Below are 144179 nucleotides of genomic sequence, written 5' to 3' on the forward strand. Positions count from 1 at the left end.
AGTCTCCACTGATGTCTATCTTGGTGTCTGTTTCACCATTTTAGCTATACAAAAAGCATGCAAAGCCATGCAGTGTGGAAGTAACTGTCTGTATCTGCTTCGTTATAAATGCTCTTGTGGGTACTGTGGCTTTCATGCAGTCCATGAAAAGTTAACTCAATTACAACAGTGGCATTAAAAAGTTTCTTCAAAACAGTAGATGTAAAACAGAAGAAAACAAACAGAGATTAGACATTCGCAAACAATCAGCCATTAGCATCTGATTAGTGACTATTCCTTATATAGAAGGAGCCATATGTTAGATCCCGACTTGCATGTTTAGGAAGGAGGGGATGGAGCTGAGAGATTTGTGTGTTTGGTAACAGTAGCTGAAAAATAAATGCAATCTGTTGATAGATACTTTAAAAGACAGAATTTATTTTATGTTTAAGAAAGAACAAATGTAAGAAAAGACAACTTTATGTCTTAAAAAACTTTTCCTCTCTTTTTCACTGTGATCACTTATGGGTTTCACAGATGTTTTCAGTACAGTTGAACAACCACTGGCTCCTCAGTGCCAACAAAGTCCCATGCAGGTTATTTGTTAGATCACGACGTAAACTTGAAGAAATTAAAAAGCTGACACAAGCAAGTTATGCAAGCAATCTGCAAAATCACCTCACCTCATCAAATCTCACCCCGTGTGTGTGTGTGTTTGCATGTGAAAGTGTGGTGACACAGTGTGGGGCAAAAAAAATCTTTTTGCTGCTATTTCCAGTCACTATCAGACCTCTTTTTTTTAAAAGCCAAGGCATGATTTGTTGATGAAGTGAAGCAGTCCTGAGCGACGATAGAGCTGTTCCAACCACAGCTCGCTTGTTCTTTCCTCTGAGAACACAGGGAGAAGACAGCAGGCATGTGAAGGGGTTTTGTTCCAAACAGAGACATAGATGGTTAGCAATTTTTTTTAAATGGGGAGGGGGGGTGGTGTCTCCTCTTACACAGTGACGGATAGCACGAAATGAACAAAAGATGGCACTTTAGAAGATGGTCCATGGAACAGATTTGTTGAAACTCAGCAGTTGAGTGCTTGGTTGCCAAAGAAAAGAACAATTTTATAGTTTGGATCTTCAGTATTTTATTTGTTTGCTTTAAATTTGGCCAAACCTGCTTTTAATTTAGATGAGCATGGGTTCTTAAAATCATACACTGGTATTTCTTCCTAAGAAAACCATTGGTGCTTAGCTTCTATTTTTACTATCAAACAACTTTTTTATGTGTTATTGACTATAATTGTGATATTTTTGATGTAGTTGTCGAACTTTGGTTAAAAATAAATTACTTCATTTTAGATCTCGCAGTGGACTCAGTCACAAATAGAGTGTTTGCGTTTTCGTCCAGTGATGTGTTTTCAAAGCTCTTTTCCTCCACTGTTTATGTTTGTTGATTTCACCCCCAAAAGCCCTCTGCAGATCTGTGATATCAGCTCATAAATGTTTGATAAGGAGCTAACGAAGAGGTAAAGGGACTGCATTCTGCCAAATCAAATGAGACAGACACATTCAAATCAGCAAACACTCAGCAAAGTAGAACTGGCACAAGCCTCATTATCTGGCAAAAGAAATGAAGTTTTTTCTCTCGCTCTTTTTTTAATTTGGGCTTATTTTGCTGAGCAAGTACCCTCCATTTTTAGTTTTCACACAGATACATGAAACCTGAAACTAATGACTGTGTTGTAGGACTGCGAGTGGTTGCACAGGAGAAGGTGTAGGTTGAATGCCTTGCTCAAGGACATCTGCTGAAGGAAACTTTTTTCTGCCTGGTCCTTTTTTGGCTCTTTGAAGATGTAACATTTATTCTCGGTGTTGCAGCTGCTACTCATGTTTCCACTGGCGTGTGTCATTTCTTAAGTGTGTCTTTGAAATTCCAGAATGATTCAAAGGTTATTCAACCACCTACAAACATCAAACTCGCCTTCACACGAGCTACATGCCTGCATAGCTCAGATAATACAAGAAAAGTGGGACAAAATATCAGGTGATAGACTTAAATGCATGTGATTCATCTGGTTTAAAACTGATTCTCCCTCACAGAACCTAAACATCATCTTCTTTAACCTTTTAATGTTTTTTTTTTTCCATGTAGACCGGTGGTTATCTAGGCCCACCTAACATTTATGAACAATTAAACATAAATCAGTCCAAATTTTTAATCTCACTTAAAAATCCTTTATTACTGAATACTTGTTGTTGGAGTAGATGAGCTTACCGTTTCATAGCAGAAACTCAGACGCAAAATAGAACTGCTGAAAAGATTTGTTGAGGTTCCACATTGCTGGCTGGTTGCTGCCGAGAAGGACATGGTTTTGATTGTAGGAAAACTACCAATAAAAAGCACACAAGTGGTTCCAGTTAAAAGCTGTTCGCTTGGATGTGGCTTAACCCCAATGAAAGGACATGATTTAATTACTCTGCAGCTTTAATGTGCCTGATGTTTCTTTAGAAAGCACAGTATATAATCTTTTTTTTTGAACCAACTGTGATTCATCTCTGAAAAAAAAGAAAAAAAACATGTTAAAGAAGGTTTGTTTCCCCGACCAATGATCGAGCAACGGAAAAGGACTTATTGAAATGACCTCCTCATATTAAATGAGTGTTCACGTTGTGTGTTTTGCTCTGAGAAGTATCGTTCATTTTCTTTGTGTTTGTTTTTCTTCATAAATGTTTGGATTCAGGCAAGAGCACAAGATCTTATCCTGTTTCTCCTCATCTTCATCACTGTGAAGGTCCCAGCCTTTTTGACTTGTGGCTCCTGAGACTGAAGTCTAGCAGGGAGCCCACTGGTCACAAGTTGCACATACCAGTTGTGACCGGTTATTTGAACATTTTTTAAAAGTAAGAGCAGATAATATTTTCCAGTAATTCACAAAAAAATGATGAAAGAACAGATCAAATTTATCCTGCAACCGCTTGTCTGGTCTTCTGGTCTCTCAGAATTTTTCTTAAATTCTTTTCCAGTTGAGATTTTATACTTGCTATGCATTTTGTGAATTGTATGTTACAATAATTATTTTTAACTCTAATGTGTGTTTGCTTTCAGACATAATTTGTGCCTTTAACTTTAAGCATTCATGCACAGTCAAGTCAAGTAAATTTCCCTGAGCTTTAGATAAAAAAAAACATAAACATCTTTACATCAAGCTAACTTCCTTTATCAGAACAAACGCAGTAGTCGTCTTGTTCAGATATAGCACTCGTATCTGTGTCTGTGTGTGAAAAGTTCACCTTCTGGGGTCACTGAAGCCATGCACGTGTCCCCATTTGGCCTTTGCTGCCAACAGATGATGTCTGATTCAAGACAGTCATTATAGATTGAGATGAGAAAGGATGTTCAGGGTGTGAGTCAAAAAACTCTGGACTGATAAGGTAGAGTGATGTGAACTTAAAATATGACTCTGATCTGACAAGAATAATGAAACCGCTCATAGCAAGAAAGAGTGTGTGTGTGTGTTAGGGAGAGAGAGATATTAAGAGAGAGACTGCGTTTATAGGTCGGGGTTCCTCAAAGAATTTTAAGAGAGAGTGCACTGGCAAGGAGAGCGTGTTCATTTCTGGATTTGTGTTTTGTGTCTCTGATTGTGAAAGGATGAGACGCGCCCACTGTGGCCTACAGCCTTAAATGAACCTGTGAACTCATGCGATGAACGTGCGTAACCATCAGCACAGATATTCATAGGAAACTGTGTTAAGATCAGAGCGCTGCGAGCTCACGAAGCATCATGGCCCGCACAGGAGAGGTGCTGTCTCTCTGGAAAAACAGCTGTCTATATTTAATCAAGACGAATAAACAAGGAGTTTAAACAACTCATTTATAATTTAGATTTGCATACATTAAAAATGCTCATTTTAATCTTTTTATTAATATGCATCGATGACATTGTATAAATATGCAGTTTTATGCAAATACCAGGCCCATTTTCTGTTTGTATTTAATTCTGTTTCCCAGCTGTGGATCATCATTTTCATTCAAGGCAACCGACTCAGATTAAGTCGCGTATTAAGTCACAGCATGGGAGTGTATAAATATTTCTCAATTAAAAACTCTGAAGACCAGCTATGATACTGTATCAGCATTAAAAATGCATTGGCACTGGGAGGAAAATACGGGAAGGCAAGTTACAAGTTTGATAAGAAATCAGAACTTCAAGTCTACATCTTTGAACTGTGTTTTTTTTTCTTCTTCCCCTCCTCCAATCAAGTAGTTGCAATATCTAACGTTTTTTGCTGTTCTGGAGACTGTTACAAAATCTGGGGGATGTACGGACCAGCCAAAAACATGCAGTGTATCTGTTATTGATGAGACATGCCGTGCCTTCTGATGTTTTCTCACAGAATGTCCTACATTTCGCTGCTTCTTGTCTGAGCTGCCGCTTTTCTGTCCATGCAAATGAGGAGTTTTGTTCCAAAACATGAAAAAAACCATTAACTGCACACTGTGACAACAGTCGCTACAAAAGGATGCTGGGATGGGAGTAAAACTCACATTGCATCATTATCTAAGATATTAATGAACTTGATGATGATTACACCCTTCAAAAACAGTACCATTTGATACCAGTTGTCTCTTTAGCACTTTGAACAATAAAAAATATGGGTGCATTTTTCTTAATAGAGCTGTACGGTAGTTATGAGTCACTAAGTGAGACTAATGAGAAAAGATCAACCTTTAAACGCAGCACTCATGACAAGCATAACGTGAGCCAATCACGAGAAAGAGAGGGCAGGGTTTCACATACAAGTGGCAGATTACCACTCTCCATCACAAGAGCTGACACCAACCCTCACAACACACACAAAGTGAAAGTCAGGTTTGTGTGTGTGTGTGTGCGCATGCTTGCTGTCAGCAGCTGAAAACATTTCATGAAACTACAGAAGCAAATGAACTTTGCATAGATTTGAAGCTTATTGTCTCACAAGTTTCATTACCACACAAGTACTGTGCACTATTTTTCACATTCTTAATTTTAATGTTTATGTCTATAAATATATTTACTATATGTGTCCTGATAATATTCCACAGATAAAAGTATGACTGCAAAATAGAAGATTCAAATTAAGGATGTAAATTTTAATTTTCTTATGTAATATTTATTTGTATAGAAGTGTTTTTTCAAATTGATCTAAATTATTTCTCTCCTATGCTTAAGGCTCAAAAATGGAAAAAATACTATGGCTATGTAACATTACTTTCATGTCTTTCTTTCAGCTAGAAATATATTTCAATTGGCACTAATTTGACACTAGCATTAGCTATACTGATAGTAGCTGTTAGCCTGCTAGCTAGCAAGTGAAAAACATATTAATTTTTCTCTTTGGAACTTGTGGGGAAAAAACAGGATTATTTTTCTCTGTGTTTGCTCTTTTAATACTCATTTCAGCCACAGGAGTGCCAAAATTTTTCCAAAGCACTTATTCCATTGTGTAGGCTACAGCTATAGTTAAATGCACAAAACTATCTCATTCCCTGAGTAACTGTGGCTAAGTCCCACTGATAGAAGTTTTTCGTCTTTACTGGTATAGCGTCCCACTCATTAGAGATTAAGTGTCCCTGTCAATGTTACAGTAAACTAACAATATGTTTTTCACTCGCTAGCTAGCTTTTTCAGTTGCTAGCTAGCAGGCTAACAGCTAACATTTGTATAGCTAACTCTAACATCTGATTAGTGCTGATTAAAGTACATTTCTCGCCAGAAGAAAAAAATATAACTTTTTTCAACCACTCATCAACACAAGAGAAAACAATTTAAATCTGATCTAGGAAATAGATTACCATATTTTTTTCTCACTTGCTTCTCAGGCTGTAGAACAGTGTGAGCTAATCCTGGTGAATTATGCTTTCATATGACCACCACGAAAGGTCAGAGCCTGCAGGGAAATCACCTTAGAAAGAAAAAAATCAAAGAACAACATGGCCAGGAATTGGTTCAACATTAGAGAAGAAAACCCTCAAAAGTTAATTTTTGTCTTCTCAAAGTAGATAATTGTCATCTGGAGATCATTTGATTTTAAAATCAGCTGGTTACAAAAACAAAAATACAGATTCAGGGCATACTTTGCTTTAGGATCATTGAACTGGGCATTGAACTCCAAAGTAGTCAGGTAATTATCACTTCGGTATTGTAAATAAGAAATAAAATCAACAGTAAAACAAAATGAAATAAATAACCGTACATATATAATTAAAAATCAGAGGTGGAGGAAGTACTCAGTTCCATGACGTAAGAAAAGGAGCAATATCACACTGTAAAAATACTACATTTAAAAACACGTAATCTAAAATATAGAATTATCACAATGTATTAACATTATCAAATGTACTCTTTTTACATAAAACTTTTAGTAAATACAGCTTTTAAATAAATGTCATGGAGACTTGAAACATAATCAAGCAAAGTACGAGAACCTAAACTAACAATAATTTTCCTGAAACCAAAATCAAAATAATCATCAATCCTGTCCACAATATTGAACAAAACTATCTGCAATAACATTTTTCCGGCAGCCATTGTGTACACGTCTGCACTGGTGCCTTCACGGAATACTTCTTCCACTCCAGTGAAGTTTTGGTGGCAAAATGCAGCAGTCCGTCTGCAGTCAGGGGACCGTGGATGGTGTGAACACGCCCCTGGAAGTCATGAATAATGGCTGTTCAGCTGAGCTCGGGGAGGTGATGTCTCTTTAAGAGGTTCAGCCCTCCGCCGAAACAATCGTACAACCCCCCAACAAGTCATCGGGCCTGTCAATCATCCGGTCGGCGCCCTTTGATGTCGGGACTACTCGCCTTGTCTTGGGCTCAAATGAGCTGTTTGCTCTTGTAGGGAAACATTACTCCTCTACCAACCAACCGGCCACATCTCAACTTTTTTCCTTGCATGTGGTGGGGGTTTCTGCACTTTGGAGGAGCCCCAGACTGAGGAGATTTAACAGAAAAGAAGTCCTTTGATTCTCTTCTTTATTTTTACTTTTCTGTTGTTATCATTCTTTAAAAGTGTCTAATACATCGCAGGGTGGGGGGAAGTAGACATGCCTCAGCTCAGCAGCGGCGGCGGGGACGACTTGGGAGCGAATGATGAGATGATAGCGTTCAAAGACGAAGGGGACCAAGAGGAGAAAATCCAAGAAAACGCGTTCACGGAGAGAGACCTGGCCGACCTTAAGTCCTCCCTGGTGAACGAGTCGGAAATAAATCAAAGTCCGAGCGCAGCGGTAGGTGGCACGGAGTGTGTGTGAGTGTGTATGGGCTAACATACAGATAAAGAGTGAGTGTGTGTGTCAGAAAGCTTGTTTTATTTTACACGCTGCTGACAAGCGTTGAATGAGAGCGAAAAGGCACAGTGAGATGCCTTCAGGGTCACAGTAGTGAAATTCCCAGGCTACCAGTGGTTTACTACTGGACAGGGATGCCATATCATCAGATGTGCAAGACTTAAGTTTGATACGGTTTCTTTATACTCGACCTCACTCTCCGTACAACACTGGGATGGTTGCCTTTTGCCCGCACTGATTGACTTTTTCCCTAACTTTTTGTTCGGAGTATCTTAACCCCGTGTTTGTTGTTGCCCCCCCCCAGGCGATCAGACGGGCACAGCAGGGCGAGCAGAGGGGCTTCGCTGAGAAACACCGGGAGCATCTGGACGGTGGTAAGAAGAAACAGTTACACACTCGCTCTCATCCGGTCTGGACTGGCCACAACTGTCTCATATATAGCTGAGAAGAGATAAACCACCTGTGCCAAACTCGGGAGTGGGCTATTTTGGTACGCGTGTTGCAACATTAAAACCAACGTCAGAGAATTGTCTTCAGGTGTACGCTGAAAAAGCTGTCCTATCACGTCTTCAGCCCTGCAGTTATATCTCTCATCACATCTACCACTTGTGAAGATTTCCTCTCTTTCTGTTTCTAATTAGCACACCTCAGAGAGATTCAAGTAGAACTAAGCTGCTTTAAATGTCACTTTTAACAAATTATTTAGTACAACATGGACTCTGGAAGTCTCCTGGCCTTAAATATATTCATTAGGACGAAATATTTTCACTCTTAGGCAGTCGAAATCAGCTTGTGTGAAACATTTTAAACATACAGCCTGTAGATTACCAGTGTGATCTGCTCTGTGTTCATGTGTCCAAATACCTTTTAGTGAGAGTAAACCCCTGACAGTGTTTGTAGTGTAACTTCTGACAGAGTTTGCCAAAAGGGGTTAACTCTGGTCCTTGGAAGGAGGCATTTTAACTTTTTCCTTTTTATTTTCCTTTTAGAGTTGCCACCCAAAAGAACAAAGCTATTTCACTTTCCCTCCCCAGAAGAAGGCACATTTAGAGAATGTATACATGGCAGTTTTAATTACAGGCATCCCTGTAGGCTGTGCTCAGTTGTGTAAATCATTTCAATCATTTCTAAAAGGGGAAAAAAAAGACGTTCACAATTTGTGTTCTTTTGAGCTCAAATGTGGATTTGCACTTTCGATTGACTTTATTTGGAAAAGGTGAAACCCCACAGAACAAAATCTTATCGGCTCTGAGTGATCGCGTGATTACTTCATGTACTGTCACCCTGGTTTCAGCGCCTCCAGAAAAAGTCAACAAACAACAGGAGTTTTGGGTGAAAGAGTAAAAAAGTTTATAGTGTTTGCTTCTATGTTTCACACAGGCCAGGTATAACCCAGTTATAGCTGACCCACAGAGAGGCCTCTGATGCTCAGTATGGTTGGTGGTGAGAGATAAATTAGCACATAGGCTACAGGAGTTCACGCCTCTCAGGCTAGGTGACGGTTGTTACGCTTTTGTCTCTAGTATTGTAGTCTGTTCTCATACAAGGATATAACATGTAGTAACTAGAACACTTGTAAATAGTTGACCTACTTTGTATGCACGTTTATTCTGGAGGTTTTTCTTCTTTCTTGTTCTGAGGCAAACAGCCAACTCTAACAGCAGCTTTGTGACAGTAAGTATCGGATAATATTTAAATTTTAATCCTTAGAGTGTGTACAATGTTCCATTCACAGCTTCTGCTATTTTTATATGAATTATAATATCATTTGAAATGACACCCGTCCTCTCAGAGACCAAACCAAAAGAGTTAGTTAGTTAGTTAGTTTTTTTTTTATATGACATTTTCTACCAACAAATAGTCCCATTCAGTCATTTTTTTGGAGTTATTCAGTTTGTAACTCTTTATTTTTCATGTCTGATCTCAGTGTCGAAGCACCAAGATGGCATGTACAAGACGCCGACGTACCCGAGTTATCCGTTCCTGATGTTGCCTGATCCCTACCTCCCCAACAGCTCGGTTTCTCCATCTGTAAGTGCTCCTTTGTTTCAGTTCTCCTGCTGGCCACAGTGCACTGGTCACTGTTTGTCTCCTCATGGTGTGTTGTGTGAGCTGCTTATTTACCCCTGTTGACATCCTACTTTGGACTCCAGTGCAAGTTTGTGCACATCAGCTACTATTTGTATTCTTTGATATCCAGTCCAAACACTGAACACGTGGTGACGTGCTTCAGGAGGACTTTTATGTGATGAATGTGACTGAATAATATTCAGTGTCGATGCTTAAAGACAGAAACATACACTCCCGGGACGGAAATGTTTCGAGCCTGGTGGCTCTTGGCTAGTGTTTTTTATTTTTGCCTTTTTAGTTTTGTATTTCTGCTTTTTTTCCCGTTACTTGTACTTCATTTGTTGCGCATGTGGTCTTGCAAATTAGTCAACTTCTACTCACATCAGTGGTGTTTTCACCTGTTGAATGTGACCAGCATACTACTCACCTATAGAATTTAAAACATTTTCAGTTTTCAAAGAAACAGCATTTTTTATCTTTCTGTACAGATTTTTTTCATAGCTCCTATGTGGATAAATCAAACATTTGTGCAGCCGCGCTCCTTTACATACAGTTACGTGGGATCGAGATCCACTGTAATGACGAATGCCTCTGTCTGTCGATTAAGCACACAAAGCACCTGCCTCACCTTTTTTAGTTATAAGCTGTCAAGTATAGTACTTGATCATGCCTCTAGTTTAGTACAGTGAAGGTGTGTTTATGTTCAGAAGAGGCAAAACAGGCACTGTCAGTATGAGATCACAGCCACAGCACTGCAAATCAGTCACAAACTTTTCTGATTTTGCTTTGAGCTGTGCCGTTTTTCCCCCTCCCTAACTGCCTTATGAAATAAAGCGGTATTTAAAAGCACCGTAGCCTCGGTGGGAAAACCAGAGAAAGAGCTTGTTTTTGTTTACGCCTTTGCTGAAGTTGGAATATGATTGATGTCGTCACCGTGACGTTTTCCATCCGTTTGTACCGTGCGTGAATGACAAGAGGTTTGTTGTTGCCTTAGTAGCTGTTCTGAGTGTTAAACCGCTAAAACAAACAGCAGAAAGACTCATGGAAGGGTTTCAAGTCTGCAGTATCACTCAGCCAGCCAGACAGCCCTAAAAAATTAATCATAAAATCCCTTCAAGTCACCCATAAGAGCCAATATCCATGGATAGGCTGACTAATTGCACCAAACATGAGTGGTTGCGCCTAATTCATTTTTCACGTGCTGTGTAATCCTGTTGCCTGAATTAACCCCCCCTGCTCTAGCAGACAAGACGTTGCTGAACAGCAGAGATGCCTGTTTTATGAGATCACATGTACTGTAGGCTGATCTAATGTGAGGCACAACAAATTAGCAATCTGCTGTATCACAGAATCTACTTTATGGCCAGAAAATTGGATTTGCTAATGACACCCTCAAGCCTCTGAGAGTGTTTTAACACACTGTCCTCTTCAAAGTCTGGGTCAGGACCCAGCACTTGGTCATGCGAGGTTTTAAATGAGTCATTCAAGGGTCAAAAAAAGAGATTACTGTGACTATGGGCTATTAAAACAATTCCTCGAATTCCCAGCATTTTTATTTTCTTTTTTGGAGGGGGTGTTCCAGTCTACAGGAGAAAACTGTTCAGTGTCGTGGCAAAATGTTATCAATAGAGCTTCAGAATCAATTTATGAAACCTGTTTACACCTGTAAGCTGCTTATATACTTGAATTATATTTTATTTGTATTGGCTTTTGACTTAAAGCCACCGGAGATGAACTTTTAGAATAAATTGATCGCCTGAAAAAAAGGTTAAGTAGTCATCGTTTTACAGTGTTTTCACTTTTTTTTTTTGATTTTGGAAAGAAATGTCCAACAAAATCAGCTCCACTGGCTTTTATGCATTAAAAGTGCTCATTAGAGTCTCAGCATCTCCCAGGAAATGACATTTTCCTTAAGTCTGTTGTTCTCCACCGTGATTGAAAATGTAAGTGAATGAACGACTCGTGCAAGAGAACGTACTCATATTTCCTTCAACATCTTTATACTTCAACATCATTGCATAACACAGCACATCCGGCATCGAGTTAGACAAACACGGTGAGCAAGTGTCATGGCATGTGTGGCCCATCAATGTGTCTCCGGTTCTTTCACCTTCTTCTTGCAGTCTTCTCCCGGCCCTGGAGTGCCGACCGCAGAGCGTCTCAGAGATTGTTTTTGTTGAGGGTGGGATGGTGGGGGTGGGGGTGGCAAGATAAAGAGCACTTTCTTTCCCCGTGTGTCTTTGAGACTCCACACAATGCTCACTTGTTGCTGCTTCCCTTGTAATTAGCCCGCTGGTTTTGAGGTGGTAGCGGCGTATCAGACCCCGTCTACCTGCCACTTGAAAGGGCTGAGAATAGTGGGGCTGATGATTATGGATGGAAGAGATGGATCGGAAACTATAGGTCTGGAAGTCTGACGGGAAAAAACATGGCTGGTGTTTGGTGTTTTCCCAGTGTAATGATGTTAATATGGGACAAGGCAACACATGTTACATGTTCGCAACAGTGTGTGCGTCTATGTGTACGTGTCTGACTGCTCTTCTTCTGGCTTTGCATTATGACTTTGAAAGTTTCCCTCTTTACTGCCAGTTTCACCCAGTGTTGGTATTTCTAAGAAGTGAAGTAGCTTGTCTTTTTTTTGAGTAATCATTCACTTTATAAAATGTCAGACAAAAGCAATGATTTCCCAGAGCCCAAGCTGGCGCCTGCAGATTTATTATTTAAACGATGAGCAGCGCAAAACACAGTGGTATTAAAAATTAAAGTAATAAGCTTGCATTCAAGGAGATAAAAGCAGATTTATTAGAATTGTTGATGTTTTTTTTTTCCTGTCAAGCTCATTGGTTTGTTTCAGCACTAATGATGACTTTTTTTGGTCCATGTCAGTTTAGTGATGATAAATGCCAAATCATCCATCCATCCCTGATAGGTGATTTTCTCCTTTTCTTCATGCTGATATTTCATCAATAAAATCTAATTAATGTGTTTTGCTATCTGTCCCGAAGGTTGATGCATTAAAGCCAATTAAATATTGATCCACTTGTCCAGTCTTGGTGATATCTTTGGAGCTACTTCAGCCGAGCAATCATCCATCCATCCAATGCAGAGAGATTTCATTTATTATTAACTTACACAAAATATTAACAGGATTTGATGAAGTTTAATATCTCCTGGTTTTTGACTGTTGGCTTGACAAAACAAGACATTTGAAGACATGTCCTCGGTATCTGAGATTTTGTGAGGGACAGTTAGCTGGCTTTTCACAGGCCAGCCGATTACTTAAGACAATAATCTGAATCGGTCCTGGAAATATTCTTTAGCTGTAGCCCCAGTTCTGTTGCTGTTATACATGCAACATTGTGAATTATGCTTGCAGTCAGTTTGTTGCAAGGCAGTGATGGTAATCTTCCATAAGTCAGTGGGAGACTGAATGCTGTCAGCATTTACCATTTTAATAACAACAAGGGTAATTTCTCAAACCTCCGTGTGTTCCTGTAAACTGCTCTAAACAGTTGAACTCATTGTGAGAGCATCAGCTGAATGACTGTAAGTCAGATATTAATTGTAATATTTGTCTGTCTGTATCTGTACCTCCCCTCCTCTGGGTGCGCCATGTGGGTTTATCTCTCATTGTACAAGATTTTTGAATAATTCCATGTTTCTTTCAGTTTTTTTCTATATTTGGTTATTCACTCCTTTTGGCTATATATGTGCAAATATCCCAGAGCGAAGGTTTGAATCAGAACCAGTCCAGTGATGGGCTTTTGAACAAATCCCAGAGCTGCTGTTGTTCTGTTTAGATTATGTTTATTTTCCGTGTTTACCCAAACCAGATTGCTTGAAATGGGCAAACAAGACAGGCAAAGCACACCCCTTTTTATTCTGGTGTTAATGTTAACATCTCAAGCTTCTAATCTCTGTTGTGAAGTGAAGACTGAACACTGGAGAGGCCGCTGCAAAGTGTTTCCCCTCCTTATCCCATTCAGTGATTATGGTCTTATTACAGCATTTCATGGGATATTTCACTGTTGTTATATTAATGTAGATATCAGCTGTCCCCTCAGTGGAAGTAGCCAAAGAGGGAGATTTGTGCTCAGAGATATTACTAAACTCCCTCAGCTTGTTGTCTTTGGATAAAGCTTTATCCGGAGTGAAGACCGTGCATGTTCTGTGTGTGTGTGCGTGTGCTTGCTGTTTAAGTTCATTACACTGAGTAATTTGTATGTATCTACGGTTTTGGCATGTTTTCTGTGTGTGCGTGTGTGTCTTCATCTGCATGTTTTCTCCTCAAGTTTGTTGCCGTAGGCTTGTGTTTGTATCCAGGGTTCATGGTGTGTTTTATGTGGTAATGTCTGCTGTATGGTGTGTGTGTGTGTAGCCGGAGTTCGTGGATGCAGCCATCTGTGTGTTAGACCTTCGCTGGGTGTGTGCATAATGCTGTGGATTATCAGCAGACCGTGTTTTTGAAGGGATCATGAGTCTTTGTCGTCAGGAGGAGTCAAACCCCAGCGGAGGGGAGGTTGTTAATAAAACTGAGTATCTCCCTCTCTTCAACATCCAATCATCTTTTTCTCCACTCCCTTGGCTGTTTACTTTATCACCTCTCATCATTTTCCTGTCATTTTCCTTGTCAACTTTACTTTCATCATTTTCCTACTGTATGAGATAACTTCAACTGTAACAATCATAAAACAAAGAGACTGAGTTCCCTGTTAATTTTGCGTTGCAGGGTGGCATTTTGAACAGTCTTTACCGACTCGGTGATTGCTGCTGTTTGGCTGAGCAAATATATATTTTGCTGTGTTGATCCAAGGCATCACGGTGTTTGTAGCTGCTGCTGTTTGAGGCTTGATTATGGTTTGTGAAGGCGTTTTCATAGAAAGTGGACAGAGAATGAGTAAATAGAAGAAGGGAAAAGCAGCTGGAAAATGAGAGATGAAAGACAAAGTTTAATAGCACTGCATCATACAACATTTTGGCTATTAAGTGTTTCTATGCATTTCTGTGTTGTGGTCTGTTTGCATTAGTACCAGTGTACCAATAATCTTGTGACCATTCCTTTCAAAGGACACAGTAAGTTAATAGTTGGAAGTTAACTCAAACTGCACTTCCTGCAGCTGCTTCACAATAAAAGCCTATCAGTGTTTTGCTGGTGGATGGATTTTAACAAACCACATTCATCTTACCTTAATAAAAGCAGTAGAAGAAGTCACATTTTCTGATAGTTGAGATCAGTGGATGGCTCATCCACTGAAAAAAACAATTCCTGTACATTTTCTGAGGTGGCCAGTGACTCACAAGAAGCGATTGGTGGGTAGCTGGTTTTTTTTATGACTGTGAGGTTTGATTTAATAACCTTTACTGAACATCTCAGTTCTTTCCATTGTTTTGTTTGAAGGAAGCACAAGTCTTTGGATTGACATTTTCATTTAGAACAGCTTCAACACATTTCAGGCAAAAGAAATTTTTGCCTCTGACAGCCTGAAAAAGACAACAAAATGTCTTAATATGACAAGGAGTGATGAAGGAGCAGCCGATTGTTCATACGTAGTTGATTGTTTCTTTGCCACCGTGTCCGCTCTGTTTGGAGGTCCTTGTTTGAAAGCTGGGAAGACATTAAACCTTTCGTCTGATATTCGGCGGTATGCATTTTTTATTCACTGTCAGAGAGGCTGTGAAACTCCTTCTGATGTGGAAACTGTGGTCACACAAAGACGTCAACAAGCTCAGAAGACAACACGCCGCTCTGAAACTTTCCCGCTCACTGTCCCTGGACAATGACTGTAAAGGACTTACTGTATTAGTTAATTTGGGCAAAGCAGTAAAATGTTTGTTTGTTTTTAATGCTGTTTTGACAGTATATAAATTTAGTCACTGGAATTTACAAGCTGGCGTTTGACAGCTCAGTGTACAATGTCACTGTCTTGTTTGGGGGAATTTCCTCTTCATTTGACATTTCGTTTCACAGACTAAAATTGAAAATTGACAGGAAGACTGCTAAGAGATAGTTTACATGTTTGGGAAGGGTAGGGGTAAAAGTTTGTCACTTCTAAGATGTTAAAGGCTCAGCTGCAGGGTGTTTTGAGTTTTTTTTTTTTTTTAATTATCTCAGCTTTCAAAATGCCCCGTCATGGCATTTTCTGAATCAGAATTTCCAAATCATGTGAGGAAATAGCAGTTTATTTACCCACTTAAACTGACAGCTTGTTTGCTTTTTCTTTTATTATAATTTTGAGGGAAATGTTAACTTTCATGCTTTCAGCCCATAAAGTTTTTCATATGCTTCCTCCTCTTCCTCGTATCCATTCAGAAATCAGCTGCTGCTGCTAACAAGCGCCCCTCCCCGTAACCTTTTCCTCCTCGTGTCTCCCAAATAATACCAAGTCGATCCTCCAAGATCAAGGGAATGGCATGTGTGTGTGGGAGTCTCTAGGATCTTGCCACTTCCTTGTTTCCCATTGTATTGCGGTGTTGACAGGGGGGTTGTTCAGCCATCCCCTGGTCCCTTGGTAAACAATGGCAACAGCACAGGCTGAGGCCTCCCTAATCCCCCCCTTCATGCAAACCCAGGGGCTGGGATGAGCAGTGCAGGGGCCTCCCTGCCTCTGACTGGCTATGATAAGGACCCAGCCACTCAGATTTAAGAGGCCTAAAAGAAAAGCAGCTTTCACTAGAAGGCAGCGAAAGCCAGGGTCGGAAGGAAATCTTGGATCTACAAATGTCTTTAAAAGGGCTGTTTGTTTTAAATAAGATTACATCAAGCCTTCCAAAGTTTGACATAAAATCTAGGTTTTTTTCCGTCCATGTGGCCCAGTAAGAAGAGTTTTTAAAAAGCCACTAATGGTAGAATTTGTGAAGTGCAAGAGCGCTATGGGATAGAGGACCTGACAGAGGCTTAACTTGCTATTGTTGTGATGTATGTAAGTGCAAGATTATGGTTGTGTTAAGTGAGAGATTACTGAGTGAAATGAGGCTGATATTAGGACAGCAAATCTCCATTATTGCTCTCCACCAAACATGCAAAAATCTCTTTTCTTTGTGTTGTGAACATGAGGGTGCAGGAGAAGTTTCCTCATTCACATCACATATGTTTTATATTGTTGTCTCATAGGCTTTTTGTCTGTTGGCTTATGCAGCGTAAAAAGAAATCAGTTTTGTACAATGTTGATGGTGTAACATTTTGCAGGGTTTGCTTTATGTTCAGCAGTGGTAGTTAATTTGAGAGGAATAAAATGTGTTTCTCCTTTGAAGGACTGCAGGGTCAGTGGTTTGCTGCCCTGATCAGAACAGGACTTGATTACTTGATTGTTTGTTTGATCTGTTTAATAAAATGTCTAATGTGACATCTTCAGATGTCTCTTTCTGACCAGCAGTTCAAATCCAAAGATTAACTTGATTCTCTAGAAACCAAGAAAAACTGCAAATATTCACATTTGAAAAGCTGTAAGTAGTAAGTTTTTCTTTTTTTATTTTTATTTCTTTTTTTTTTGTTGCCTCTGATGCCTGTTTTTAACCAACATAATGAAAAGCCAATGAAAAGACTTTAAATTATATCTCGGTCTGCAGGGAGGAACATCACAGAAATACATTTAAATCACAAATTTTTTTAAATAACTAAATAATAAGCATCTGTGTGTGGACTGATTGCCATGTTGAGCAGTCTCAGGTAGACTGAGGCCCACGCTGCTTTGAAGACAGGAAATATGAGCAAGAGATCAAAATAGATGTGGATGAAGACAGATAAATAGATTGTAAAAAGAGAGTTTGAAGAGGGAGGGCTAGAGAGGTAAGGAGAGCATTATAGGGTCGGGGGGGCGATTAAAATACAAATGACCATAAGAGCGTCCTCGTCGCCCTTTCGGCTTTGAAGTAGCGGCCTGTGAAGGCACCTGAAGAGAAACTGTTCAGGGGACTATTTCGAGAGGCGGAAATGTTTAAAAGAATATCAGAAGAAGAGGAAAAAAAACCCTTCAGACGCCCCGGAGGTGTTTATACCTGCAATTATTCATCTACTTATTTCTTTCCGGCGCAGAGGGATGCTGGGTCCGGGGGGTGTCTGTAGAGCAGTAAAATACAGGTGTGGGTGAATTAAGGTGTGGATTTGTTTGATATTAGTAACTCTGTTTTTCTTTACACACATGTATAAACATGTATTTATATATATTCAGATGTGTTAATCCAGTTGAATTCTAATGTGTTGACTCTTTGTTTACACAAACCCGAAGAAAGTGTTGCAGTTGGTGTGGAAAAAGACGTTGAGGCAGTTGGTAACCTTCTATGTTGTTGTTGTTGTTAGTGCGAGTGTCTCTCTAAATTAAGACCACATTTCCCATAATTCCTCCCACACTTCCTGTAACCAAGAGGATGCTAGAGGTCAGACATGTTGCAGGATGTTTCTTTTTTCCATCTTGCCTTTCACTTTTCATCAGCCATTAAAATGAACACAGCCTGGACTCTTAGCAGCCATATTCCATTTTCATGTCATAAAGTAATCTCTCATCATGCTGTAAAGCAACATGCCAGATTCGCTCCAGCCTGCTATTATGGAACAAACAGTTCAGACAAAATTCAAATAATGATTTTTTTTTTGATAACTGATTAATCATTTAAGTCATTTATGAAGTAGCAGCTTCACATATTTTCTGGTTCTGGTTCAGCAGTGTGGGGATTTGCTGCTTTACGGCACAACGGGAAATTATTGGAAAAGAAACATCCTCCGCTGTATGAGTTAAATAGAGACATAGCGGTTTATTGAAACTTTCACAAGAGAAGAGACAGACGGAGGAAGCCAGAGGGCAAGTTTCAAGAAGCGACTCTTTGTTTAGGCTCCAGTGTTTGTCTGTGAGGTCTCCATCGAGAAGTGTGTGTGTGTGTGTGTGTGTGTGTGTGTGTGTGTGTGTGTGAGTTGCGGGATGTTGCACCCAGGTGAGTCATTGGCCTGTAGAGTGAAACCATGTAGTTTCTACTGTGTCGCTGTTTACAGAGTGGGATGTCCAGGCCTCCCAGCTTGGTTTTCTCAGCTTGTAGTTAATCAATGACAGCATTACTCTCTCACACACCAGCAGTTATGAAAATTGTCACATAAATCTACTCATTAATTGTTGATCATTTCACAACCTGAAAACAGTTGCATCACCCTTTCTGTTCTTTAAGATTAATGCTGGTTCTGCATTACTGATAGCAGAGTTCACGCTGATAACCCATCTTTGTCTATGATGTCGGGTTTACACAACTACACAACTTTGTCTATGATGTCGGACTACACAACAGACAGGAGAAATACAGCGAAATGTAATCACTGCACCAAATTATTTGAAAATGCCTAGTCAAGTATGATAAAGCATTTGCTGAAACATGGTGATGAAAGTCAACGTTTTTACGTCCTCATTTAAAGTTTAAAGCAGCCAGGCATTTAACTTTGACATGACACTGGTAGTAGTTTCCGTTAAATAAAAATTAGCAGAACCTTTTGATCCTAGTCTCGTATTTTCCAGTTAAATTTATTGCGAGCTATCGGAACACCATGCAGAGTTTACGTCTTTCCAACTTTAACTTTAGCTCTGAAAATACCGTCTTTTTCCTAATAAATGATTTCTTGCTCTTCTGTCATTCAACACGACAAGAATCCGAATAAAACTCTCTAATACTTAATTAAGACCCAACCCGCAGCAGTAAGTCATTAATAGGAGCCATTCAGCATGCGGCTACTTTGTGTAGCTGGCCATCTAAAGAAGGTTCATTGAGCACACAGACCCACATCACAAAACTTGTAGGTTAGTGAGCCACAGAGCCTGCAAACACGCTGAATCCCCCCCCTCCTCTCGTGTCACTGGTCGGCGAGGAGTTTCAAAGTACACAGTCGGACGAAAAAAAGGCTGCAGCCATCCGCCTGTCAGCCCGCCTGTATACACACAGAGCTGGTTGCATGGGGTCTGAGGTGGGGATGCGAGTGTTCACTGTGAGTAAATCCATGCAGCACTCATTTTACTGCTTTTCCCCCCATGACGCACGTCAAATAAAGCACAAAGTTTAGTTCTATTAAATCCAGTTCTTAAGCTGTACTCCTGTGGTTAGAAACCTGCACAATCTGGAGTTTTCTTCTCTGAAACACTGATGTCGATGGGAAAACCAGTTCCTGACAGACTTACAGTTGTTTTTGATAGTGATATCGTGGTGATTATACCCTGTGGGTTTCTGTTAGAGTGAGAGTGTGTGTGTGTGTTTTTTTTTTTTTAAAGAAATCACATGACCTATGGGAATTAAAGTCTTCTTTCATTTCCTCTTCATTACTGTCAATAATCTGTGCGTTGAACAGTTTCATAAAGCAGTCACCACCTTTGTAGATTAGTTCACACTCCACATATAGCAACAAACACACATAATCACCCTGTACTTTCCAAAAAAAGGAAACCAAATCATGTATGCAGATATTTTTTTTTCTCAGGTACATAAATGCAACCTGGAATCCTTGTGCTCTATCTGACGTGAAAAATATATTCAACAAAATAAAAGATTAAAAAAAAAAAACATTTCTTAATGCTAAACACGCACTTCAGCTTGTACTGGACGTATTCATCTAAAGCTAAAACCAAACCAAGACATATGGGATATATGTTATTTGGTTACCTTCACTCATCTTGACATCAACATTTTGTAAGTCTGCAGTTTCAGCCACACATGTTGTGTTCTCCTGTGTGCTGGCGCTTCTGCTGTTTGCAAACACAGTCAGTGTGACAACCGTATGCAGTCGTACATGACACTTTGCCATGTGCCCTTCCTCTTTCATCTGTCCCTGTGAGGAAACTGACAACCTGTTTACTCTGACTGACAGGTGGAGGGGTGTGTGTGGGTGTAACTAACTTCTGGTTGTGTGTGTGTAGTAGATGTGACATAGGATGATACTGGCGTCACTCTTAATTTTCTTACCTCCCAAAGTCTCTTCTTTCGGATGGTTTAGGGGGACTGTGGCTGCTGGTCTACTGATTTAATTGTGAGTGTTTTAGTGCGCTCAAGTTCCATTTAAATGCAACTGCAGAAACTCAACAGTTCAAATCAGTTCTTGGTATTTTTCTTTAATAATCACTATATGATTAATTGATTAGCAATTTAATTGCCAAGTAATTTTCCGTCTAATCTCAATTTTACAAATATTTCTAAAATTGTTTCTAAAAAAGTTCACTTGTTGTGGTGAAAGTCAACAGTTCAGTGGTACTGAGTTTCTTAACCTTTGGGTCTTGGTATGCTATTAGAGTACAAAGGCACCCAAAACCACATTATAATCCCATTTACTGGCAACCAGCCTAAATTTAATCCCATCAACATTTTTGAATTCCATATAATTCAAACGAGAGTCCAGAAGTCAAACGTCTTTAACACCTTAGTGTTACAGTAATTAAAGGACTAGTTTGATTCTGTAAGATTGATATCAATCTCATCTGTCCTTTTAAATGTACTGGTACAGTCAGCAGCTCAGTACAAAGGTAGCAAAACCCACGTACCAGCACCTCCAAAGTTCTCAAATTAATATGTGGGACTAGTTTTTGTGTTGTTCCTTAATCATCACCAGAAAGAGAATAAGCACAAGCCCCAAAGCACGTGCCCCAAACTACTGCGCTATTGCTTCAATCCCTGCAAACACACTGAAACTAAGCCAGCAAAGGAAAGATACTTTAAAGTGCTGATGTTTCACATGTGGCAGATCTCAGTGGTACATATTTCAGCTCTTATCCAGATTGTGATGCATGGTGTGCTTATGGATCTTCACCCGTCTCATCTGACAGGCTTGTTAGTTAATGAGTAGCGAGGCAGCAAACAGAGGTGATCACTAACTCAAAAAAGAGATAAAAGATAGATAATTATTTGATATAGTCATTTTTATCAATATGTACCTTTCAGTATGAGTAAACATCCACATTTGGTGTGTTAATAATTGATAAAGTTGTGCGTTGACATTTCCCCCACCACTCATCTCACACTGCAAACCTCAGCCAACTTTTTTCACCATTTTAGTGTGCAGGTTATTAAAATAGAGTTCATGAAAATAGTAGGCTGAATGAAACTCAAACCCTGACCCTCCACCTTCCTCCACCCCTCTCCACAAACCGGCGTAGCACACACACACGGCAGTGATCGCACTCGCACACGCATGCGCACATGTGGAGCACTCATCGTCAAAGAGTAAAAAGCAGCCGTCGTATAAATATGTCCACACATGACCTTTAAACGTACGAGCGGAAGTCCATCACACACACATTTACTAAACAAAGAAAGACACTAATACACTGTACATACCCTCACATACACTCATAGTAGTATTAACACTGTATTGTGCGTCTTCACTTTCGTCTTCCTTTTCGTGCACACTGTCACACTAACATGCTAACAGGTAAAAGCACACTGTGTATAGTTTAAAGACCCCATCAGGCAGGTTTCCATGCTGTAGCTAACTGATTGATTAGGTTTAACTGTCTAACTTGTCTTGTATTTAATGTTATTTCTTGTACACCACACATGTACAATTTACGCATGAAATTAATATTTTCCTTTTATATTCTTTCCTTTAAGAACTGTAGCAAGTGAGGCCGAGAATGAGATGTTCTGTCATTCAGGAGTCCGATGTGTGCAGAAACTCCACATGTGAATGTGCCTCAGTGAATGGTTTGATGAGTATGAAAGTGATGACCCATATGTCATGGTCTGCACTCCAGATCCCAAACCCACTAAACACCAAGGGTGGATTTTGGAGCGATATGTGAGATAAAACTCACAAAAAACAGGCCAAATCTTTTGGAAGGATTGTGTTCATCCTCTAAGTTTAAGTATCAGAGACTTAAATCTATGGCAGGGATCGTCACGTTACTTTTTGCTAAATTGTGAAGCATTTTGTAGATAAAATAAGCCAATTGAACCCTGTGGTTCACTCGTCAGGGGAACTAATTGCTCTCCGTTACTCAGCACAGTTCCAAAGCCTTCACATCCTTCCATCATTAATATAAGTACTTGTTCCAGCTTCGGACATGTCCCTAAATTTTGATTTCTCTGTTTAGCTTTGCCTTTGCAGTGGAGGCCAGTGTCTTCCTCCTGCTTTGTGCTGTGAAGCAGATTTCCCACAAGGTTTGCAGATGCCAAGCGTGTAACTGGCTGTGTTGTTTGTCTGAGGGAGTTACGTTTGGTGATGTTAAAACGACCATGTTGTGCCATCAAAGGACAACACAGACGGAGGAAAATGAGTCCCAGGTGAATGTGTCGCAGCTTAACGCCAGAGGTGTGTGTGTGTGTCATGATTTCTCCAGTCTGTGTATGCTCATATGTTTTGGCATTGTGTCCATGTGTTAATGTCATTTTTAAGCCAGAAAAGGGAGAGGGAGGAATTCCCTCTTCAACAGGTTTCCTCAAAAGGAGCTCGGGCATGCGTCAAATTGATTTCCTACCTTTGTCTTGCCCTGTTTTGTAGTAGGGAAAGACACCCATCCCCACATTTTGTGGCCATGGGAACCTTTTCTGTGGGTCTACCGAGAGCACACACTCAGGCTTTCAAGCGATGCGGCGCTCACGCACAAACACAGACGGGCACGCAACGGGCACATATGTTTTCCCGTCGGCCTTCATTCTGCGTCGGAGAGGGAGGACAAAGACAAAATGTTGATCGTGCGTCTCGACGTTCGCATCGGGATTTCAGACTTGATGGGAACGAGAGGCGAGGAAGAAGAGGCGGCCTTGGGGAAGCGAGGAGGGGTGATGTTGTCTCGAAAAAGAAAGCGAGGGGTTGACGGAGGAGAAGAAAAGGGAAGCAAAAGGAATGGAATGCTCAAAGGAAGACAGAACAATAAAAACAAGATGCTTTAATACTGTCCCTGACAGCCAGCACTTGATATGCTTAGTTACAGAGCTCATAAAGAATTTGTAATCAGCACTGTGAGTGTGTGTAGGTGTGTGAGAAGTTACTGATAAATCGACTTGGGTGAGCATTTTTCAGGGCCAAACAAATCTAGAGCAACTGAGATGTGCACTGCATCGCGGTTGGTGTGTGTGTGTGTGGGCGTGGGTGTGCGTGACAGTGTAGGTGTTGCACATAGTACAGGGCATGTATATGGGAAACACTTTGTGCACACCAAGGACAGATGAAAGGGAAGTGGTGGGTGGGCAGGAAGTAAAGAACAAAAGAAACATACCATCTGATTTATCAGACGGGTACAGATTATGTTGTTCAGATGGAGGAAAAAAATGATGGAGAAAAAGGAGAAAAGTGGAGGTAAGTGAAGGCAGAGAGATCAATACAGTGAGTGTGAGAGAGAGAGAGAGAGAGAGAACAATGAAGGAAGAGAAAATAACTGCAGTAGCGGAAGGGAGTTAGCAGTAAACAATGAGAAGCGGTTGCCGCGTTGTGCACCTGGTAAAACAAAACCACAGCCCCAGTTGAAACAGACTCTGGCACCTTAAGAACACCTTTAACCGTTTCATCACCGCGCTCAAGGGATACGAACACAAATCCAAGGCTAATTCGGATCTTGAAAGCCAGTTTTTACTTTCAGCAATAGGAAGTGGATTTGTTAGAAGTGGGCAGCACGTTTACCACAGCCAAAATGATCAAGACTAAATCATTTTCACTGCGTTTATCTTTGATAGCCTCGATGGGCCTTTGATAGGATGCAGCTCTTTGGTAGCTTATTTATTATGAGACTTGTATTAAATATCAGATTGCAAACAGTGTCGGCCGTTTTCCCCTCACCACTTGCTGCTTCTCGTAAATTCATCTTTCACATGCAGATTGTGTTAGATTACACCGTCTTTAAAAACGGGGCTGTCCTTTGAAATATATTTAATATTTTGATACGCAATCCTCTGTATCTTATCTTACAGTCAATTTGGCCTTTTAAATATTGCACTTTTTTTTAATGCAGACAGAAATTTAAAGAGGAGGGTTTAACTGTGTTGTGACTCCCTGGGAGGCAGAAATCAGAGTTCTGGTGTTTCAGAAAGGATGTGCATGTGTTTCGTACAATGAAACAGGCCTAAATGCCATTTATTATAGGAAGCTAAGGTCACACTATTGACTTTTTGTCTTTGTGTATTGTTACTAACTCACTGAATTGACTCAGAGGAAGAACATGTTTTGGTCATTCTAAATGCTAATCAAAATGTGTAACAGTCATAATGATCACATCCCAGGGTTCTGTGTAGAGAACCTCAGGGTTATTAGAAATTTTGGGAAAGTACGGTATGAAAAATAGCTTGCTGGGGAATTTAACAACTGAACTACTTGTAATGCACCCAGTGGTAAACATAATATGAAAAGAAAAAACAATCAACACCATATTTGCTTTCAGTACATCTGTGTAACATCGCTCCAACAATTTTCAGTTACCAATTATTGAATTTGGTCAAAGAAAAGCCACTGATGATAGAGTAACAATAAATCTGATGCAAAGATGAAAACTTATTTGTTTTGATGAAAGTACGCATCCGTCATCTGCATCGAGCTGCAGATTTCATACTGTAATTCTTGTGGAGTAGGCGCCTCTGATTAGGCAGGGGAGTGGGTGGGACACAGACAGACAGACAGACAGACACACAGTCAGTCAGACAGACTCCATCAGTGACGTTTTTATGGTCCCCTTGCTGAATCCCTCACCAGACAGAAGCAGATTTACAGCAGGCACAGGCACAGTCAGTCTATTGTCAGGACCCCAGAGGACTGGTTTGCTCCCCTGCTGAGCCGCAGACTGAGGCGATCCCGACTCTCCTTCTCTTTCGCATACATTCTGTAGCCCTTCGTCTCTCTCTCTCTCTTACTTCTTCTCTGTTTGTCTTTAAAAATGCGCCTGCGGGTCTTAATGCTGCCAATTAAAGACAGCTATAACTCTGACACTGTCACAAACAAGCAGCGCAGCGTGAATGCCATCCAGGCTCCAGTCGATCCCCCCGCAGAGTCACATTAATCCCAGGCCAGTTGAGGGAATACTGGTTTCAATTAAGCATCCATTAGCTAAACGTCAAGTTGGTGGTATGCTGTTTTGATTAGAGGAAGCAAGGAAGAAGGCTGTTGATTTTATTTTTCTTCTTTTTTTATAAATTTCACCACAGGGCGAGAAAGTTTGCCTCTGCAGACTCCCCGCTGCCACTGAGTTCATTTAGAAGAATTTGATTCCAAGATGAGAAATCTTCATGCGAAGGAACCTCTATTAATCATTGACTATGAGCATGAGCAATTTAGAGTGATAAATAGTGACTGATATAATAATATTGCACGTAAAGGAGGATAGATTCACTTGGTATTCAGTGAAAACAGTTGTTTAAAAATGTTATTTTTAATGCTTTTTATTTTTTGTTCTGGCAGGTCATGGACAGATACACAACTTGAGAAATATACATAAAAAAGTGATGCTAAAGAATCTTACTATAATGACAAATAAGAGACATAAGTGTACATGCTTTCACACAAGTTAGATTCTTATCATCTTTTCCCCCAGTCTAAAAATCAGTAACTCCCATAACTCCTCCATTTCGCCATTTGTTATCCAGAATCTAAGAAACACAGAAATTATTTAATAGCAGTTATATCCATTCACAGTACTTCACTTTCAAAGAAACATTTTTTTTCAGCAGAGTTTTCACAATTATTCATGATAATAAATAAACGGTAATGTGCATTAGGTCTACATTATTTAACTTCAACTTGGGGGTTGTTTTGTCTGTTGCATTTATCTCCTCAGTGACCAAGATAGACTGTTGCATAAAATATAATCTGGATATTACAGTCATCGCTATTCTTTTTGCTTGTGGCAAGAGAAACATTATTACCAAATGCAGTGGAGCTTAAGAATGTATTTAAGTGTTATCTGAAGCTCAGTGGGGGAAAGCGAGACTTCCATTTTATATTTGCAATACAGAAAATGTACTGAGGGCAAAATATTTACTCTGGTTTGACAATAAGGGTCTTCTCTGAAGTGCAGCAGCTCTGTCTGTGTGTGTGTGTGTGTGTGTGTGTGTGTGTGTGTGTGTCTGTGTTCGCTGTGTACAGTTAGGCGAGGTTAAGCCTGTTGTGGTTTACCATGGAAAATAAAGGCCTCGAGTCTCACTGTCACCTGAGCAGAAGCAGACACACACACACACACACACACACACACACACACACACACACACACACACACACTGCTCCTCCCTCACCCTGTGCTGCTCTTGTGCTGGTGGAAAATTTTTTAAAAGCTTCACTTGCTCAACTGCGTCTCCTTTTTTTTTTTTTTCCTTTTTATTGTTTTAAATGAAGAAGTTACTGTTTGCACAAGCATCTGACCTGCAGTGGAAAATAAGTTGTTGCAGAAAAACACTAATAGAGACAAAAGAGAAGAAAATGATGTGCTTTACACACGTTAAGAGAGATTTAAGTTCCGGCCTGAACCTGCATTTAAAGAAAGACCTTTTTGAGGTAGAACATCAAATTGAAGGTGGTTCATTCTTTGCATCAAGTACTGTAATTATTCATATGTAAGTCTTTCACTGGTGCATTGAGAGTAGGAAGGAGCAGCATGTTTGTGTGTGATAAGTCATAGGAAACAAGATTTCAAAAAAACTGCAACTCCATTTGAGCATTTTGTTGTAAATGATTGCAATTTCAGCTTTAAGAAATAATGTTGCCTTTGATGCATCAGTTCCTCAGTTCCTCAGCAAACAAAGGTGGAGGAAGCTCAACATGTCCCAAATTAGCAAATTCATCACCTGCCGTCACGGAAAGATGTCACGTTGAAGGTTTTTATTTCCCAGGTGTTCAGATGTTTGCATGAAAGAACAGATGAGCAACAGAGCAAAGCAGAAGTCTTGGAAATTCAAAAACCTCACTGCACAACATGAAATTATTATAGCATCTTGGCTGTGGATGCCTCGTTGTGAGCCAGTCATGGAAAAATCACAGAGGTTGATCGGCGAAGTAATGGGTTTGAAAAGCATGTTCGCACTTTACAGTGGTGTCTTATGGCAGTAGCTGGAGGGAGGAAAGGAGGGAAGGAGTCCAGGATGGGAGCAGTGATCTCTGCTTTGGCCTCCATCAAGCTGCTTGGTTTTTTTGGTTTCCAACCATGTTTCTTTTGGACTGAGATAAAACATTTGTGGGAGTGTGTGTGTGTGTGTGTGTGTGTGTGAGAGAGAGAGAGAGAGAGAGAGAGAGATAGGAAGGAGCTTTTAGACTGAGAAACAGATAAATACAGATAGGAGAGACATTTTGAGACTAAAGAAGAGGTGCAGAAGTCTGAAAATTCAAGGAAAGACGTCGGAGGGTGAACAGTTCACTTGCTTACTGATACTCACGTATTGCTGATGATGTTTATGAAACACCTCCTGTCAAACTCCATTTGGTAGTTGTGCTCGAGCTTCCCATCATACCACATGATCTTTTTCACATTGACATCGATGAGAAGCTGGGAAAGTAATCAGAAAATTCATGAAATCTGGGCAAACTTCACCTCCTGACGAAGATCACGTGATGACTACGAAATGGGCCTTGAGGTCAGATTGTTTTGTGAGCTGTTGTTTGTAAGGTCAGGAAAGAAAACAAGCTGAAATGTGTGCAGAAGCGTCACAGCCGCGTCACAACAAAATGCTCAAAACTGGTGTGAGAAAATGCAGTTTCTCACAGTATCTCACTAAATGAGCAAACCGAGGAGGTCCTCTTGGTCATCTGGGATTTGTGCGACTTTTTTGATCAGTGGAAAAAAAAACCAAAACATTTGAACCAACCATCAATGAACAAATTTTACATAACAGAATGTAATCAAACAGTCACTGCAAACGGCAGAGATGTTATGTCACCTGAAAGCTTTCTCTGCTTTCTTTTTACATCAGTCAACCAAAATGGAACTTGCCTCTTTGCTTTTGAGTGTTGTCCATTTCATATCTTGTGCAGAGAATATCAGCTCTGGCTTGGGGCGGTTGAAGCCCGGGGGAGAAAGGGGTGGAGCTGGGGGGTGGAGCTGGGCATAAGGACTGCTGATGGTGGTTAGCTCCCTGGTTGGGTGGACCAGTGCTGAGGGAGTAGAGGCCCGGGAACAATTATGGCTTAGTAGGAGTAACAGAGCTGAGCCAGCCAGGCAGCTGCTGGTTGTTCTCTGAATATGCAGTGTGTGTGTGTGTGACTAAGTGTGTGTTCAGGGGGCTTCCAGAAAGAGCTGTGCTCTCACACGCAGCCACAAGTTTACATTACAAATCACGACTAAACAATTCAGCCAACCACAAACATCAGATGACAGGTTGGACGGATAAGACTGTGATAGAGGGATGGATAGATGGATGAAAAAAATGCTGAACATTTCTGAGTGGTGACTGTAGATTTTTTTCTTAAGTTGTTTCACTGGAGGAACTTGTCCTTGCATCACAGGCAGTCACTGACTTCCATTTTATTTATTATTTCATTGTGTTAATCAATTAATTGATTTGTCTAGAAAATGTGAGAAAACAAGGACAACTGTCAGACCAACAGTCCAGAACCCCCAAAGATACAGTTATCAAACAAGTCGTCATATGTTTTAAAAGCTGGAATCACTGAAACATTGACATTCATTCAGCTGGGCATTCTTTTTTATCAAAGTTATTTTATCATTGCAAGTGAAGATTGTTTTGAAAAGTCTGCACTTGAATGTATGAATGTATGGAAGAATACAGTCAAATAACTAACACACAAGTACACGGTGCCTAAAAGAGTTAAATGTGATGTCGAGTGTATGTAAAACTGCTAAAACACTGGCATGGTCCTTTATCAGGAGACAGAAGAGTGTAGAATAGATGGAGAAAGTGAGACAGTACCAAAAAACAGAGTAATATGTAACATTAAACCCTTCCACACAGAGAAAGGGTAACATTGCTGGCTTAAATTATCCGTGTATGGATCTTTTCTCAAAGATCTTTTCTCTCACACGTCATTAAGTCGTGCTACGTTGCAGCATTGCAAAGTTTTGTGCTCTGCTTTTGTTCCCACCACAGCTGTGGAGGAAGCTTGACAGAAATCTTACGGAAAATTGCGGGAGCGTCTGACACAGAAAATCGTCTACAGCCTCAGTTCCCACATGACGCCCACAGGGAAAATTGTCTGAGGATTTACACTTGAAGGTGCTCAGAGTCTACAAGAAGAAGAAGAAGAAGAAGAAGAAGTAGAAGAAACCGAGTGAAGGAGCGAGCACATGACAAAAGCTGATTTAAAGGCAGATGTCTAAGCAGAGCCAGCCACTTTATTTTGGGGTGATAATTACACACTGTGGGCAAGTCACCATGTTATTAGTATACATGATCGATAGCAGAATATCAAACCCTTCTGTTAGCCAACCGGGCAGCTTGGCCGGCGCTCTCAAACCACAGGCCTGCCCTGCTCTCAAGGGGACCCTCATCCACACAAACACATGCAGAGACGCATACACATGAATTTTCTTATGAAATCATGAATGCACACATTCCTAAATAGACTAAAGGAAATAAATGGAGAGGCATATAAACACATGACCATGCACATAGAGTTCAAACACATAAATACATGCGCGCACACACAGTATGGCAGGGAGAACACTGAGCCCCAGAGATGGCCAGTGCTGACAGGCGGTCTCTCTGATGCTGCTGCACAGCAAGGCCCCCTGGGCCTGAGCATGCAGCTCTGCGGTGGAGCGGAGCAGCACTGGCTGTCCAAGGGTTTTGGACAAACTCCACATGTGGTCAGCTGGATGGTAGCGCCCTCGCTTGACTCTCCCAACGTACACAGATGACTTCAGTGGAGCTGTGCCATGTCGAAATCCTCAACACGGTTTATTGCACCAAACTGAGAGAAAAGTCTTTTTCTCTTTCTCCCTACTCCCTCTCTTTTTTTCTGTTTAAAGCATTAGATTCAAACTGAAAAACAGTCCAGGTTCATAGAGGGTTGCTGATTGACTCTGAGGTGTCATTTCTTTATCCCTGCACCTTTGAAAGCTATCTTCTCACCTATAAGCCTCAGTGCCTGCATTAGCATGGGACTATTCATAGTGACTGTAATCTGAGGAAGCTTTGCAGCTGCATCACAAATCTATCAATCACACCTGCTATCTTCTGTTAAATTGATGTGTGAAAACAATAGTTAAATAGCGTCATTAATAGCATTATTAACTGGAATACTGAGAAATGACCAGATTTTACAACCTGTTGCAAAGTTACATGATTATAATGTCTCCAGAATGTAATCAAAACCACCAAGCACATTTTCATAAACCAAAGGATGTTTAGTCTCTATGGAACTTCATAATGCAGTATTTTAGCCTAAGATGACTAAATGATGCCAGGAACATAACTAAAGAGAACAAGAAGAAGAGGCCACTCTAAAGTCTGTCTTTCACACTGGACAAAACACCCACTTCAGTATGAAAGAGAGAATCAAGTGAAAAATACATTTAAAAAAAAGAGCAACCACGGTCACATTGTCTCTGGCTTTCATGGTGCTCTCTACTGTTGCCTGTTTTCCGGTGAGTTTGCGACATTGAATGTGACGCACCAGAGTTGACAAAAAAGAAACGCAAACTCATCCGCTGGCAGTGGGAAAAGCTTTCACATAATTTAAGAGTTTACCCGCATTTAAAAAAAAAAATACAAATCACACATGTACAAGCTAATTGTGTTGTAAAAATTGCATTAAAGTCAAATCAAAAATCATAATAAATAAATTGAATCCAGAAGGCTCTGACCACCCCAGGACAGCACAGGCTGTCCAGTAGGACAAGCCGGAGTCTGCACAGTTAAACCTGGTAGGGAGTGCATCTCTTCTCTTCAACACCTCTTTGAGTTCCTGGAGATAAAAGCAGCTGGCGCAACATCAAATCAATAGCCCATCAATGGGAACATGTCCTGAAGATTAAAGAGAAACTCGCTCAGAGACAGAGAGGGAAGGTAGGGTGCTAATACAGCAAGAGACCTGGCCAATGGAAAGAGATTTAATTGATGTGTAGAAGGGAGATGGATGAAAAGGTGAAGGCTGACAATGTTGTAATGGGATGGTGTGTGTGTGTGTGTGTGTACATGTACGTGTACGTGGAAGATCCTTTTCTTTGTATTCATCCATTAGCAAGAGTCTGTTTTTCTAAATATTTAGCAGTTTGAACATCTTAATTACTAATCCTCCTTTTTAAACATGTATCCTGCACTGTATTCACCTGTGCATCTGTACTTCAGTGTTAGCATCCTCCCGTCTGTGTTCTTAAACCTCAGTCTATTCAAACTCTCCTTTGTAGTTTTGGGTTTTCGCTCCTTTCACGTCTTTCTTACCCATCAGCCTGCCTGCTTTTGTTTACCTGCTTTTCAGCTTTCTGGTTTTGATCCATCACAAGATTTGATAATTAATAATAAGTAGCTTAAGTTGCTCAGACTCAGACTCAGACTGTGTGCATGTGCTGAATATGGTGAAGGAGACTCACTTTTTTATTGTCTTTTTTCACAACAGACCTTTAACTATTAAGAAACATGGCTGAGTTCCATTTAGATGGCCCAGTTCCTGTACCCTGATGATGGCACACACATGATCAGCATTACTGCTTACACTTGTGCTTTTCCTACCTTGACAAAATGTTTGCAGTAAAAATAACACATTGTAGTACACGGTAGTAGAAACAAAGCACTATGTATTCTACCAGTCTAGAATCAAGTTTCCATTGACTTTTTTGATTAAGATCTCTAATAACAGAATTAATTTTTGTTCCAACATAAACAAAGCTCATTTGTAAAGTGGAATATTTCAATGGCTCAAAAACAACTTTCTCTGGTTCCAGCTAGTCCACGTAGAGCTGAGGGAAATCAGGCATACGTTTTATAGAGCAAAATATAAATTGGTTGACTGAGAAAACGAGCTTCAGATTAATCGTTAATGAGATCGCGTCCCGCTCTTTTTCAGTTGGTAGATATTTTGTCTTGATCTTTGACCATACTGTCCATCTCCGACATGGATTAGATGCTGTCGGTTCCTCTCGACTCCTACCAGAACCCAACAGAACTTTCTGTCCCTGAAGTGAAACCCAATGAAACCCTGTGTGCATCCCCTCAGAGCAACTCGTCACAGCCACCGGCATACTCTGCACACCCCTCTCCATAAAAAGCTCATCGAAATGAGAGCAGCATGTGGGGGAGTGCAGGGTGGGGGTAGTAAGGGAATGTACAGGGCATTCAAAAATATTCTTTCATAGCGAGGAGACCACAGGACGGGGCCTGTGCTGAGCTGGTCTGTGTGGTTGTGGGCCGGGGTTTGTACGCTCTCTATCTGAAGCCACATCAGAGCTCTGGGCCCTGTGTAATGTGATCTGGATGGGCAAAGGAGGGTTCCCCCTTGGATTCAGAGGAACCGCCGCTGAGGTGCACAGCAGGGACGGGCGCTCGATGATGTAAGCCGTGCTCAGTAACAAACAATTTTGGCTGCGGGCACAGCCACCTCTTAACGGAGGTTTTCTGCCACCGTGATGTGTGGCACTGTCTTGCTTGCTTCTTTTTTGCCTCTGTTGTTAATTTTGTCCTTTTATTCTTTCCTAACCTCTTCTTCTGTCTTGTTTGTCTTGTGTGTATTTGATTAGCTTACACCCCCCCAGCAAGCACATGATGGATGCACACGATGTCCAAGTTCAACATCAGCCTCAAAACCATTTTTCAAAATATTACGCCACCACAGTAAAAAACATCTTCCAATCACAGCGGGAAACCGAGCACGCTGCAGCTGAATAAAGTCATTTTAACTTTTGGTTTTAATGCACGACGGCGTATCATCTGTTCAATGCCAAAACTCCCTAACTATGATGTGAATGATGGACAAGCTCTCGTGGATTCACTTGTTGTCTGCTGCCTTGTTCTGTCCATCTTTCCTCCAACCACTTTTAATCTTTTTCTGTCCTCTCTCTCTCTCTTCTCTTTTATTCATCCTCTCTTCCATCTCCCTGTGCACTCGCTGTTCCATTTCATGTGTGTCTCTCGGTCTTCTTGTGTTCCCTCTGCTTACTCACAGTCTCGAACAAACAAACAAGCAGCGGGTGGCTCGCGTCTCCTATCTATAATTCAAGCCAGTCAAACTACGGCGAGGATGTTTGCCAAGCACATGAAGTGTATCTTTGTGCATCGCCGAGAAAGAAAAAAGAAGTGTATCATACCATCATGGCTTGGACTCCATACACAGAGAGTACTCCAGCATTGGGCTGAGAGATTAACATTATGTTTATGGCATTTCTCCTTTGTTTTGATAGAAAACACACCAGGGAAGGGCAGGGATGATGAATATTATGTGATCAAATTTGTGAGTCAAAGTCAAATCCACTTTGTTTTGGAGTTGAAATGCACTTAAACCCCAAACATTTTAACAGGCTTTCTCATAAAGAAAAAAAGTGAGATCTGCTTTTTTATAAATTACATGAAATCACAATTAAACCTCCCCAGGAGTCAAAAAGTACACCGGTTATGATCTGTCAGCACTTTAAAATCATTGAGAGGACAACCTGAAGAAATCAATTTGAATGTATTGGGACATGCTTTGTAGAAGAAGAGGATATTCTTTTTTATTAACCTTAGGGCTTCTGTGTTTTGCTCAAGGACACTGATGCAGCTGCGTAACAGTAACTGACTGCAGGCGTTATCCATCATACAGAAAAGCATCGTATCCCTCCTGAGACCAAGCCAAACCACTTGTGGTCACAACCACTTATAACCATAAATGAGAGTCGGGAGGAAAACTAAAGCTGTTTTTCCAGGTGTTTGGATGAAACTCCAGAGTCTAGTTTTCAAGTGCATCTGATGTGAAAACCTCTGGTAAAAGAAGTCTTGTAACATTCAATTTATTTTTTTTAGCCTTTCACACACACACACACACACAGTAGCAATAAAGTGTGTGTCCCTCTTCTGGTCCAACTGTATAATCAGATTCTTTTAGTTGAGCATAACATTCAGGTTCGCTGTACACACAGTTTTGTGATCACAGATGATCCTTGTATTGTGTTTAATTAATACATTTAACCCCTCTTGCTATCTGGCCCAGTCAGTTAGAGTTAAATTGTTTTTCATCTTTATGGTTTGAGGGTCACATTTGAATGCCTTGAGGATACAAATACACATCTCAGTCTTAAGATTGTTTTCTCACGCAGCGGACCAATAGTTTGGGCTATTAAACATCAGAAAACCTGGGAAAATGCTTGTGAATGCTGGGGAAACATGTTTAATTCTTTTATAGGGCTCATGTCGTCAACTGCTCAAAATCCTAAAATGTGCAGTTTTTCTGTAATGTGACACAGGACACGCAGCCAGTTATTTTAGAAGCTCCAGCGGTCAAATGTTTGACTTAAACAGTTAATTACTGTAACATAATAATTCTTGTCTGTCCACACTGGGTAGAAGGACTAGGAGTGAAGGGGATCACACCATAATTAATAATTACAACATGCCTGCTCAGTTTCCTCACTGCTGTACAGTGTGTAGAGAGCAGACCAGCCCAGCAGGTGGTCCAAGGGAGGAGGAAAGGTACAGTAGAAAGAGGGAGAGGGGAGCAGGGGCTGCTGGGAGGTGGGGAGCACTGCACAGGAATCGCTTCAGCCGCTGGGGTAAAAGGAATTAATCAGACAGAATAAATTAGGACATGAAAGGAGAGAGAGGGAGACAGGGCAACATCCACCCCTCCCTCTACACTTCCATCCATCCATCTATCCATCCATCCATCACTCTAATCTTCCCTCTGCCTTTTTTTTCCGCCCACATCCATTCATCTATCCATCCACCCATTTCGTTTTCTCTCCTGCTTTTCTTCTTCAGTCTCTTTGTGGTTCTTCAGTCTAGAGCTGAAACAATCAGTGGATTAGTCTATCAACAGGAAATTGATCAGCAGCAATAATCTGACAGCTGGATATCCACAACATTTGGTTCAGATTAATCCAAATTTTGGTTTCACATGTGAACATTCTGCTGTTTTTTCCAGTCTTCTCTGACAATAAGTTGAATGTCTTTGGGAAAACATTCTTCTTCTTCTTCCATCCCTTTCTTCTTTACATCTCATATTTCCAAGTCCACTAAATTCAAATGTGCTTTATTGGCAGGGAAAGTATTTTTCACCAAAACTAAAGCAAGGCATAGAACTGCTTCAGTTTGTGGCCTTGACAGTTGGGAGATCAAGAGCGTTTGATTCAGAGGAACATTAGTAAATCAGTTTTACATATTGAAAGGCTCAACTGATCACAGAGGCTTTTCTCTGTTCGGCAGAGACCTTGAATCTCTAAAACCTTTCAAGGATTTCATGAAAAAACTATTTTCATCAAGTTTTTCACGAACAAAACAGATTGTTTAACGTTAAACTTTCCTGCCGTGATAGAATCCTCTTAAGGACTGTTGCATAGTACAGAGTAGTTTAGGGTTTTGTGAAGAATTAATGAAAAATAGAGGAAAAGTAGGTGGAGCAGGGGTCAATAGCTGTACGTGCAATTTAAAAGTTCAAACCAGAAAAACAGTGCAGTGATTGTCATGGATTTTGCTCTGCAGCCAGTTTGAAGTCTTGTGAGGGTCAGAGGTTGTCACTTTGGGCACTTCACATTAACACTTCACTTCTGAGACCCTTTAAGTGTTTGGTGTCAGCCCCCCAGCGTGGACAGCGGTCATCAGTGATGATAAATACCCGGTTCTCAGAAGTGTTTCTTGCAACAACCGTAATCTTTGGTGAGGGATGGTTCTTAAAGAGGTCTTGAGTGGGACTGCTTGATCTCTCTGAGAGACCATGAAAGGAATGAGCTGATTGGACCGTGGCCTCGGGGCTCTGGTTTGTTCCTGATGTCATCTGATGACTCGCCTCTTCCAGACATCGAGTTTGTCAGTTTCTGTGTCTTCTGGCTTGGTTTGGTTTTGATTTTTTGATGTCCCTGCTTTTTCCTCCTCCGCTCCTCCTGGATTGTCTTAACTTTAAGTGAAATGACTGGACAATTAGTCAACAGGAAAATCATTGGCATCTGTTTTGATAATTGAAAAGTGACTGTTCTGTGATTTCAGCTTTAAACGTGATGATTTACTGCATTTCTTTGTTCTATATCGTATTCTTGATAGTTTTGGGGTTATTTGATGGAGTTAGATGCAGTTCTAAGGCTAAGTCAAATGTAATTACTATTCCTATACGTAATTTCTTGTACAATATGAATTCTTCCAGGTTAGAATTTGTCTCCCTCCAGCTGTTATAGTCACAGCTGTGTAACATACAACAACATATCAACTTTCAAGTGTCCTTAAACAGTGTGGAAAACTTATAACCTACTTTAGTGTCAAGACTGTCAAGGTTTGTTCTCATTGGCTGAGCCAGTTAACGATTTCAGTTATTTTTGTGCTTCTGAAGACATGATGCAACATGGAATGAAGTGGAAGGACAGTTAGCATCCGTTTGTGTCTATTTTGTTTGGTTTGTTTTCGGCTGTTTTTACGAGCTCTTTAGAAGTGACGTAATTTATAGAATTGAGTGCAAATTTGTAGAAGAAAACATCTCACTTTTCAAAGCGGTTTGTCTTTAATATTTATGGGTCCCTACATATATGTATATATGTGTGCAAATTCTTTTTCAAATTCCTGTTTGGGTTTGGGCTGGGAAGGCCATTCAGCACACTCTGCCCCTCAGGTATTTCTTTTGCATGGCCTTCTATGCTCCCATAACACACAAACGCCCGGAGATGAGATTATTTTGATACAAACATCAAAGCAGCAGATCAGACAGAAAGCACCGTGCACGTGAAGTGAAGCGGTGGCCCACAGGGCAGAAAGCATGTAAGCTGATTGAGTTGTCTGCTTCCCCTAAACTTGACTCAACAACAGTTGGCATACGTGTCGAGTCAGCCATGTACGACCTCCTCGACAACGCCTTGGTCGCGCAGCATGCGTGAGAGCCACAAGCAGCGGTAAAAATACACACATGCATGGTGAAGCAGATCCAATAACAAAACTGTGCTCGCACAAATATGATCTAGAATATAAAGAAGAAAACATGCATTGACTGAGACACCTTTTAGTTCAACTTAAAAGAAGTCTAAAGGGCGACGTCTTATACTGTGCGATATTTATTTATAGATGTAGATTTAAATTTCGTGGTTGCGCTATATAAAGATTAGGAGCATTATTCCAGTATGTGAGCACCCATTTCTGGCAAGCTCTTTTGGGTTTTGTTTTGACGTGTCTTGATACTTCAATATAAAATGATATATTTAAAAAAAATCACAGAGAAACAGCGAAAGGTAAAATTCATCAATCGAGCAATGTCTTTTTTGATAAAATGAAAGGAACTATGAAGTGAGTAACAAAATATTTGCCTGTTAACCTACTCAACCTGCTGGGTTATTGATCATGGGTTTATTTCAGCTCTAAATTGTTTTGCTCGTTGCAGCAGCATTGCAGGACAGTTTCATTATCCAACTGTAGAAATTTGCTATCCATGCTAACACGTTTTTGTGTTCATAATTTTGTCTTTTTTTTTGGAACTGGCACACAGCTGTCAACTTGTCTCTCCTAAATGTCTCTTAGATTTTGCAGAGTAAAAACTTTCACCATGACCTGTGTGATTCTTGTATTGTGGTATCCGGCAGCCTTATTTGTGTAATAAATAGATGGTGGCTCACAGGAAACACGTCAGTGCAGGGTTTTTTTCTTTTTTTTTTGTAAGTGTGGCGGCATTTCCCATTTTGGCACGTGGTCTTTTATTTAGGCTGAGCTGGTGAGTGAAAGCTGTCCTCGGCACAGGAAAGGTTTCACAATGAGTTTGCGACAGACTTGCTCAGTCATCTCAGCAGGGGCCAAGACCACATAACCTGCGAATGGGCTCACTGTTGCGTTTTTGGACCTTTAAGAAGTACCAGAAAAAACACAAAGCTCTGAGGCCTGGTGTCACCATCCCTACATACGATGCAGCAGATGGAGGTGGAGATTCGCCAGAAGGTTACTCATGATTGGTTAAAGTTATCATCCCAAACCTCAGCCACCAGATAAATCAGGTCAGATAAACACATCCGTGGATGCTTGCCATTTCACACTCGGAACAATCTCAGTTGTCTGAGAATAAATGCAAACACAGGCGCCTTTTCTGCCACAGCAAGCCCTTGGCGTCTCTTCGACAATGCTGTTATCAAACCACTTTGCTTCTGCTAACCGGCTCCCAGACGGACAAATATGGCTGTGGCCTGAAGTACTCACAGTATCTATTGTTTCAGTAAACCAAACCCTGGAGGAAGTGTGTCTCAAAGAGGATTTATGTACTTTGCGGCCGCCTCGTTTCCTCCCGTCTCCCTGTGTCAATATTTTTCTTGCGGGTGATTGCCCAAATGTCACAAACAAGTTGTTAATTGTGGAATTTTCTGATAGAAATAAACAAGTACACCATTAATTAGCTCGCTTTAGTACCAATCATTAGAGGTCATTTCTGCAGGGTGCAACCGTCACCGCAGTCTGGAGGAGAAAGTTGCCTGCTCGTCTGTCTCCGTCCACTCATTAAGAGAGTGATAACTCATCTCGAAATGCCATCACACGGACCAGATTTGATTTTGCACAGTCACATCCATGTCCTGTGGAGCTGGCTGCAGCAGAGCCGGGTGTCATGTCTCATAAAGAGCCCAGAGTTTTTCTCACCACACCGAGCTGGAGCTGTGATGTCAGATTAAGTGTGAAAAGTGAATCTTCCTGCGTTCCTTCCTGTCTCTTTTCTCTCTTTCTTTCAAATATAGTCAGTACAACCCTGCTTGCTGCTATCGTGATTTCTACCTCTTCTCTTACTGATGCAAGCAGTAGATGAGTAGTGTTGGTAAATGGAACAATTGAAATTATCATATGCATATGTAATATATGTGCATAAAAAACAATCTGTGCAGGAGAGGCTTTTACAAAGATCTCTAAAAAGAGAATACATTAATCAGGAATCAGAAAGGATGGAAAAGCAGTTACAAATGGAAAACAGATAAATATAATACGTCTTTTAACTGGAGGTCTGTGATACAAATACTTCTTTGATTATTGCTCCACTACTATGAGCAGTAGGAGTAGTAACTGTTTCTGTGGTAGTAGTAGTAGTAGTAGTAGCTGTAGATCTAAAACTTTTAGATTTAGCTTCAAAGTCTTCTTCACACAGCCAGGAACAAAACGTTGATGATGAAGTATTGAATCCGTTATTACTTTATTTATAAGTGAATAAATAAAAAATTCTGGCATCAGCGTATAAAACATCTACCTAGTGGAGAGATCCCTGAAACCCCTGAATTCCTCACAAAAACACTCAGTGTCCTCACGAGTAAAAACTAGGAGTGATGGTGAAATTAAAGAAAGTGTCTTCTCCTGTCATCTTTCCTATCTTGATCCAAACAAATATGGTTTTCCTTATAAAAACTAACGACAAATCTTTTCTTTTGCTCTTCACTCTTTCCTGACCCAAATCTGGGTTAAAGTTTCTGCCCTGGCTGGAAAAAAAAATGATGCTGTGTAAAAGCTGGAATCATTATTGTTTGTGAACACTGTTTCGGTGTTATGTGCATAGAAATACGTGTGTACATACACACACACATACACACACACAAACACACACACACACACACATACAGCGTTTAAGCCTGTTAGTTACAAACAGTGGTTACTGAATCATCATGGCCGTGGCCCAGATGTTCCAGTGGTGTGTGGCAGCAGTGGACGGTGGTGTGTGTGTGTGTGTGTTTGTGAGTGTATTTGGATGCACACCATTGGGCGTGTCCTTGCATACATGCATCCATGCATGCATATGAGTGAGTGAGTGAGTGTGTGTGTGTGTGTGTGTGTGTGTGTGTGTGTAATTGGGGAGTGGGCGGGCTTGTTGGGGAGAGGGGGTGTTTGGCCCTTTTTTAAACATAGCTGTGTTGTTATGGTTGCCTTGGCTTTGATGTTGCCCAAACCTCCAACTAAGAGGCTCTCATTTTGGGCTCCTGACTCTGGAGAAGGCAATGACTTCCAGATTGGGAGGCCTACTTACTATCCAAGACTGGCTGCTGGGGTGGGACGGGCTGTGGGGGGTCATGACGGCCAGAGTAGGACAGTGGTGGATGTGCTGAACATTAGTGTAAATGTGAGTCTGCAGGGCTCAGGACACCACAAGCAAGCATTTCTTAAAACATTTGGTTAAAGTTGGGAGAAGATTTGGTCAAAAATCATAAACGTGAATGCATGTTGCCTCGTGCTTCATGTCTGTATTGACTTTTTATATATTCTCTCAAAACCACAATCTTTTCCTAAACTTAACAAAATGCTTTAGATTGCCTGAACACAACCATAGAAACTGTTCCATATGAGCATTTTATTTTGGCGGTGAACAGTTTGCAGATGCATTCTATACAAACATTTCCTTAGTGTGTCAGTATAAGGAAGCACAATCCCGGCAGCATTACATTTCTTGCAAAATGGATTTGCTACAGCACATTAGTTGTATCTGAATGTAACATTTAGAGGTCAAGGTTTTTAGACTATTATGTTTTTAAAAATTATTGTGTCTGACACACACCTCAGACACAGAAAATTGCAGAAGTAATTAGCCTAGTCAATCTGTTCCTTTTCAATTAATTCAAGAGGAAGTAATGTCATTTATTTATAAAACATGGCGCTTAATAAATGACTAATTTGACTATGGCGAAGTAAATAAAAACATACTGCCTTTTTTGCTGCCTCAAACAGCACTGAAGAGGTTTTCTGGCAGATTATCTCAATTATCATCCTCAGAAAGCCTTTTCTTTTTAGAATCATATTAATCATATCAGTGTTTTTGTCTTAGTCATATAGGACGGTTTCAGTATTGGTCTGCCCGATGTCGTGCACATCAGGTGTTTCCCACATCTCTGCCTTTTCATGTCACATAAACCTTCCTCTTGGGAGTCGATAAAATCCGACCTGGTTCAATCTAATACCAATCTAATCTTAAGCCTGATCTGGGCCAGGAGTTTCTATGGGATCAAATCCTCTGCGAGACTCTCAGCTCTTCTATGAGAGCAGTTGCCACCTCACTTTCCCCTCTTGCACTCTTTTTTTCTCTTTTGCATCTCTTGGTTTCTCTTTTCTCTTTTGCACTTTCTCTCTGCACGCAGGTGTGGGGAATTTTACCGCGCTTTTTAGACTCAGAGCCCCCCTCCCCTTCCCGTTTACCCACAAACCCCATGTGCACGTACTCATATTCAACATTTCAAGCAGCTGACCCTGTCCTCTGAACTGGAAGGTGAAACATTATTGTAGTTAGATCCTTGCATTTGTGCCTGTTAAAGGACACTGAATACAAAAAAAAAAAAAATCCCACATTCAACTGCCTTGACATTTTGACATGAACACAAAGTATCAAATTGACAAAGTAAAAACCACATTATGTGTAATAACCATGGATTAAATGGGTTTTCTCCATTGAAAAGCACCTGAAATCCATGTTGTGCCTCAGTGGAGTGATGGCACCAGCTGTCAGGTGTGGACACACCTACGACTTTCAAACTCTCCTCTTATTTGGTACATGCTTAGCATTACTGTGAGCGTTTCACGTCTCACCTGTGTGCTCCGATCGCTCTGTGTGGTCAGCGGGGTTGGTGTCATCGGTTCAAACAAACCGTACAGGTGCTTTTTAGAAAACATCTCAAGAGAATCAAAACTGTTGAAGTGAAAAAAGGTTTCATTTCAGAAGTTCTTTTGTCTGAGTCTGTGCTGTATTTCACTTTCATTTTAGATTATCCAAGAAGAAAAGAAATGTTAGAAGGTCAAAATGTTTTATGATGACAAATTTTTAAAACAAGATTTTAAAAAAGTGCTCTAAAAAGTAGAAATGGCACTGAGAGAATAATATATATAATATAATTTAAATAACTGCAAAACAAAGATTTTTTCACATTAATATTTTTAAGAAATAGTCTTATATTGGCTCATAAATTTAGATTTTTATCCACGTTACATCATAAGCAAGGCAGCTATCGCCCCATAAGAAGCCACCAGCTTATTTCTCAGCACAGCACGTTTGTTGAAGGAGTTAATTTACGGATCGCAGTACTGAAACACAATTTTTTAAATGGTCGTTATCGTTCGTCTTTGTCAGACGGTTTATTGAGTGCAATCTCAATTCATCTGATGACAAAACATGACGCTGACGCACTCACCTCTCTTTGTGAGGAAGCTCTTTCTTGCAAAGCTGTTTGATTGCAGTCACTTGAAAGGATTGCAGAGAGCAAGGTGAATCCACCATTGATTTGCAGCGACGGGGGATCTTTTTTTTTTTTTTTTAATTTATTTATCTATTTATTTTATTTCCGTCACACCGGGGCAAGGATGGCTGTGAAAGAAAAGAGTGAATGAGTGTTTTGAATGTGGCATTTCCGTGAAATTTGAGATTAAAGACATTAGACTCAAAAGCACTCGGGGGGGGGCTTTACAAAAGAGAGGACGCTTTAATTTCCGCTTCAAATATAAAAAGAGACGGATCTACTTAGTGTGTCATCTCAAAACTAAAGAATACATTAGAGGTGTTTTATCAGCGTAAGGTCCTCTAAATGAAGATGCGTGTGTGTGTGTGTGTCCTCATAATCATGCGACTGCGTTTCTTTGCTTGCTTGTGTATGTGAAATGCATACATACGTGTGTGCGTGTGTGTGTGTGTGTCAGGGTCAAGGTGGAGGGCCGTCATTACAAACAAGTGATGTCTGAGATCCCATTAACTCTTGTATTCAGCAGCAGATTTCTGTTCAAATAGAGTGAAGATAAAAGGCAGCAACAATATGCTGATAAATCAAAGGCCTTTCAAGTGAAATTAGACTACAGAGAGACTGAGGGCTACATTTACGATTTCCTGACGCACATAAAGAGGTGTTGATATCTAATTGGAATTTTTAAAGTAATCGCGTCTTTGAAGTAATTACATCTTTGATGTAATCAACAAACAGGAGATTTATGATTCAGTGCTGCGGCAGTTGCTGTTTGGCAGCTCGGTTCTCCATGTGGATGCTTACATGTTTAATGTATGTACCGTGATGCACAGTATACATTATACAGTACACCCCCTGCCCCCTCTTAAATGTAGCTGGGGTATAAATGTGTCAGACAACTACTGGTAAGCTATAAGTTACATTTATATTCAGTGTTTCTCATTCAGATGAACTGGATCATTGTGTGTGTTTACGCCTGACCGAAGTGTTGGATGCTTTTCCTTCCTCGTCAGACATTTGCAAAGTTGATTTTAAATTGTTGAGTTTTTTACCTCCATGTTTGCTCACCTGCAGTCCTCCCTGTTGGAGCTTTGCTGCATTTCGCTGCGTGTTACCACCAGGTATTGTGGATTGACAGACCAGCATGAAACCAGCATCAGGGACGTGTGTCACTCATGCATCCCAGTGCACACAGATGATACAAACACAGGGGCCACGTTCGTAAACACTTTGCTCCACAGCACTCCTAGTGGTCAAAAACTCCACAGGTTACCTTGAAGCCAAGTTTGACACTATGAATTGTGGTATTTGCTGCTGAGAATGTGTGACGGCGGCTGCCTCACACAGCCAAAAACATCACCACTGCACCAATAATTTATATGTTGTGTTGCTTTAAATGTGTGTGAGAAACATTACTCCAGTCCAAATTGGAGTTGTTTATTAAGGGCACACAGAAGTGGACTGCTGTGTCATGATATACATCTGTCCTATTTCCCTAAGTGCACGTCGATGCTTCAGTAAGTTGGCACATCCTTGCTGCTGTGCTTCTACTACTTGTTGTGTCTCTGCGGGCGCCAAATGATGCAGTGCTAAACAATATGTCTGGTGTGTGTGTGTGTGTGTGTGTGCGTGTGAGATGGATAGAGTTTCAGGTAGACACACCTGGACCGTCACTGCACATAGAGGGCGTGTCTGTCATGTCGTTCATTTCAGAAGCCTAAAAATTTTCCATGAAGCAGATCCTCCCTTTCAACGTCTGAAAATGTGTTGTCACTCGTTCAGGCTGTCCTAACGACACTTTTGAAAGTTTTCTAATTGTTCGTTTTTGTTTTTTTTAATAAATGAAGGTTCAGTTGGTCACAGTTAAAAATGTATTGGTTGTATTGATTTGTAGTCTGAATTTATTCCCTGATGATTATGTCCGCCTGCATGGTTTGCTAACTCTACCCCTGTAAATTAAAGGCTGAACTTTTTCCTCCATTACGTGTGTGTGTGTGTGTGTGTGTGTGTGTGTACCTGAACGTGTGTGTAACTTTTCTTCACTAAGCTACATGTTTCCGTCTCAAAGGTACTCTAAGTGTTATTCGATCTTCGAGTGTGTGTGTCCCACACATGCATGTACACACTTGTCTGTCTCAACTAAGGTAATTATGTGTAAGTTGTGTGAGTGTGTGTGTGTGTGTGTGTGTGTGTGTGTGTGTGTGTGTGTGTGTGTGGGGTGGGGTGAGGAGGGGGGGATTTTTTTTTAAAATACAGAGGGGTTGATAATTATGGGTTAAATGAGTGCTCTCAGTCAGCCTCCCTGAGTGTGTGTAAAAAAAGGAAGGCGCAGCTAAAGCCACTTCAAGGCCGACTAATTACCCTGAGGAAGAGAGGAAACATAAATGGACGATTTTGTGGCTATAATGTTACAGCAAAATGGCTACATCAACCTCAGCACGTGAAACGGAGCCACAGCTACGTTTGAAGGCTCTTAGCAGCCCTGCACAGATGTGTGTGTGTGTGTGTGTGTATCCACATGTGCAGAATCAGTCGAAAAGCAGAATATGTGAGTGTGAGTGTGTATGTGTGCATGTATCTGTACATGCCTCATAGGTGATTCGTGTGCAATAATTCACACTTGCGTTCTGTATGGGTGTCATACTCACATCTGCTGTGCTGAGAATCTGAGAGTCTCGTTGAATACTAAATGTTTTTTGGTTTTTTTGTGGGTTCGTTGGTTTTCCAGTCAGCTTGAGGCTTTTCATGTAACGTGAAAACATTTATGTGTGTGTGTATGTGTTGACTCGAATTATTTGTGTTCAAAGGCTCAGTCACATTTTAATGTCATGTAACAGATGCATTCAGGTGGCACTCAGAGCTCATGCTAACCACCCGGTTTTGGGATTTTCCCTGCAAAATGTCATTGGCAGTGCTGAAAATGTAAAACTTGCATCATTTCCTTTTCCCAGGACGGAGCTGTGTGACTCCATATGTTTGCAGAAATAAATGAAAAACCTTTAATTTGTGTCATATCAAGTGGCAGTACAGAGCAGCAAATGATGTGTCTGAAATTAGAGTCATTAAGAACAAAGTGATGAGAGAAACAAAAGGCGGCCATGTTTTCACAGTTGATCATTCACACGGTGGTGTACTGGTGTGGTATGGGACCATCAGCTTTGTCTTAACTGGCAGAAAGTGAGAGCTCGTAAATTTGGTCAAAGTAACATGGAAGACATTTTAAAAGGATGCTAAATGAGGTTAAATCAAACAGTGTTTTCAAACATAGAGCAGCCTTTCATAGCTGCACAGGCCCGTCAGTTTTAAAATCCCGGATGTGTTATACATCATCATTTCTCTGTGCCGTTTCTGTCCGCTATCAGTGAAAATTTGGGATTGTCAATTTAGGATAAATGTCTCAGATTAACTAACAGTTATGTTGCATTGGTGTCAGGCCATTTTCTTACTTCTGACTACCCCTCAGTGTCCAAATCTGCCAATTACATCTGACCTATTGCCAAGTAACACAGAAAAGCCTCAAGCAGGATGTGTCAAGATGACGAAAAACTAATTTAAAAACATATTTCTGTTTCTACCACGCTCAGTACTTTTGTTTTTTCTCCTTTCGCGATCCGAATTCCTCTTTCTTATTTCACACAACCATCTCAGGAGAAGTAAATAAGAGGATCTTTCTCGTTGCCAGCTTCCATTCCACATGACTTGACAGCATTAGCCACAAGACATGAGTTTTGTAATGGTGGAAAAAGAACAGGTGACGTTAACACCAGATACGACTCCTGCACCTGTTTTCACGGGTAAAGTAGTGGTCTCACCTTAAACACTACTTGGCACAGTGTCTAACAAAGTGTTACCGTGGCAACGTGTCTTTGTTGCTCATCCACTCTGTCACAGTCTTTGCATATTCTTTAACCCACAAGGCTCCTCCTCCTCCTCCTCCTCCCCGTCTCTGGGTGCTTCTTCAGGTTATTATGAATGCAGGACCACCTTATCTAAACCTCACCACCACCAACCACCTCCACCCTGCTCCCGCACTACCTCCCACCCTCAAACCTCCCACCCCCTCGGCTCTCTGGTGCAGAGGCAGTGCGTTTTGTTTTCGTGTGTTTCAACATTAAAAGCGGTTTAGCAGTTTGATCTTAGCAGCTGTGTAGCATACACATGAGGGTGTGTGTGTGTGTGAGTGTGTGTTCGGCCAGTTGTGGAGATTTTGAAGATTTTGATGGATAGGAAAGAAGCTGTTGAAAGTGTGTGTGTGTGTGTGTATGTGTCTTAATGTGGAGTGTAGCGTGTGGAAGCTGACTTTAAGTGATAAGGTATTCACTTTGTAACTCAGCAGGAGACTCAGCAAGTAGCACCAGATCTGCTCCTCTGTAGTGCTGATGTTACACACTTCACACATACGCACACACACACAGACACTTGTGCAAAAGGCCCTGCACACACACATGCACGCCCCTAAACACACATGCACACACAGGCTTGCCCATCTCAGTTTACAAAATAAAATAACTTAAAAACTTTTCTCAGTAATATTCAGTACATGAAAATCAGCATCTCTGCCAAGCTTTTAAAGACTTAACACACACACACGTACACACACACGTACACACACACGTACACAAATGTATCCATCCATACACGTCCACCCCTTCACAAACACACATTCACTCACTCGCACAAAAAAGAGGCATATTTATACTCGCCTCCCACAGAAACAATTATACTGCCCAGTCCACACACACACACACACACACACACACACACACACACACACACACACCGCCTGCTTCAAACATATGTAACTCTGTCCCAGGCTGCCCGGTTAGCTGCCTCCAACATAGCAAACCGCTGTGACGTATCGTATGTCGGCCAGCATGCTGTGAGCATTAGCAATAACTGGATTTCACGTAAGTTATTGAAAGCCATTTGTAAACAGAAACATGAAAGCAAACAAGCTTGCACACAGACTCACTTGATCATCAAAGGCTTATCGATCAAATGGGCCTCCTTCTCCTCCTCCTCCTCCTCCTCCTCCTCCTCCTCCCTGCTCCGCTGAAAACCAATGGGAGCAAAGTACAGCCCATCTGTTTGTTCCAAGCCATGTTTAAAATTCCCAGCTTTCGTGTATGTGCGTGTATGCGTTCAGTCGGATTTTTTTTTTTTTGGGGGGGGGGGTTGTATCAGCAGGCAAGTGCAAACGCCCCCCCCCCCACGCACACACACACATGTGCAGATGAAGGCAGAAAATAGTCTGAGAGCATGACATTGGCATCTTGGCGTGTCTGTGTTTTATCTTGCGTCTTGAAATGTCAGTGATTCAATTAAGAGAATGAAAGAGATAAAATAGAGATTTTATTTTTCTAAACCGTTTCACGTCTGTGTCTGGTTGAATGTAATCTTCAAGCAAATGTGGGGGAAAAGAAAAGCGTGCATCCTTGTGATGCTCTTTGATCGTGTTCAGCAGTCTTTGGCTGACTAACTTATCTAGAGCCCTTGAAATACAGTTTCCAAACATCATTAAAAATAAATAATCTTTATTACAAATGAATCAGCAAAAAGTGTGAAAAAATATATTTCATTAAAGTTTAATTTGAGTAACGTAATCAGTCCTGCATCCTGCATTATTTTAACTACATTTGCGTCTTTTTGTATTGATAATCATGATCTTTTTTTTCTTCTTTTTATTTCATATTTATACTTATTTCATAGTTTTGAGCGTGTTGACTGTAAATTAGCTGTTAGCACCTAATATGTTTGAGCTGAAGACTTAACTTTGCATTTCTGTGTCTCGTCCAACAGTCCAACAAAGTGTCTGTGGTGCAGCAGTCTCACGGGATGCACCCGCTCACGTCCCTCCTGCCCTACAGCAACGAGCACTTCAGCCCGAGTCCTCCGCACCTGCCGACAGACATGAGCCAGAAGACAGGTGAGGGCGCGCGCACACACACACACACACACACACACATATTCTAAACAGCACTTTATGCATAAAGGTGGGGACACACACGCAGCTGTCATTACTGATGTTGAATTCTTGTCGAAACACTGAATTACACAAATTGAAGAGGCCTCTTGCACAGACACACACACACACACACACACACACACACACACACACAAGTAAACACAGACATATTCCAGACAGCTGCTGAATTGTTGCTGAAATCCTTGTGCACATACACACTGCAATCTATTTGTGCTGTCAACACATCATTTATCACATCTACACAAATGCAGCACAGACACACACACATGCACACACACAAACTCTTTTTACCAGAACATATATGTATACAAATGTATATCTTCTTTGTCTTTCTGTCTATTTCTCCTTCCCTGTATTTCACACACACACACACACACACACACACACACACACACACGTGCATTACGTTCATGTTCATGTATGTCATCCCCACTTCCCTCCTCTCTCCTCACTCATGGATACGCACACAAACACGCACTGAGGCACGCACACAGTGTGTGAAGTGGCAGTTCGGGCTCCGTCAGCCTGTGGCGGTTTCTTGGCTGCTCTGAAGTGGCCTGGTCCTCTGAAGGGACCGCCAGCCACACACACACACACACACACACACACACAAAGATGGAAACAATTAGAGTGACAATCACACAAGCCATCGCTGCAGCACACACAAGGTTCTCCTTAGCAAGCGCTGCACATACAAACACACACTGTTCTCTGTTTGAAAGTCACAAACAAACACACCCTGACATTTAAACAATGTAGGATTTTTGCCTTTTCAGACGTAGCTAAAAGGTTGCCCGTGTCGGTCCGTCTCTCTGTGTAGTCACAAGCTGAAATGGTCGTCACTGCCAGGTCAAAAATCCACATTCATCGTGTCCAAAAGATGAACAGTACATGTATGACAGAGGAGATCCACTGATTTTTTTTTTCTTTACATATCAGAGTCCGTTTTTAGATGTTTGGAAGCACTGCTGGACGCGTGACAAAGTTGCCAGAGGGATTTGCACAAAACCCAGTACATGGGTTGAATGGATCTGAAATCTACAAGTTTAAAAAAATGAAAGAATAAAAAAAATAATCTGATAGCTGAGAACCGCTCCTACAACAAAAGGTGAAAAGGGGAGATACTTGCAGACAGAAGTTGGCATCATATAATTCTGTAGTGTTAGAGAACTCACACGGCTGATAACCATGAAATCTCTCCCTGATGTGGTGACGTGAAATTGGTTGAAATGAAGCCTCTCACGCTGCCTGGGTTTTCCTCAGGAGCTGCCGCATTTCTGAGTCTGAACGAGGTAATTGAAGGATTATGACAGTGATGAGGATGAAGAAAGCGGGCAGTTTTGTTTTCCTTTTGTAGGGAAAAGGAGAAAACTGGAGTAGAGGAAGAGGTTCAGCGGAATAGAAGACGCTTTGGTCGAACGTCAAGCCCTGGCTCTGATTAGATATTAGAATCTGACCTCAGGCAAGCTTCTGACTGCTCCGTCTGGAAATCCCCTTTATCCCACAAAAACTCTCCTTGTCTGGTCTAGACTGTGTGTGTGTGTGTGTGTGAGAGACGCTAGCACCGTGACTCAGCCCTTAATGACAGACTGAGCCACCTGCTCTAACTTCTCACATACACACACACAGCAACACCTGGCTGCAGCGCTTAACCCTTCTCACATCATCTCACCTGAATTCCGACTACGTTTCCACTCAGGAACATTACAGCACACACCCACACACACACACACACACACACACACCACCTTACCTCACTCCTGATATCCATCATCACCTCGTCACAGGCAGGGGTTACCTCATCAGAGATGTCATTGTTCAGCGCACTCCTCTGTGCTCAGACTGTTGCTTGGCATCGCTGAGCTCATCGCCGATCAGTAAGACGGTGGGACGCTGCGGCAGGAAGACTGAAAGTACACGAAAAAACAAGCAGCAGTTACTTTTGAAATGTTGCGCGTTGTGTAACTCGGAAGCCGATGTTTGGGCTCATTTTTCTCATTTTTCTGAATACAATTTTCGAAGAAGAAATGTGTGAACACAAGTTAGAAAGTTTGCATCAGCCAGCTGCCAAACTTTTGTGCTCGTGATGAAAAGAAAGCAGTGGTGACACCTCATCAGTGGTCAGGTGTGACCCTCTGGCAACCCACCAGGGGGTCTGTTTGATACAGAGTCATGCAGAGCATATGGTGGCCAGCCAGAACAAACTCTGAGAACAAGAAAAGGCCGAACACTCACCTGTGGCATCCAAAAGCCTGCTGCAGCCAGGTGCATGTTTACATAACCGCAGAGCTGTCCGCATGGTTTCAGATTTAATTTAGTGTGCTGATTTTCCAGCCAGTGTGTTCATTCTGTTTGTGCAGGTTTGTGAATCAGTGCAGGTTTACATCCTCCAATAGAAAACCATCAGTGTAGCCTTCTTCATGTCAAAGCCTCTGGCAGAGCTGTCACTGTCTTATCACTTCACAGCCAGTGTGAAAACAAAAAAATGACCTGACTTGTTGAATTCTGTGTTTTTGGTTTTGTTGTTGCCGTTCCTGTCGTGTCTGACGTTAGACAAGCATCATATGGAGTTTTTGTGTTCTGAAAAACAAATTGATGGGTTGGTGAAATTTGATTATGAAGTGATTATAAAGACTCAAAATAATAATTCAGGATTACACATCGATTGATTGATTGATTGATTGATTGATTGATTGATGGATGAAGTAACTGCTGGGTTGATTTCTGATCATTAACTTGTAATAATTATACCAGCTGTACTTCACTCAAATGTAAAGACTGAAGGAAGATCAGTGATTACAATTTTCCTTTCATATTTTTCCTTTATACATCACCATAGTATGAAAGTTGTATCACAAGTCGTGTAACTCCCAGAACTCTGCATTCACAGGCAGCTCATTGTAGACTAAAAAAATAATCAAAGTCTTTGATTATATTTCTGCTCAAATTTGACGCCTCTGTTTCTGAGCTCACAGCTCTCGTAATACTCTCACTTAACAGTTTACTTCCTGTGTTGTTTCCATCAAAAGCCGCTGTCTGTTTTCACTGTTACTGAAGGACCTTTGGTCGCCTTTCAGATTCATAAACCCCCTTAGGATTTTCCCTTTAATTTCTCCTTAAAACAAAAGTCGCAATAAAAGCAAAAAATTTGCCTTCTGCAGACTCAAAATATACTATTTCACTTGAAACTTTTGCTGATCACTTTTGATCTTTACGGGGTACCAGAAGCAACATGATAATTCAGTCAAGTGAAAATATATTTGCAGAATTTTTTGGTAAAGATTTTCCAGTTAATCGCACTTCTAAATTTAGCTGCAGCGCAGTTTCAAAACATGACGGTGCAAAGTAGAATCTCTGTCACATGTAAAGCCCCCTGCTTTGCATCATCACCCCGCGATGCTGCGGGGGGAGGCAGCGACGATGACTGGGATGCGAGGATGCCAGTTTCCGTGGTAACCAGAGAGCCTATGTCTGTTTATACATTTGTTTTTGTGTGCTCATGGAGTCACACTAGTAGTTAGATCACAGCAAAGTAAATTTTTTAAGTAAATTTAAATTTTTGCTATCAGAGAAAAAAAAATACAAAAAAAAATATATATATATATATTTTTAGTTTTACTTGCCAAACTGGGTTTCCATTTTTATTTCCATTGGGTTTTTTATGGTAAAAGTTGTGCAGTTATTGCTGACGAGAGCCTCTTTAGCGCTCTGCTGTTTGACATTGTGAGACCCAGCTGGTCAGTCCAGTCAGTTCAGTCACTTCTCCAGTCAACCATAACACATCATTGAACACGCGATTCAAAAGTAGCCTGCTTGATCACAGTCGATCCAGCACCGTCACGCTGTTTTTCAGATATGACTGTTGACTCGGACAGCGGAGCATAAAATACATAAAAAGAAAGCAGAAATGAAACGTGTCTGCTCGCTATCACACTTTTATGTCCCAACTAAGCAGTCATTAACACTTACTGTATAGTCTCATACGCTCTTCAAGTATTACTGTACATGTGCAAAAGGAGTGTGAAGTAACAGGTTGCAGTTGCACGCCTCAGTCACCTGAGCAGAACTTGGTCGCGAGTGTTGCTTAAAGAATAAAGCTGCTTTTTAAAAAGTTTTATTTAGTGTATTCAAATTCCAAGTAAGCCACACTGCTGCACTGGACAAGCAGTTCCACCAGTAATATATATTACCAAGTATAATGAACACACACACGCTGCTGTCCATTTTGAGACAAACACCCACTGTAAGAGCGCCAAATGTGCAACCGTGGCTGAAAATAGTCCCCAGCAGATGCACTTTTTGCGACGATATTCAGCTAGAAGTTAGACCTTTCATTTAGCTGAGTTTTTATGATGCATTTTTTAAAGTTCGTCCTGAACAGGAGTCAGTGGACCTGGTGCACTTACAGACAGACAAAGGAATTTGTCGCTTTTGTTTGTTTCCATGGGGTTTATTACAGAGCAACGACATCCATATCAGCTATTTTGTTTTCTTTTGCGAGTAAAGTTGCAAAATGTCACGTTACAGTGTCCAGTTGACTTTCAGGTCTGATCTTTACATTGCTCCTTAAGCTCATGTTACTAAGTAATTTGTTTGTTTTACTGTTTACTCTGCAGATGATCCTCTCTCCTCTTCTTTTGTCGTCTTTGCACATTTCATTCCACGTGAAAATAAGTTGTTAAAGTTCTTAAAGCAACATGAGAAAAGGGGAAATTTTGAGTTGGAAATTAAATGTGACGAATAAGATAACCGAGTCATTTTATAATCTGTAGTTTCACACTGTGCAAAAATGACTTTAAGTGCCACTGGGACTTTTGATGTTTGGTCTTAAGAAAAGTAAAGGTTCCTGTACTTGAGTAAAAAATTTATCAGCACTCATTGCCCCTCTTACTGTAACAAAACACTACAAAGTTTCTTCTGGTCTCAGGTTCTTTTATGTACACCACACCGACAGGTTGTCAAGTCATTTAAAGGCTCAGATGCTGCAGCACTTGCACTCTCAGTGGTTATAACCACCACAGCACATTATTGGTGCAGGAATACTATTTTCAGCTCCTCGTCTCTCGGTTCAACATGCACACACGTTCTGATGCAGGGCTCATGCAGAGCCAGTTTGACTCAAATGGTTTTCCTTTTAAGTGTTTCCCAAGACGCTGACATGGAAACCGTGAGATAGTTACTGTAGTTGTCATTAGACGGCCGCTTTAAAAGGGGCATTCCAAAGAAAACTGCCCCATTACTGCTGCTAATTTCCCCCTTCAGGTTTCCCAACAACAAAAGAGGGTGATAGCAAAAACGTGACTTTCAGAAACCAGCGTCATGGTTCCACCACTTTTAAGGGTAACAGTCAAAATAAAACTTGTGTATGTTGTGTTTAGGATTTCAGTTGCTGCTGGCCATACAGTCATTTCAGGGAACATTGGTGATTTGGAAAAAGGATGTTATGTTCAACAATTTCAGTATCAAAGGAAATATTAACACCCATTGCTATTAATTCTTTTATTTATCAGTGTTTCTGCCAGTTAACACCTGTTGAGTTCATCAGAGATTTCATCAAAAGCAGTTCTTTAACATGTACAGAAAAATCCGTACTAGTCTGAGGGCACATTCAAGCTGAGTTCTGGCAAAAAAAATGGCAGATGGTGGAAAAGATGGAAGTCCATATGCCAGGATGCTGCACTGCTGTTTGTGCCTTATCTCTGAGGCAGGACTGCAACATGGCAGCACGTCTGGTCTCTGCTTCAGTGATTGCAAGGTAAACTGTAAACGCAGCGCAATTCTACAAGCTGCATGCTAAGAGGCGTTTTAGCTAGTGCGGCGTGTTTTATTTCAAACTGCCATAATAATCACGAGCTATTAGGATGAGAACAAAACGCAGCATCGTAGTTGCTGCTTTCAAAATAATTTCAGCTCCCACCGTTAGTGCTGCAGAGGATTAAGCTCAGTAATTAAGCTCAATAATTGGTTGTGGATGCAGTTTCGGCGTCATAGTTCTCTGAGAGTTTCATGGACACAGGTTTGTACCTTTCACTTTGCACCAAAGTTTCATGTCCGTGCTGACTATAGAGATGCTCCAAGTGTGACTCACATAATACTGTCTATGGGAAAAATAAATTACTCTTCACACCTTACAGTTCTGCAGTCTGAAAATGTCACACTTATGTCACGTCACGTCACATGCAGCACGAAAACTGAGCCAGAATCAAAACTCGTCGAAATGAATGGAGAGTCTGTGTTTTGTCATGCGGTGCTGTTGCCTGAGACTTAACCCCGTGTTTACAGTCAGTGGAATTTACCCTTATAAAGACCTCTATATGCTGAACCTTGTTTATGTGTCTGTGACACAAGCTGCTGAGAAACAGTGAAACACATGCTGTGTTGTTGTAAACAAATTTGATTCGTCCTCACTTGTCCTGCTATGTTGCTGGGTATTTCATTTAAATGTTAAGCTTCTGAAAGCTTCAACTGCCAACTGAAGAGTGAAGTCGACTACATTTGTTGACAAAAGCCACATTATTAAAATAATAAATGCATAAAATTAAGCGTGAGAAATGGATGAGAGTGAGAAACTAGTTTTGTTAGAATACAGTAGATGGTTACATGTATTAATCATATGGTAGAGAAATAAAGCATGTGAGACAGAGAACACGAGAATGAATCTCAGCGAGATCATAAAATCAATGTGGTGGGGGGGCAGATGAAGGGAACGATGGGAGAGGGAAAGAAAAGCGTTGTAATGTAGGCGGGGAAATGGGAGAACGCTGGGAAGGAGGGGAAACGAGAGGTAAAAGGTAAAAGAGAGGTGAGACGCAGGACAACAAATGAGGAGTATTGAGGGTCTGAGTAGTGGAAGAGAGGGCTTGCAAGAAAGGATGAGGAAGGAGAGAAGAAGGGAGGAAGGGCGTGGTGGGACAGACGAGGGAGGGGAGGAAGCATCAGGGTGGTGAGGCAGGTCGACTGACTCAGTCACATTCCTGTCATCCAGATTTATAGCGGCTCGGGGTCCTGAAACAGGCCCGGAGCCATGGCCAAATTACAGTCATCTAGAGCATTCCTCTGCTGCAAACACAGGTTAGCAGCCGGGCCACGCTAAGTGCTAGGTGCTGCCTGTTGACAAATGACTTCCTTTGAAGGGCACAAAGAGGGAGACAGAGGGAGACTGGATATTTACTGTGTGAGGGCAGAGAGTCGAGCTGTCTGTGTTTCTTTTGTTGGAAAACATTTCTGCTAAAAGTAGGGATGAAGTATGTGTGATGGTTTGTTTGTGTGCATGTTTGGGTGTGTGTCTGCCCGTGTCTGTGTGTGTTTTTAAAATGTGGGAACTTACACCACAGCCGGTAACTCGTGCAGAATAAACCAATGAAACCAACTGGCGACATCAGCTCCCACTGGAGGGTCCCAAACACACACACACACACACACACACAGAGGATCACAGTCTCACACTAACACACTGAGACACACAATATGACAGGATGGGAACGGAGGTGTGTGACCTGTGTTAGGAGCATCTTTGTGTTTAATGCCAGGTTCCCAGACAGCTAATAGCCCATTGGAGCTGGAGCCCAATGCCAGGGGCTGCTGACCTCCCCTAACAGTGTGTGTGTGTGTGTGTGTGTGTGTGTGTCCTACAGGCGTTCACAGGCACCAGTCCCAGGACCTCTCAGGGTACTACTCCCTCCCTCCAGGCGGCGTCAGCCAGATTAGTCCCTCCATGGGCTGGTGAGTCCCTCACACACACCCACTCACACACACCCACACACACACACACACACATATCTGTACATGCTGTGACTCACACAGGTTTTTGTGCGCTCGTGATGACCCTGTTATAACTCACAGTCTTTGCCAAACATGAAAGGAGCACAGCAGGTCGGTCTGTTCCGTAATGAGGACTGACGCAGAGCTGAAACTAGCTGATACGGAGGAAATTCATCTCCAACTATTGCCTCATCAAAAAGGCCGAAGAAGATTTGCCTGCTTTTTGTTTAGCCTTCTGCGAAGCTGAACTGAGTGTCAGTTAAATCAAGCCTTTTGAGTTTTCACTACTTTCTCACATTTCATAGACTAAATGATGAGTGGATTAAAAGAGACAATAATCTTCAGATAAATAAATAGTAAAAATAATCATTAGTCGTCGCCTTAAATGGGCATGTTGAGGACAAATGAGTAGCAATACTTTAAAAATGTGGACAGAAATTAAATTCTCTCTGGAATTTGTGAAACGTTAAAAAAGCAGTATGTGGCTCCTTTTTTTAAATATATATTGACAAGGCAAATACTCACTATTTCTATAAGGATAGTAAAGGAGCAGATTGTAACTAACATTACAAAAACTCACTTGTTCCACTTTGGAACAAGTGTGTGAACAAATGTGAATTGTTGCTGCTGTCTCTCGTTTTCTTTGATAGTGAACTGAATACTTTTGAGTTTTGGATTGTTGCTCCGACCAAACGAGGAATTCAAACATGTCAGCTTGCTCTTGGGGAAATCACTATTTACTGAAATTTTAGTGCCCAAATCGAGAAGAAGACAATAATCAGCAGTTTAATCAGTAATGAAAATGTTTTTCTTCAACTTGCACCGTTAACCTTTAACCTCGGCCCCTCAAAACATTCATTTTCACAAAAAAAGACAATTTACTTTGACCTTCCCAAACATCATCGTCATCATCATCTCGCAGCATCACATGTACACACACTCACATACACACTCTGACCTAGGTCAGTGTTGCATATATCAGTGTCTCACCTGGTGTCAGAGTAGCTAACCCCAAGGCCCCGTCGGCATGGAAACCACCTCCTTTGATCGTCTGTGTTTAGGCCTCTGACTTCAACCTGTTGCCTCTGGTCAAGAAAAAAAGAAAAAAGGAATGTGGAAAACTGCAAAATTTTAATGAAATGTCAACCAAGAAAGTGTTGAGTGATGGTCTGTATTTGATCACAAGCGAGTCCTCTGAGTGCCTCTTTTTACTGACGATTCAGATCAAATTGTCAGCAAAAAAAAACAAAAAAACAATATTTTTGCCAAGAGTTCTTCTTACACAGTGCAGAGCAGCAAGTCATGCAGCTTGCTTAAGACATTTCAGGTGGATTCGAGTGTTAGATGAACCAGCAAAAGACTCCTAAATTAAATATCAGTATTAGTGTGCTTTTGGCTTTCATCCACTACGTCACGAGGCTGCAGCAGCAGTATGAAAGGCTCTTTAGTGTGGGATGTCGGCAGCGGCCACAGCTGTTCCACATTCAGTTGTTTCATTGAGAGTTTCCATCAATTCTGCGTCAACTGTGAGCTCGCGATGCCGTGCTGCCTGATTGCGAACGTATAATACCAGACTTCCATTGATTTATGGGCCAACACAAATCCATTTATTACAACCTACAGTATCTGTGCCTGGACAAAATCCCCAGCATGAACAGTTAAGGGCTTACATCAAATGTCATGGAGATTTGAAATGGAAGCTTAAAACTTTGTGTGAGCATTTGCTTCCATGTGTGTCTGTTTTTCATGTTTCTGTAGGACGAGCTGTCTCTCCCCAGACATTTCTCGAGTCTCTGATTTATGGACGTTTCATCTTTTTCAGACGCCTCACTATGGATTTACGCAAACATTATTCGGAGCTAATCTCCTTTAACCCAGATTATCTGCTTGTTTTGGCCCCTTGTAGTGTGCGTCTTTGTTGAAGGAGGAGGATGAGAGAACACAGTGAATGAGTGGCTAAATGTCAAACTGTTGTTTTCACTATTAGCCTGGTCTCTCCTCCTGTCCCTCCATGACCACCTCCACATGCCCACTCGAGTTTGCTAGCTGGTGGGGGAGTTGCCTCGGACCAGGAGCGGGTCAGGAATTATCGGAGCTGTGTTTTGTTGTTTGTAGGGATGCCACTGAACAGGGTCTACTGCTGTGGCGGGAGTGCGAGTCTCATAAACATGTTGCATTATTAAATACAGTGTGAACCGAGAGCTGAAAGAGATGTTATAAAACCTCTTAAGCGTCTATCAACCAAAGCAGAGTGAGACTGCAGCACGGCCTCCTCCAGTCCCCTTGAGGCTTTCTTCTCAGCTCCACACAACTGACCGATCACGATGTAAATGTGTGTGTGTGTGGGGGAGGGGTTTCAGAAACTACTCAGCCATCCAGCCTGCAGTTCTGATGGAGGTCACTGAAGCTTTAAGTGACACAAGCAGTTAAAGTTGCATTTTTACAGCTTGGCAATTAGGACAGACAATTCCAGCGAAGATAACACATCACCATGTAAATGACTGCAATAAGCGATATAATAAGAGACCTCAAGAATCAAATTTTCAGCCTTTGTTGCAGAAACATTGTTTGCTTTGTCCTCCATCATTGAGCAGCTGAAATTGCAACTGTGTAAGAGTTTAAAGATTGGGCGTGTCTAAGGTTTCCAGTAGCCAAAGTTGACGTTTTACGATCACCTTTATACTTAAAGGCAGTAAAGATGTACGTATTGGTCCTTTAACAAAAGACCCAAAGAGCAGGAGAGCAGTCAGAGGTCATTTTGAGGCCTTCGGGGTCAGAAAAAGCAGTTCGTGGTCAAAACAAAGCATGAAAGCTGTTCCCCTTTAAGGTCATTTCCTGACACTTTGAAACCTCTTACTTTGCACTGAGTCCATGTAACTCCTTTGTTGTAACTTGTGGTCAAAGTATAACAGAGATGATGTTCAGCATGCTGACCAGTCATGTGGCCTAGTTTTTCCCAGCATTCCCAGCATACCTCTGCCCAGCCATGCCTGTCACATGGTATGTGGGGTATGTTTCTGTGCGAGTGTGGCGTCGCCGTCGCTCAGGAGCTGCTTTTCAGATGGGTGTGATGGTGTATATGAGGGCTGGTCAAACTTGTATTTTCTGTTTTTTTGGCTGTGGACCATCACATTAATTGATGGGCTGCCTGGCGAGAGAAAAATCGCAGACCGCCTGTTAAATTTGAACTGCCTTTATCTGAACAACACTCAACCTGTGTTGCAGTGTTAAACAGGATTACAGCATGAATGGTCCTCCAGGAGCCGAGCCTGGTTGATCTCTGGACTTCTTACCAGGCAAAGGCCTCTTGCTGCTGCGCTTTGCTCCACATGTGGTGCTGCCTCCTGGAGCTACCGATTGGATACAGTGTAAAATAAGAGGATGAGATGAGTGGAAGGGTCTGTGATGATGACGATGATGATGATGATGATGATGAAAACAGTAAAGGTGCTTTAAACGCTACACGTGGACTGGAGCGTGTGCATGCGTTGAAACACAGGGATGAATCAGTTGAAGAGGGGGGCGGGGATGGTGGTTGTACTGGCTCTCAGGAGGTAGAAGTGTGGTTTTATACATATCAAAGGCTCCTGCTTGCATCCCATCCCCACTCTCGACCTCCCGTGGTGTGTGTGTGTGTGTGTGTGTGTGTGTTTCTGCTCCTGGTAAGCCACGTATTGACACACAGCTGTCAACAGTGCTGATCCGGAGTCTCCACGGGGGATCACCGTGCATCAGTGCATCACAAGAGTTTCTACTTGTAGAAATGAGAAGAAAAATCGAACAAGCTTTAAACATTACACTTTATTGACGAAGGAGATTTTTGTTTTTTGTTTTTTTCAAATTCACTAGTGCTGAAGTTTATGGTTAGTTAATTTCATATTGTAAAATATAACAATGTAAGAGATAAATACACTTCTAAAACACACTTGCTCCTGAACACATGTATTTATGCATATAACTATGAAACTGTAAAGCAAGACAAAGAAAGAAATCATTCCAGTCATTCCAGCTATCTAACAGTCAAAAAATTAGAACTGAACAAATTAAAAATGTTGTGATGATGAACAATATGCAAGTTTAAATTCCCCAAAGCGATGCCTCTGTATCACAGTACAATGATTTTAGTGTGGAGTGTTTTCTACTTGTGTCTGTTTTTACCAAAAAGTCAAGGATGAAATTGCATTTAGATTAAAATTACAGTGGAATTAAATTGACTGTAGGGGGCTAAACGTCCCCACGGGGATCAACAAACGTTTACCTGTGAAGTCAAAAGACACCAACTGTTGCCGTCTCTCCCCTCTGCTGTGCTGTGGCAGGCAGAGCCAGCCTGTCTATCCTGCTCTGTCCCCCTGTGGATTCAGGCAGACCTACTCCTCCAACCTCTCCAGCGCCCCTTCCTACTCCAGGTACCGTAGCCGTCTGGTCGGAACGAGCCAGACCGAGCCAAAAAAAACAAGCAAGAACAACAACGCTCTGCATCATCGACTCCTGTTTACAGCACGTTCAAAAGGCCTGAGCAGGAGTTTTCCGTTCGCCATTCATGGGCAACTCATGTTCAGCTGCTGTGTCAGCTTTCATTGGGCAGCTGCTGTAAAAGCCCTACTGGAGCAAGCGTGCTGTAAACAGGACGAGTTAAGTGTTTTCGCCAAAAACCAGCTGAGACAAGGCAAGCTGAGCCGAGCCGAGCTAGCTGCTGCTGCAGAATACAAGATTCACACACACACACACACACACACACACACACACACACTTAAACACACGCTCTTCTCCACCTTCAGGACAATAACAGCTTTTTTCCTTGCTATTGCACACTGTTTGTGTGTGTGTGTTTGTGTGTTGCTTGTCCACGTTCCTCACTAGCAAAACCAAATTTTTAAGAACGCAGCAGGCATTTAAGGCATTCAATAGCGAACTTTGTGAGTGTGTGTTTGAGAGAGTGCCCATGCTGTCCACCGATTCGCTTCGTTTTTTTGTGGATGCGCTGCAGCTGTGATTCTGTCTTGACACTTTTGAAGCCGGACTACTGTTAAAGAAGGTCACACAGCAACAAAAGGTCAACCAGCCTTTCACACAGTCTGTTTTAGACCTGATTCATGCCACATGGGTGGGTGTTTCCACAGTCAGAGAATCACATCAACTTAAAAGCCAGTGTAGATTTTAGAATCCAAAAGGAGAAAGTGATCTTGTGATCGTCAGTTATTCGATCTGGATCTTCTTTAATCTGGCTCATTTCCTGACTTTCAAGTCTTTATTTAAACATGTTAATAATTATGTATTTCTGTTGCTGATACCTGAATTCACAAAGTGTGGTAAACCCCACCTATGAGCTGCAGGTTAAAGGGAAGAATCTGAATATTTTTTGGTTAATATTTGACTGAGACTCTCACTCTGCTGCCGCAAGCTGTCTGCAGCTGATGCTTATCGCCGCTTCATCGTCAGTCAGGCTCTATTTTTCCACTTTAATCTCCGCTGCCTGTAAAAGTGCTTAAATGTGTTATTGTCAGTCACTTTTATTAGAGAAAGTTATCTGGAAATAAAACACCCAGAAATTGCCTCCTTTTGTGCTTAAATTAATATGACTGGATGGTGAAATTATTTACTGACAAGAAATTAGTTTTTTGCCTGAATTCAGACTTCACACAACCTTGAAGATGTGACTGATGTGAAGAGAGAAGATTAGTTTTTCTCAGTCAGTAATGCCAGGACGCCCTCTAGTGGTGAAAAATGCTCAGAACCAAATCACTCACTTTAAGTGCGGCGCCCAACACGAACACCAAGCCGCCACTCGGATGTTTCTGAACTTTTTTGTCTGTGTCAGTCAGTCAAACTCTCTGTTCACACAGGCACGAATCCTTTTAAACACTCTGGGTGTGCAGATCTGTTCTCTGGCTGACCCTAACAAGAAAAACAAAATCACCAAACTCACCAGATGGAGGATGACTTTCAGCTCTTAAAAGTTAAACCTAGAGGCTTTTCACACTTTCAAGCTCGTCGCTTTACCCAAACTCCTCCTCTTGCTTTGATGCTCACTGTAAACTCTGCCACCTCAGGCTCAACGCATTTCTCTGAACTGACTAAAGCTTTTTTTTTCCCTCTCCTGTCACTTTCTGTCTTTTGTCTTCCTCCAACCTTTTCTCCGTCACCTGTTTCCTCCCACCTACAACAGGTTCCCTCACTCTCTGATGCTGGGCCCATCAGGTATGCATCCTACAGGGATCCCCCACCCAGCCATAGTGCCCCCCACAGGCAAACAGGAGCACGAACAGTATGACAGGGGCATGTACGTGTAAGTGCAGCCTTTGTCTCATACACAAATTGACAAATCAAAAGATAACAAAACCTGTTAGGATTCTCTCTTCATCTTTGCTTAAATTTCTTCACCTGTTTTTGTCACCCTCACACTGGTCCTCCTCCTCTCCCTAATCCTTCTCCTCCTCAGGAAACCACAGGAGGTCAAACGGGAGAAGGAGCCCAAGAAGCCGGTCATCAAGAAGCCCCTGAACGCCTTCATGCTCTACATGAAGGAAATGAGGGCGAAGGTCATCGCCGAGTGCACATTAAAGGAAAGCGCCGCCATCAACCAGATTCTGGGACGAAGGGTGAGGGATGCACACGCATTCAGAAACCAAGCCAACACAGACTAATCCTGTTTCCAGGTCAGTCTGTAATTTCACTCATGAGGAACATGAGAGGACTGTGGTAACGTGAGCCTTGTTCCCCTCACATACTGGGATCATACTGGGTGCAGACTGCAGTGCATCGTGAAAACTGTGAGAAATGGTCCAATGTGCATTAGCTGTCATGGTACCTAAACTGTGTGAATTACTGTTTACTGTCCGCACTGCTGCATCTGAGCACCACACTTATACTTTCTGTTACTCTCTCTGACATCCTTCGCCTAAAGTATCTTATAACTCTGTGTGTGTGTGTGTGTGTGTGTTTTTACAGTGGCACGCGCTGACCCGGGAGGAACAGGCCAAGTACTACGAGTTAGCCAGGAAAGAGAGACAACTCCACATGCAGCTCTACCCGACCTGGTCTGCCAGGGACAACTACGTAAGGACCTCTCTTTTTGCTCCTCCTCTTCCTTCATACTGACTGACACCTCGATAACTTTTATGAGCTCATTTTTAAAAGCTGATCTGAACAAAACATAACCAGGAGACTTTCTCACTTTCCTGGTTGTTGGAAGATTGTGGGAAAAGTCATGATTTTTATGCTGGGCTTGTAGCGGGAACCATCTCTAGAGTGAAGAAGCCATTTGGTTGCGATGGTTACAGCACTCAGCTAGAAATAAAAGGGGATAAAAACAGAATAATGTCATAACTTTGTATAGTGTTGGGATTTTACTGACATGATCCGTTATAGTGATAATATACTGATTTTGGTGATGATTTTTTTAAAAAAATGTGTTCAATTCTGAATTTTTTATTATGAAAAAAAAGTCCTTCAAATTAAGAGTAAGAAAACAGTGAGTGCTGTTTATACTTAGTTTTATGCAGTGTTTTATAATATTAGTGGTAAATCCAACTCATCAAATGCTGAGTTTAAGCAGTTCCTGGAGGCAGAAAGCTTTTAAAAAATGCATAAAATTGATGAATCAGACACCAGGAAGCAGTCCAACGACTTGACTTCTTCTCTCTCTGGTTTGACTGCCTGTGAATGAAACAAATAAACAAAACGGGATCAGTTCAGTAAACCACAGCGCGGTGAACTGGGTTTGATAATATGTTATTGTCTCGCCTCAGAGCTGAAGAAATTAATCAGCTTCTCTTACCGGCCTACTGTCTCAGTGACCTGCATGATCATTGGCTCCCATACCTGTCAGTCAAAAATCATAAAAACATAACTACAAACTTTTATGGCATGAAATGATTAAATCGGTCTCCCAGAATGTAGGAGGAAGTCAAACTTGTGTGGTGCATGTATTTCACTCTCATGTTTTGGGGATGTGCTGTATCTGGGCTGCTGTGTGCCTCTGACTTGTCAGTTTGCTGTTGAACTCTTGCAGGAGGCGGGCCTTAGCGGGGTCGCAGGGGAAAAGAGTAAAGCTGATTGGGTAGGGACACGTCTTATGGTGGATTTATGCCTCTGTGGTGGGGAGAAAATAAAATGAATATGTGAAGAGCTGCATGAAAGGGATTGTGGGTATTCCTGTGCAAAGTTTGCATGCACCTTCCAAAAATCTGAATGACTTACAAGCATCAGCCCAACAAACAACAAGTAACAACAGCTGCAAAGGCAGATGTAATGGGGTCAGTCACAAAGACATTTCACCAGAGTCTTGCACTCGGTCTTGACTATTTGTCAATTAAACTACTGAATCACACAGAGGTATAAATGGACCCGTTTTGCTCAACTAACAGAGAGCAGGGCCGCATGGCTGGCCTCGCTGCCTCGCTGCCTTAGTTTTATTTGTTGTTTTTAATGCGCATCCCTTTAAAATCCATCCCTCTAAATCCACACACATCGACACACGTGCTTTTGAAAATGCACTAGTGATTTTTACATTTAGTTGTCTTTTGTCTTTCTAATAACCACAGGCTTAAGTAAATCCTGCAGTGTGTGTGTGTGAATATTCTCTCTCAGAAAACTACGAGAAAAATGTTTCATAATCCGGTGAATTAAAAGCTTTGGTCGTAACCGAAGCTGCTTTTCAGTCACTATAGAGATCTCAAGCTGTTTATGTTTTCTCTGCTATACTGTCTGTGTTTCTCTCCATCTGGCTGAGCTGAACTCTGTAGACGGGCAGGCATGACACTCTGGTGACTCTTAACTTGGTGGCCGTGGTTTATAACACGTTCGTAACATCTGGACGATCGCTTCATCGTGTCACAAAGCACGGCCAGATATTTCAAAATAACAGTCTTCATCGTACTCGAAGACAGTTATTTCTCATCTCGCTTCTTAAAAAAACATGATGTTGTGAGCGTGTTACAAACCAGAGCTTTAGCACACTGTGATTGTAGGTGTAGGAGCTCCCGCTGTTGGCATGAAGCTTTGAGCATTTTTTTAAGCGGCTCAGCAAGGCCTAACTAGTTGATGGTGTTTGGTCAATTCCCAAATAAGTACATTATTAAGTTGTTTTCATAATGGGGCATTGGACAGGTGAGAGAGCTATAACGCTTCATAGTGTAAAAAGTATTGTTTGATGTCACGTCTGAAAGTCTCGTATGAATAGAATAGAACAATTTGTGCAATGACGACAGTTAAACAAGCGTTCAGGCCTGTGACAGAAAATGCAGCGGATGAAGAAGACTTTAAGAAACCTCCTCTCTCCTCGTCGCCCTCTGCACTCGGCTCCCCTCCTGAGGTTAAAAAATGTCACTGGACCCTCCAGCAAAGAGGGGAAGGAGTTCGACACCCCCCCCCCCACCACAGCCGTGGAGGGTTTCTCTTCTGAGTCCTAAAAAAAGCCTACGCGTAGTATAGATGCATGCATGGATACACACACACACACACACACGTACGCCCACGAACGTAAAGCTTCAGAAATGTGCAGTTGCAGGAGGAGTTGTTGTTGTTGTAACCACATAGACAATGCTGACAGCGAGGCCGAGGAGGGCAGACATTGAAGCGTAGGCGCTAGAGTTCTGTACCCACATCCTTCATCTGAGCCAAATATGAGGCCTCACTTCACCATCACCGGATCTGTGTGAACAACTCTGATGTTTACCTCAACAGTCAGCCTGGAGATAATGAAATACGAGTGCAAATTTGAAAACAACACTTTTGGATGTGCGATGATCTACAAATCTTTAAAAGCTGATTTTTTTTTTTGAGTGTCTCAAATCTCCTTTTCTTCAGTTGCTTCTTGGTACTGAAACGTCAGGTTTTGCATGACTTGAATGCACAGTGACGTTAGTGATGCAACATATTTTCTCGTTTGTCGTTCTTTATCTTTCTGGCCTTTTTTTTTCTTGCTTTTTATAGACTATTGGTTGCTGGTTGCTGCTTTCACCTTTGCTGTCTTTTTCAATTTAAAATGAATTTTCCTTTTTTTTTTTTTCATACGATGCAGAATACAGTTTGGAGGTTAAGTTTCATCTTGAACACTCACTCACCAATATCTCTCTGGAAGGGGGATTGCACTAGCGGGCAATAAATAAACACTAAAGCAAAGAGGAATCCAGAAATAATGCATGGAGGCCACATCAGACAAAAACAATAATTCATTGGGGGGATTTTTTTTTTTTGTTATTTCCCACAGGGCAAAAAGAAGAGGAGAAAAAGGGAGAAGCTGCAGGACTCCAATACAGGTAAACTATCTTAAAATATCTTGCCTTTCTCTTGTCACACAGATCCCCTGTTTCAGTATAAGGAAACAAATGGCCAATGTCAACACCACAGCATTGGAGAGAATTCAGTTGAGCTTGAACTTGCGTTGGCGCTGTGTAGCACATCTTGATATCTCTGAGGCAGCCGGATGTGTCTGTAACGTCAAACCACCCACCCACTCAGCTTTCCACGTAACCTGAATTAAAAACGTCGCGCTCAAAACTTCATGTCCTGATCTTAGCTGTACAACGTTGAAATGTCAGACATCTTTTCCACCCGTCCTTCGCTGTATTCAGACAATCAGAAGCATCAGAATATCAGAAATATTTTTTCAGCTCTTCTCTTTGCCCATAAAAGTCCTTCATTCCTGCATGCATCTCTGGTGTTTTATGTATGAGGCTGGCAGAAAAATATGGCCGGTAGTGGATGTTAACAGTCAGCTGGTAGGCAAGCAGCTGATGAATGAACTGATGGTGAAAATGCAGATTTATTGTCTTTCTTGAACTGCAGCTAAAATTGACTGTGCAATATGTTAAATATTATTATTGTTAATATTTTCTGCTGTAAGGGCCAAGTTCAGCCTCAGACAGAGATGCAGAGGAGTGTATTTCTGTGTTTCACTGTGTTTAATCGGTTGTTGACTGCATCTTTGCTAGAAGGTGCAGCCTTTTTTTAATCCTGTACTAACATGAGCTTCACAGCACGGCTGCCCTCTCTGAGTCTCTTGTAATTGCCTGATGTCTGACTTGTTTTTTAACTATGGTGTGTGTGTGTGTGTGTGTTGGGTGGTTATTCTGGCGGTGGTTGATGTTTTGCTTTGCTGTAACCAGCTACTAACAGTTTGACTTGGTGGTTTTCTCTGGCCTGTTAAAGGCCTGTTGGTGCTTTTTTTCCTGCCCTGACAAGCTCTTGTATCTCTTTTCCTCCTTTGTTTATCTCTCTCCTATCTGTCCTTGCCCTCTAACCCCGTCCTCCTCCTCGTCCTCCTCCTCCTTCTCCTTCTTCTTCTTCTTCTTGTACTTCTACTCCTTTCCCTTGTGCCTTTCCTCCTCCTTTGTTTTGCGCATGCCGTGCATTTCGCTTAGACCCGGGCTCTCCTAAGAAATGCCGGGCTCGCTTCGGCCTCAACCAGCAGACGGACTGGTGCGGTCCCTGCAGGTGGGTACCAGACATCGTCCCCCACCCCCTCCATAGCACCGCACTGCTATCTTCCAACCAAGTCTTCATCTCTCCTCCTTTTTAACCATCAGTCCGTCAGCGTGTCACTTCCCCCTGATGGCTTCTCGGTTATTTAAAACATTTCTCAAAGACAGAGCTGCTCCAGAGGTGGTAATGATCTCCTTCACAAGACTTTTTACTTTCCTGCTCTCTTCCTCTTCAGCTTGTTCATTATCTCTTATGTTACCACAGAAAGTTCACCAAGCTACACCCATTGACGATTAACTTGTACAGTGAGATTATGTCTGCCTCAAGACCAGCTCTGCCTCCAAAAGATGTTTGAAGATCCAACCTGAGCTCTGCATGTCGCCTGTCACTAATTATCTGCTCTGCAAATTGAAGCATTAAAAGCTATGAATGGGTAGTTATAAAGTAGTAAAAGAAAAACAAGTTTAGACGCCTTTTCACAGTTACAAAAAAAAGTATCAAAACATCCTAAAAGACGCAATACTCCTCCAGCGTAGTTGTTCTCTGAACACCAGGCTCCACGTTAATGCGTTTGCTGTCAGGATTGCTGTTCCAAGATCAGAAGTCTCATCAGATCCCAAAAAAAAAAAAAAAAATGTTTCCTTTGACGTGAGGCGAGGCATCAACCCCAGATTTCCTCCTGTTTTCTTCGTTATTTTCCTGTCGTGTCTCTTGCCTTAAAGGTCAAAGGTGGTTTGGGTTCTGCGTTCTGCATCATACAGGCCCTGTAAAGTCAGTGTGGTTAAAGGGGGAATACCACTCGATAAAAAAGCTGCAAAAGACTGTTTGCAGAGGAATTCACTCAAAACAAAAACATTCTTGCATGGGAAAGTGCAGCAGAGAGGGGAAAAAAACTATTTATATTTCTCTCCTTCCTGCTGATCTTTTTCTTTGTACCCTTTTATGACACAATTCAAATCAAAATTGCACAAAAATGGGGCCTTTTATTTTGTTCCTGGAAGCTCCTAACATGTTCTGACAGATTCAGGAATTCACGTGTGCTGTAAAAATGGCCAAATTCAGACATTCCTCCACTGAAAAGCGTTAAACTTGCTATTTCAACGTGTAAATTCAGTTGTGTTTGAACTAAAAAACAGCCAACGTGAAGCCACTGCAGTCACGAAACGCACAGCTCGTTTGGGTTGTATCCATTACGTCGTCATTGTCGGAGCATACCACCTTGCAACACCTGTGTTGTAAAAGTCAAACTTTCACAAAGTATTTCAACTCTAAGTTGAAGCAGCTTAAGCTGGAATTCATTAGATCCTGTCAGAAACCGTGTTAATGTCTGGCTTGTAATTATGAACCAAAGCTGGGAACTTCCCAGGTTTCCTGCCGTGAGCACGTTCCCCAACCAGCTGAAATAACATTTTTCAAGACTTACTTATTAAAGACACTTGTTTTAGTATTCATTCAGTACCCTGACAACAGAGTGTTTATTTATCTGTCAGAGCTGTGCATCCAAACCTGCTTTATTCAAGTGTTTTTGTTTCAGACCTTTTGTGAAAATTGCAACTTTGAAACAGCGTAATAGTTTATCAGAAACAGGCCCATCACCACGTCAGCCTCACTGCGGGAGTCAGGATTCTGTGTGGTTCTGCGGAAAAAAAGCAAGCACCACCACAGCACTGTAGCAGCCCCGCCGTCTTCCCCACCACCACGTCATGGAAATCTAAGTGTGTGTCTGTGTGTGTGTGTGTTTTCGCTTTGAGAGTACAAAGGGGGGTGAATGTGGTTAGAGCAAATCCTTATCACCACAGCTCGACACACACACTGCCTGCAGCTTTGCACAATGGCGGCGTTCTCATGCCCATCTGCTTTCAACTTTCTTCATTCATGTGATGCGGTAACAGGCAGCTTTTGATGGTGAACTCTGACATTTAGAAATCACTTTCTATTGCACTCTTTCTCCCTCTCTCCCTCTCTTTCTCTCTCTAAATATGGCCTAGCACCTTTCCTTGCGGTTGAACGTGGTGACTCATATCATATTCTGGTAATGATCATGGGATCCTGTTAACTGCTTTGATGCTGCGCTCAGTGGTACACAAGTCTGCTTTTAGGTATAACACCTCACAAAGCACAGCATGTCACTGCTGTCTGTAGTGTGTTTGGTGTAGTGCACATGGAGTGGACTTAAAAAGTGAAACACCTGACTGTACAAAACTCCTCCGATGCAATAAATGCTACTTATGATGCATAGAACGTCGAGGAAACCGTCAGCTCTCCCGTTTGTGTCTGCGCGTATTGTTTAATGCTAATAATACTTTAAAAAAAAAAAAAAACAGAAGTAATATTGTAAATTTGAGTGGTATTCCCTGCTTTCGAATAATAAATTATTTCTCTGTGTGACCAGCGTAAGGATCTGCATTGTTCTTAGTCTGTTTTAACAGTAGAACAAGAGGTGGTTATTTGGGGGAGCAGGTGGAAACATGTAGCCTGGCAGAGAGAAACACCTCTGCAGCCCACTAAGTCAGGTTACATGTCATTTGTTTAACTGGAACACTGACACCAGTGTACAAACCACCGTCTGTGGTTTTAGAGGGAGTTATGTGCTCTAAATGAACAACTGTTCATCCATTCCATCCAGCACTTCTGTGCAGCATCTCTGCCGGTTGCCCGGCAACCTTGAGGTCACAACAAAAAATCCAGGAAGAAGAAGAATCAGCTTTATTGACAGTATATATATTTTTACATACACACACTGAATTCGTCTTCTGCATTTAACCCAGCCTTAGTTGAACACACACGCAACACCGGGAAAATTACATGCAGTGAAACACACACAGGAGTATATTGGGGGGGGTTAAGTGCCTTGCTCAAGGGCACATCATCCGGCTAATGGAAGGGGGGGAGCATTTTTCGCATTAATCACTCCACCACACCCAAATTTTTCTTGCCTGTCCAGTGGGAGAATCAAACCGGTGACCCTCCGATCACAAGCCGCTTCTCCAACCTCTAGGCCACGATGCCATGTTGCTCACTAAGAACTAGTTTCAGCACGTTACTCCCCCTAAAGCCAAAAATTGCTGCTTTTGTATTTAGGATTGCATAGGTTTCAAGCTAACAAGACAGAGCATGTTTTAACCACAGAGTCGTAGAGGTGTTGGCAGGTGTCATTCGACTGGCTGTTTCTCTCTGCTTCCAGTCTTCATGCTAAGCTAAGCACCTCTTGGCTTTAGGTCCAAAAGCAAATAAGCATATTTCCCAAAAGGTAGAAATATTCCTTTAAAGCAATATTACCTTAGATTGACAGAAAGATTAAAATAGTTTTTTTCCATATTAACAATAGTGATAGAAAAGTGCACTAATTTAACACAACAGTATTCTCAAAACTGTTTTTCAACTTTTTTTGAAAGTAACCGGAGGCTAACTAAGGAGGCTGGAATTTCAGAAATGAATTTCTGTCACTAATACTTTTCTGTTGTTCATGATCATATGTCTCCCTGTTCATTGACATGTTGCATCTTCACTGAAGCTGACGTTTACCATCCACACTTTATTCACAGATAACTCTCTCTGACTGTCCCTAGGAGGAAAAAGAAGTGCATTCGCTACCTTCAAGGAGGAGGCTGTCCCAGCCCAACTTCTTCAGATTTAAGTGCTATAGACTCTCCCCCATCCCCGTCCCCCGCCCGCCACCGTCTGTACCAGCACCAGCGGCCCCCCTCCCCGGGCTGCTCCCCACCGCCCACCTCCCCATCAACACGCCTCCCCTTGTCTCCACCAGCACACACACGCTCTCACACACGCTTACCCCTGCAACAGTCCGCCGGCAAGCGCGGCGACCTCCGACAGTCCGAGGCCAAACACGCCCACACACACCTGGAACTGTCCAGCAAGCAGACGCACAGCTCGACGGCTGCGCTGTCGGCCGCCAAGGCTGCGGGACTTTCTCTCAAAGTGCTAACAGAGACTCAGTGAAGGCTTCAGTCTGCTCACAGCCCTGACCCTGTTCACTTCAGCTCCCCCCTCCCCCCCAGAGTCATGCACATCATCTCCTTCACCTGCCGTCGTTACCACATTCACCTGCACCCTGTGGCCCTGTGGTAGGAGTAACCGAGGGCAGAAGGGTGGTGTAGCGATGAAGGGGGAGCCATCCTTCAGTCCCTGGTGATAGCCGGCATTCACACTGACAGATTGCCCCAGAGTCAAATGCTAGCAGGGTCCCGGTTCAGAGGCTGGATCCTCTGGAGTCTGCAATTGTAGACCGAATACGTCATAAACGGGTCAGTGAGGAAAAGCTTCAGAAATCATCAATTCTGTAATCAGGCATTCAGGCAGTCATTGTCAACCTGAAAGTCTGGAAATATCCTCATCACATATGTGGTGGTGGAGGATCCAGCCTCTGAACCAAGAGTTCCAGTTGTTTGGAGGCAGACCTGCGCTGACGGCAGAATTTATGTGGAGCTTACAAATCTGTGCTTCTTTGGCTCCATCTGCTGCAGCTGAACACAAAGTGTTAAGTTTTGCCTTGAGGACAGCTCTGCCTCTTGAGAGATAATTTTACAAATAAAACTCCTAAAGCACCTTTTGTGCTCCTTTTTTTAAAAAAAAAACAAAAAAACTGTGCTTTGACCTCCACGACAATCACAACCAAAATGTAAAAGCTAAAAAAAAAAAAAAAAAAAAAAAATGCGGCAGAGATAAGTTCTGGCTTCACAGTGAGACTCTTTTTCGGTGGCCACGGTGTTGTCACGTATACTCTTTCTCATCCACCATTATTGTTCAAACCAAACCAGAGGGGAGCACAGACCAACAATCAGCCTGTCTGACCAGCAGACCCTCACGTCCAAAGAGAGGGACAGATTGACTTTTTTTGTTTGTTTGTTTTTGTTAACCGTTCAAATTCAGTTTCACTCCATTTCCAAATATCTTTTGAACTACTTGTGAAGCCCTTTTGATAAAGGAAAAAAAAAAAGTTGTAAGCAGGCTAAAAAAGTACCAGAAGTACACATGACAGAGTATCCCCAACTTCAAGTTACTTTTTTTTGAGGCACTTTCAGGCTGTCAGTCTCTCACTCTATTAGGGTTACATTTTTGTTCTGTTTTTACTTAAGTTTTGGTATTTTTTGTATGACTCTCGTGTGATTTTTAAGGTCAAGTGTTTTGCTGTTGGGGAAACCCAGAGAGTTTTTTGGTCTTTTTTTGAAGTCCCATTTTGCTTTTGACTGAACATTTTGCAGCTCTGTAAACTAATCTGAGACCAAATGGGTACTATTATATTGCATTGTGTTGTAAAGTTTTATAAATGTTGGAATTCCCTATTATAATTAAACTTTTATATGTTTATGTAAAAAAAAAAATAAGTGAAATAACAAAAAAAAATTAGTTTCTACCATTTCTTAAAGCAATACATTTTGTGTTTGTCCTCTTGTGCAGAATTTTACTTTTTCTTGGTCGAGTGTTACTGCAGCAGCATTCAGACGATATCTTGTGCTCTCAGTCTGTGCATGTTCCAACTTAATGTAACAAAAAAAAATAGATTTTGACTTTCAAAAAAGGCTTTAATTTACTGCTCTCCTTGCAGCTTCAAACTCAGCTTCCGACGTTGTGGCCAAAGTGGAGGCTGAGCTTTTGTACAGCAAAACCATTTTCCTCCAGCAGAGGGCGCTCTTGTGCTAGAAATAGCTTGTTTTATTTTGAGGGTGTTCACGCAAACCGTTAAGTGGCAACATTTTGCAGACGTCTTTTGTATTTTTTAACGCCTCAAACGCCTCTGATGTATTACTTGTTTTTGTTTGATGTATTAAAGTGTTTTGAATATCTCGTCCATGTCTACTGTAGTTAAGACACGAGGACACTTCAAGAAAGATTTTCATTTTTCAAAATGAAACAAGTTGTCCCAACGAAGGTCACACTCCTCTGCAGTTGGTACTTTCAAAACAATAAAAGACAAACAACAACCTTTTTACATGTTTTATTTAGTCCTTCAATATATGTTTGATCATCCCAAAGGTCAGCATCAGAGCTTATCTGAGAAAAGTTTCCAATTCAATACAACATGAATTTGGAACGAGTTACCCAATGCTGTGTGACAAACGCACAAGATACTTCGAGTCCAAAGGACATAAAACATCTTTCCACCTCAACCTTCACTTTTCCTTGAAACAGCCCTCCCTCTCTCAACATGGTTTCACAGAACATATGCATTTACAGAGCATAAATAAAATCTTCGCCCCATTCATTTCCATTGTCAAAAAAGCTATTTTATTCAATCAGTTAACCTAAAAGAAAAACAAACATGTCCAGTAAAAAAGACAACCATTTCAATTAACAATAGGTAAAATAGGAAAGGACCATCTTCTAATCTTTAAGGGTACAAAGCCATGAAACCAGAACTATTTTTAAGTGAATAAATGTGGAAACAAAAGACTATTTTTTTTCTTTTATTTAAATTAATGACAACACACAGTCAAGTTAAAACGGTCATGCTGTGGGTATAGAGAAAGTGAGGGAGTAGGAAGGAGGTGGTTATGTGGCTCTCAATATACTAAATGTAAATATTGACAAGTATGAACAACGCCAGTGCAACCAGTTAGCAGGGGCAATTCCTATTCAGTGTGGTAGTGTTGGCAGAGTCTTCCCCTTTACTTCTCTTCACACCACTGGTTCTCTTTGCGTACCTGCGGACGAGAGAAGGGAAACGCTGGACTGAGTTTCCAAAAATAATACAAAAGGCAGGCCATGATCCCTCTTGTAATTTCATTTTTTTATTAGACAAAGCATCATCCCTATGTGATTTACTCATTTCTTATAACTTGAATAAGACTTTTTGTTTCATGGATGGAATAGCTACCTGGGCTTCCTCCTCCTCTGTGAAATCATTTTTGATGTTGAAAGTCTTCCTGATCTCCTCTGGGGTTTTGCCTTTGATCATGTTGGCCACCGTCTTACAGGTGACATCTAACAGGCCTTTGATGTCCAAATAGTTGGCGGCCTGAAAAGAGGAAAACACAACAGTGAAATGAAGCAGAGGGGAGGGTTAACATGCAACCTGTAACTGTGGAAAACATTAGGTTCCAATGACGGAGCGCATAGTGATCAGAGAGCAGCTGAATGCGCAGGCTGTGATCGGATCTCAGCCAGGTGTATACTGTAAGGAAATAAAAGTCTGCCCTGCAAGTTAAAAGTCACTGATAGCTTGAGGAAGCCCAGCAAAAGCTGCAAGTGAGAGCAGCAGTTAGCCAGTCCTCCCTCACAAAATGTTATTTCACATGGAGCTATCAACGGCACTGCCATCCTCGACCCTGGACATGACATGTTTGTTCGTCTGCCAGCCCTCCCACTAACTGCATACACAGACTCAACCACAAAGCAAGCTGAGTCGCAGTAACAACAAAATTTGCTTAGCAAAAAAACTTAGCAGGGATAGTTTCAGAATCGGCTAATCTGAAAGACGTCTTTACCGACAGCAGTGAAAGAAACGCATTCAAAATGGATAAGACTTTGCAACACTGAAATACAGTGTAAGAACTTAGTTATTGTGCTGCACGGACCTTATAGCAGCCATACTAAAATTCACATCAGTCAGTGACTGAGGTTTTCTACATGTACTGAGCGTTTGTGTGTATTTGAAAATTAATTCAACTATCTAGCCACACAGACCTCCTGGCTCTACTTCTGAGTGAGGCAACATTTCAAGTCCATCAGCTCACACACTAGACTGAGATCAGTCAACCATCTCCACTCCCACCGTGTTCTGTTTCACAAACATCCCACAATACCTGCTGAACCTAACTTACACCAGTTGTGGTCACTGACAAAGTCCTGCATTCATCTTCATGATGCAGGTTAACACCCACTGAACTACTTGAGCCTCCTCTCGCTTTTGAGCACGTAAAACACATTCAAACAGCCAGAGGAGGGCTAATCAACTCAAGTGTCAGACCTGTCCCGACTTGTGTTTCACTTCCTGGAAGCCCACAGCTTGTCCAGCGCCTATTTCCCAATTCGTCCCACCGTGTAATACTTCGGTTACGTTTCACATGCTCTGCCTTGTTTGGGCCACAAGCTGCCCTGAGAGTAAATAAAATCAAGTCTGAAATGAATAAGTCCTTGTGGTTTCTCACCTCAAAACACATTTTTTTTAAACCCAGCCTCTTCCACAGCAGTTTCTCAAACCACCAATCTTCCAGCTGTTGCTAAGCAACTCGTATATCTCTGTTAACCAAATGAGGGCTCGCAGTACTGTGCCACAGCAGTGAACAACACAGACTACAGATGCAGCCGCGCACAAAGACATACACACATTAAACTTTACAAATAGATGACAAAAAGAGGCACTAAAGTGAAAGGGAATATCTGCAATGAAGGTTTATCAAAGGAAATGTCTTCAGAAATCAAACTGTTGAATACTCCAACTTTGAACGGACTCCAGAGAGCCAGTTCAGTTCTGCTATAACCAGCTAACCGTTACATAGTTGTTCTGGTTTGTCTTGATGTGCTGCATAACAGTGCCAGGCTTAAAATTAAAATGCATGTGCATAAACACATCAGAAGCACTGTACTTCTAACTTGTGATTTTTATGCTTCTCTGCCCAACTAAACCCAACAAAAATATTTTAATTGACCATCTTAACTCTCATAAACTACTGGTTAGGAAATACTGTTGTAGTGCTTATCTGTAAATAAATTAACACCATGCAACACCATAAATTAACATTGTGGGGCTCTCCTTCCATCTAGGGAAAAACCCAGTCCATAACAAAGGTTAATTGTTACACTATGTGGTATTGTTATGGGTAAAGTTCAAATGAGGGCTGGAGTTTGGCATTTAATGATTGTGGTTAAGGTTTGTGTCAACATTCAGGGAATTAATGTAAATGTAACCTTTAACTGTACTTACCAGGATGAGTTCAAACAAGGTGCCTTGGTCCACTTTGAGGAACTCCTGGTCCCATACGGGAATATCGTCAGTCCTCTTCTCCTTGTTCTCATCATCCTCGGGAGGTGGGGGGTCATCTTTGTGATGAGTGCACCACTGAATCACCTGTGGGAAACACAAACACCATTTTAACCCAAATAAAAAACTACAGTGGTCCTGAGCAGTATATTATATATGACATCACAGCACCACAAAGTACAAGTCCAACATACATCCCAGCAGAACTATGATCATCACAGGTGTGTACACGTGTTGCGTGTGATATGGTAACTGCAGGTGCGTACGTCCTGTACCTTCTTTAGAATAGCAGCGTTCACATTAGGGAGTGGAACTGGGTCATCGTCTCCTTCATCATCCATCCCCAAATCTGCCAATCAATCAATACCATGTATCAGTCTATTGTAGCTACACTTTTTGTCTTTAGTTACAATGTAACCCCTAAAATGCTGCAAAGCGAAAACCAAATCACACATAAAGCTGGTGACACAATGGATTCAAGTTTGCAATGATTTTAAAAAGTCATACCTTCCAACATAGTCTTGATGGTGACCGACTGTTTGGCTATCTCAACATCCACCTCGAAGATTTCCCCATCGGAGCTCTGTAATTTTATTGTGGGCATTATCTGTAGAGCAGAACAATCAGGCCGTCAAACACCAAATAAAGTAACAATAACAGCGAACAGTAACGCTACGTCCACTCCTGGGCACTGAAAACGCTACAGCTAGTTAAAGTAATACTGTGGTGATAGCTAGATGACCTCTGTTGTTTCCCTACGTAACCTCACAGTACACAGAATTAATAGTTAACTAACAGTAACGTATACACCTTGTACAAATACAAGCGTATCTTAGCGTTAACTTACCAGTGTGGGCGTTGTTATTAGCAAGTGCAAGCTATCTCCAAGCTAACCAACGGTCTAACTAGCTAGCCTCTTATTGACACAAGCTAAACGACCATTATGCTAACCAAGCTGCGAGCTTGCACTTGGACACATTTGATAATTAATAGGATGTTTGCCAATACATACAAAAATACCAGATCTGTGAGGTAAAAGCCAACCACAATACCTGCACACAACCAAAACAAGCGTCTAATGTTGGTTAAATAGCAAGCTAACCAGGTAGCTAGCATTACCACGCACAATGCTAGCATCTTAGCTTAACGCTACGGTAGCGCCTTGCGATGTCAGTGAGGCCTCTTAACAAAGGCTTTTCAAAGAAAGATGTAAACAAAATTTTAACAAAAAAATTCACCAACACGAAGAAAATGCGAAGAAGACACATTCGGATGTGCGAAGCTACGTACCGTGAATGTTCTAACTCGTTTCCAGAGGTGAAATTCCTCTGTAGTCAACAGCAGGGACTGAAACACACGGAGGTACCGACAGCGGCTAGAAGTCTCTGGATCAACCTGGTGAACCTGCCGCCTGGAGGCTGACGATCGCTATGTCAGATGCTGGAGGGAAAAAAAGTCGGGCGGTCACACAAGGGCTGCTTTTCCTGTTTATGTAAACCAGTTGTACTGTATTCACCTCAAAATCTGACAAACTGATATCTATGCGCTGTTCAACAGTTAAGCATGTTTAAATCGGCCATTTGTATTTAATGGATGATATTCTGTATACTGAATAAAATGTAAAATGTTTTTATGGGATGGTGCTTATCACTTTACAGAGGTCAATATATTTAGATTTAACACGGGGAACGATATGTGATAATGTGTATAAAAAAAGTGAACTTGGTATTATGGTTTTAATCTTTAAGCTACCGTGGAGCGGCGCTTCCTCCTCCTTGCAGGTCCCTTCCAGCTGATTCTATGGTGCTTTCAAGTGCTCCTCGAAAGCTTTCATAACGTAGTTTTGATTGCATTAATACTATTTTTTTAATCACTGTATCGATTTTTTTTTTACATAATCACTTTTATCATAAATGTTAAAAGCGTTTCTTTCTCGTGGTATATTGCTTTAAGTGTCAAGCGCCGCAGTTTAGCTGCACTGAGAAGACGACATGCTCATTTGGCGTACCGTATCCTAACTACAAATGTGTGTGTCACGTTACACAACGGGAACAGTCACAGTTGATATGATCCTGCCCTGAAAAAATGTCAATCATATCAATTCTACTAGGCTATGAGGAGACCCTGCATTTGTGCTCAAAAAACATCACATTTTGAACTGTAAAAATTCTGACTTATCTATTGTGGTTATGACCTGTTTGGGCCTTTTTCTGTTGTATTCATATTAAGACTTATGGAAGCCTTTCGGCAAACTGTTCCAAGGTGAAGACTACAGTTGAGACTCAAAAGAAAAAAATACAGCTAACCTTACTGGCTGGATGCAAGAAGGCAGTGAATGAAAATGGCACTGGTATGTGGGAAACATGATAAGGTCTGCTTTTTTAAATATTATTTCTTGATAAAATTATCTATTATCTATTAACCAGCATATCCTGCAAGCTATCTAGCCGTGAGACAGTTTAGTTACCATTATAGGAGCATTCCGCAAGGGGAAAGTCATAAATGTGAAAACTTTTCCAAAAGACACATCCTGAACTAATTCCCTCAACTGTAGGACCGCCAGCCAACCAGCAGCCATCTTACTCACTGGTTGGTGAACTGGCTGACATCCAGTTGGTTCAGTTCAGTATCATACAAAGAAAAGAAAGAGAACAGCACAGTTGCATCAAGGAGCCACTTTCATCTTTATTATTCAAATGGTTTGGTTAATACAGACTGTAGTTCAGAGGGAGTCAGTGAGTTGATGTGGATGAACACTCCATCATCTATCATATACACCAAGCTGCATAAGAAGAGATTTCCTTATAAGTTACACAGGACAAAGAAACTTTGTGTAAAACTTGTCTGATGGGGGGGCTTTATATGTACTTAAAAAAAAAAAAAATCAAAAACAAAACAAGAAAAACATTTGTAGTGTGAAATAATTTCTGTCTTTTGACATATGTTACATTTCTTTAGATTTACAAAAGTGCAAACAGATCACGTTCAGATCTCCTAAATGTAAGCCATGGCATATGGGGTTCAAACAGCCGCATTCAAAGTAGTAGATTTTTCTCTTGGATCTCGGGTGCCATCAGTCCAGCTACACAGGGACAGGACGAGATATTTAAACATCTCTGTTGTTTTACATAGTGGGGAGATTTTCAATACAAAGTCCTCAGCAATTAATATTGTAATGATTATGGCACACACCTTTTGGTCCATCCATAGACACACAGACATTGTTTTTGCTAAATGCTTAAATAGGTCTTTGTGTGGATATACAATGTGCACTGCTGCAGTTTCCCACCCTCCCCTTCCTCATTCATATTGTTAAAGGTTGAAGGTCATATATCATGGCAATACTGGACCTGACTGTACAAGGGGCAAAGGTCAGAGTTTACAGGAAGTAGTCTGGGGTGCGGCGAGTGACATGAGGCTCCCCTCTGCGAGGCGCAGGATCAAACTGCAAGCTGGTTAGAAGGAGGGAAAACAAAAAAGGAGAAAAATTAATAAGATTTGTTGACCAATAATGTTCAAGTATCTTTCATTAGTTTATACTGCAGTCTGGGTGAACACTTGATTCTGACTGGATGCAGCATTTCTCAGCGCATGTTCGTCATACTTACAATGAGTATTTGAGGGTGTCGTCCAGTTCCATGATAGCTGCCTGGTTGCCGCAGCGGTAGCAGTAGTTAGGAGCACTAAATATTGTCACCACATTCCTCTCATGGCACCAGTTGTAACCCTGGGGGAAGCATACTTCATGCATTATTCACCACAGATATAAAATGCAGGAGAGAGTCTAACTATGATGCAAATCTAAAATGTCGTTGAACTCAGAGTGAGAGTGCTAGCTAGTTATACCTAATTGTTTGTCCTATGGTTTTTTTGTAGCACTGGTGGTTTGGAAAATTTTTTGTTTAATGAAGTTTTTGTTCAACATTTTGTGAATGAATAAACACAACAAGGGAGGGTAATTCATGACTGTAGCTAGGACATCTATGTACTGTACTACTCACTGAACTAATGTATACTAAAATTCACATTTGTCTGGTAAAATTACAAACACGTAAATTGACTTTTCTGGTCTCAGATTATATCATCCTCAGCAGCACATACACAGCACGCATACTGTATAGACACACGTACCTCCATAACCAGCTGGTGGGCACGGGACACCAGTGTGAGGCGGTTGGCATGGTTGAAAGTCTCAGAGATGTCCTGGCCAAAAGTGTAGCCAGCTCCTCGAGGGGAGATGCCCCAGCCACCACGGTCATCAGGATCTGACCAAAGCAGGTCACACATGGGACCCTGCGAAAGGCAAAGGAGGAGGAGGAGGAGGAGGAGGAGGAGGAGGAGGAAGAGGAGGAGCACGTTAGCAAAGAAATACAGACACATTCGCAGTTTTAGTCATATGAAAAGCCACCATCTTGTTTACTTGCAAATAAACTTAACTTACTTTATGACAGTTATTTTACAACCACATCACACCATTTTGTGTTTAATTCTTTGTTTTGTTGAGCTTAATCTTGATGTTCCTGACCGTGAAACAGCTTGTAACTTTGCGCTTGAAAATTAGAGACATTTAGGTACTATCTTTACCTCGTGTGGAACTTCTTGCAAACGATCCAGCGCTCTGATGTGATCCAAGGTATCTATGGACGGTGACAGGCCTCCATGGAGGCAGAAAATCTGGACGGACAAAAGGAACATTTCAGAATTACAAGAAAGTACCAGCACTTCTCTCTGACCATGACCTTGTGCATCCATCACATCACTGAACCAGTGTTTTCTGACCTAACAGTGCAATAAAACTCTGTCACAAGATGAAGTCCTGTAGCTGCTCAGTGCATATTTATCATATCTGTGAAAGGAATCGAGGCGTGTTCTCACCTGAGAGTCTACCAAGGCGGTGAGGGGGAGATAATCAAACAGGTCTGTGAAGTACTTCCAAACGTTGGCATTACCATATTTCCTTAGGCACTCATCATAGAAGCCGTACACTTGTGTGATCTGTCTGCTCTCGTGGTTCCCTCTGAGGATTGTGATGCGCTCTCGGTAGCGTACCTGAAACGAGCAGAGAACAGAGCTGTATGTTCACTTTTTTCCTAAAAAGCCCTGTTAAAATTCAATTTCGGAACAAGTCAAACGTGTGAGAAGGTTTTAAATTATCACTTACCTTAAGTGCTACTAGTAAAGTGACAGTTTCTACGGAGTAGTACCCTCTGTCTACATAGTCTCCCATGAACAAATAGTTTGTGTCTGGAGATTTGCCTCCGATCTTGAACAGCTCCATGAGGTCGTGGAACTGCCCGTGGACGTCGCCGCACACTGTCACCGGACATCTCACTTCTTGCACGTTTGACTCCTTGGTCAGAATCTCCTTTGCCTGGAGGAAAAAAAATCCCACACATTTAATTGTGAGAAATACAATCTGCACAGGATAAAAACCTAAAGGGTTTTTATGCTGTGTGCCGCTTTACTCAGTTTTGCTCATTGAAATGCAGGAAAATCAAAGTGATCCCGCTCTGTAATCAGATGTTCTATACACTGTAATTTTCTATGTGATTCTTTGTTCTCCATCTTTTTTCTTTCAGGAACAGACAATTTCCGGCCAACCTCTCTGCTCAATTTCCACATCAGCCTCCAGTGGGGTCCACATTAAGATGCTACACAGCGATTACAAAAGTAACATCAACACCATAATCTCTCCAAGGAAATAAGCCCCTACACGTCCCGTGCCCCCTATACTGTGTGTGTGCGTTGTTTCCTGTGGGCTTGCCTTGGAGAGCTTGGAAAGACAGCTTTGGTTGCACTGCAACAATTAGCAAAATCAATTAGTGTGATGGTTCAACAGCTGAGAACAGAGAGGAAAACAGTCACTGCTTTTGAATGTAATACTTGTTTTTTTATTGCTTTATGAGGACTCCAGCTAAGAGAGAGCTATGGGAACAGTCAGCCACTACATCCAAAAGGAGAAATGTCAAACATGCTTTTTTTGGACACTGTCCATTCTACCCAGAATTCATCACGGCACAGTCTAAAACTGCTGCAGCAGCATATGACTCAGTATGTTGCCTAGAGCAAGAGTGTTTTTAGAGGAAACACTTGATTACTGTTGTCAGCTGATTCTACTCAAATAAGAGGTATGCAAACACAGATGAAACAATATGCAGATTCTTTGCATATTCTTCGGCAATTGCGCTAATAAGGGGGAAAAAAAAGTTAATCTGGCATCATTTAAACAACCACCTCGTCAAGTGACAGACTCTCCTCAGTTTATATGGAGATGTACAATTAGGGAGTTTTAACTACATGGTAGGATAAATGAATTTGAAAAGGCATGCAAGCATTCTTTTAATCATTTTCACTAAGCAGGTGTGGAATGATTATGCGGCCTCTAACGGTACTTGTCCCATTAAAACAAAACTGAAAACAATGGGAAAGCTTTACACACCACCAATACTAAATCTGAAGAACCACAACAAGGTCTATTCCTGGATTCAGTCTGGCTTTGCAGGTCTGACTCAGGGGTCAGTCAGCTGGATGAGCCGTTTTAAGGAGCTTTGAGGCAAACAAATCCTCAGGCTGCGAGAGAAACGCCCTGAGCTGAATGACCACCAGACATGTCAGATGGTGGGAGATATGAAGCAAGAAGAGAGAGAGAGAGCGAGAGCGAGTGAAGCATCTGTACACAAAGAAAGGCTGACAACAGAAACCAGGATGGGAATCACACTTTATACACCAGCCATTCTTAAGTAAGTACTGAGACATGATTCCAGAGAAAAGGTCACAGTGCCTCTGCAATAGGATTTGTTGTGTCCTGTCTTTGTTTTTTTTTTTTTACTTAAATTTCACATCCCTAATTTTGGACAGCCCACATTTTATGCTCTTCCCTTTAAACGACAAATGCGACCAGGACGAGATGAAGACAGAATTGACACTGACAGGGTGCGGAAGTTGGCCTGTCACCCAAGCAGATGGGACAGAGAGAGGGAGAGAGAGACCCAGAGTGACCGGGATGGGACTGCAGCTCTGCACAATGCTGACCTACATTACAGACACGTACACACCCTCCTTGTGCCTGTACTACCATGTGGCAGGAGGCATTTCAATGACTGGTCTGCGGATGATAGATTGACCAGGGCTTCTGGCTCTAAAGCCACTGAGGCACTAAACCAGAGAGAATATTCTACATGCCTGCATTAAAGAGAAACAGCAATATATTTTCATCCTCCACTCCTAATTATTTTAAGTGAGATAAGGGGAACATAAACAAACATGTATTTGGGTCTGGTCAGTCCTTCTGTAAATCTATTTATAATTCACTGTTTATTAATCATAATGATAATAAATTTAATAAAACAGAAATTATTATTCTCATACAGAAATATTTGGAAATATTAATAATTATACTACAGTCCAGTTCCTCATCTTTTTCCAAACAAACCTCTATTGTTACTGCTGGAAATAAAAAGAATAATAAAGAAAAAGAATCCTCTTATATAATGTTAATTTACATACCAGACACTGGGTTTAAACAAAAGTTTAAAAAGACATTAGGAAACTGTCTTGCCTGTGCATGACACTGAAAGAGGCTTCAAGCTTTTAAACCTTAGACAAAACTGTAATTGAGTAATATGATCAGTGTCGGATCAAATATCACCTGTGTGTCCTAAATTGATTTAACGGCATTATAACTTGATTAATGTTCACTTTGTGTGAGGCCAACCTCTCTGACAATAGATATGAGTAATATGTTCTCGCTGTGTGCTGTGACTCTGACTATTCACTTTTTATCCTCTTGTTTCCCTGCCCAGTCTAGAGAGTTTTAACCTTTAACCACAACCTTGCAGCTGTAAATTAACTTAATTATCTATTTTTACAGATGGTTGTAGCAGCTTCCACTGCAATCAGCAAAAATTTGCCTGATTTAGAAAGAATACAGCAAATATCCATTACCAGATTTCATTTTGCAATCATATAACAACACATTTAAAAAGCAACATGACAGAAAACAACAAAACACTGTTGCTCATCGTACCAATTTTCAAAGGTTTTCATAAAACCCAGTTTAAGCTTGAATTAAGTGATAGCCTCCAAATTTAGTCCGGGAGAGACGTGTTTGTCCATGAAGCTCATACCATGGATACAGTCCAGCTGTGAATGAAAAGGATGACGGCACAGGTTACATAAGCGCCTTGCCCAAAGTACAGACCACACCTGTAGCAGAAAGGATAGGCTGCAGGGAAGGAACCTCAGCCCACATTCCAGCTATTCCCAAGACGTCAGACGCCACAGAGTCAACAAACTGCTTAGTCGAGAGCTGAGAAGTGAAGTCAGCATTTTCACAGCTGCTACAATATACCGTAATCCTATTAAAGTGAGTTAAACACAGCCAAAGGTTCTCCTGGAGAGAACTTGACGACGGGGCAAAACTACAACCGCAAACGATGATCTCACCCAAGACGATTATGATAGTCAAAGGTTAAGCATCTTCCTGACAACAGCACCATAATCAGCGTGAAAATCAACGCCAGTGGGCAGCCAAATGATGGCAGATTGTGTCTGTGTTTGTCAGCTTTTCTGCTGTGACACTCTGAATTTTGCTGAGATACATTTAGGAACCTTTTGTTAAGAGTAAATCATTTTGGTTGGAGTGTGTTCACAGTGTGGGATAACTGCATTGTTGAACATTTTTTCTGTTTGTACTGTTCTTATGATGCTGTAACAGTCACTGTTACACACACCTTGGGATTTTTATGCTCTGCTTAATGAATAATGCACATTTAGTTCACTTATCAGATGTTATTGTAGGAACGCAGCTCACTGTTTGGAACGGTCCTTCTTACTGTTGCCAAAGCAAGTTTTATTTGCTGCCCTGACTAGATGCCTCAGAATGGTTTTAACGTAGACAGAAATCACAAAGGGGACTTCAACTCCAGGAAGTGGGGAACATATCGTCATCTTATCGTTACATCATTCTGACACACTTTAGATGATGCCATATGACATTAATATTTGAAGACCTCAGATATGAAAATTTCCCCCACCTTTCATGAGAAAATTTTCTATTTATACTTCTGTACTATTGCTATGTTCTGCACCACTTAGTGGCTTGTGCAAATTCCTCAATTTTAAAGGGCTCTGTAGATGATTCACCTTACTCAAGACAAGAAAAACAGAGTGGATCTCAACTAAACCATTAGCAAATGTTGCCTCATAAGGAAATCAAATGACCAAAGCTATAAACAAAACAGGGCCTTAAACTTCAAGACAAAAAAAAACATCTGAACGGTTATATAACTCTGCAAAGATGTATTTTTGAACAGAAGAGGTAAAAAGGCACGTGTTAAGCCTTAAATTAGATTTGCTCTGTGTTATTGACAGGGACATAAAACCAATTTCCAGTGAACAGAGCCTTATCTGCAGTCACTTAATTTGAACATGGCAACAAGAGTAAATACTACTAAATTATCAAACAGATGACATCACTACTCTGCAAACAAACAACTCTTCCAAAATACAACTAGGGCCTTGGGAGATGGGGGAGGTACTGCAATGCTGAAAACTGACAAATCTGCACTGATTATGATGAAGAAGATAAAGTTGGCAAGTATTCCCTCGTCCACACACACTGGACACCAGACAGAAACTCTGGCATATCCAGCATGTTAGAGAGCTGGAAATCAGAAATGAAAAGACTAAGGCCAGATAGCACAGCACATCTCATTCCTTCACACCCCCATACATCCTAAAACAGAGACGGCCGCTCTCTGAGTCACAATGAACAGTGTAATCCTGAGTCACACACTCTGATCCCCTCAGCAACAACAGCTTTGGTTGTGTTAGTGATGCAACAAAAAAAAAAATCAATCATATCCTCTATTTTTAAACGAGTGAGGAAGTTGTGTAGGTGAATCCTGCAGAGTGCATTGACAAAAGTCAGAGGAGGATGGATGGATGGATGCAGGTGGATGGTACTTTGGAGCAGTTATGAGCTCATAAGTGCTGTGACAATAACACGGCCTCAGTGTGCTAAAAACGTACAGCCTTCCTTTGTCCCCTCAATGACTTTCATGGCATATTTGCTGCATTTCGGTGGAAACGGTGACAAGCAACAAGAAAGAAAAACGCAACATTATTTGTGGAGTTCCTCCATCTGCATGTTACTTGTTGACTGTATTTCTGTGGATTCACAAAACAACTGTTCACAGGGACTGCAAATCAATCCAGTTGTCCAGCATTGCAGGACAGATGAATGCAGTGATATTTAATAGCATATCAGCTGGAAAAAAGCCAATCAATTCAACATAAATTCCTTTTAAGTCATCCCGAGCTCCTAAGAGTTTCTAACATTAAATAGAAGGTGGCACAAAGGTATAAATCTGGAAAATAACAAAGCCAAATACATGCCTACAACTTTTAGAGCAGACACAAACCTGCCGCAGGATTCACAACCACCAATATGCTGCACGGAGTGTCCATTTTGAGATCTTGACCCACAGAGTGAATAACAGGGTTAAACTACTGGGACTGACCATATCAGAGATGTGGAAAAAAAAAACAAAACAAAACGGTGGGACTAACAAACCAGTCGAAAATAGCATGCCATTAACCGTCAGTACACAGCACTCCAAACATGGTAGTGAGCCTTCCTTTTCAGTCCCTTTACGACCTGAGAGGGAAAAGAGCTGCACTAAAGAAAGCCAAACAGATGTGACAAATGGCAGTTTTAAAAAAAAAAATCTGTCCAAATTTAGCTTCTGTTATCAAGGTTAAGCTTAACAGCAAATTTGAAATTTGAAGAAAACCAGGTCACCAGACACATTTACTGTGGAGTTAACCACATCAAACTGTCAGGGTTTGTTGTCAGTCAGGGCTTTTAACTCTGACATCCAACAATCAGAGCTAGAGGTGTCAATTTCCTCGGCAATGGATGCCTAAATAGAGCATGACATAAGGCAGCAACAATATAATTTACTTTGGAATAGAGGGGTAAGACTTTCTGGAAGCACCAGCAATGTAGTTTTAATAAATTACTATAAAGCACCACATTTTGATGATAAAAAATGTATGTTTGAGAGTCTCAGCCTAAAATTCTTCTCCTTAACTCAAACATCTAGAGCCGAAAATCAGCAGGTGGTCTGAGAGGAAAGGATGTTGGGGGGGAGAGATTGGGGTTAAGCTCTGGCTCAGCCCAGACATGTCAGCAGAATCGGCTTGACAGGAACCACAGCTAATGCAGGGACAGAGCAAAAACATGTACGCCTACTGAAAACACTGGATGTGTCATGTACATGTTCGTGTCAGTTAAATAAGCAACAAGCAAAAGGTCAAAGCCACACTTGGCTGACAATACACCTGTGACCACAAAGACGTCAGTGTCAGAGGAAAAGTCTAGCCATAAAATCAGGAGCATTAGGACCAGTCGTTCGTTCACATTATTTTCAGCTTAAACATCATTTTCTTGCATTAGGTTGCCCTGTGTATGTACATATATATAACCAGAAAGGCTCAGGAGCTCCCATGATGTTTCTGTTACCAACTACGTCATCCAGGGTCATGTTTAAGGTTGGAAAATGATTAATTTGTGACCTAGTAAAGAAGCCAATCTCACAAATTATTGACACAGAAGTGAGTCAGAAGCCAAATAAAGGACGGGGTCAGAGGTTTATTGACACTTTCTTGACTTCTTCTGAGAAAAACAGAGTAATGATGTGACGTTATTAGCCCACGTGCAAAGGGGAATGATAAACCCACCGCATCTCAGCTCACAATCTGCAATAACATTTAAGGGCTTCAATTTACTGCGCTTTATATTAAAATACGATCTTGTGTGGCGGAAAGGCTTGAAACACTACTGTTTTTGTCATTTCCACATAAAATTCCGTTTCAATCACGTACCTGTGGAGTAATTAAGCAGTCACGCAGCGACTGAAACTTGAGTGAACTTTTACTTCCACAGCTACCGAGCTAAAAGAGATGCCACAGGACACAGTGACAGCCTGAATGAGTCGGGCTGTAAATGCGGAATGTGACTTGAATTCACAGCATTATGACCCCTCCAGGCTGCCAAAGCCACACTAACCGACAAGTTGTGTCTGTACTTCATTATTTCCAAAGATTTCCGACAGGCACCGAACCAAATGACCGATAAGGAAAAACACTCCGCACTCATAATGTTTGTCAAATATAAGCACAGCGCAGTGAAATGTACACTATCGACGCCATTTTAAGAATGTCTGGAAGGCGTCGGTGACGAGAGAGAAGACGTTGACAGTACGTTAGGGTTGAGAAGAGAGGAGTCTCTTTAAAACATCTCACCTTTTCACATAGTGTTTTTACTTGTCCCTCTGATAGCTGTTTGCATTCGTTCAGCTGCTCGATCCACTGATCAATTTCTTTCGTAAACGCCTTTTCGTCCATCTGTGTGTTTTCTGGGTCGCTGGGGCTCGTTTGCCGACACGTTAGCTGATTTCGGTTAGGAGACGACTCTCCCAGATGTTCTTTTCTTCCCCGGGGCTTACCAAACGGAGACAGAAGCTGCTAATTGCTCTCCAACTAAAAGACGCATGTAACTAACCCTGGCTGTCAGGTCGCTATGATTTGACTGAACTGAAACTGAAGGGAGGGACGGGTAGACGTCAGTCGGTGATCCACCCTGGAAGTTTGTTTTTGTGGCGCTGGATGCAATAAAACTCCGCACTTCCGGTTGTGCCCTTCTAAATAAGAGCATTGCTGCTGACGAAATTCTGTTTGGCGCAACGCATTGCTTTCTCTAGAAGAAGAAGAAGAATCAGCTTTATTGACAGTATATATATTTTTACATACACACACTGAATTCGTCTTCTGTATTTGACCCATCCTTAGTTGAACACACACATGCAACACCTGGCAAAATTACATGCAGTGAAACACACACAGGAGCAGTGGGCAGCATCAAGCGCCCGGGGAGGATATTGGGGGGTTAAGTGCCTTGCTCAAGGGCACATCAGCCGGCTAATGGAGGGGGGGAGCATTTTTCTCATTAATCACTCCACCACACCCACATTTTTCCTGCCCGCCCGGTGGGGGAACTACAGATTGGCACTGAAAGCTGATATGCATTAAACTTGAGCAAGGTGTTTCTCATTTGTAATCTTGAGAAATTTATTTAGCAAAAATAAAAATAAATATCATTCTGCCATCAGGTAGGACAGGTGGAACTATCTTACAGTCCACCGGGATCTCTAAATGTCACAGACTAATGCATGTGTGCCAACATTCACATTCAGAATTGTTTTTTGAAAACACACACACACACACACACACACACACACACACACACACACACACACACACACACACACCAGGATGCAAGAATATTATTTTTGTGTGTGTTTTGGATCAAAGAATTTTGCCACTTTTTTTTAAAAAAAATGTCTCAAGAAATGATCAAACATTAGGCCTGTGACTAGTAAGCAACAGATTAGTTTTAACCAAATCAGGCAACAACAACAAAAAACTCTAGATAGTATTTTTAAACTCATATGACAGCTGTATTGACATTCATAAGTTAAGTTCTGAGTTTGACTTCTTCACATTGATTTTAGCCTGGAGTAAAGTGAAGAGAAAGACTCAGCAGTCAGGAAAGACAAAGCACCAATTGGTAAATAACATTAAAATGTGCAAGGAAACCAAGTGTTTTACAAACTTTGAGTACTGTTTTAGTCAGTAGGAATTTCTGCAGCAAAGATTCCCTCCTTCAATGTGACCCAACTTCCCGCCTCCATCTGATTAAATGTGTCCAACTTGACGCAGCCGCAGAGCGCCGCCCGACACAAATAGCAGCCGGAGACCGATGACTGCAGCTCTGCCATTGGTTCAGAGCGTTGCTTCCTCTGCGGTTTTATTGGCTCGTCGTTTAAAAGAGAAGTTACCAACACACACACACACACACACACACACACACACACACACACACAGAATACGTCATCGTTCCCCAGCAGCATGTGGTGAGTTTTATGGTGTAGCAATGAGGTCAGCGTTTCACATGCATCCAACATTAGGCAAACAAAATTACACAACAACTAGACCCTGAACTCTACATTTGTGTCAACAAGGTGCAGTTAGTTCAGGTATTAACATGAGGTCATGTTAACATGAGGTCATGTTAATACCATTCAGCAACACTTGACATGGTTTATAGTTTCTTACTCACTATGACATATTTGATGTGTGTACTGTGTATAAGTAATTTGTCATTAATCCTGCCCAGACTGTAGTCCTGTAAAGCTGAGTGATATTAATTCCTCACCCTGAAATGTAATCAATAGAACTCATGATTAAAATAGGGAGGCCAAACCCAGCAAGGAGTGTTTATCCAAAGCCTGGTTCCTCTGTGCCATAGATCTCCACTGTTGTCTCAAAAACATTAAGTGCAAATAAACGAGTCACCTTGTAAAACTGAGCAACATGTGTCTTGAATAAGGACATTGTAGTTTCTTTAGAGTCAATCCCTCACATTGTCCTGCTGCCTCAAAATGTGCATTCATTGCTGCTAGAGCTCAGTCACTAATTGACTGAGTCCTGTATGCAAAGCATCTATTAAAAATTACTTCTTCTAAAATGACACTCAATGTTTTGTGACCCATTTCAATGATTTATATATTTACTGTGGACATTAGCAAAAAACAATACATATCAGTGACTCTGATCTATTATGGTGACCCCTCAACAGTCAAAAGCAGGCTCATCTTGCTTTGCTGGAAATGCATGATATTGTCACACATGAAGAAAAAAGTCTGTCTGTTTCTGCCTTTTCTGGCTAAAGGACATGTCAGCTTGTATTTATATGCAAGCTTCACCTTGAGTAAAGTCCACAGCAGGCCTTTCTTTGAGTTATGAAAGAGCCTTGAGCTTACAACATGGAGAGGCTTTGTTTAAGAAACACTCGAAAAACTCCTCAGATTATGATTCAGTTTATTTATTTTAAATGAAACTCCTCAGAGTGAAAAAAAATTCCTGACACAATAATTTCCTGTTGTCTCAGCTCCATAATGCAAACAGGATATACATGTCTGAGGCTGGATTATCATAGGTACAGTGTGTTCTCTGAAGAAAATGTTCTGTTCCTTTCCTCAGCAGGCTGCGGTCTAAATGTCAGGGTACTGCCTCATGTTTCCTCATCAAGGTAGCACAAGGTCACTTAATATTTATTTTGTATGTTAAGTCGTGTGTTGTGTCTTTACTAGATCTGCAGGATCTGCTGTGATTCTGCTGTGACAGACCCCTCTCTGTAGTAAAATTGCAGTACAACCTCATAGCACTGATTCTTTAGATGTGGATGTAGCTTTAAAATGAACAATACACCACCAAGGCATCAAGGCATACATCAGTCTGTTTCTCTGCTATACTGCTCGCGTACTTGTGTGTGACTCAGTGTGTGTGTGTTCATGTGTGTGTGGATGTGTATTTCTGTAGTTGTGTGGACAAAAATCTGTTTAGACAGCCACATTGTGAGGACCCACCTTACTTATAGGGACAAAGTGCAAGTCCCCACAACGTAAATCATTAAATATTACGTAATATTAGTGAAGACTTGCTTTAAGGTTAGACTGAGGTTAGTTCATGTTTATTCTGTTATGGTTAGGTGGTGGTTAAGCCTCCAAGAAATGAATGTAAGTCTATGTCCCCAGAAGTGATGGAAGCAATATATTTCCTGGTCCATTTTGGCCTCAGCCTCTTCTACAAAAAGACGCCGCACATCAAACCAAAGCAGCGATCAAAGACTGAATGTGCCTTTCAGGGCTGCTTGCTGACGCTCTGAGACACATACAAGCATCGCCCTAACAATTAATAATCATTGCATCTTAATTTAAACCTGTTAGGTTCCATTGTAAACACAGTGAAACGCCAGGCAAGATGACAGAGGCTGGCAAATGGGTAATATACTCAAATTAAAAGGTAGGTCGTTTTGCTTTACTGTTGCACTGCTGCCACACAACAGAAGATAAGGTAGGCAGGTTACCTTTAAAGTGTGCAGAATATTTATTGTGTAAAGAAAGGTGCTCTCGCTAGCTTTTATAACCATCATACATTAGGTCAAGAAGTAAAATACTCTCCAAACAATGTAACCACTTTAGTTATAACCACAATTTTCCGGCGGATTACAGTTATCATCTTTGTAAAGAATGATATTGATATGAATGATAATCTTTAGACCCTGTGAAATCAAAGTAAATGCATACTGTGATTCCGCTCTATTTTAAAAGAAATCAAATCTGTTTTTTTCCCACAGGGTGCATATGTGTGATAAAATGACACATCTCTCAATACATTCTTTATTAAAAAACAAAGAAGAACAAATATAAAGTGCCAGGCAGAACCAGACGCTGCTGCACTGTGGTTTTTCTGTTTCCCTGATTGAGCCTCCTCTGCATCAATAAACCATGTAATCATCCACATTTTTGAGAGCGCTCTCCTCATAAATGAAAATCTGTTTGCAGATTCACTGTGAAAACAGGCAACAGTCTTGTGCACTGCAAAGACTAGAAGCAAAAGCATCAGCTGCATCCTTGAATTAAAAATAATCCTGGCCAGTATCTCCCTCTGACAATCAGTTTCTGACTTGAATTCCCTTTTTCTCCCCATTCTCTCTTTCTTGGTTATTTATTTTATTTTATTTTTTTTTAAAAAATGGGATCATGATGCAGTTTTCCACATTGCATGCCACAGCCTAACTCACGATAAGCCTCATTTCCATCACATCTCTTCAACAGTGACCCTGTAGCCTATTTTAGATCATGATAAGCGTCGTCTGGATCGTTGTTTTCCACATTAACATTTCATCAATCAATTTGGAAGCGAGCTTGTCTGATTGTTGTGGCCCTTGCTTTCCCAGTCAGCAGACCGGGCAGGCGTCCAACCTGGCACACCCCTGCAGCTCATTCACCATTCTCATGTGACCGGCCTGCCTTTATTTAGTTTATCTCTTGGTGAGTGTTTTTTAGTTGTTGATCTGTTGTTAAAAACAAAAGTCACGTCTCATGTGACTCACCACATTCATTTTGTCTATTTTGGGTCTGAATTTAATTTGACGATGGCTCCGTTAAGTTATATCCTCCTTTACACTATTTTTAGCTTCTTCAGCAGTTTTTGAATTCTTCTCCTGTTTATGTTGCTCTATACCTGTGTTATCCTTTTTTTATTTGAGTAAATGATCAGCAAAAGGTTACCGATAAGTTAGCAAAATGTAAACAAAACTTGATGATAGAAAAAGACATTTTGGACAGGCGGACCACACAGCTGATTGGCTTTCATCGTTTAGCTTTACAAAACCCCATGCATGTCTTCAGCGATGATTGAGTGTCCAAACGTTTATTGCCAAATTTGGGAGAGATGATATGTTTACCGGCATTGCATAAAGAGACAAAGGAAAGCAACGCAATACAGGAGCTTAGTCCAAAGTAACACAACTCTCAGCTGCACTGTGGCAGGATGGAGCCTCTGTAAGCCCCAACATGTCATTAAGGATACATGATGCTTTTATCACCACCAATCAAATGGCTGCAATTTACCAGTGAGTCTTAGTCTTTGTTGTTGTTCCCACTATTCGAGTACCTGCTGCTACTGCTGTTCAACATCTAAATTTAAATTCTCTGTGCGTGCCAAGGTGGTTTGGATAAAAGCCCTTTTAATTCCAGCCACGCAGATGCAGACCGTTTGTTTGATGCTGATGCCAAGCTATCAGGGTAAAATGGCTGAATCCTTTTGTAGACATCTGTCATTGACATGCATTTGTCTGTGATGTAGTGGAGGAAAAGATCCTGATAAATGAACTGTTTTGGACAGCTGGGTGATGATACTGTGTCATATCGTGGGAGAGGAAAAGAGGAGAACAGGACCCTGGAAGAGAGTGGAACAGAAATTTTGTCAAATCAAATTGAATCAAATGTTGGTTGCATGACAATAGCTTATCAGACATACATAACATTACATCAGTGGTGGACTGTCATGTGAAGATTACCCTCTGCATAACCTTGAGAAACTCTAAAAGAGGAGAAATCGAGAGGGATAGATTGCAAGAGACAGATACATACAGATAGAGAGAGGGAGTTTATTCAGTCATAGTTATTAGTGCATAGGAATATGCAAATTTGACACAAAAAGACAAGTTGATGCTTCGGATCACTTTTAAAGAACTAAAAGCAACATTGTTGCAACCATATGAATAACAGAAATCCATACAGAAAGAAACTGAGGTTAACATAAATATATGTACAGTGTAGAATACATATTGCACTACATCTTCATTCTTTTTACTTTCATTGTTATAAATCAGTATTTCCCCTTCATCATTCCTCCTTCTGCCTCATCCTATTTGTTAGTGATGTTTTTACATGTCATACTAAATATAGAGAATCACATATAAAGCAAAAAAAAAAAGGAAAAAGAGAGAGAGGAAGAGACCACCTCTACCCCTCTCTTTTTCCACCAATTAGCATCTAGTATTGTGTCTCCAGGATACCTGAAACCATGACAACAGCAGGTTCCTGTTCCTACCCGATATCTTGAGCTCCATCTGGCGTTAACAAAGAAAAAGTTCAGCTGCTCCTCCCTCCGTCGCTGTGAGAACAAACTCATGCATGCCACTGTATAAGCTTCTGTAACTCACACATTCATCACAGATTCAATCAAAACTAGTTTGACTAAATAGTTTTAACTCACTCACCGACTGTTGCTGGTATCTTTCAACTGCATTTCATGATCACCTCCAGCAAATGGTGCTTACACACTTAACCTCAGCAAGGATCTTCAGGCAAGCGACAAGAAGTGGGCGTATAAGGAGGCGAGATTGTAACCCCTGTCTCTGCTCAAAAACAGAGACAAAAAGGTTGCTGAAAACTCACTGAATAAACACTGAGTTCAAATTACTTTGTCAAATCACTATCTCCCCAAGGACATTGAACTTTCATGCTCAGGAACTGGCTACTTTGGGGTAAATTAGTGGGACTTATCAGATCTATACACATGATCTGAGAGTTACAGATCTGTAAGCACATATTCAGTACAGATGAACAAAAGAAGACAGGTCTTCTGGGCTGTGTGCTCTCTCTCAGGCTATACTCACATTAAATACACTTTGAATCATTCCTGCCTGAGCTCAAAATGGGTTGCCTGTGCCATGTCTGCACATTTCATCCACTTTTGTCTTTTGTTCTGTGTGTGCCTGTGGTGATTTCAAATATTTTCTGTTTTGCAGGCAATGTGCTTCCAACATATTTTATGATACATCTTCAAAGTTCTGTCTCAAAATGTGCTGTGCTATTTTTGCTCTCATTCCAGTGCCACCTTGTATCCGTTCTTTTTCCACAATGAAAGGAGGAAAATGAAACCACCACATAACTTTGTGGTGAGTCAGACACTCCACGAGGAAAACAATAATCCAAATCTAGTTAGAAGTGGAGAGCTCAGAGACTTGATTGTGACCTGATTCAAAAAGAAATATGATTGAAGGGAGGCAACAAAAGAGAGACCTGCACACTTTGTATTTGTGGTCTAGTGCAGTAAACTATGTTCTTGCTGTGTTGTAAGATTAACTTTAACATCTACTCTGCCTGTGGTACTCTGATACTGTCTCCACCCAGGGTTGGGTACAACTCCTTTGTCCTTCATGCACCACTGAAACATACTGTATAAATCTACTGCTGTAAGAAACACATCAGGAATGAATAATGAATTGCAGCTCCTAATAATCAGTAGTAATAGTTTGCATTTTGGTATGTGTGTCTTCCAAGTTCCACGTACCCTCTAATTGTAAAGACAATGAGAAGCTTCCAAACCAAAACATGACTGCTATCTCTGAAAAAAACTTGTGGTTTCTTTGATGACTAGAAGTCCTCATTCTCTTTTTATCTTTTCCTGCTGGGCACCCATGAGACAAAGTGTTTTATACTGGAACAAGAAATACATGATAACAAGACTACAAGTCTGCAGCCACATTTGTGGCTCTTTGGTCAGTGTTGAATCAGCACGCTAACATGGTCGTGAGGACAATGTTACCACGCTGATGTCAAGCAGGTATGCTGTTCACCATGTTCACCTCATGTCTTTGTTAATATGTGTGCATGATAAACAACGGTAGCCACTTATTACAGTTACACTTTTCTCAGTCTGATGTCTAAATACCTGATGATAGCAGTAGAGGAAAAATGTATTGTATTATGTCTTAAAATGCATTATGTATTACTGCCAGCACCAGAATTTCTTGGTGTCCCATCCATCTATTTCAGTCTGGACCAAAATGGTGGACCCCCTATTAGACACTGCCACAGGGCCATGCCACTAACATTATGAAAGTGTGAGCAAAAAGCAGAAATTAAGGCACATCTCATAAAGTTGCAGATCATGCAGTAAAAACGACCTTTCTGTTGGGAATATTTCACTCTCACACCCTCTTATGAAAAGATCAAATTTTGTCCAGATTCAATGAAGGCATAATTTTAATTTGATCTTCATCACCACCACCGAAAGCACTATTGCCCTTCACAGATCCTAAAATTTAAAGTGGCTGCAGGCTTCGCTGCCCAAACACTCACTCAGCTGTGTAATTTAATTACAACCGCTGTCCGTGCAGATGTAACACGACATCGCAGCTCTAATGAGACAGTTAGCCTGTACCATCTTAAAGCTTCACTCCTCATTAGCACTGATGGCTGTAGAACACGTTAATGGCTCCATCATGGCCCCACCCTAACACTCAGACTGCAGTCTTCCAGCAGTTGCCAGCAGGTTTCTGTGGAGACTAATGGATCATTAGAGTAAGACTGAGTGAGGTGGAAAGGCCTGAGTGACCTATCAATCCACAGAACGCAACAGTGAGAAAGGGAGGGAAATATACATTAAGGCAACATGCAGTTTAACCAACGTCATTCGAGAATGCTGAAGACTGAACCTCTGCAGTTGCAGGGGAGACATAATGAAACAATTCACTGCATTAGTACAGAGCAGGCCTGCCATGTAAATGGAAGTTACATTCATTTCAAATCCATAGATTATTTTAGGTGGCTGCCTTGGAGAAGAGTTTCCATTGCAATAGAAATGCATATGATCGACCCAGTGTTGCAGCGTGATTTTAACACCTACGCTCACGTCAGTGCATACACGAACAAACATGCAACAACAGCTTGTCTGTCATTAAAGACCTAACCCAGTTTGTTAGAGCATTTGATAGGTAATACAAAGTCATAACTTTCTCCCTCAATTGTGATTATGCATATATCGTTTCATGCGTACAGCACGTCGGTGGTGTGTTATAACAGAGAAACACCACAGAGAGAAAGCAGTGTACCATTTCTCTCCCCTTTCTATTAAAAGCACCTGAGCTCAGCAGTGAAAATCTTTTCCTGCCTAATTTGGCTGGATCCCGGCCTTTGTCCAGCAGGCAGACAGACAGACAGACAGATACGGGGTCACCTTTTTCTTCACAAAGCAGCCAGACAGTGAAAAGCAAGCTTTGAAATGTTCCATAGTTGATTAAAAACCTTATCCATTACAATCAGTTTCTTAGACCTCCCTGTATAAACACTCTGTCATTATTTCCTAGCTGATAAAATCTCTCTGATGGTGGCAAAATCCCATAAATTAATCCATTTCCTGCCGCCGAGAGCCAGGATAACAGCACATGATGTAAATGTGTTTTGCATTACATAAAGATCATGCTTTTCATTCCTGGCTCTTGGGGGAGCCAGAAAAGACAAACTCTGCATCCAGGCCCTTTTGTCTTTGCGTGACCTACATTCTCACAATAGTGAAATGCTAACAGTGTAGTGGGTCTATTGATAGTTGAAATCTGGACTGCCACGGTGAAATGGTCAAGAGAATGATTAAGCTAGATTAAATAGACAGTTGTGTTTGCTGGAGCTCTGAGTGGGATTTCACTGAAGCCCTGCAGTGGGACTTGAGCTTCAGATAAGTCAGTGCGTGAGTCACAGTATTGAGCTGTTGTCTTTGTCAGTTTCTTCAACATTTTCTCTCATTTCAAAGTCTAAGAATACAATGAAATTATACAAAAGTTTGCTGTAACTTTACCAGATTCTTAACAAGCATGCTGTATCAAGAATAATCAATGTCTATGATACCATTAAATTAAACTGTTATCTAACGTTATATTTCCCTATTTTTCTGCTTTCTGCATCATATTCATTCAAATAGAAATGCCAAAATGATGACAGTACGCATTAGGGCAGTACTAGTTTATCTTTAGATTATTTCTTGATTACTCTTTTCAGCTATAAAATGCCAGAAACTATTCCCATTGCCCAGGCGATGGCAGCAAATTTGTTTTGTTTCACAGACTCACCAAAACCCAAAGATATTGAGTTTATTAATACATGAGGCAGAGAAAAGCAGCAAATTCTCACAAATGAGAGGCAGGAATTGTGGAATGTTTTGCATTTCTTCTTGGAAACTGATTAAAATAACTGATTAATCTATAGACTTGCTTCTATCAATGCCAGTAAAATTTCAGAACTGCTGGGTGCTGCCATTAAAAAACATCAAGCATCAAATAAATGAACAAGATTTGAGAGGAGCTGTGGAAGGGAAATTAGATTTTAAAAAACAAAAAAGAAAAAAACAAAAGAAAGATGAGAAAGACAAAGTGCGAAAGATAAATAAAGAAGAGAGAGATGATCATTGATCATTTTGATACAACAAAAACAAGAGCACCACCAAGCAATTAAAAAACATAGCAAAATAAGAATAAAAAAAACACCCCACAGCACTGCCAGACAAATGCTTTTCTTTGTTTCTGCCTTACTGTGGGAATAATCACACCAACAGAATGCTGTGTTTACCTGGAGCCTGTTGTATTTGCAGTGTTGTCCTAATCAAAGAGAACCGTGTGAGCATGAAAGCAAGGACGCTTAGTGTTATCTCATTTATTTCTAATTTTCATGGACCACTGCTGTACAAACGCACACACACACACACACACACACACAGAACATAACAAGTATGACGGTGAGGAAGGCACAAATTCATCTGAGTCTTAGGGGACTTTTCTCTTTTATGTTTGCTCCGCTGTGATGTGTTTTTCTCAAAAATATGAATATTATATTTGCTAGTCACACACACACACACCAAGTTATACGTCATTGTCCTGTGATGTTCAATGCATTCCTACTGTGAATGACTTAAATTGGATTTCAATTTCCTGTCTACTTTATTTTCAGTTAAAGACTTCACACAGTGCCTTTTAGAAACATCCTCACAGAGCTGTTAAATACAGCTGTAGGTTATAAGTATGTTATGGTGGACTTTTATTTTCACTTCTTCCTGTAGCTGCAAGGGGGGGCTCCTTGATTTTGAAGGGCTAATCCTAAATGTAGATTTTAGATCCCTGAAACATTTTCTGCCACTGAACTCAACCTCTGCTCTGAACTTGTTTGTTTTCTTGTTTTTGTTTTTTTGCTCACCAAATGTTTCCAGCCATCTTGCCCTCATCAGAGCCAGACGGCAGAAGACAAAAGGTAAAATAGTGGCAAAACGTTTGGCTACTGGTGTGTTTTCATTTGGATTGACTCGCACTGAAGCTCACGCTGTCCTGCACCTCGCTGTGTGTATAATCCTAAAGTTAGAAAATGAATTATACAGTTACCATGACAACAGACAACGTTGGTCATTATGTGCAGTGCCCGTATAGAGATAGATAGATAGAATTTCTTCATCTTCAGCACCAGCAGTACTTTAAATGTAGTTTTCAACCGATACTAGGTGCCTTTTTGTTAAAGCGCATTCCTTTACACTCGGATGACAAACACATAAACACATTTTAGGGACATTATAACTGTCATATAACAAATTCAACGCTTAAATGTTTATTGAAATGTCTCTAAGGGACGCTGACAGCCTGCTGGTTTGCAGTACAGAATCTCAGGTATTGCTATGTATGAAATGTAGCTGTACTTCACTGGGGAAATCGTAATAGTTAACATCTCTACATCGACATCGTTTCTGACATAAAAGGGGCTGTACCTCTGCTGGCCAGCGCTGTAAGCAACCGCTGACGTCACCACAAATAGCTAAGCTAGCCAGTTGTTTTGGGAGAGGAAGAAAAGGGCTACAAGCGGAAGAAACACCAGATTTGGTTTCGGATAGTACCCAGTTTATGGTCCTGGTCTAGTTTTTTTTAAATATACGTTTTGAATAATGTCGACCCCGGCAAGGAGACGGCTTATGAGAGATTTTAAAAGGTACCGCAACGTTTTGGCAGTCATTTCTTGTTTGTGTGTGTGGTTAGCAGCGTTAGCCGATAAAGCTGTCGTTAGCTAGCTTAGCTTAACGTTAGCTGCTGGTGCAAATAATCCTGTATATAACGCATGACTGGAGTTATTGTGAAATAAATTTGTTTATTTATGTGACTTGTTTCCGTTCATTGCACCGATGTGATTGACAGTGTGACGATTGGTTATTTTTTGATTTCCAAAGAAAGGCACTTCGGTTTTATGCAGCGTTTTCTACCCAGGGAATAACGCTGTTCTTCCCATTTTGTCCTATTAGTTTGTTTGTTTGTTTGTTTGGGTAATTGCAATTTTGGCTAGCTGGCGTTAACCGGCTTGGATTAAATGTGGCTGGACAAAAGACTTTTGGTCAATTCACCAAACCCTTTGTCTTCCTTCGTTTAATTGGCCCCTATTAGACCTTAAATGTGTAAGATTTATCCTAATTTCTCCTCCCAGTTTGCAGGCTGTGTTTAAAATCTGCTGCTAAAGTGCTAGCCTCTACCAGCCAGCCAGCATTATGGTTTAACACCCCCCCCAGTAGCAACGTGGCTCTCAGGTGTTGCACAACTCCGTGTGTGTGTGTGTGTGTGTGTGTGTGGTCAAGGGGTGCTCCGTCTCAATATTTATAATGGCTAAGTCTGTGTCTGATCTTTTCTTAAAGCTTAGGAAATCTCTCATAAGCGTTTACACACATACCCATGCTGTGAAGACAAGAGGAATATGTTTGTGTTTCCAGGGAGAATCACACCTGGCAAGGGGCTGCGTGTAATACCTGCTATCTCCAGTCTGTTGTCTTGCTCCATATGGCATCCTGCAGTGTTTGTTTGTCATTCACTCACACACACCTGTCAGTGGAAAACAAGATCCTAAGCTATTCTGCTAAGATCAGCCAATGATGCAGGGCAGATAAGGTGTCACCGTAACTCAACTCTGCTGTGCCAGTCCCCAGGTGGTAAACTGTTACACTCTGAGGCGAACACAGAGAACAAAAGCGCATTCCTGGATCAGCCTGTGTGTCCACACCAAGGCTGACTGATTACACTCAGCCTTGCGTGATATTGCCTAACCCCCTTTGTGATATCTGTAAGTCAAATAATTTCCTCAGTACATGTCTTGTAACTGAGATACTGTGTGTGATTGTTGGAACAGCAACACTTTGGTGTGATGTTCTGGCGTAAATAAGCGATTTGTCGCCATGTTGAATGAGCAGTTCGAAATTGGCCTCCTTGTTTAGATGCTGATGACTGTATTATTAGTCCCAATTGTGGTGGGAATAGTAATTTTTTAATATTATTTACACTGGAAAAAAAATGATGTCATGTTGTTTTTTTGCTGGGATGCTTAATTTATAATATTGTGACACAGTGAACAAGAATTTTGATGTTGTGATTTCCCCTATTGTGATTTTGTTAATGTTTTGATCAGTTGTTCAGCCTTAGTTCCAAAACCACCTGAATTTCTTCTTCTGTTCTTCACTTTCATTTTTTCACCAAATGTATTTTTAGAAGCAAGTGTCATTGTGAAACCCACAATCATCCCCTTCCACATCGATACCTTCTGTTTCTAATAATCAACCTCATAGCTCCTCTGAGTACTTCAGTGAGGATTCAGCTTTGTAATATCCACAGTAGCTGTAAGGTTTGGTTTGGGTTGTCTCTTGAGAATTGTGTATTTGTGTTGTTTTTTAGTTTTGTTTTAGATTTCACTAAACAAGATCATTTCTAGCAGACCTTATTGACTACATGATGTGGAGAGATTCCATGACCACTGTTTTTACTATGTTATTAATTGCATAAACTATACTAGGGTTGCAACTAAAAGTGATTTTCATTATCAATTAATCTGCAGATTATTTTCTCACTTGGATTAATTATTTGGCCTGTAAAATGTCAGAAATTTGCAAATATTTCCATGTATATATATATAATATATATATTATATATATATGCGTAGTGTTAGCTCAAGATGGCCTGCCATTCCCCCTTTTCTGCTGTCTGCAGACTTGTCAGTAATCCTCAGTTTCCAAGTAAAATAAAGTAGCTATCAGTCTGTCTAGTAGGGAAGTTGATTGGAGCATCCCTCCACCAGCTGAGAGCTCAGGCAGATTATGTTAAATGAGGTTAATTGCAGTGGGTCTGTCTGTACCTAGGGACATGGATCTACACACACACACACACACACACACACAAATACACACACAAATCAGCCTACCTTGTTTTATAGCTGTAAGCCCTTATTAAACCAGCTTTTATACTAGGCATGGGATTGTAGGCCTGAGCGGTCTGTGGTGATTCCGGATTTGGCCTACATGTATTTGTGATCTGAAGAAAGACCTTTAATGTGTGCTCTGAGTTTCAGCAAGGGCCCGACAGAGTAAATTCTAGTTTATTCTGAGGACTAAGGCCCACTTCAACGCATTGCCTCTATTTGTCAACTTCATCCACCGGAAACCCTTCTTATAGCCTACACTGATCAGTAGTTTAACAAACCAGAGGCTGTAGTTGGAAACTTAATTTAAAATGTTGACCTGCGACATCTGTGTGTTTTTATTTGTTGACATCTCTGTTGCTAGGCAGTTGTTGCTTTGTACTTCAGAGATCAGTTGTCACTCAGACAGCTCTGGGGACTTTCCTTTGTGGAGCTGGAGCTTATGATTGTCGTTATTAATGAAAAAACAATCTATGATTATTTTGGGTTGTCTGAAGGGTCATTTAGACATTTGTTAAATAGGCATCATGACAACAGATGTCATGTTTCTAAATTACAGATATATATATAAAAACAAAATCCAAAGATGTGCTTTTTACAGGGATTTGAAATTATATCAACTTGACTTTTAAATAGTTGGCCATTTTGAGAATATTTGATCATGTTTAAAAATATATATTATCCTTTTTTTAAATCATAATATCATATATTTTATCTTGCCAAATGGCCACAAACTCAAACTCCTTCCAAGATTTCAAATGTCAGTTTTTGAAGTATTGGTTATACTGAACAATTTGGAGCTACTAAGATTAGTCAGTTAAAAGAGACCTAATTGCCAGCTGCTTTGATGATCTATTAATCTTTTCAATCATGACAGTATATAAATAATCTTTTGTTTTTAAAACTTTTTTACACTTTTTAATTTTATTTATTTATTGAGTTTCTCTTGGTGACATTTCTTTGTCCTACACTGCTGCTGCAGCTGCTGCCCAGTTCTTCTATTTATTTCATACACACCAGCACTGCTGCTTCTGCCAATGTAAAATGCATCACATCCTCTGAACCAGATTGGTTTTTTTTCCTGGAAAAGAACCGACATTGAGTGTCCAGAGCTTTCATGAAATGGGTTTTAGCTCAGTCATCAGTGTTGCCTTTAGGTCAGCCATCGAGAGTGACCCAATCAGCAACAAGCGTTTGCTTGGTGCTTGTCCTTTCTTTCGAGGTCTGTGTATCCCTCCTTGGTTTATCCACATAGCATGACAACATTGGTTGGGCGAAGGTCGACTCGGCGGCTCGAGCGCGTAGCACCACCAGGTCTGTGATGCCTGCTGGGGATACAGTTGTAGTACAGTAGTGCTTCAGATGACTGTTGATGACTGTATAGCTTAGGTTGACTGACAGGTGACTGGAGGATGGGCAGTGTGCATTTGATCCTGCAAGCCCGGCTGTCTACAGCAGTTCGTGTTTTGACTGATAATTATCCTGCGAAGTGTTAATTGAAATTCTCACGCTGTCTCCCATCTTGCGTCTTTTCCCCCGTCTGTTTTTGTTTTCTCTGTTCCTTCCCAGTTTAATTCTGTCTTTTATCTTTTAATGTTCCTTTATCTCTGATTGTCTCCTGTTGCTCCCCGCCTTTGCTTTTGTTTTCTTTATTTATTATCTCCCTTCTTTTATGCCTGCCTTGCTTCTTGCTGCTTTTCTTTTTGTCCGTGTCCTTTTCTGCCGTCGTCTTCCGTCTCTTTGTTGCTGTCTGTCCTTCCGTGTCTCCCTCGCTTTTTCTTTTACCACATCTCTTTCTCTCCGTCTTACCCAGACTTCAAGAAGATCCTCCCACCGGTGTGAGTGGAGCGCCGTCAGAGAACAACATCATGCTTTGGAACGCTGTTATTTTTGGGTGAGTCATGCTCTAAATCTATGTCCGCCCCGCTGTCTTTACTGTGTGACTGTGATTGTAATGCACACAGAGTCCTCCAACCCACCCATCCCTCTGCAATATTAAAACATTTCTGATTACATCCCTGATTGTGGCACAAAGCAGTCTGGAATATCAGCAGGTACAGACTCAGCTGGTGGCTGATACAGGAACTGACAGGGAGCCCCTGTTGGGCCTGGAGCTGATGGGTCAAGAAAAGGGAGAAAGAAGGAAAGGAAAAAAAGTGCTGATTAAGACCATAACAAAAGTTTGATATTTATTTATTTATGGGGGAGATTCTTGATATCTCTTGGTACAGTTTGAATTGCAACTTCAAATCCAGAAGCATACTTTTTAAAGCTGCCCTCAGTTTAATAATAATAATAAAAAAAAAACCTTACTGCTTTAATGCATCTTAAAACAGGAAGAGCACAAGGAACGTGCTCGCAATACCAGAAAACAGAAAACCCGGCAAGAAGCAACAAGGTGCAACAAAATGAAAGCAAAGCAACACGTGGGTTTGAAAATAGAAATAGACTTGCTAATAGCTCTTCACCTTGTTCAAAGTCAAAGGGGAAGGTGCCAGAAATGTAATACATGTAAGAAACTGATTAATTGCCCCCCCTTCACACAGATGGTGTGAACGTGAAGAGTATCTCTGCATAGCAAGTACTTAAAGCATGTATGGCGATGGTTGTATTTTTCTACAAGCCAAGGTTTTATTGTCAGCAGTGGGGATGTTTTAGGATTTAGAAATAAATTTCGTTCTCTCTCTCTCTCTCTCTGCCCTCTGCAGGCCTGTGGGAACACCGTTTGAAGATGGTAAGTTCTCCTTTTTAATTTATCTTGTCTGTGAAATTGAGGCTTAGCAGGAGCACATTTATCCAAGTTCTGGATTTGACTGAACTTTCTCCTGCATTTTTCGTGTTGTAGCGTTGCATCATTCAGTTGATCCATGACAGCCTTCCGAGAAGTGTGTTGTAATCGATCAGTTGCAAAAGAAATCACACAGTTTCACGTGCTTCCCCTGCACCTATGAATAGATGTCTTCAGAAAGTTAGTGTGGAGGTAAAACGATGACACATGGGAAATATGGGGATCAATTAAGAAGTTTGAAAAGGTTTTTAAATTATCTAAATTTTAAGACTTCGTTGTGTTTCAGGTAGTTGGGAGTTTTTGTTTTGTTTGGGAGTTCACTCATACTATATTAACTTACAGTGCAGTTTGCGAGCAAGTAGACTGAGATGGATATTTTTGAACACAGGCTGTACAACAGACACGTACGCGTTCATGCACATATACACACTTTTTTTTGTCATGCATTTTCTTTTGTTGGTAATTATGATTTAGGTCAGACCAGAGAAGTGCTGACTCAGGGTTTACTGTGTTCTCTTGTTAGTCCCCCCCCCCTTTATTCTCCTCTCAGCTCACAGAGCTGACATCTCTGCCTCGATGAAAGATTAGGTCTTTCTTTCTAGTCGAGCCAACTGTCTTTTTAGTATCGTAATTGTTTGTCTCGCTTTCTCTGACCCTCTCGATCCTTCACATCTGTATTCTCCTCACAAAATGACTTGTGCACGGCCCTGACGCACTCCCATTCCCCCCGCTCTCGCTCTGTGTCTCTGCAGGAACATTTAAGCTTCTGATAGAGTTTTCAGAGGAGTACCCAAACAAGCCTCCCACAGTTCGGTTTGTCTCCAGAATGTTTCACCCAAATGGTAAGTGGCACAGCTGCACAACAAACACACACACATTCACCGACCTAAACCATCCATTTGAAAATAGAAATAAATGTCTGCCCTGACTTGATTCATAACTAACATGCACAGTGTACATGGTGTGTGTGACGTGCAGAATGTTTGGCCTTTAGATGTTGCCCTTTTTGCACAGTTTGTGCTTTCATTATATCAAAGCTTCAAGTTCTCCTTTCCTCATCATTCAAGCAACTTCCTGCCATTCATCTCATTTCCCTGAGCATGATTGAAATGAAATCAGTTGCAGTAGAAAAAAATTGTTTGTGTTTGTACAGCCATCATGATGGGTTTGCAGCCGAAAGGTGCTCCCTTTGCTTTCAGATGTGGTTTTGATTTTATACCACATCTTTGGGCTCCCTGTTTGATCATTTAATATGTGTATTGCATTTGCTGATTCCACCAAATCATAACCTCCTTGCAGTGTTTTTAAAACTGTGCTGTAATCAACTGCAGTGTGAGGAAACTCCAAATCCGTGTATCATTTAGCTTAAGAAATAAGTTTAAATAATAAGAAATAAATTAATCTATTCCAGATTATGTTGTACATCCAGTCTTAACTATTGGTGACTCCGGTGCAGAGACATGCTTAACACTGTTGTGATGTTGATCTCTGTGATCTGAACCTCGAATGTGTTGTCTGTGTGTTTACCAGTTTACGCAGATGGCAGTATATGTTTAGACATCCTTCAGAACCGCTGGAGCCCCACATACGATGTGTCATCCATACTCACCTCCATCCAGGTTGGTTGGCTTGACTGTTTTCACACAAAGCACACTGAGAGGGTTCACTCTTTTATGTGTAAGTTCAAAACAACATATTTCTGCTCCCAGGGGAGGGAAGAAGGTTCATCGTTCAGAATACATGAGAAATAATTTGTTATTTAATGCTTTTAAGATGGAGTACGTCTGGACTTCTTCTTCACTTTGTTAATTGTTTCTGCAGTCGTTGCTGGACGAGCCAAACCCCAACAGCCCGGCCAACAGTCAGGCCGCACAGCTCTATCAGGAAAACAAGAGGGAGTACGAGAAGAGGGTGACGGCCATCGTGGAGCAGAGCTGGGTGGACGTCTGAGCTTCTCTCGCTCTCTACTCCTTCCTCTCCATCACCCTCTTTTCATCATCCCACTACTTCAGTCTTTCATTTTTACCTCATCAAGAAAAAAAACAGCAACTATATCAGAAGAACTCAAGTGCCACCCTGAAAAAAGGAAGAATAAATCACCCAAACCAGAATGGACATTAACTTTTGCTTGCCAATATATTTGAGGAAAACCAGGGAGGGGAAATCAATCTTTTATTTGTGTTTCTTGTCCTTAATTTTACTTTTTTATTGCATGATGTGAAATAAGTTATTGCTAACAGAATTTGTAATATATCTTTGTTATTTGGTTGAACTGATGCTGTTAGTGTTTGAGTTTTATGGATTTTCTTTTTCCTTTGGAAATTTTCCTCACTTTTTGTCATGTCTGCTGGTGTGCACACAACTTGGCTGTTTGGAAAGGGCAGGATGATGACCAAGTCAGCATATTGTGAATGTCGTGGACGAATAACAACCAAGAAAAGCAGCTTTCAGAGTCTATATCGTTGTTATTCTTCAAGTCAGCCACAGATGCAGCTGATAAGGAACAATCCCGGATCTGTTCCAGCATATCTCTGTTATTTTAAGAGACACTGTAGGTTTGGTTTCACAGACGTCACAGGCTGCAGCCCCGCCAAGTCTCTTTTGCACTGATGAATCATGACTCCCCTGGCTAAGCTGCTCTGAGCTTTTATTTTAATCATTTCTGCTCCAAGGTAGAAGATGATGTTGAAGAGGGAATATTATGAGAAAGTAAATATTTACACCTGACGAGGTTATCATAGTTGACTAAAACTATACTTAAAAAAAACTTAGGTGTGGAAAAAGAGGATTTAAGTTACATAAAAGTAAAAACTGGACTTCATATAAAAAAAGTGATGTTCTGGAATATTGGCAAAATATAACTAAAATAATAATACCATAACTCTGACACCACGAAGGGACTGGATGACTGTGGAAATGCTGTTTGCATCTGTTTCAGTGTATGTCGATCACTGGAGCCTCTGAGCTCTCAGCAGTGCTTGTACAAAGAGGTTGTCTTGTGGTGGTGCTATTTTATTTTCATTAAGGCTCATTCAGGCCTAACGGCAGACTCAAGTCGCAGGCAGAAACCTGAGAAGTTTGGTTTAAGACGAGTAGAATCGGTATGAAGTTGGCTTTCTAATTTCGCTTGACATAGAAACTGAATCATTTCATATCATTTGTTTGCCTGTGACGTGGGAGCATGAATGAAGTGTCTGGTTTCTCTCAAAATGACACAGCCCATGTGTCAGTTGAACAAAAGCGTGGAGGACAAAAGCAGTGCAGTGAAATCCAGCATGCAGTTTGAACCCAGTTTTGACAGTGTGATATCAGCTGTTTTCCCAAAGGCTCAAGTTGTTTTCATGCCTGCGTTTGTGTCCTATTTTATTTGTATGTGATAACCAATTAAAAGACCACTTGAGTATAAATTCGTGACTTAACCCTGCCCAGTTCCAGCTAAAGAATCCATGGAAGATGGTCATCATTAAACAACAGTTTCTCTTTTCTGAGACAGTTAAAGTCATATTGTGGCTAGTGACTTATTTCACCTTAAAAGCAGAAGGGATATGTTATAAAATTTTGTGAATTAAACAAAAAATGTATACTTATAACAATATGCTGTATAAACATAATAAAACACATTTTTCAGACTTTGAGAGGGGGTTTTTTTGTCAAAAACTTGCTTGTCACATCCAGCAATCAGGTTTTTCTACCACATCACTCATGGCAGCAGAGTTATGATTCAATCTCTGTTTTGTTGGGTGAAACTGTGAGATTGAGCAACTGGAGGCAAATCGTACGGACCTACATGTGAATTCTTTCCCTCTTTAGGAGGGTTTCGTAATGACATTACTGGTTCAAGCAGTCCCAAAATCATTATGACCTTCAGAAATCAGAGAGGGAATACAATTTTCTCGCTGCTCATGATTAAGGTTGGGATTTTGCACTCTGCCTGTAGCTGAATATTAAGTATGAACTTGAGTGCAAAAACAACCTGGAGGAAATGACAAAAATGTTTTGTTCCACTTTTGTCACAGTCATTAATCAGCCAGCTGAAGATTGTGTTGGGTTATAAAGCTTTGAGGTGGTTCAGCTTCATAAAATTTTCTCATGAAGCCAATATTCCAGTTTTCCCTTCAGGTACCATTTGATTTCAACTTGTGTGGCAGAGACGAGAGAAGAGCTGTGCCCTGAGTTGTTTACTCAGAAGATGCTTATCAACACAGAACTGCCTTGTCTTTACATCAGTCTTAAAAACAAAAAGAAAATGCAGTCTCATGACAGGAAAGTACATGTCCTTTATTGTGCTTCAGGACGGGACACGATCCAATGTCATCTTTCATCTGGATTTATTTATAAAACAGTACTAAAAACAATGGGTACAATTTAAAAAATTAAAATACGAGTAAAAACGGATAAGCAGTGAAGCTCCAACACGGGCAAAAAACATTTTTGCTGCCTCTGTACAATAAAAAGCTGAACGTTTGAGAAACACAGTCTTCCTGCTTTTGATGTTTACGCTGATCACATCCATAATAACCAATACAAGACTGCAAAACCGTGAGAAATTTGGTCAGGTTCCTGGCAAGCACAGTCTGCATGTACACAGCAGCCGCGTCTCAATGGTCTTCTGTCTTGATCCGACACAACCAGATGGCTTTGACACACCTGGTCATCGACCCTGTGGTGGAAGAGAGAGAAAAATATGAACCTTTTCTTCTGTCAACATACCTGTGTGTGTGTGTGTGTGTGTGTATGAGAGAGACAGAGAGAGAGTGAGTGTGTCCACAGATGTACCTGTTGCTTCTTAACAATCTCATCTCTTGTCTTGAAGACTGGCGGGTCCTCCACCTCGATGCCTTCAGCCATTTCCTTCACTTTCTCCAGGAGCTCTGTGCTATACCTGCCGTCAGTGGAGACAAATGTTCTGTCAGTGAAATGAACCACAGTTATCCAGCATCCTTAATTCACCCGTGGTTCATGCTGATCCTGAGAGGGCATAATGTACTGAGAAACGAGTGAGAATGCACATTAGTGAGACTTTTGATAGACTGAGGATTAATGGATTATAATTTGAGCAGTCATTAAATTATTGTGGAGCGTGTGATTTGAGAAAAACAAGCAATTTCAATCGCAAACGTGTTTGTCGTTTTACAACACAGGGGGCAGCAGTGAGCCCATCATCAGCTTAGAATGGGACGAAGAAGACTATGCACCGAAAACAAACAGGACCAAAGCACGTTGAGGTTTTTCAGAAATACAATCGGAGAATATGTTTTATTATCTCCTCCGTCTCAGGAAAAAACATAAATATAAATACATTTCTGAAAAGGACACATCGTGCTAAACTGTGACGATCATGTAAAACACGCACCGACAGCCGAGGAAGACGTTGTTAGCCCAGACCATGGACAAGGAGAGCAGGTGGTCCAGCTGCTGGACCGAGAAGTCGTTTATGTTCCGCAGGATGAACTCCCTCCTGGCCTGCCAGTGTTTTTCACTCTCCCAGTAACCTCTAAAGGTTTCTACCTGGTCGGCCAGAGCTCTGTTTTGTTGTATAAAATCCTGCACGTCCAGGTTAGACATCTTACTTTTCTCCAGCAGAGTCAACAAAGGCAACTTCCGGTTGGCCAAGCGGTTCTCGGAAGTTGATTTTGAGATAAGCGTGTTTCGAGCAGCGCCACTTAGCGGTGGAGATGAGCGCTACGACCGTCTTAAAATGGTCTCTGCACAGAGGCCTCTTACTGTACTTAATGGTTGCTGGGGGTGGTCACTTGGACTAAATTAGTTTTAGCTGAAAGTGGGACTTTCATAGCTGTTAAGAAGAAAAAATAGACCTTTTTCACAGCAGACATTTGACTTGTCAGGTGAAATTAATGCTTTTAACAAAGGCTCTGTTCCATATATGAGTGTCCCAGCATTATGCACTGCACCTCTATTCTGGATCCAACTTGGTCTTTTTGTGGGGTCTCAGTTTGCCAGAAGATAAAAAAAAAATCACTAAGCATGTAGTGTGGTGGTGAAATATCTGCAGCACACACTTACCCTCATTTTTCTGCCTTCTTCTGTCCTGAGTCACATCTCCTCTCTCTCTCTCTCTGCACTTGACCAGCCTGTCAGGAATATGATCAGAGAGGAATACTGGACTTTTAACTTCCAGTCTATGTAAAGAGGCTTAAGGACAGTCGGTCAGGCTCACAGACATGCACACACACATACGCACACGTGGACACACACTCACGGCAGTGTGAGGGATTTGGGGCTTGTTTTGACATGAAGTCATTCATATGCATAGGGGTTCCAGAGGAAGGCAAGCCAACATGAAATCGGATGGACGGACAGACGGACGGACAGACAGACAGACCAGCCTACTGCCGAGATTTCACAGCAGAACAAAAACTGCATCGGCATGCAAAAAATAATCAAGAGGAGAAAGTCAGTTAAAAACTTCATTATATTCTAAACCATCAGAACTAAAATGACCATAAAGAAAAATGAGGCTTGCAAACAGAGAATCTTTCCTTTATATCTGTAAAAAATATCTTATGAAATCTGTGAAATTTTTCCAGTCAGACTGAATTGTAAATTTGTAACCCTGTGTTTCCATCTGCAGCTGACTTGATGGTTTGGGCGAAATCGAACGTCTGGACGCAAACTACCTGAAATTTTGTTTCACAGCAGCTTAAGGAACCGTAGCTGCACAATTAAAGAAAGACTCAGCAGGTCGGAACAACCAACATGCAGAGATGAAATAACGCCTGTGCAGATCCGGACAGGAATTTCTTTAACGTGTAACCTGACAGGTTCAGTGAATACTGAGAACATTGACGAGAAGTGACGAAACACTGCATTCACCCTCCACAACAGAGCAGAGCAGGACTGACTTAAATCTGACTTGATTTAAGCATCTAAACACACAGAACTCACTTTTAAATTTTACTTGCTGCTCACAGACGAAAGAATGAGGTTCAGCTTTGTCAAGTTTCTCTGGGTTAACAATAAATTTAAATCGAATTTCAAAAGAGGAGAAATGAAAGCACAACATGGTGTATCAGTCAGACTACAACCCTGAGTGTTTGTGTTGGCTAAAGAATAACTAAACTGAAAAAATGCTGTTGATTTTTAGCATTTTTTCTCGCTGTCTTTTAAACATCTAACACATATGTCAGCTTCATCCTGTTTTCCATTGTAATTCTACTTTAAAACCAGTGTTATCTTACTGTAAGTGGTTGCAAAACTCCTTCCCAACAGGCTGTACTTTCCTGATTCCCTCAGTCAAGTGTTTTACTAACATACCACAGAGAAGAAAGACAAACCCGAATAACACAGGAACACTATGCTGCCTGAATCTTCCCCCTGAACACAGGACTCGTATGCATGCACACGATGTCTGTGTACCGAAAGAATGATCTGTTTCTTAGACACATATTCAAACCAGGCTCATCTAAACCGCTTTCTGCAAGAAATGTGGCCCCAAAAATCTTCTCTCCTCAGACATTTTCTTCCCCCCGCGAATCAGTCTCAGAAAGACAAGAAAACACGCAAGTAAGCACACATAAAAACTACACTTTCACCTCCTCTCACATTCCCCAGAAAAACCACCGAGGCACTCCTGAGTATGTTATGTTCTGGGCGGCTTCCAAGTCACACAAGTTGTCCCTTTATTGAGTGAACTAACCCATTAAGTTTATGGCCTCGCTCTCCCCCTCTCACTCACCCTGAAATATACACTGATGCTGAAATAATACACTGCGTTCCAGCCTGGCTCTGGCAGACGGCCGTTCTTGATGAGTCACCTAATGCATGCTTACTCAGGAGAAAACTGTAATTGGGAAACACGCAGACAACAGGTAGCCCTTTCAGCCGGAGTCCCGAGGGAGTGCCGACGTGAAGGGATTAACCCACTCTGTAAAGTGTGGATATCAAAGTATCTGCGAGGAGACGGGGAAAGGCACGAAAGAAGGTTGTTAAGGTTCATTATAAACCTGTTCAGGGGTGGAGGAGATGATGACGACTGTGTGTATATCAGGATACCGCCGGCTGTAAGTCTCCGAGGACACAGTGAGCCTTCAGATGCTGACTCAGCTGGATTTACATTCAGCTTTAACTCAGAGATTCAGTTTTCTAGTATTTCTGCCATTTTTTTTAACACAACTGGAACACCTGGAAACTGATGAAAACAGTCAGTTATCAGTCAGGTATCCAGGATGTTGCACAGTCAGCTGCTTACTGCCTACTTGAATTTCCCTCGGGATCAATAAAGTACCTACCTACCTACCTACCTGCCCACCCACCGGACAAAGCTGCTCACCTTCCACTGAGCGACACAGCATCCACAGTGAGACCTGGCGGCTAAAAAAGCGGTCTCCTGTTGTGGCCCAGCTGGGTTACGTAGGCTCTGAGCTGCTGGGCAGTACAAATACAAGTACAAACCCCTTTAATCACCAAAATACACAAATGCAATGCAAAGCAAGAGCCCAATGCAGCAAAATTCAATGTTCCTCACACTGTGTTAGATCACCAGTGACAGAGCAAAAGATTCAGTCAACAATGAAAATATACTGTGGACCCCAGTAAACAAGATCCTGCTTAGTCAAGGCTGACCTCAACAGTTCTCAGCAGCAACTGGGAATTGGGTTCCCCTGTTTTAATCGGAGTGGACCCTCCTGTCAGCATCAGCCGTTAAAGGAGCCTCAGCAGTGATGAGGAGAAATTCATTTGGTCCAAGTGTGTGGAAACAGCAGAATGTTAGCTCAGATTTAAATAGGAAAAGTAGCTGTGCTTTATGAAATTCATATTTTAAAATGTGTTTTTTAAAAAAATCAAGTCCATGAGATAAAAATGGGCAAAGTTTTGAGAGATGGGAAACAGGAAGCAGAGGGAAAGGTCATGTGGGATGAAGGAGGGAGGAAAAACATGAAGCTACAAGTGTGAGGGGATAAGGCTAACGGGCAGAATGAAGGTGTGGTGCAGGGAATACCAGTTCCCAAATCCTAGGATGATAGGAAAAATGAGGGCAGTGCCAGTTTTAAAAGGTGGAGAGAAGACAGCAAGTGAGGATGAGGCAGAAACAATAGTCAGGGTGTTCGCTAACATTCATAGTTTTAACAATCCAACAGTGGATAAGAAACGATGGAGAGGAGAAACTAGAGAAGCACATTCAGGGATTGTGTTTAAATGCAGCGACGGATGCACCTTTCACAGAACAGGAAACAAGACGAGCTGCAGCAAAATCTGAGTTAAAATCTCCAGGGAGAGGATGAGTTTTTTATGTTACGTTAAAACATTTAGGAATTCAGACAGAAATCAAGCTTTTGAAAATATACATAACAAAGGCTTCCTGGCAGTTGGAAAGATGTAATTATTATACCTATTTTAAAACCAGCACAGGACCCGACTTGTCCAGTCAGTTACAGACCAATGGCACTTACTTCACATGTAAAATAATGGAAAGAAAGATTACAGAAAGAACGGCTTTCTGTGTAGAAAGTAGAGGATAGCTGTCTGCTTAGCAGAGTGGATACAGGACAGAAAAGGGAACAATGGGTCCAGAATTTTGTCAGAAAAAGCTCAAATTAATAAAGAACTTGTAATGGCAGTGTTGTCTGATGTGGGGAGAGCAAATTATATGATATGAAAAGAAGGACTGATGATTAAGTTAGAACTTTTAACTTGTTTAAAAAATGTTTTGCTTGATAGATAGGAACAGCACTATTTACAAGATATGAGGCAGATAAGGGAACTCCTCAGGGCAGTGTTATCAGCCCATTACTTTTTCCCCATTATGATTAATGATGTGTTGCCTGATGTAAGTGGTGATATGGGGAACTCATGATGGTTTCTTATGGAAACAAGGGAAAAATTTTGCATTACATCAAAGGAAAATATACAAGAACTGGTTGAGAGGTGATCATATCGGTGGGGATTCAGATTTTCAGTGGAGACGACAAAGTTAGTAATATTTACTATAGGAGGAAGAGTGGACCTGGTGTAAAGATGAAGACGTCTAATAGATGTCTAATGGACCTGCGTTTTTGATGTGTTCACATGCCTTTTTTGTTTTCTCTTATGTCCTTCTCTTTTCCTTGTTTTTCACCCTCCTGATTGCTGAATCGAACTGTCTAGAATTTCAGCCTCTGGAGGCGTCGGGCTGCGCCGCTTCAATTTACACAAGACATCTGAACCACTTCAGCAGCTGCAGAAGGTTAATCACTGAAAAACTGCTCAGCAGGAAATGTAAACCTTTGGATGTGAGAGGTCAGCTTTATTTCGCAGTTTAATAATAAATAAAAAACATTTATGCTAATCCTAATTATGATTGCAACCCAGTGGCTGTTTTAGTTGCGAGCATTAGCATTTAGAAAGTAAAGCCAACAAGGGATATGATAAAATAACATTTCAAATGAATAAATAATCTGATTTTATATGAGAATCTGAAACTGGGTTGGAAAAGCATTGTAGTTTATCACAGTGAGGCTACACTTGACATTGCATTGACATTAGCTTCCCACAGAGGAGGGGTGCTTCAAAATTTTTTTGGCTTGGGACCCAAGTGATAAATGTAGTCTGCCACCCTGGGACCCAGACTAATTAAAACTAGTGCTCTTGACATGTAGGGATGCTGGAGCAGCAGGGCCTGCCAGCTATTTCAGGTCCTGAATCCTGACCCATCCTTTAAAAAATTGGGATATATACCCGTCTATTGGCCTAATTGCAGCCGACGTGGATACTGGGCCCACGCTAACCGAGCGGGCATCTCCTCAGTCGGTCGTATCCTTTCAGTGCACCCACGCCATTGCTACTCCTCCGCTCTCTAGATGAACACTGTCATCTCTGTGTTCACATATTGATCTTATTTGTGGCTAAGAAAATCAAAAGCAACATATGTCATGGAAAAATAGTGTAATGTTGGCTTTTGCTTTTTGTGTGTGTGTGTGTGGGAGAGTTTTGTTCTTGCTGTTCATGGTGATTGTGGTGGTGGGAGAGTGATCATGATTGATATTAGAACTAAACTATGATGGCATATTTTATTAAAGACTTTATGTCCTGTGAGTAACACGAGAGGATAGAGAAGAAAAAGACAAAAATGTTTGAATGTGATTAACTTGGCTGGGATACTGGGAAACCAAACAGACTCCACAGGCCCAGGTGGCCTGTCTTTAAGTCTAATTAAAGGGGAAGTCACCTTAATGTGATGCTGTTTTTTTCAGGTTTACCACAGTGGCGAAGTAGTTGTCATCCATATGCGGCGAAATGTCACTGCTATTAAAAATCTACATTGCATTGATGTGCAACGCATCAGCTGCAATGCTTTTTTGTTTTGTAACTATGTTTGATTGCACTTGTCCCTGTTGAATAAAAAATAAATAAATTAAAAAAATAAAATATTTGTATCATGTATGTCTCAGTCTTAACCTAAGGGTGCGTTCAAGTTCAAACCCGCCGGCTGGAGCCTTTCTGTGCATGTTCTTCTCGGCAGCAGGCCCGAATGTGAGCACGACTGGTCGTTTCCTGACCTGCGACGAACTAGCAATCTGCAAAGGATAAGGACTGACAGATAATGGATTTCTTAATCTGTTGTGAAAGAACAACAAGCCAGCAAGTCAAGCTTGATTTTTGATGCTCACAGGATGCGACTTGAAAAAGTGTTGAAAAGTAACTTAACCACAGTAGGTAACATACTGTACTTTCTTACAGTTGTGAGGAAACTTGCCTGTGTGCTAGTTGAGTATTTACTCTTATTTAAGTTCTAATATTTTAATTCTTCACCCCACTACATTTATTTGACAGCCATGGCTACGAGTTACTTAGTTCAGTATTTCTCCAATCTGAATCCTCCTTCAGCCGCTGCTTAATAACTCAGTGGAGGTGACACACTGGAGAAGAGCAAGGCCCGGGTTAAGTGTTATAACTGAAGCTGTAAATATTTCTTTCATAGAACTTTATCTAGGCGATACGTGTCCTACTTAACTTTGACTACAAAGTCAATGTCTTTCCCACAGGAGCAGATGAAATGAATGGATACTCTGCAGCGATGGCATCCTCAGCACAGTAAACGTACAACACAAACAGACCGTGCGAGGTTTGAGCCACCCTTCAAAAATACTTCTGGAAGAGCTGCCACCAAGATTATTGGATATTTCTGGTATGTAGATGACGATAATGTCTTTCATTTCTCGTTCTGCCGGCACAGAGCAGAAATAACCTTGAACAAAACCCTGCTTCCTTTAACTTCAAATACGAACCATTTGTGGGCATTTCTCAGACGGGTGTTGAAATCGATGTGGCTCCTGGTTTCATGATGTGCCACATATAGCACCTTTAACCAATCGGAAATGCTCTGCAGCTGTAAAACCCACCCTGTCTGGTGCACCCAGCAGATTAAAACAAACAATTACTATCTGACCCAGTTCTGGGTGGATCATCTTCCTGAATAAACAATGCGTGCATCTCATCAGACAGGAAACTGAATTACCTCACATTAAAATCTGAGAGGGGTCGCAGGCTGTTTCCATGAGGGTGGGGTGGGGGGTGGGGGCGCTACCCACATGCTTTATGTGGAGGAGGATGGTGAGGACAAACTATGGGATGCTGCTGTTTGTGCCATTTGAACTTGTGCCAGATACATCCCTCCTCTGTGTCCTTCACCGCCTCATTTCACTTTGTGCAAAACAGCAACACACCCTCTTTACCTCCCTCACTTCGCTTTGTGAGTGACACCCGATACAGCTGACAAGAGCATCTGTGCACCTGGCATCCTTACCTGTGCAGGTCCGCGTGCTCGAATCGTCCCATTTACTCATCGTTCGGACGACCTTAACTTAAGTGTGCCTCCTGGCTCTGCGTCTGCGTGTGCATTGGCCTTTAAGATACGAAAAAAAGAAAAGAAAAGCTGATCGGAGATGAATTACAGCAGTTCAGATGATCTGCTCTGTCTGCAGCTGCAGAGATACAGAGTTAAATACTGCACACACTTACTGAGATGGGAAGTTTTCACGGGGAATGAAGATGGATTTGTTTGTGAAAACTGATATGCGCTCTGCAAACATCAGACTGTAAAGTAAGTGGAGGGAAATGTGGTCCTGCTTGATAACTGGCAGAGGACAGCGATTTAGAGACAATGGGTGGTAGTAGATTACGCATTGATCAAACACCCTCCGTCCCTTTAAATATAGATTTTAGAGAAAATGTGAAGGAAGGTAATTCACTTGCCAGCCGTTCCCTTCGGATCACTGTGAGCAAATCAATCACTGGTGGAAAGATGTTATCACTTACAGTAAAACGCAACCACAAGCCTTCACTTTGAACTGAAGTTCAGGCTGCCAATTAGCTTGACATCAGTTTTTTAGTCATGGTGAGAATTAAGCAGCTCCTTTTAAAATAGGTGAAAGGATTGAGATTGAAATTGAACAAGTTGAGTTCTGACCTACACTATAGACAAATGTATTGGGACACCTGACTATAACGCCAACAGGGATTTTAATGACTTTGCTTTGCAGTTATATCAGGGAAGGTTTTCCACGAGATGCTGGAGGTGTTTTTGTGGGTGCCCATTCATGCAGTGGAGCATTTGTGAGGTCAGACACTGATGTTGGACCAAAAGGCCTGGCTCACAATCTCCGTTACAGTTCATCCCAAAGGTGGATGGGGTTGAGGTCAGGACTCTGTGTGGGCCAGTCAAGTTCTTCCACACTAAACTCATTCAACCATGTCTTTATGGAGCTTTGCTTTGCGCACTGGGACACAGTCATGCTGGAATAGAAAAGGGCCTTCAACAAACTATGGAAGCATAGCATTGTCCAAAATGTCTTGGTGTGCTGAAGCATTAAGATTTCCCTTCACTGGAGGTCAGGGGGCAGAGCCCAACTCCGGATAAACAGCCCCATACCACACCTGAATTCAGTAACGAAGACATCCCAATACTTTTGTACATATAGTCTAAATCTTCCTATATAGAGGAGTCACATTAAATGGTTTGAGTTATTTACATTTGGTTTATCTTTTAATGTAAAGCCACCTTTATAAGAGATTTTACACATTTTTGGACTACAGTTTTGATATATTTTTTTAACATTGTTTCAATTAGTGCTGCTGAATTTACTCTTTAGAGGCTAAAATAAATATTAATCATTAAATCCTAAAACATCTGAAAGCTCATTCGCTGTACATTGCATAATTGAGTCCTGCATGTATGAATGACCCCTTTTTTTTTACCAGAAAAAAAATCTATAACTATCGGCTTTTTGCCACCTGATAATAATGTCAGAGATCAGTGAGCTGACATGTCTTTTACATGTCAAACTCCAACTCTTTCTGCCACTCAGCCAGCCTCGCTGACAGGGACTTGGCAGGTGAAGGTTCAATCCCCGCCGTCTCCTCTCCGAGGCGCAGTAATCTAGCATTTCTCAGAGTAGGAAGTGCTGCTTGCGGTAACAGTGAATTGAAAGTACGCCATAAATATGGCGCCAAAAGAGTTTTCAAGCTGATGATAAGAGCTGATTTTTTTTTTCTCTCTCTGTGTTGTCTTTTTTTTTCTGGGTGGTGGGTGGGAGAGGTTGCAAGACAAGACCCGCCTGTGCATTTGTGCTAAGCGGCGTGCACGTACGCCGGGTAGAGGAGTGGAAGCAAGGCAAGACGGCAAGTGAAGACGAGGAGAGCGCAATGTTTTATTTTTGAAGGAGGGACGTTGCGAAACTGGCTTGCAATCTTTTCTGACTCATCGTTTGGAAATAAAGCATCCTTTTCTTTTTCTTTTTTCTTTTTTTTTTTTTTTACCCCTCCTCCTCCTCCTCTTGCTTCTCCGTCCCCTCCTCCCGTACTGCTGGCACTGGAGAGGAAAACACAGCCGGATTTTGACACCACGCTTGGGTCTGCTTTTGCAAAATGCGACATGCTTTCCTGCGAGCGGTGTGTTGTGCGCACCTCGCAGCCTGCTAAACCGTGAAACAGCGACAGGACGAGCGGCGGAACCACGGGGTTTGTTGTTGTTGTTGACTTGAAAAAAAAAGGCTTCAACTCCGTCTGGCTGCCACTTTTTGGATTTTATTTCGGATTTGAAATCGGTCGCCGGTCTTTGCAGAGCTGACGCGCTGTCAACACGCACCGTGAGGGGAAGGGAAGGGAAGGGAAGGGAGGGGAAGGGACAGTCCTGTCACCCAACGTGGATCTAGAGTCGGGGCTGTTTAGCAGCGCTGCTAGCAGCCTGCCAGGGCACCGAGTGGGCAAACTGAACTAGTGCTAAAACCTCCACTGTAAAACTACATGTGCCTGGCTCCCAATGATCTCCTAATCTCTGGGAATCGCTCGCCGTCCAGGATTGAGGACGTCTCTGCACCCGAAGCTGACTGCAATCAAGGTAAAAAAAATAAAATAAAAAATAAAATAAAATAAAACACACACACGCATCACCAGCATACGTATGGAGATGGTGAAAATCTTAAAGTGGGAGTGTTGCAGGACACTTTGCTGCTTGCTGCGAGCGCTGTATCACAGCTAGGCTAGCAGCGAGGCAAGCGGCTCCGTACGCACTTTTGCAGCGGGCTTGTCAGTCACGGTCAGGGGGCAGGGGCGCTCGCACTGTTGTTAGCGTGAGCGGCGCATGTGGGTCAAGGAGGAGGGGGGGTTTATGTGTTTAATGTGTCGCAGTGTGAAGGGAAAGAGACAAACGACCCGGACGCTGGAAGCCAGAGCCCCCCTCTTCCTCCTCCTCCCTTCCTTTCCCCTCTCTGTGCACACGGAGAGGTGGAATTAAACCGGGCAAACTTGGCCATGTTGTGCTTGCAAACGTAACGTGAACGCGCCCCGGTGGGAATGAGCGGGTTACAGTTGGAGAGCACCCAAGTGCGCTTATTTTTATTCTACATATATATGTATATATTTAACAACAAATGGGGTCATCTGTAGCGAGGTATGCGAGTTGTAACTTGCAGGCGAATGTGAAAACAGACAAGCTGTAACACATACACCGTCTCTCTCTCTCACACACACGTATGGACACATGGGGGCGGGTGGTGGTGGTGGGGGTATGAGCTATGAAGTTGTGTGATGATCAGGTTGTGTGGAGTGACACCAAAACGCTCAGAGTTCCTGGCGGATGTGCAGGTTCCTCAATAAAATGGGGGAAAAGGAAACCAGACGGGGGAGCAGCGCTGGTTTTTAGGAAGGCTGAGCACGCAACCGCACACATGCACACATCAAGGAATTAGAGCAACTCCTCTCTGCCTCCTTCACCCTCTCCTCCTCCTCCTCCTCCTCCTCCTGCTGCTGCTGCTGCTCTCTGCTGTGCAGATCTCACTGGTTTTAGATGAAGGTGTGTGTGTGTGTGTGTGTGGCTGTTGTTTACCTTCTCAAAGTCAGAGCTGTGGATGTGTGCACGGTTTGGATGAGTGTGGCTGTTGCATCCCTCACCTGAAGGAGAGGAAAGGCAACAAAAGGAGGACTCGACACGTGGATGCTGATTCTTCTGGGTCAGGCAGGAGCAGCATTAATGAGGTGTAAGTGGGACAGTTACCTCTGCTGCGCGATGTGCTCACCTGTTCTTCATCGGCACCTGGAGAACCTCTGTAGTCTATATTGCGTCCGCCTGTTGGTGCTGATCGTTAATGAATAATCTGAATTTCGCTTTAATTCGTTGATGGTGCGGTGGAAGCTGAAGTGGCTCTAGTCTTGAATCAATTAAGCTGGGATGGTCTGGGGACTTGTTAAATGTTCCCAGTTGTGACAGCAGCCCGCTCACCCACCCCCCCCTCCCGCTCTTCACACCACCATCATCATCATCAACAACACACACAAGCATGAGTTGTGCACACACCACCACCAACTGTGTCTGTGTGTGTGTGTGTGTGTGTGTGTGTGTGTGGGGGGGGGGGCTCTTGTACATATTCAAGCACAGATGCACATACCATGCTCTTCAAACTCTCCACAAACTCTTGAGCACACACACACACACACACACACACACAGCCCTCCTCCTGCTGGAGATGAGTCATGGTGTGTGGGGGCATAACAACTGTCTCTCCCTCTCTCGCTGTCTCTCTCTATCCGTCTATCCCCCTGTCTGTCTTTCATGTCTTTCCTGATGCAGGGCTGTCTTGCTCTCTCTCTTCCTCTTTCTCTCTCCTCCCTCCCCTCCCTTGAGACTCACCTCTCTCTCGCCTAGAGACAGTAGCTGTTTACAAGGCAAGCGAACAGGGATGAGAGCTGTTTTTCATTTTGCATCCGTTTTTCTGACAGCCCTCCGGCCGGTCGTCCGTGTTTCAGTCCCTCCACCCTCAGCCATCCCTTCATCTTTTTCTTTCTTTCTTTCTTTGTTTAACCCGCTTTCCTTTTCTTCTGTTCTGTCTGCTCTTTACTTGCCTGACCTTTCATCCATCCATCCATCCATCTCACCATCTTTCCCCTTATCCTCTCTTTATCAAGATTTTGCTTTGATTCATCTCATCATCTGACTCAGGAGCACAGCCAGGAGGTGTGTGTGTGTGTGTGTGTGCGTGTGTGTGTGTGTGTGTGTGTGTGTATCATCTCTCCCTGTACAGTATGTCATGTTGAAACTCGAGCATGCAGACCTTTTGCGCCTCACATGTGTACATATGCACAAGTGTGTACCGGCAGGGGAGCAGCGTAGCGTGTATGTATTTGTGTCTGCTGCTGCGTTAAGCGCTGAGCTCTGATTGGCTGGGAAAGGGGGTAAGAACCCCACGTGGTACGTTGTATCACATTAGCAGCTACGTAGTGAGAAGAAGGAGGGGTGTTATTCATGAATGGACCACTGACATCACGCAAACTGTGCCCTCAGCCCCCCTCATATGCCCCCCCCCCCCCCCCCCCCCCCACACACACACACACACACACACACACACCATGTTTGTGTTAATACACACGTTGCTAAAGAAGACTGCAGGGCAAATGTGTGTGTGTGTATGATTCAAAAATACGTGTCAGATAAGAAGGATGGGAACCAAATGAGCTGAAGGATTTGTGTGTGTGTGTGTGTGTGTGTGTGTGTAGCTGCCTGCAGGCGTGTTGGCTAGCTGTCATGCCACCAGCTCTCTGCTGCGCTCTGCTCTGCTTACTAACTAGCTAACCAGCATGTTGGCCACAAGGGAACTGCTACTAGCTGAAGAGGTGAGGAGGATTGTGTGTGTGTGTGTGTGTGTGTGTGTGTGTGTGAGGTTCACTTGCTGTGATTCTTTGAGCTGAGAATAGCACCATTATTGGATTTCCAGTAACAGTACATTTACGTTTTTAGACTTTTGTTCTCTTGAAGAATGTAAAGAGGCAGAGAGGGCAAGACATGCAGTAAATACGAGAAATGTTTTCTTTGACATTCTTAACTTGTACTGTAATAAAACGTGCATTCTTATATAAAATTATTCATTACCCCTTACATGTAGGTGAACATATTAAAACACCTGTTAGAATTAGGGATCCGTTAGGGACTGATACAGATCATTAGCAATCAAGGAGATCAATACACCAATATGATAATCAGAAAATGCTGCATGTCGGATCAATAACTGGCCGAGGCTGATAGTCGTTCTGTCCTTATTAATGATGTTTCGGATCAGGACGCTTTGATAGCTATCAGCTGCCAAATCACAATCCCAGCTGCCAGTTTAGTCAAACATTGGCTGTAAAACATCACCACATTTATTTTTGGTCTATTTTTAGGATGTGTTGGTTGTGAGTTTGTGGGATTGTTTGGTTTCCTCACAAGCAGGTTGTGTCTTGTCTTACAAGCTTTGCAGCATGAAATCACACATGTGGTTGATTAAAGGCTGCAGGCACGTTTGGATGCACCAGCTTGTGTTTGTGTGTGTGTGTGTGTGTGTTTTGCTTCCAGTAGGTGACCCCGCAGTGGCCTAGAACCTCATTAAGGTTGCTGTTCACCCGCAGTTCATGGGCGATAGATGACGTCGCTCTTCCGTTTTCTTTCCTGTGCCTCTGTGACTCAGCCTTTTAAGGAAGGATAATTTCAGCGTTCGCACACCTGCGCCACGTTGCCGGCCAGTAGGGAAACGACACACGTATTTCACAGGAAGATTCCTGCAGGAGTAATTGAAATGTGCTTTATAAGACGACTTCCTGCAAAACATGTCCCTCGCTGACTGATGAAGCACAGTGAACGTTCTGGGCAGATGGTTTTTCAGATTAAAGTTAATTATGCTTTTTTTTTTTTTTTTTTTTTTTGCTTTTTGCTATAGTCTGAAGCCTGCATTGTTACCACAAAGTCAGCTGTGATGTTATTAAAGCACACAATATCTCACCACGCTTATGTTTCGTTTCCTTTGTGCTTATTTCATGAGATATAATTTCCCCTCTGGGACATTAACCACAGCTGGCCTACCAAAGGACACCGCACATTTCATAATAGAGATGCTTATGGGGGTTTTTCTGACTCCAGCTATTTCACTGTGAGGATTTGGTAAATGGAAAATATTTGGGTTTTGGATCCGGATGCATGATGTATTTTTTTTCCCATAGTTACCGATAATCGATGGCAGAAAATTTCACGTTTTTGTATTTCAAAAAGAAACTCATAACCTTTGCACACCTGAGAGTTAAAACTACTGAGATGTCGAGAGCAAAGATGGATGATTTAATATTCTATAACTCTAATAATATTTGCTAAAACATGTCAATTTTTCACCTCCTCTGTAGGAGGAAACTGTGACAATGAAACTGTAATAAAAACCCACCCACACTGGTGACGTGTGATTGGTCCAAATAACTCAGCAGATGAATAGGTAATGGAAAAAGTTATTAATTGCTATCTAAAAGTATTTTTTTAAGCTATGGGTTGGCAGTCTAACCAAAAAGCAATATCAGTCTACTTAAATCACAATTACAATCCACAATCTAGCATCTTTTTTCTTAAGTTTGTAATTCCTTCTAGAGTTTAGCCAGACTTGAAAAAAACCTCAGAATTTCTCCATGAAAAGACAGTATTTCATTAAAGATCTTCTCATCCACCATGTTGCTAGGAATAACTCACTTTTTATTTACAATATATCACCCAAGGGGGACACACGTTGATTAATTTGTCCAATCAGTATAGACATCTAGTGAACTTGGAAAAGTTTGGAAAAAGGGGGACTTTAAGTACTGCAGCCTCTACGAATGACTAAAAATAGATGCTGCGCCCATGCAAGATCAGCTCACACCCACTTGAAGTTTGTTACTGAAAAAGTGAGATCAGCTGTCGTAGTGCAAACTCTACACAGCGAAACTCAAACATTTAAATGTGGGAACTAGAAGAAAAGCACATTTTTTTTGACTGCAGGGGGACTGGTGGGACAACTTCAACCTTTGATGACCTCATGTTGTTCCCAGCACAACCTAAGTTGAAAATACCTGTGTAGGTGTGCCGGGCCTTTGAGAACAGGTGATCTGGGGGGGAGAAAGGCTAAAAAAATCCCCAAAAAACCCATCCATACACCATAGATGGAAACAAATGGATTTAAGTAGAATTAAAAACACACGAGAGGTTGACTTCCTCTTACTTAACGTTGATTGTGATGAACTGGATTGTACTCAAGCAGCTGAAACTGACTACAGCATCTTCATTGGGCATCTTCAAGTACCTCAGATATCAGTCTGTGAGAAATCTTGCTTTGTCAAGAGGTGTCACTACATTTATATTAATAAATAAACTCACCTCAACTACCCCCAAAAAAGTTTGGGTTGTGGAAACCCTACCTTGTGGAAACTTTTGTAGCTTTTCTCGTTTTATCGTCCTTAATGCGGGACTGTTCTCTCTCTGTTTGCTAGCTACCTCCTACTCTTTTCTCAGGGAAGAAATAAAAAATGTGAAGGCTGTAAAGCAGAGTGATGGACAGGCTAACAGATGCTGTCTGAGCTCCTGATGGGAAGAGTTTCAGGAGTTGCTGTGTGTGTGTTTGTGGCGAGAGATGCCGAGTAAACAACAGATAGAAACAGTATGTCAGACCTTCCTTTGCTGTTTGAACACCTGCTGATGCAAGATGGAAATAAGCTTCTGATTAACTGTGTCATCCTTGAAAATTTCATTTGTGCTTAATAAGATATTTAAAACCATGAAATATATGAAAATGTGTAAAAGTCTGGAGGATCGGGGCCACAAGGTTACATATTTTTACTTTTCTTGTCTTGAAAATGGCTTTTGAGGGGTATAGAGACAAACTTGGCACAGGGATAACAAGAAAAGGATGATACACAGGGATGTGTGAAGTGAAAGATGCCGAAGAGAGGGATGAAGGAAGAGGAGGAGGAGGGCAACACATGGGAAGACAGGGGAGGTGAAGCCAGCAGGGACAGGAGGTGCAGGTAGATAAACAGGGAGGTGGTCATCAGGGTCGCCGGGAGTGAAGGGCAGAGTGTTTGACCTCTATCTCTCTGTCCTTTTCATCCCTCCTTCACTCCCTCGCAGGAGCTAATGAACTCCTGATGGCAGTAGAGCAATGGATCAAACTTCTCTCTCTCTCTCTCCCTCCCTTCCTCCCTTCCTCCCACCTGTCCTCCCCTTTTGCTCTCTCTTTCTCTCTCTCTCTCCTCCTGTCTTTTTGGCAGGGTCCCAGCCTCGCTGGCTCCAGCTCACCTCCTTCATTGTTTGTCAGCAGATTTCTCAGTCGGAGCAGGAGGCTTAGTTAGAAAGTTATTTGGACCTCAGCCTCTTTCTTCTTTTTTTTTTTTCCTTTTTATTCATTTCTTCTGTTCTTTCTTCTTCTGTTTTTTGCACTCTCATTCCTGCTCCCATGATGCAGAGGCAGCAGCAGGAGCAGTGGCGGCATCAATAAATATTGTGTTAATGTTCTGGTGGCTGGAGCCAGCAAGGTGATAAAGGAAATCTATTTGATTTCTGTGGCTCGTTTGTTTGGCTCGACGCCTCTTCAGTCGGTGTGCATATGTGGGTGTGTCCATGTCGTGTAGTGTTATACAGTGTATGTGTGGGTATGGCTTAGGACACAGGTTTGTCCTCCTTAATTCCTTTCATTTTCTCTTCCTGGTGTCACTTCACCTCCCTCTCGGGGTGTAAGTGTTCTCAAATCGAAACAGCGACACAAACGTTTGCGGTCTCGAGTCGCGCGCTACAGTTGGTAGGGAGAATTTTGTCCTTTCTTTCTCTCTCTGTTATTTAATACTTTGCACTTCTCTCGTGGTAGCTGTGCTCGTCTGAGGTTAATACCAGAAAACTAATCCACTTGACAGAGACAACAGGCATCTGTGTTTGACATAAGGAGCAAGCCTTCTTCCATCCAGTGAATCCCAGTGGAGTGTTCAGCGGGGCGGGCCGCAGAGGAGATGGCTGATGGGAATGGTGATGGTGATATCAGCATCAGAGAGTGACTCACGGCTGCTCTTAAGTGGCTCCGAGCCTTCCAGTCAGTCAGGAGATGTTGGTGCGTCTGTGTGTTATTGAGCGAGGTCGTGAGCGCCCCATTAAAGTTGCTGGCTGAGAAGTTAAGCACGGCTGTACGCCGTGGTTTTCATCCATGCACTTCTGGTTTATTTGCAGCTTTGTGCAGCTCCCACTGTGTCAGCAGCGTCCAGTGCACAGCGGCTCATCTGAAGAAATGTATTCAATCAAGGGTCCAGCAGTGATGGCTTTGTTCTGCTTTCCTTCGAGATACTGAATTCTTGTTCCTCAGATAATGCGAGTGTGATTCACTCTCATTTTAGAGCTGCAGCCAGGCTTGTCATGACAACTACTTTTGTTGGAGGATATGTTGACCCAGAAATTATTGAGATAAAATATATTAGGGTCATTTTAAGGCCATTTTCTACCCCTAATATTGTGATGATGTTGTGGTATAATACAATGAACTTTTAAAACTTTAAAACTTTTAAAAATATTCAGACTTTGTATGTAAAGCTTATTTATTAGATGAGATTTTAGCTTCGCTGCCTCTGCCACTGCTTTTAAAGAAATCGTCGACATACCAGCTTGTTCATATTAATGGGCTCTCGTTTCTCATTCGGCTTGGGCCTGCCACTAATGATTATTTTCAGTCTTGATTAAGCTGTCGTTTATTTCCAGGATAAATCGATTAGTCTCTAAAATTCTGTGCTAAAAAATTCTCATTGCAATTTGCCAGAGCCCAAAGTGACGTCTTCAGGTTGCTTCTCTTGTCCAACCAGCAGTCCAGAACTGCTTGAAAAATGACCGCCTCGGGCTTATTCTGATTATTTTCCGGCTGGAGTTATGCAGGTGTTGGGGGAAAAACCAGTTTCTCTGTAGTTTTATTTTCTTCTTCTGTTCATTTGACTTAGACACCCAAGTCTTAAAATAGTAGCGGAGACCCCAGCTGTTTACTGTGTGTCATTGTGTTGCCTAATATGTTTATTTGGCTTATTTGTCATTTAACTTTAATACACATAGAAACAGATTTCTCTAATAGTCTACCGTATTAAACCATAAGCTTGACATGCCACAGAGAATATGCTCCAGTTGTCTCTTGCTGTGTAAAGATGCCATAGATTCACCATGTTTGCCCAGATTATTATCATATGGGTGTCAGATAAGTGACTGATGGGAAATCATCTCTATGTGGACAGGATGTTGAAGGATGGATTTCTGCCTATTTTATCCATATACTGAGCAAGAGAAGTGTGTGTGTGTGTATGTGTGTGTGTGTCTAGCTTTCATGTTGGACTGTGTGAGAGGGTTGCTGTGTCTTCCCTCTTGCACACCTGTTAGCATGGCTCTGATGAGGATGTTTGATGTGTGTTTTTTCTTGGCGAGCTCTCGCATCTTTACCGTGCGTGTGTGTGTGAGTGTGTGTGCGTGTGCGCTCGTGTGTTTGATGTTGAAGCAAAGTCTGGATACCCTACATCACACATTTGTACACACATGAATTGGAAACATGCACACACACACACACACACTGACATTTTCATTCTTTCAGCTCATTCATAATAGTTGCCCTATTTCCCCACCTCTGTTTTCTCTCCTTCTCTGGTGTATGTCTCTCTCTCTCTCTCTCTCTCTCTCTCTCTCTCTCTCTCTGTCTCCCTGCTCTCTTTCTTCCTCTGTCTTTTCTTTCCTCGGTCTCTCAACCTCACTTGATAGATGTTTGTAATTTTTTTCTTTGGTTCTCTTTCTCTCTATACCTGTCAGACTCTGCCGGCGTGAACTTCTCTTTTCTGACTACCTTCTCTCTCGCGGCTCTGTCCAAAAATAGCTGCTTGTGTGTTTGTGTGTGTGGGTGTGTGAGAGAGAGAGATGGATTGGGGAGGAGACTGAAGGGAAGAGAGTGAAAATAGATTTGGACTTGTGTGTATGTATGTGTGTGTGTGTGTGTGTGTGTGTGTGTGTTTGTCTGTGTTTCAGTCTTCTCTGCATGCCTTCCAGCTGTTGCTGTCTAGCGTGTACACACAGCATTAGCACTGCACAGGTTTGTAGCAGTACGCCACACACACACACACACACCCTGTCCATCCCATCTCATCCAGCCTGTCATTTCTCACCCCCCGAAGAAGAAGAAGAAGAAGAAGAAGAAGAAGAAGGAATGTTGAGTGTTGGTGAGATGACAACAAACAAGGAGGAAGAGAGGAAGGAAGAAGGTGACAGGAGAGAGAGAGAGAGAGAGGGAGGTGGGCAAAGAGTGATTGAGGGAGAGGTGGGGAAGGAATGATGGACAGATGACTGTAGAAAGTAGCAACGGAGGAGAGAGTCTTTAAGATACGGTGATGGAAAGAGATGATGAGGGAGGCAGGGTGAGGATGAGGGTGGAAGGGTGAGTGATGGAGAAGAAAGCAAGATGGGGGAAAAAAATGAAAAGAAGAAAGAAGAGATGGGAGAGCAGCTCTGGGTTTATGTTGTTCCCAAAGGCTTTTTATTTTTCAGCCTTTTTGTTCTCCAGGCAGGCCAGTCTCACTTTGTTCAATCAACAACAAAAACATGAGGATCATAGTGAAATAAAGAGACACACACGGGCACACACATCATAAATACACTGATACGCACATCTCCATACCCGCACACACACACACACACAGATGCAGTGCTGCCTCAGAGAGATGGCTTGTTATGAAGCAATTTATATGCAAGGATTCTTTATCAAACTGACTGACCTCTGGCTCCTCAAGGAGCCCTGAGCACCAGCCAGTTGTGTGTGTGTGTGTGTGTGTGTGTGCGTGTGTGTGCGTGTTGTGCACGTTGCCCTTTTGAAATCCGTTTTAAATGCTTGTGCTTTATATGTTAAAGAAATGTGTATCGTCCTCTCTGTCTATCTGTGTGTGTGTGTGTGTGTGTGTGAGACCAGATGTTCCAGCATTCACTTAATGTCCTGACAGCCAGGCTGCCTACTCATCTCAAGAGGGTATTGTGTGTGTGTGTGTGTGTGTGCGTGTGCATGTGTGTGTATGTGTATGTGCTTTGCCTGCTGGGCCTCTGCAGCTCTACAGTCTCTTAATAATAGATCACCATCATGGCAACCGTTGTAGTGTGCTGACCTTAAGTGCTGCAAAGTGCTGGAAAAAGACACCGACCCACCGTGCTGCTTCTGCTGAAGTAAATGCATTGTCATCGGCACGGCTGACTGAGGGAGAGGACCGAGAGAGAGACAGACAGCCAAGCAGAGGGGGCGACATACTTGCAGACAGACAAACAGATGGCAGGCAAATGGGTAGATGGGCAGCGAGGCAAAGAGTCAAGCAGTCAGACAGACAGAAAGACAGATGGCAAGCTTACAGGCAGACAGACGGATGGACAGAATGGCAAATGGGACGCAGCCAGTCAGACGGATTTGGAAGCTTGGAGACAGACAGAGAGACAGACAGACAAAATGTCCAGCAACATAGCCTGTCTTTTTTTTTCATTTTTAACAGAGCAGATTGTTAAATTGAATAATCTTTGTCATGTTTGTGTAAATATCTGTCTGTTCCACTGCACTTTTAGAGCTCATCGATTAAACAGACAGGGCCGAATCTTCTGCCAGTGTCGTGCTGAAACTATTAACTTAATAGATTAGTCAATCAGGCAGTTAATTGCCAACAATTTTGATAATAGCTGAAGTAATTTTGAAAGTGAAACTGCTAAAAATTCACTGGTTCCAGATTCTGACGTATAACGTCTGTTACATCCGTTTTATAGTCAAGTTATTAACAGGGACAGTTCTGTCCAAAATGTATAAATACAAAGACCTTCTTATTGATTTCCTTTTTTAAATATGTTTTCTTTGGTACCTTGCTCACCACAAGTGAAATACCATCCCAGTTCCATTATATTCAAGAGAAGGTAGCCGATAACTCTAAGACTCTGCAGCTCACACCAGAACAATCGGGATGGATGAATAGGTGAGATGGATGAATAGGTGAGATGGATGAATAGGTGAGATGGATGAATAGGTGAGCTGTCTCAGCACAGCCTCAGTGTAAAAGAGTTACTAAAACTAAACCTTGACTTTGCGGTTTAAACTCAGATTTTCAGATAAAATGAAGCTCTTTCATATTACTGATTTATTGAGATTCTCAGTTTTTTGCCACCCTGTTAAATTAAAGGTTTAACAGATGACTGCGTTCTGTTTTATACCATTTAATGGTATCACAGTTGACTGGGATTATCAACAGAATTTTCAGGTCCACATTCTCCCAGCTTGACTGTCATTGTTCTCACCTGCCCAAATGAACAAAACTCAAAGGAAGAAATGTTCCAGAGTGCGAATAAGCTGCTATAAACACGCCGGGAGTGTGAGCACACTCCCAAACAGCCATGTATCGAGTAAACGCTATTAATCTCTGAGTGGAAACATCTGTTCTCACCTGACTTTTTTTTTCCCTCCAAAATCCAAACTGGGTTTCCATGCTGAAGCTCACCTTGCTGCTTGTGTTACAGATCCTGTGAAGTGGTAAAATAGCTGACACCTTATTTTCTTTTCCACCTGCAGTCTGGTGTCCAGATACGGCTGTTTTCTCGGGACCGATCTGTCCCGCATTTCTGAGAGCGGCCCCCTTTGAACGCTCAGTCAGACGTAGTGCTCTCGGCAGCGTCATAGTCAGCCAATTAATTAGCTCCCCAGGCATCTTGGCTTTCCCAGCATGCATTAGTCAACCCTCTCACTGTTTGTCTTATTGTAAATTTTCAGAGCTGACACTAAACTATGCACAGAAAATGTGGCTTACACCAGCTGATAGCACTGGAATGAGAGCTGGAAATGTGCACGAGGTTGATGTACTGGTCTTTGTAGGTCAGCTTGCAGAAAGCTTCTGATAAATAAGCTGCAGCTTCTGTCACTCACTGCTGATTGGATCGCGTAATCTGCTAACATGACCAGGATTTCATGCTGAACGAAGGAAACTAAAATGAAATCCCAAATCAATCTGATTATCAGGCTTGTCTCTGTTTGGATCTGAACATGATATGGCTACGATTTTACTTGTGACCTGAGAAGCCTGTTAATGATCTGTATTATCAGATGTTCTTCCCACATGTGTTTTCACTTATGTAGCCTTTGTGGGTACAGACCGTGTGTACACTGGGCTTGACTGGCATCTCTTTTATTCTCCTGTTAGTTTTGTTGCATCCAGAAGGGTGGGACGGTTTACCTCATTATTATTCTCATGGCAGAGTTTTGTGTAATTGTCAGCATGGCTCCACCAAGCTTTGACCTCAGTAGAAGCACCTGTGTTGACGTGCAGGGCCTCTCAAAGTAACCCCAGATGGGCTCTAGACTAGACTAGATCACATTCAACTAATTAATAGGGATCAGTATGGACTAAGTCAGACCTGATTGGTCTTTGAACGCTGAGACCAGCAGTATGTGCGGTAGTGTGTATGCAGATATTTAACATATAACCTTAAGCAGAAGTGATGACTGCCTTGGGATCAACCACGCCAGAGCCTGTTGATTGAGTTATTAGCCATACTGTTGGCCATTTCAGCTGTTGTGTATGTGTGTGTGTGTGTGTGTGCACTGCATTGTCGGGCTGCCATTCATTTCCCCTCGGCTAATGTGAGCTATGTATAAAAAGGAGGCCACATCCCAGTCACATAGCTCTTTAACTGTAAAGTAGCTCGGCCACAGGGCAGCATATAGATAATATGCCAACTGTCACAGTGTGCATGTGTGTGTTTGTGTGTGTTTGAATGTGCTGTTAAGTTTGCTGGTGTATAGACTGCATATGTCAGCTTGATTTTTATATCCCGGCATCCCTACATGGTGGTGCTGCTGCTTGTGTGTCTACACATCACTGAGAATAAAATAACCTTTGCCAAGATTGCACTACAGGTTCCTCCTATTAAATCTGCATAATAACAAGGAAAAAATTATTTTGCTGCTAAAATTGTTTCTCCCAGTTGTTTGAAGACCCAGAGTTCTTATTCACACCATTAGCATATTATTTAAACTAATGAGCTCATTATGGAAGCAGGTTCTGTTTAATATAGCATGGTGATTACAGCACGTTTAAATGTAAGGGCGGTTATGTTTTCAGTGTGCGCTGTACATTGTTGTTTGTGTGGAGATGAGCAGAGCTGCTTTAACTGTGTGCTTCCTGCTGTCTTCCTCTGACTTGTTTGTCTTTCTTGGTGTTATATATATATATATATATATATATATATATATATATATTCCCACTGTCTGGATTTTCCTTTTAGTCTAACTCACGTCTTTCTGTCTTACTCCATCTTTTGGGATATCACTCCTTTCCTCTTCTCACTCACATATTGGTGTCTTTCTCTGTGATTCCTCCTCCTCCTTTATCTTTGCTTCTTTAAAACTTTATTTGTTCTTTATTTATTTAGCCAGGAGATCTGTTTTTGTGGTTGTTGTTTTTTTTCTTTTTTTTTTTAATTTGTCAGAAATGTTCAGCCAAACCAAACCCACTTTATTTTGCACTGTGGTTGTGTTTCTTTCAGTCTGATAGTGTTCGCTCCCTTGTGCAACATGGTTTCATTGACTCTGACAGCTGGTTGCCTCCAGCTATTGTCGTGCTTCAGTTCTGACAGGGTGCAGGTTTAGACAGTGCTGGTACAGTGTGGGATCATAACGAAGCAAAAACCAATAGTACGATAAGGCAGTTTAATGCATACACACACACACACACACAGAGCACTGCAGTGTTTGCTGCGTGTTCATGCTACATATGAGATTTGTATGAGCATAAGCAGTCCATTAGCGTTTTATTAACTGATATTGTGAGTCGTAGTGCAACAGTCTGTCATGACTTATTCGCGTTTTTGTTTGTTTGTTTTTTTTGTCTTTTCTGCCAGTTTTGTTTGCTGTACCAGTGCACAGCAGGTGGACACTTTGCTTTGGAAATTAGTTTCGGGCATCCGTGTTATAGAAGAAAGAATGACACAAAGCATTTCAGAATCAGAATCAGAATTTCTTTATTTATCCCCGAAGGGAAATTCTTTTTCATACAGACATTGCACTTGCAGTTTTCCCGACCAAGAAAGAAAAGTGAAAGATATAAAAATAGGATAAACAAAAACAAATCTAAAAATACAGGTATTTACATGTGTTAAAAATCTAAAAATACGGGTATTTACATGTGTGAAACAATATATACGTTGTATTCTCGTAGGACCTCCTGAATCCAGTGCAGGAATAACACTGGCAAGATTGAAACCTGTTGCTTTTGATTTAAACTGGCTGCTGCAGGGAATGTAAGAGATATCAACTTCCAGTGCACTAAAGGGGACTTTTTTTCTGGGAAGTGTAAAAAAAAATAATAAAAAATGGATACAGAAATATAAAAAGTGACTTATAGTATTTGAATTGTGGCTCTCGAGACAAGCGCAATACAATTCCTGTACCATCTGTTAAAGCTGTTTGGAAAGCCAGCTGACCGACCGTTGCAGACTTTCACCCGGTTTATGACTCTCCTCGCTCTCTGGATCTGTCTCCCCGTTTGCTTTTGTGTTCGTGAAGTAACCCAATGCAGACCCGGAGTCTGGTTCACTGGGCTGATTGAGATGAAGCTGTACATTTGAGAGTCTCTTCTTTTTTTTTTCCCCCTCCTTCACCCACTTGGTCTCTCCAGAGGAAGAAGTAATATCTCAATCTGCAGTCTGGGCTCTGGTTCGCTGGACTGATTGAGACAGGGTTGTGTGTACAGCATGAGTGAAAGAGAGACAGAGATACATACAGCGGACATGGAAACTGAGGATGAGCGGGTGCAAGGAAAAAGAGGGATATCAGGTGGAGGCAGAATAAGACAGATGGAGAGATGGAGAAAATGAACTCGGAGACTTTTTGGCAGCTGCAGAGCTCTTCCTCGTGGCTTCGGTGATCCTTCTCCAAGAGCGAAGGGAAGAGGATATTAACGAGATACGGTGACATTTCCAATTACTGTCAGTTCTTTCGCTTTAACGGGTCAGCACTTCTCTGCCTACACACACGTTTAGAAATGCCGGGCTGCCACCAGAACAAGAGGTGAAAGTGACTGTCCTGTCTGTATACAGTCACAGGTTCATCCCGATGACAGCTGCATGTGACGGAGACACTGAACCTCTGATTCTGTCACTAAAGATGCCGACAGGCAGTAAATGCTTTAACTGGATGTGTTCCATAAATCAGTTAGCATGAGTCACAGAACAGTTTGTCTATGCAGTAGTCAATAAATGGAATGGAAACACAATGACTGAGGCATTGTTTTTGTTGTGAAAGTGATAGAAAACTTGTTGGCGCGGCTGGTGATGATTCCCCACTTTGGTCAGTCCAGTCCAGTCCAGTTTTCCCTTCGGAGCAGGCATAAAATCAAGCGTCAGGCTTCTGCTTATGGCATTTATCACAACATCCACACCCAAACACGGTTTCACAACTAAAACGCTGAAAGTGGAACCAAACTCCGAATTATTCTCCAACAGAGAAAAACCAAAATTACAGGGAGAAGCACCGAGGGCTGTCTTCACACAACAGAGAATACGTTTCAGGATCTTCGCGCTAAGCCAAGTGACGACTGGTTAGTGTCGTCAGCAAACCAAATGAAAACCAAATGTCAGCTGTTAGCCACAAGCTCACTGATATGTCAGTGTGAAAAGTTTTCCAAAAACGTATAGTCTGGTTGATTGAATTTGAGTTTTTGAGGCCTTGTTGATCACACAGGTGAGATCTCAGAACGCACACAAAACAAAATGGATTTCGCTTCCACAGCCCTTAAAGCTTAGTTATTTAAATGTTTAAAGCGAAAGCTGTTAGTCCTCGATGGCTGAATCTGCCGACCTTAGAGTCTGTAGATTTGCGTACACAATGCATTGGTATGTGGAGGTTTGTGGAATTCAGCCATAATGGACTTTATCATTACCACCTTTGCTTAATTACTGCGAACTTCTGCTGAAGCCCAACTGGGCCGAGATTTGTTAATGTGCTTGTGCTGTGGACTACAGATGTGTTTACCCCAGTACACATGCTCTCACCGGCTGCCTCTTCTCCTACCCAGGAAGGAGTTCAACAGGAAAAGTGTAATCGCTGTGAAGCTGTTACTCTTCACATCACCAACCGCCTGACCAGCCAGCTACTCTGCAGCGCAGAGCCAGCCAACACTGACAAATGATGGAGTTTCTTAGCCAAGCTGGAAGCACTGCAGCTGAGAACTCATGGCTGTGAAAGAGAAAAGACCGGGGTGGGGGGCTTTGCTCTTGGAGCTACAGTGGGACTGTCGGAGCTATTTGTTAAAATGTCTCCCAACTCGTGATAAATGCTTGTCATAAAACTGACCTGTAAATATTTCTGGTCAAAATCAGCCTTCTTATGCTAATTCATCGGGGAAAAGTTGGGATGTATTTGTCCTCCGTGTTTGCTTACATCTGTACCACTTCCTCCCAGAACAACCCAGACAATAAGCAAACACAAAACTCAAAACTGTTTTATGCCATTTTTTTTCTTAGTGTTCACATTTTCCTTTGGGTGGTCAGGAAAAAAATCGACCCGATTGCTTCAAAAAAACAAAAGAAAAATGTGTGGTTTAGGTGGGTCGCCTGAGTGTTTAATAGGCGAGGGGAAACCCTGAGATGGATCCGAGCGTGCAGACTTGAAGTCAGACGGACGTAGCTGGAGGAAGTCGATGATGTACTTAAACACTCTCCTTAAAGGCAGGAAGATGAGGTAGAGCCAGACAGATGGGAAGAGGTGCAAAGATGGAGAGAGAAGCGAGAGAGGCTGAGGAAGTCAATAATGTACTTAACCTTACTCCGCAGGCTCCCTGTGTCCCTGGCATTGTAAGGCAGGGAAGATGGAGAGGGGTGAGAGTCGGGGGGAGGGGGGTGAGGAGAAAGGGAAAGAGAGAAAGAAGGAAGGACTTGGAATGGAAACAGAGGCAGTGGAGAAGCGGCGTGTTTTTGTGTCAGCATAAATGTCAGAGTAGTTAAGTGCGTGCGGGGCAGGCGGGGAGGCTGGGGTACAGGAAGAGCCCCATATAAGCGGGAATAGCCCAGTTTTATGGCCACATAAATCTCCGTCCTCCACACTGAAGATTGTAACCCACCTCCTCCTCTTTTGGCTTTCCTGCCTCAGTCTAGCAGTCGGATAAAACCTCCTTTTGACTTCTTGACTCCATCTGTCGCTTTCTTTTGCTTCAGCTCTCTCTCTCTCTCTCAGATTCTCTTGACCCATGCCCTCCTTTTTTTTCCTCATAGTGGCTCTTTCTCTCTCTCTGTGTATACGTATTTTCTGCTTTTGGACCTCGAGTGGCTAGTGGAAGAGATTTCTTCAGGCTCTTTCTTGTATTTTTCTTTTCACTCTAATCCTTGGCAGGGACACTTTTTTAAAGACACCCCTGACTTTAATATATTAATCTTGAATCATCATACAATAGTATAAAGAAGGTGACATTCAGACATTTCTTCACGCTCTTCTTCTCTTACCTGCGAGTGCTGGTGAATCTTCTTCGGTGGCCCACTGAGACTTTACTCTCAGTTGACAAAGTTGACAGATTAAAGGACAAGTGATCATAAAATGGATTGAATATGGTGTTGATCTTCTACAAGCCAGAGGAGCATTGGTGCTCCTTAACCCCGGTGTAGATCAGTCAAATCTGTGGTTCTCCACTGGAGTCAGCTGTGGGTGACTGTGGAGGTCGTGCGACATGATTCACATTATTTTCAGACTAATCAAGTCATTCCTTGAGCGCTTGGGCTGTTGTGTTTATCTGCATTACTTTCTGTCTGTACCGGAGTGGCGTGGCTGGTTAGTTGTCTCTATTTGTACCCTCTTCTCTTAATCTTATTCCTCCTACTGTCACTCCATCGAGCTTTCAGCTGAGAGCCTTTCTGCACATTTGCTCTAACATTTCAAAATGCGAAAGGTGCGATTTCAGCTTTTGCTACACCTTCTTTTGTTTGACTTGTTTTTGACCTTTTCCTCTCTGATGCACTCTGTCCTTTTACTCTGATGTTCCTCCTTTGCCTTTCTGTCACTCTCTTGCCTGTTACTTTATTTATTTAGTCTAAACTCTCTTTTTCTTTCTCTCTCTCTCTCTCCCTTCCTATACAGAAAATTGAGTTGCTTTTGCAGCGTGTCTCTGCTGAATGCAGTCAGTGTCCTTTAAGTAGCCCCATGTTGCTATCTCAGTTCTCTCCCTCCAATCTTCCTCTGTTCTCTCCAGCTTTGAAGTGAGACTCGCACTCAACAGTAGCACAATTAAAGTGATTTTCAACTGTTGTTACTCGCGAATTGAAGTGAAATTGCGTTCTCTGTACAACACTTGTGGATTGAACGCATTACACTTGTTGTCTCTCGTGGAAAATGGGTGTAATTTTGGGTTCATTTAAGTGTGCGGACTGACATAAACCCACAAAGGAAAGCAGCAAATATGTGTGTTTCTTTGGTCATCTTACCACAGAAACACACATATCACTTATATTGAGGCTCATTCATTTCAGATAACAGAATTCATTCAGTACAAAGTGTCACAGAAATATTGCATAGTGTTGCTGTTGGATTAAGTTGGTGGCAATTTCTGATTTGTTGATTTTCATGTTTTCACTCAATATTTTCACAGGATTTTGAATGATGAAAGATTGAATGTTTTATTTTTACTTTTAGTGTCTAATTGTAATCATGTTTAATTTCCTTTGGAAACCATTCAGATAAGATAAAATTTCACAGAAAGTTAAGGTCACTATAGTCTGTGCATAAAAATTTGTACAAGGTTCACATTAAAATGGATCAACTTAGTGTGCAGCGCAAACCTCAGTTTTTAAAGTTACAGATATCCTCATTATGGAGATACAACATGGAGAGAAACATGGGAAAAAAGCCCTTCTCTGCTGCTTAAAGCTTCAAAAATGTCCTACTTTTAGTTGGTTGAGAGAAGCTTGCGTTGATTCGCTTGTGCTCTATTAAAGAAAGACGTAACTACAGTAATAAAGAAGATGCATAAAAGGGGGCTCGCACAATAGGTGCCAATGAATACAACACTAATGCCAGATGAATACACAGTCGACACGTACAAGGACTCCCACTGTATGCGCAGAAGCAGAACAACTGCATCATTGTGAAGTTCCCTGTGAGTCTGCAGCGCTAATGCGTAACGGTGATCGAGTCAGTTTATTCTGGCAGGCCGCCTGCAGGAGGCTCTGACAGATTGGTGCCATCATCAGCGCGTTATTTCATAAACACTTGTGTTTTCATGGTGAACATCTTCTCACTCATTTCTCCCTCTCTCCCTCTCTCTCTCCCTCTCCCTCTCCCTCCCTCCCTCCCTCCCTGACAACCCCCCTCGACAGATGGAGAGCGAAAAGAAGAGGAGAAAGTATTCCACAAGCAGCAACGACTCCGACACAACCGACAGTAAGTTGGAGAGAGAGATAAAGAGAAGGAGAGGGAGTGTGTGCGCGCGCGCGTGTGTGTGTGTGTGTGTGTGTGTGTGTGTGCGTGTGTGTGTGTGTGTGTGTGTGTAGCGAGAGGTAGTAAGAAACCAGAAACTGTCAGAAAAGTGAGTTCCTGTGCTGCTGCTGTACGCTGAGCTGTCTGGTTTTAGTCAGCTCCTGCAGGATATTTCCAGTATTCACTCTCCATGCAGACTTTCTTCCTCTCTCGGCTGTCGCCCGTCCCTCGCCTGCTCATTAAGACTTCCTCTTTTCAAACTGCAATAGAAATATGAATGGTGTGTAAGCATGATGCGTAAGTATGAGAGCATTGAAAGTTCTTTTGCCTCTGAAGAAGCAGGTGTAAAAATAGTGCGGAGGAGGTTTACGCTCGCCCCAAGAAACATGAATTAAGTTTAATTCTGCAAAATTCTAATTCAAACACAGAATGAATTTGAACTTGATGGTTAATCGTGTCATTGAATGAATAATAGTTTTACTCAGCTGGAGTTGCACTGGAGGGATTAATGTTACTCGAGTAGACAGAAAGTTAGATAGATCTGTGAGCTACAAAACAAACTGTTGAGTACAAATATTATTTTAATGCTAGGCTGAAGATTAAATAACAGAGTTATCCTGTGTAACATGAACCAGAGTAAAGTGGCTTAGTCTTCTTTTCTCCAGCTGTCAAAGAATGTTGCATGTCTTTATTTTAAATAGTTAAACTTTTCTGCTGTCCCTCAGCCAGATGCCTAAAATTAATAGTAACATTAATAGTAAAGGAGTAACATTTTGAAAAGTAATTTCCCTTTTCTATTGGCTAATTTTTTCTCTTCTTCAGAATAAAACATCTTATTTTAGGATTTTCTTCAATGTGAAAATCAAATTTCCTCTTCACAGTGTGATAGAAAATTCAACCAAAGGAATGATGGTTCTTCAATAACAGAAAAGGGAATCTTTTCAGATGTTGCTTTTGAGAGTCAAACAGAAGTAAAGTTGTGAGCTCTCATGGTGAGGAATGCCCTGAGCCTTTTCATTTCAAAAGCTTTTTAAAATTTAGATGTGTGGAGATGAATTCTTGGCAATGTTGTGATTAAAACTTGAAAAACTGTTTTACTGCAGTGGGCCCAGCCGAGGCTGAAGTGACCTTGCACAGGTTTAACTGTTATGTGGTCACAGGTCTGCATGTATTAAGTCTTTTACCGCAGGTTTAACAGGCTGCTTTTCAGACCTGACCGAGCCTCGTGCTGAAGGCCATGCTGTCTGCTTTATAATTAGCTGTTAGCCGTTAGCTTCCCCCGGTCGGTGCCGTGTGGGCTCCAGCTGCATCTGTTGACATGAGGTTATCAGGTTTCTAATTGAAGGATGCCCATGATAATTTTGGCTGCCGTGCACCAAGCGGAGCTTTTAATTAACACACGGACATGATGGTAACCTCCAACTGCGCTGCAGACCCGTTTGGTTATCTGGCCGCAGTGATGGAGTGGTGCAGCTGCTTCATGTGGGGCATGTGGATGTAACCTGCAAACACACACACACATGCATACACACTCTGTAGTGGCATGCAGAGGCACGAGTCCTGCAGATTAGCACACAGTCCCCCTGAACATGTGTATGCAGAGCACTCCTACGCACGCACACGCTTGTGGACAAACGCTCTCAGGGCTGTATGTACAAATCTGTGACAAAAATGAAAGGAAATTAACGACATAAATGTCTCAGTAAAGTGTTCCGCCTCCAGCATCCAGTGGGCCATGTTGGAGATTCTCCAGCATCTTTGGTGTTTTGATGATGGAGGTTCTGGTGACGTGAGTTCTGCCTGGTGTGCTGAAATTGAGATGCGTTAAAAAAATGAACACACCTACAGCTATTTAAAATGCCTCCTTACCCCTCACACTGTGTTTTTGTGTCTTTTGTGTTTGTTCCTGGACAAACCTGAGTTTCTTTCTGCCTCAGTTTACTTTTAAAGGATAAACACAAGGTCTCACTGGTCCTTTTTATGCGATGGGATGCTGTAATTCCTCTGTGAAAAAGGACTGTCGCTGGGCCTTAGCTTGTTTACAATGAACCACACAGGGTCGACGTAATGCCATCCCCATGTGTGCGATTGTTACATAGCCTGCAGAGGCAAACCAGGCGTGACGTGTAGCACAGCATTGCGTGGAACAGTGTGCGTCCTGTCCTGCCGTCTCGCCCTTTTTACACAGACGTCTGTTCGGCTCTGTTACTGCCATCGCTGTCCACTGAAAGGCAAAACAGCTCTGCTGCCCAGATCTCTGTTTGCGCGTTTTTTACTGAGCAGCGAGTTGGACGAGCAGGACAGCACGCACACATTGTGTCCCACCCACGGTCTGTTAGGTGGTCCACTTTGACACCACCACCCAGAACAGCTGAGTGGAGGATTAATTTGAATGGCTGTCAGTTCACACCATATTTCCTGTCGTGTTGTGGCAGTGGAAGTGTCTTAGCAGCTCTGTGTGTAATGTTGAGTATATTAAACCGTGCAGCTCTGAGAGATTGGGACATCTGAAGCAAAATGTGTGTGATGGTGGACAAAAGTGTGGCTGTATGTGTTTATGAGCGTGCATGCGTGGGGAAAAAAACATGGGTGTGCTGGCAGCTGTCTATACAGTGTATGTTCGTGTGTGTGTGTGTGCAGAGAGAGGGAGTCAGTAATTTTGAAGACAAGCCTGACAGCAGTTCTGCCCTCGGTGCTGTTAGTTGTTCAGATGTCACAAGTAAAATTAGCACGGTGGCAGTACTGCTGTGGCGGCGAGGGAAATATGGTGAGTAGGAGGCAGCACGCACACCACACACACATACACATACAGTCACAGTCACAATATGCTACATTACACACTATTGGCAAATTTGTTTTTTACATTATGCCAGCATGATGTAATTTAATTGCCAGTGTGATGCAATTTTTAATGACAGCCTTGAAGAAAGCGCGCAGATGAAAACGAGCGTGCGGCTCTGTAACATGTTGAAGCGATTTGTGATTTAAAACATACAGAAAAACACCATAAATTAAATTACACATACACACACACACACACCCATGTTCACATACATGCTCCTTCTCTGGCACATACACAAACATGCACACACACACAGGCTTTCTGATTGAAGCGGTGGGTGGGATATTTGCTCCAGTGTCTGGTTAATTGCCATTAAGTTGTGTATTAATGAGGTTGTAAAGGACCACAGTGGACTAACTGCTTAACAAGATGCTATTTATACTGTCATTACTTATTAAACCCCTTAATAGATCATCGTCATTCTGCTTCAATTAAAGGCCTGACTCTGTGGTAGTGCCGCCACGGGCGTTGGAAAAGTCACCGGGAATCTTTTTGTTTTGGTTGCTTTCCTTTCCTGTCTCTCTGCGGCGCCTCCGTCGTGAGCTCCAACACACGTTCATTTTATTAACTTTTTTGTACTGATGAGCAGCTTTTTGCACTTGAGTAAGTAACTGATTTTCTCATAACGGCTGCTGTTACCGTGTTTTATGGTATTTGTAAACCCTCTCTGCAAAACAATGTTCTCCAGTGGGACAATAAAGTTTCTTTGGAGTGAATTTGAACGTGCGCCG

At 41.8% G+C, this 144179-nt stretch overlaps 6 protein-coding genes across 17 annotated transcripts in view; 3 read left to right on the forward strand and 3 right to left on the reverse strand.

Annotated features, from left to right (window-relative positions):
- Positions 1-6618: 6618 nt before the first annotated feature.
- tcf7 (transcription factor 7) lies at positions 6619-73498 on the forward strand. Of its 10 annotated transcripts, none has more exons than XM_046411182.1 (13): positions 6619-7244; positions 7609-7678; positions 9232-9335; positions 48320-48446; positions 56141-56228; positions 60584-60673; positions 62434-62553; positions 62707-62866; positions 63216-63323; positions 64279-64326; positions 66478-66526; positions 67631-67703; positions 71261-73498. In XM_046411182.1, the coding sequence occupies exons 1-13, from the start codon at positions 7062-7064 to the stop codon at positions 71649-71651; spliced, it is 1611 nt and encodes a 536-aa protein (XP_046267138.1). In that variant the 5' UTR covers positions 6619-7061; the 3' UTR covers positions 71652-73498. The 10 variants fall into 10 exon arrangements, with proteins under 10 accessions (XP_046267138.1, XP_046267139.1, XP_046267144.1 ...); XM_046411188.1 differs by having other exon boundaries at positions 6662-7244; positions 71237-71403; XM_046411183.1 differs by lacking the exon at positions 64279-64326 and having other exon boundaries at positions 6644-7244.
- A 134-nt stretch (positions 73499-73632) lies between these two features.
- On the reverse strand, positions 73633-78462 carry skp1 (S-phase kinase-associated protein 1). The gene is made up of 7 exons (XM_046411194.1): positions 78385-78462; positions 77923-78072; positions 77140-77239; positions 76908-76981; positions 76576-76719; positions 74527-74667; positions 73633-74353 (listed from the first exon to the last, which is right to left on the reverse strand). The coding sequence occupies exons 3-7, from the start codon at positions 77234-77236 to the stop codon at positions 74318-74320; spliced, it is 492 nt and encodes a 163-aa protein (XP_046267150.1). The 5' UTR covers positions 77237-77239; positions 77923-78072; positions 78385-78462; the 3' UTR covers positions 73633-74317.
- An 835-nt stretch (positions 78463-79297) lies between these two features.
- ppp2cab (protein phosphatase 2 catalytic subunit alpha b) lies at positions 79298-89299 on the reverse strand. Its single transcript, XM_046411193.1, has 7 exons — positions 88942-89299; positions 81794-82003; positions 81508-81681; positions 81217-81306; positions 80764-80925; positions 80241-80359; positions 79298-80084 (listed from the first exon to the last, which is right to left on the reverse strand). The coding sequence occupies exons 1-7, from the start codon at positions 89041-89043 to the stop codon at positions 80012-80014; spliced, it is 930 nt and encodes a 309-aa protein (XP_046267149.1). The 5' UTR covers positions 89044-89299; the 3' UTR covers positions 79298-80011.
- Positions 89300-100653: 11354 nt separating this feature from the next.
- ube2b (ubiquitin-conjugating enzyme E2B (RAD6 homolog)) lies at positions 100654-109509 on the forward strand. The gene is made up of 6 exons (XM_046410937.1): positions 100654-100853; positions 104905-104985; positions 105800-105825; positions 106632-106721; positions 107410-107498; positions 107701-109509. Exons 1-6 carry the CDS (start codon positions 100810-100812, stop codon positions 107827-107829), a joined length of 459 nt encoding a protein of 152 aa, XP_046266893.1. The 5' UTR covers positions 100654-100809; the 3' UTR covers positions 107830-109509.
- Positions 109510-110136: 627 nt separating this feature from the next.
- On the reverse strand, positions 110137-111499 carry cdkn2aipnl (CDKN2A interacting protein N-terminal like). The gene is made up of 3 exons (XM_046410938.1): positions 111233-111499; positions 110656-110761; positions 110137-110539 (listed from the first exon to the last, which is right to left on the reverse strand). Exons 1-3 carry the CDS (start codon positions 111442-111444, stop codon positions 110531-110533), a joined length of 327 nt encoding a protein of 108 aa, XP_046266894.1. The 5' UTR covers positions 111445-111499; the 3' UTR covers positions 110137-110530.
- An 8743-nt stretch (positions 111500-120242) lies between these two features.
- The window catches only part of jade2 (jade family PHD finger 2), a 145339-nt gene continuing 121402 nt past the window's right edge, over positions 120243-144179 (forward strand). For 2 of the 3 annotated variants that reach the window (XM_046410808.1, XM_046410809.1), the window contains exons 1-2: positions 120244-121213; positions 140507-140570. In XM_046410808.1, coding sequence (XP_046266764.1) covers positions 140507-140570 — 64 coding nt within the window. In that variant the 5' untranslated portion in view covers positions 120244-121213. Of the gene's footprint in view, positions 121214-140506; positions 140571-144179 lie in introns of all 3 variants that reach the window. The other variant, XM_046410807.1, reaches the window with a different exon arrangement.

Source organism: Scatophagus argus, chromosome 14 (assembly GCF_020382885.2).
Source record: "Scatophagus argus isolate fScaArg1 chromosome 14, fScaArg1.pri, whole genome shotgun sequence".
Taxonomy (NCBI): Eukaryota; Metazoa; Chordata; class Actinopteri; family Scatophagidae; genus Scatophagus; species Scatophagus argus.

Coding starts and splice junctions, on each gene's coding strand:
- tcf7 (XM_046411182.1), top strand. CDS start 7,062: ATGCCTCAGCTCAGCAGCGGCGGCGGGGACGACTTGGGAGCGAATGAT. Junction 64,327..66,477: donor AAAAGAGTAAAGCTGATTGG/GTAGGGACACGT, acceptor TATTTCCCACAG/GGCAAAAAGAAGAGGAGAAA. Junction 66,527..67,630: donor GCTGCAGGACTCCAATACAG/GTAAACTATCTT, acceptor CATTTCGCTTAG/ACCCGGGCTCTCCTAAGAAA.
- skp1 (XM_046411194.1), bottom strand. CDS start 77,236: ATGCCCACAATAAAATTACAGAGCTCCGATGGGGAAATCTTCGAGGTG. Junction 76,720..76,907: donor ACGCTGCTATTCTAAAGAAG/GTACAGGACGTA, acceptor TGTTTCCCACAG/GTGATTCAGTGGTGCACTCA. Junction 74,668..76,575: donor CCTTGTTTGAACTCATCCTG/GTAAGTACAGTT, acceptor TCCTCTTTTCAG/GCCGCCAACTATTTGGACAT.
- ppp2cab (XM_046411193.1), bottom strand. CDS start 89,043: ATGGACGAAAAGGCGTTTACGAAAGAAATTGATCAGTGGATCGAGCAG. Junction 82,004..88,941: donor TAAAAACACTATGTGAAAAG/GTGAGATGTTTT, acceptor TTTTTCCTCCAG/GCAAAGGAGATTCTGACCAA. Junction 81,682..81,793: donor CTTTACTAGTAGCACTTAAG/GTAAGTGATAAT, acceptor TGCTCGTTTCAG/GTACGCTACCGAGAGCGCAT.
- ube2b (XM_046410937.1), top strand. CDS start 100,810: ATGTCGACCCCGGCAAGGAGACGGCTTATGAGAGATTTTAAAAG. Junction 104,986..105,799: donor TGGAACGCTGTTATTTTTGG/GTGAGTCATGCT, acceptor TGCCCTCTGCAG/GCCTGTGGGAACACCGTTTG. Junction 106,722..107,409: donor CAGAATGTTTCACCCAAATG/GTAAGTGGCACA, acceptor TGTGTTTACCAG/TTTACGCAGATGGCAGTATA.
- cdkn2aipnl (XM_046410938.1), bottom strand. CDS start 111,444: ATGTCTAACCTGGACGTGCAGGATTTTATACAACAAAACAGAGCTCTG. Junction 110,762..111,232: donor AACGTCTTCCTCGGCTGTCG/GTGCGTGTTTTA, acceptor CACTGACGGCAG/GTATAGCACAGAGCTCCTGG.